Source organism: Mytilus trossulus, chromosome 1 (genome assembly GCF_036588685.1).
Source record: "Mytilus trossulus isolate FHL-02 chromosome 1, PNRI_Mtr1.1.1.hap1, whole genome shotgun sequence".
Lineage (NCBI taxonomy): Eukaryota > Metazoa > Mollusca > Bivalvia > Mytilida > Mytilidae > Mytilus > Mytilus trossulus.
The window spans coordinates 71,579,124-71,723,302 of NC_086373.1; the positions used below are offsets into that span (position 1 = coordinate 71,579,124).

The 144,179-nt window shown below is 32.2% G+C and overlaps 5 protein-coding genes and 2 long non-coding RNA genes across 11 annotated transcripts; 5 read left to right on the plus strand and 2 right to left on the minus strand.

Moving 5' to 3' along the window:
- Nucleotides 1-699: 699 nt before the first annotated feature.
- LOC134709879 (uncharacterized) lies at nucleotides 700-14,233 on the plus strand. The gene is made up of 3 exons (XR_010106070.1): nucleotides 700-1,076; nucleotides 13,017-13,143; nucleotides 14,144-14,233. It is a non-coding gene; the product is annotated as an uncharacterized LOC134709879 (long non-coding RNA).
- Nucleotides 14,234-25,738: 11,505 nt separating this feature from the next.
- Nucleotides 25,739-42,490, minus strand: LOC134684035 (beta-1,3-galactosyltransferase brn-like). Of its 4 annotated transcripts, XM_063543337.1 has the most exons (3): nucleotides 42,338-42,490; nucleotides 39,425-39,484; nucleotides 25,739-27,207 (listed from the first exon to the last, which is right to left on the minus strand). In XM_063543337.1, the coding sequence occupies exons 2-3, from the start codon at nucleotides 39,448-39,450 to the stop codon at nucleotides 26,217-26,219; spliced, it is 1,017 nt and encodes a 338-aa protein (XP_063399407.1). In that variant the 5' UTR covers nucleotides 39,451-39,484; nucleotides 42,338-42,490; the 3' UTR covers nucleotides 25,739-26,216. The 4 variants fall into 4 exon arrangements, with proteins under 4 accessions (XP_063399407.1, XP_063399421.1, XP_063399402.1 ...); XM_063543351.1 differs by lacking the exon at nucleotides 39,425-39,484 and having other exon boundaries at nucleotides 42,338-42,489; XM_063543332.1 differs by lacking the exons at nucleotides 39,425-39,484; nucleotides 42,338-42,490 and adding an exon at nucleotides 38,823-39,035.
- On the plus strand, nucleotides 32,270-34,085 carry LOC134709886 (uncharacterized). The gene is made up of 2 exons (XR_010106071.1): nucleotides 32,270-32,342; nucleotides 33,871-34,085. It is a non-coding gene; the product is annotated as an uncharacterized LOC134709886 (long non-coding RNA).
- Nucleotides 42,491-65,616: 23,126 nt separating the features above from the next.
- Nucleotides 65,617-73,481, plus strand: LOC134684073 (beta-1,3-galactosyltransferase brn-like). 2 transcript variants are annotated; one of them, XM_063543364.1, is made up of 3 exons: nucleotides 65,617-65,720; nucleotides 66,641-66,748; nucleotides 72,059-73,480. In XM_063543364.1, exons 2-3 carry the CDS (start codon nucleotides 66,705-66,707, stop codon nucleotides 73,032-73,034), a joined length of 1,020 nt encoding a protein of 339 aa, XP_063399434.1. In that variant the 5' UTR covers nucleotides 65,617-65,720; nucleotides 66,641-66,704; the 3' UTR covers nucleotides 73,035-73,480. The 2 variants fall into 2 exon arrangements, with proteins under 2 accessions (XP_063399434.1, XP_063399438.1); XM_063543368.1 differs by lacking the exon at nucleotides 65,617-65,720 and adding an exon at nucleotides 65,743-65,879 and having other exon boundaries at nucleotides 72,059-73,481.
- Nucleotides 73,482-85,245: 11,764 nt separating this feature from the next.
- Nucleotides 85,246-106,777, minus strand: LOC134684094 (uncharacterized). Its single transcript, XM_063543377.1, has 5 exons — nucleotides 105,375-106,777; nucleotides 98,421-99,003; nucleotides 94,880-95,049; nucleotides 87,021-87,238; nucleotides 85,246-85,817 (listed from the first exon to the last, which is right to left on the minus strand). Exons 1-5 carry the CDS (start codon nucleotides 105,468-105,470, stop codon nucleotides 85,643-85,645), a joined length of 1,242 nt encoding a protein of 413 aa, XP_063399447.1. The 5' UTR covers nucleotides 105,471-106,777; the 3' UTR covers nucleotides 85,246-85,642.
- Nucleotides 106,778-111,996: 5,219 nt separating this feature from the next.
- Nucleotides 111,997-113,492, plus strand: LOC134684115 (beta-1,3-galactosyltransferase brn-like). The gene is made up of 2 exons (XM_063543395.1): nucleotides 111,997-112,150; nucleotides 112,347-113,492. The coding sequence occupies exons 1-2, from the start codon at nucleotides 112,086-112,088 to the stop codon at nucleotides 113,326-113,328; spliced, it is 1,047 nt and encodes a 348-aa protein (XP_063399465.1). The 5' UTR covers nucleotides 111,997-112,085; the 3' UTR covers nucleotides 113,329-113,492.
- A 3,147-nt stretch (nucleotides 113,493-116,639) lies between these two features.
- Nucleotides 116,640-119,968, plus strand: LOC134684105 (uncharacterized). Its single transcript, XM_063543384.1, has 2 exons — nucleotides 116,640-117,931; nucleotides 118,661-119,968. Exons 1-2 carry the CDS (start codon nucleotides 116,995-116,997, stop codon nucleotides 119,140-119,142), a joined length of 1,419 nt encoding a protein of 472 aa, XP_063399454.1. The 5' UTR covers nucleotides 116,640-116,994; the 3' UTR covers nucleotides 119,143-119,968.
- The last annotated feature ends 24,211 nt before the right edge of the window (nucleotides 119,969-144,179 follow it).

Below are 144,179 nucleotides of genomic sequence, written 5' to 3' on the forward strand. Positions count from 1 at the left end.
ATATGAATAAACAGCTGCTGTCTAAATTTCGTTTTTACGTCAGAAACATGTCAATATCAAGTTACTAACAAAAAATTGTTAACAGATTTGAGCGATAATTGTTCACTATCTTAGATATTTAGATATCAGAATAGTTGTCTTTTTGTACATTTATCGAGTATGTGTTTTCCATATTGCATCATTTCGACAAATACTGTCATGGCTGAAAATACACGAATTGCAGCAGGTGCAAGTTTCGCTTTGTCGTTTTTGTGATTTCCCCCTCTGAAATTTACCTCTTTAAGATATTAAGAACATTTGATAATTAAAAAAATACTGTTCTCTCAAATAAAGCGCATATAACTGATTTTTGTATAATGAAGTGATTTTTTGTGAATTTTGATAAGAATAGTTAAAAGTTAAAATGTATTATTTGAAATAAAGATCTCCACGCAAAAAAAATACCAAATAGTTAAAAAGCAATTTTGTATTGTATGCACATTAATATATCTTAAATTTAAACATATAACCTTATAATAGTGTTAAACCTTAACGTATAATGGTTCAACGATTTAACGAATTGACTGTCAGAAAGATATGGATGTTTTAAGTTTCAGACACTTCACTACAAAATCAATCGTGCATATACTAGTTCATTGATGAGTGTTTATTACAATTTAAAAAAAAGAGTTATAAAAAAAAAACAAAAAACATGTTGATCATTGGTTTGATGAATGTTATATTCTTTGACAATTTAATTCCGTGTATATTTTACAGAGAAAAAAGCGACAGACAAGAATAATGACGATCTCACCAAGTGTAAAGTCTATCAGATTCAAACAAAGGGTTTTAAGGAAAGACGTGAGGAGGTATCACTCAAACTAGCCTACATATAAAAGCGCTGTTAAAATACAATTGAAAACTACGATTTCGTGTTTATGTTTTAATTTTACGTAATAATAACCCAAAAGAAACGCAAAAACAATGTTAAAAGTAATACATGTTTCTTTTTATCCTAAACATATCAAAGTGTCTTAAATCTTCGAGAAATAGTGACGAAAGCTGAACGGAAGTTTGGGCCGAACTGTTCCTAATGAGTATGTACATTTGATCGTCAAAAATATTTAAGCTTTATGTTTAAGATGCTACATTATAAAAACACCAACATGAAGCATGACTGCATTGCTTATTATGTATTGAAATTTCAGCAAAATGAATGCATATCAGTAGTTGGTCCGGAGTTGAAGGAAGGTACTCAATACTTAATGAAATTAAAAATGAAAGTTTGAGTTTGTCTCGAAAATTATAGAAAATTACGAAGTTATTTGACTAAAAAAATCCAAGTTTTAATTAACAAGTAATTCAGATATTTCAAGTCCATGCAATTGCTTAGCGTATTGAAATTTCGGCAAACCGTAAGGCTAATACAAAAAAAAAACCAATCAGGTAGTATAAAATAACAAACTGTTCATGACAACAAATAAGAACATGATCAACAAAGAGCACACAAAATGAAATAAATAAAATTTAACAGCAATGTTTTTTTTTCAATTCAATGTCAGGTTATGGCTTAAACACGAAGGAGTATGTAATCTACATTTGAATGATGGTCTCGATAATTATCGAAAATAACGCAGATTTCTGACTTAAAAGTTATTTCAGATATTTGAATTCACACAATAACTACTTTATTGTTCACAGCAGTAGTTGTATAATCATAATGGAGTTATGAGATTAGAACGACCGTTTCTACTGGTTTGTACAATTAGTAAGCTAGAATATTTAAAAAAAAGAAAAACAAAGGAAAAGAAAAGATAAAATCAACCCATTTAATGAAGTTATTTTAGTCTTAAAATATGTTCCACCAGATAGACTGAAAGTAGTGCAGTTATTTTATTGAATAAGCTCTTGCATCATAACGTTTCTTTGGTAATGTACATAAGTTCATTTTTAACAAGACACACGAGGCTGAAAACAAAGGTTACAGTGCTTTTTTCAAAACAATAAAAGACATGTAATTTGAGATGTTTGGCAACAGAAACTACACAAGTATGTCTTAATCAGGAAAACACTTTATATTTTGATTAAAACAATAATGATATGTTTACCTTTCAGGATTGATACGTAACACAAAACCAAAATAAAACATAAAAGCAATATGGTACTCGATCTAAGTGTATACTCAAGAAAGGGCCATTACTTCTATGTGCATGTATTTCAAAATCGCTCGCCTAGTTTTAATTCATAAAAAAAAACACGTTAAAACCTGAAGATGGATGAAAACGTTAGGAAATTATCGATCAGGAAACATAATGTTTTAGAAAGTATATTACTAAAGAATTAGAGCTAAAAAGATTACACCGTCGTTAAGATCTAAACGACCAATTGTGTCGTCTTCAATTTTACTGATTATCTCATATTCTAGATTCAGACATTTTAACTAAGTATGAACTTACATGAGGATGAATGCATGCACAACTGGTTTCGTTTCTTCGGGAGTTCATGCAATATAAAGCTGGGATGACACATTAACAATTTTTACAGTCGGCTTGACTGGACCAAAATTTGATCAAGATCAAGATCTTGTGAATTGTGGCTGATAAATCAAACTTTTGCTAAAATTTGTAAAAAAAACCCTATTATTTAATCATTACAACAATCAGATTTTGCTCAAGAATACAATATAACAGGAGACCTCAACATCGTTCGCGACCGAGAGTTAAAATCATTCCTCAGTAAAGGACCTAAATATCGTCCCCCGTCAACTATTAACTAGAATGAGTGTCGTAATATCATCCACGACTCACTCCGTCCCTACTGTTTGAAATGGGTAAAACGGGAAAAAGCTGACAAAAAATCTTTGGACTCTTTTTTTAATTCAGTAATGAAGATAGTTGATATTCAAATACAACATTTTAAAGAACATTTTACTCTTAACAAAAACTTTAAAAACCCTATTTCGCGTATCAAAAATAAACTAACAAAACTAGCCAAGGAATTTGTTTTTGTCCCGGCTGATAAAGCTGCTAATAATATCATTATTGTTTGACGTAAATTTTATATAGAGGTTCTGCAAAAGGAAATCACGAATTAACCAACATTCCAACTGACTTCATTTTCAGAAAATGACATCTGTAACAAACATAAAGGTTGCAGTCTTGTAATTGACTGCTCCATAGGCTTACATGCTAAACAGCTGATCTTTGAAAATAAAAAAATAAAAAATGCTACATAGAAAAAAAAATTCATGTTCATATCATGTATGTACTAAGTTGAAATTGTGATTTAATCGAAAAAAAAGTGGGTGTTGCCACGAAGAATAAAAAGTTACGCAATCCTGAAGTCAAAACATTTTTTTTCTACTTTCTGTTTGCTATTTTTACTAGGCCGCACCACTTCCAGTAAACATGATATCCTTCCACTTTCCTGGATTGATATCCCCAAAAGATGCAAGATTTTTTTAAAGTCTATATATATGTTTCAATTCAGCATAAACCTATAATCAAACAGAAAAAATTGAGTTCAGAAAAAAATTCAGAAAAAAATGCACTATTTTGTTTCCCTCCATGTTTTGACATGCACCGGAAATTGGAGTTGTAATACAAGAGTGGTACCTAAACTTTTAGCTACTTCTTTACAAGCAGAACCAAACACAATGACAGTCCCAACTATGTACTGGCTTCCGAAGCTGCTAAAAAAACCTTACAAATATAGATTTATTTCATCTTCTAGCCATTGTTCAACTACTAAATTGTCTGTTTTACTTACTAGTACACTTGGTACAATAAAAAACCTAATAATGTTCAAATAAGGCCTTTGAAAATAGTGGAATTAATTACTTTTGGAGTGTCAAAAACTCGTTGGAAGTACTTGATAAATTGCATGCATATATTGGTGATTTTGAATCTGTTCAAAGTTTTGATTTTTCTACCCTATATACCACTTTGCCTCATATTCTTATTAAGAAAAAATTCACATCCCTAATTAACTGGGCATTTAAAAAGTCGGAATGCGAGTACATATGTTCAAACTCTTTTAGATCATTTTTTAGTAGCAATAAACAAAAGAACTATGTCAATTGGACATGCCTTGATACTATTTATGCGCTTGAGTTTTTACTTGATAACATTTTTGTTTGCTTTGGAGATTCCGTATATCGTCAAGTTATTGGAATTCCAATGGGGACTAACTGTGCACCACTTATTGCTGACCTGTTTTTGTATTGTTATGAGTTACAATTTATGACTAAAATTAGCAAAGACCCATCAAAACAACATTTGATACAAAATTTAACAATACTTTTAGATATTTGGATGATATATTGGCTCTCAATAATGACGACTTTAGTATGTATACTAAAGAAATTTATCCTGTAGAACTTACTTTGAATAAAGCTAATGATAGCAATGACCACTGCCCTTTCCTCGATTTTGATATCTATATCATAAACGGGAAGCTTAATACAAAAAAATATGATAAAAGAGATGATTTTTCATTTCCTATTGTTAATTATCCATTTTTAGATGGTGATGTTCCCTTTTTATATATCTCAACTTGTACGATTCGCTCGTGTATGTAACAACGTATTAGATTTTAGTGAGAGAAATGTATGTATTACTGAAAAATTATTACACCAGGGTTTTCGATATCACAAACTGGTCAAAACATTTACTAAATTATATCACCGGTATAAGGAAATAATTCGTAAATATAACTCAACATGCAGACATCTTATACGTTCAGGTATTTCACATCCAATTTTTTATGGAAATATTCTTTATAAAGCACAAAAATGTCTGTATTCTCCTCAGAAACTAACAAAACCTTTAAATTGACTTCTTAGAAGGGGATATAGTTACGATACTGTTGTCAGGTCATTAAAGATTGCATATTTTGGCTTTAATATTGATTCACTGATAGGGTCTTTGCATCGGAACTAAACACATTTATTTCTAAAAAAACAGATGTTGGCATGACACGGGTTATGTTCTTCTCATATATTTTATGATAGTATGATACTAAACCCCTAACGGGAGGGATTGTGCCTGATATTCAAATGAGGAAGACATAATCTTTCAATCAGTTTAATTGAGGTCTGGAGCTGGCATGTCAGTTAACTGCTAGTAGTCTGTTGTTATTTATGTATTATTGTCATTTTATTTATTTTCTTTTGTTACATCTTTTGACATCGGCCTCGGACTTCTCTTGAACTGAATTTTAATGTGCGTATTGTTATTCTTTTACTTTTCTACATTGGCTAGAGGTATAGGGGGAGGGTTGAGATCTCATAAACATGTTTAACCCCGCCGCAATTTTGCGCCAGTCCCAAGTCAGGAGCCTCTGGCCTTTGTTAGTCTTGTATGATTTTAAATTTTAGTTTCTTGTGTATGATTCGGAGTTTAGTATGACGTCCATTATCACTGTACTATTATGCATATTTTTAGGGGCCAGCTGAAGGACGCCTACGGGTGCGGGAATTCTCGCTACATTGAAGACCCATTGGTTGCCTTCGGCTTTTGTCTGCACTATGATCGAGTGGTTGTCGATTTGACATATTCACCATTTCCTTTCTCAATTTTAAAGTTGAAAAGACACAAATGAGCACATACAAAAAAAAATGCATTTAAAAACAAGATTAACTTCACATTTCAGACAAGAAGTCGTTAACACATTCAATCACATATATCTGCATTCGAGGAAACTGATTATTTTTGTAAAACATTTGAATGAAGATTAGGTGTATATTCATTTGTATTGTACAATGAGTACTTACTTAATTAATAAACAATTGACCATCAACTAATTATTTCTTATTTCAAGAGAATTTCCAAACTTGTATAGTAATCCCACAACATAAGAAGCAAAAATTTACGGGATTGTTTTTAGACAATATATTCGAATTACTGTTAGAAAAAAAGCTAAATATCTAGATTAAAATGATAGACTGTACATTAAAGTTATCTTATATAACATCACCGTGTAATGTGGTTTAATTTTGCTAAAAGTATTGAAAGAAAAGTAGCAACGTAAGACAGTGTTTTCGAAAATTTCGATAAAATGACGTTTTATTATTGTAAGAAGAGTCTTAAAAAAGCAATACATGATTGTAATACACATAACAATGGAGACTTCACATTTCAAACAATTTGTCGATAACGCATTCGAACACACATATCTGCATTCGAGGTTACTGATTTTTTGTGTAATAAATCTGAATAATTTCAAACATATTGAGCTGTGCACTCATTGTTATTGTATATTCTAATATGACGTGCTTCTTTCGCTTTGTAAACAACACTGTGATAAAATTCTCGATATATTTATACTAAGCGCAGACTCCGTGGTGTACATAATAATGGCTGTTACAATATACTTCCCACGTAAATCCACAAACCTATTTGCAAACCCTTTGCCGATTTTATTGTTTAAAAGTTTCAAAGACAAAATCACTTTATTCTTATTTGGATGCATAACAAAAAGAAGTTATGCGCAAGACCTCGGAGAAACCAACAAAATAAAGATAAAATAAAGTTCCGCGAGGATCTCACTAATTAGCGACAAGAAGCGTCAAGAGGCGACAAGAGGGGTCAAGAAGCGACAAGAAGCGTCAAGCATAATTTTAGGCGACAAGAAGCGTCAAGAAACTATTTAGCGACAAGAGGCGTCAAGAAACTATTTAGCGACAAGAACATATTTTCTTTTTATCAAAATTACTCATTCCAAGTAACTATTGAAGAATATGGAAAAGAAAACAATTTTAGCGACAAGAAAGTTGATATTGATAGAATTTTTTTTTATCATTATTCAATATGCATAACAGCAAGTATTACGTTTTCCCTGTCGTCCAGAAAATAACGACACGAATTGGGAAATACAAAGCAATGAAATCAAACAAGAGGAAAGCAAAATTAAAAGGTGAATAGTATTCATCATTTTATTTTGTGTATTGCGCCATTTAAAGATAATTATCATATCTATTCATAATGATGAAAGATTAAAAGAAATTAATGTTTTCAACAGGTGTTCACTATTTACAATGATTGTAAATTCTGGCGCGTGTTGTTGTATAGTCTGACGCGTGTATAATGTTGAAGGTGTAAATTGGATGTTATTGTAGCAATAAAACACGGGACAAGCGCCTCGTTAATTTCCTTTGATGTCACAGTCCACCTTGTGTGTACGTTTAGTGAATTTTAAAGGGCACTGCATGGAAACGAACATTTTGATATTTGTTTTTTTAAGAAGCAAAAATGTGCACAAAAGTTGATCTATTTTTTAAGTTTACATTTCTTTATCTTCCGTAGAACAAAAGGAGGTCTTTCATCTGTTGTGATTGCAAAAATGTCATCTTGCTACTTTCGATGCTACAAAAGGTTAAAAAAATATGTTGTTTTTCACTTTTTGTTCTTGAAAAAAGATTTTCAAATATCACCTTCAACCTTTTTTCAAATTTTGCAAATATACAAAAGGTTGTTTCCTCACTTTTCTATCAATATGTAAAAATAAAAACTACACAATCCCTTTTTTTCTCACAAATGCTTATATTCTTCATCTATTAATATTAACTATACAAATCCGTGATTAATATTATACAGCAAAATATTTATTTCTGCCCGTTTATTACAAAAAAAAGAAAGAAATACATGCATATTTCTCTATATTAATAATAAAAAAAATGATTTCTTGTCGCTAAATAGTCAACTACCTGAAAGTGCCATCCAAGCCCCACAATAGACGCCTTCCGGGTCTGTGTGTGGCAGTTCCTGACGTAACTTTTGATACCTGGTTTTAACCCTGTACAGTTACTGCACACATCACATAATTAAGGTATTTCCTTTTTCAAAAAGGAAAGACTTTACTGTATTTCTTCTGTGTATTGGGTCTTTCAACCTTTCAACCTTTTCGGAAGAAAGACCTATTGGTTTTGTTCTAATTATTATAAGGTCTTTCCACTTTTTGTGGAAAGACCTATTGTTTTTCTTCTGATTATTTTGTTTTCTTCCGCCTAATTTTGTTCTTGAGATAAATATTTGTTTCGCAATATGTCGCTTAGATATTTGGTATATGATATCGAACAGTTTATGCACTTTTAAAATTAACCCTGCGTAACCAAATACTTTTCTTTGTAGGAGTTATCTCCCCAAACACTGTTTTCCTTGTGTTCACGACTCCTTCGCAACCGCAAAAGATTACGACAAATTTATTTTACAAAATTGCTCATTATATCCTTTGCATGAATTGTCCTATTTTGACTGAAGCGATATGAATGCTCCATATGAGAGTTATTTCACCTTATGCATTTGATATTAGTGATATGCATTTCTATCTTGTGAACCATAAGTGATAGAGACCTAAAATTTTTTGAATTGAGGTCCTTGGTCCAAAAGAATGAAAATTAGTGCAAGGTCAAAGGTCAAGGTCATATTCTAACTTTTGAATTAGGCTTATTTCCACTCATTTCCAGGAATCTTATAAGATATCGACAAATTATTTTTTCTTAATTGTAAATTTTGATTGCAAGGGTACATTGAACGTAAATGTGAGTTTTTTCCCCTCTTGTATTTGAAAATCCGTGTATGGGGATGTAACTGATTAACCAAATATAATTAAGACCTATGGTCTTTTGGATTGAGGTCCTATGTTTATGACCTTGAAATTGATTTCAAGGTCATAGCTTAATTTGACGTTCTAGATTTTGACCTTTGCTTTTACCTCGTATGTAAACATGATAAAACCATGAGACCTTTGGCAAAAGGTATCAAACCATTTCACCTTAAAAAAAAACAACCCGGAATGACCTTGTGTAAACCGGAAGTAGCTATTTTGGTACTTTATTAATATAAAAGTATATAGAACCAGATCTCTTTGGAATCAGTGTCAACTGAATATTTAAATATTATCGGAAGTTCTTTTGATTTGAGGTCCTTGCTCTAAAAAAAATGAAAATGAGGTCAAGATCTAAGGTCAAGATCATGATTTTAATTTTGATTTTGGCTTGTTATCTCTTATTTTCAGAAATCACAGGAGATATCGACAAAATATTTTCACAAAATTGTTAGTGTAGACATGTCGTAACACATAAATTTTAGTCGAAAGGATACGTAGACATTTGATGCGAGTTCCCCCCCCCCCCTTTTTTTTTTATCGAACATCTTACGTATGTTAATATAACTCATTAACAATATAAAGTAGACGACTAGAGTCTTTTGATTTGAGGTCATTTGTTTATGAACTTGAAATTGAGCTCAAGGTCATGTGCTAATTTTGACGTTCTAGATTTTGACCTTTGCTTTAACCTCATGAATACACTTGAGAAAGCCATGGGATTTTTGCGTCAAGTTGTAAGCAATGTGACCTTCAAAAAGACAACCGGAAGTGACCTTTTGTTAACCGGAAGTAGCTATTTTTTTGTACTTTATCAATGTAAAAGTATATAGAACCATTTATTTTTGGAATCGGTGTCAAGTAAACTATCAAACAATCCGTAAGTAAACTTTTTAAACCGGAAGTAAAAGAATATATCCCTTTTTAATATATTTTTTTATAAAGAAACCATATACTTTGGGAATCATTTGATGCTGCAACTGACATTAAAAATCAAAGTTTAATATTTTCATTTTTAAATAATTTCTTACTGGTTGAAAGACCTTCAATTGGTTTTTAATCATTATGTTTTTTTTCTCCGCTTAATTTTTTCCATTTGTTGTTTTTTCGTTTTACAAGATGTCGCTTAGAAATTTGGAATATGATATCGAACAGTTTAAACACTTTTGAAACTGACCCTGCTGAACCGAATACTTTCCCATATAAGAGTTATATCCTCCAACACTGTTTTCCTTGTTATCGCTTAATCTTCACATGCGTATAAGAAACCGACAAATTTATATTTCCTAATTGCTTTTTACATCCTCAGGATGATTTGATTTATTTTGACCGAAGCTATCTGGAGACTCCATATGAGAGTTATCCCCCCTTTTTTTTTATAAGATATAAGTGATAGAGACCTAGGGTCTTTTGATTTAAGATCCTTGTTCCAAAAAAATGAAAATTAGGTCAAGGTTAATGGTCAAGGTCAAATTCTAATTTTTTATTTTGGCTTATTTTTATTAACCTTATAAGATATCGACATTTTTTTTTTTATTAAATTCTTAGTTGCGACATGTCGTTACGTATTAGTTTTGGTTGAAAGGGTGTGTTGCCAATAAATGGGTGTTTTCCCCCTTTTATATTTGAATTATGGGTAAAGTGATACTACTCATGAACCATACATATTACAGACTTGAGGTCTTTTGATTTAGGGTCCTTGCTTTATGACCTTTAAATTGAGGCCGAGGAGGTCACAGATGAATTGGACGTTCTTGATTTTGACCTTTGCTTTAAATTCATATTTATACATCATAAAGCCAAAGGAACTGACATTTTCGACTGAATCTTAATATTTTCATATAAAAAATAATCATTATTGGTTGAAAGACCTTCAATTGTTCTCTGAACAATTGGTTTTTAATTATTATTATTATTCTTTTTCCGCCAAACTTTGACAAATTTATCCGTGTTAACCGTAAGACGTGTCGCTTTCATGTTCACACTTTGAATCGGTGTCATGAGTACTTATCCGGAACTCACCATGTGAGTCGAAATATATTGTTGGTTCGGAGTAATCCCACCAAAACCCAAAAACCGTGTAATCGTTTCAAAACAGCAACCGTAATAGGTAGTAACATAACGAAGGGTGAAATTTGTTCAGGACCAGACCCTGGTTCTTCATTACATTTGGATCAAAAAGATTCAACTACTCATTGGTAGGGTTATGCACCTATTAAAATTAACCGGTGTCGGTCTGCCAGCAAAACTCAGAAACCGTAAGTCGTAGACACCTAGGATCTTCATCATTCATCAACAATTCATGTGACTTTGAAAAATATCTCAAGGTTACATGTATATGTTACCTTGACCTTTTACCTAACACCTTGTTAGCGGATAATCTCAGCAACCTTAATACTTTCAGAAGTGTTGTATAGTGGAAAATGTTTGGGTCATTAATGCACAAAATGCACAACTTTGTTACATTTTGACCGAAGAGATTTTACCTTTCTGTAAAGGGCAGAACTCTTGTTTATGGCAAAATCTGCTTTGACTATATGACCAAAGGTCCTAGACCCATGGGGTCTTCATCAATGACATTGGGTACTAAAGACCTTGACAAAGGTCAAGAGGTCAAAGGTCAAGGTAATATCCTATATAGCGAATTATGTGTTTTTTACCTTATCTAAAGGATTTTCAGTGCGTTTTAAAGCTTTTCAATAAAATTCTACGTTTTTGGAACAGGTATTTTACATAACAAAAGGAAAGACCCCTCAATTAACATTTTGATTTTATTTGTTTTTGTTCCTGTAAATACATAAGTTTTTTTTTATTTTAACTTGGCGTGTTTTTGTTCCTGTAAATACATAAGTTTTTATTTATTTTAAATTGGCGTGTACTGGTTGACACTAGCGCACAATATATCTGCGTTATGGAAATTTCGACTGCAGATTAACCACATAGAAGAAGTAGAATAGTCTTCTTGACGCTTCTTGTCGCATAACTTATTCATGACGCTTCTTGTCGCTTCTTGACGCATCTTGTCGCTAATGAGTGAGACCGTTCCGCGAAAGTCTATTAATGTTTTTGGCGCATTTAAGTTCTTTCAAAACATGACGTCACACAAATGAAAACGCTAGAGTCAAAAGTTTTCTGTTACGTGAACCATTGAAATTGTGTTTACTCCTGTATTAAAATTGATTATCAAGGTAGGTTTTGTTTGATTTTCTATTCTATTGCATTATTCGCATATTTACAGATTCAGCATGTCAACATGGCGACCCCTTAGTTACGAAATGTCAACATTGGATTTGACGGTAGCTTACGAGAAAAACATGTAAATCGAAATTTTTTGGTTTTAAGAATGAAACAGATTTTTATTTCAGCGGTTGTTCACGAATAATCCCTGCAAGCAACGGATTTATTAGAATGTTTGAGCTTTATCTAACAGGGAGTAAAAAAGAACAGCCACACACACAGATTTATCCAACCTCGCTTCAGTATTTTTAATGATCGTTTTTGTCCTATTAGAATCGAAATAATTCATAGAAGTCAAAGATTATTGGAAATTTACACAAGGCCTGGGCCGTGATATTCGTTAATTTTATCCCTCGATAACGCTCAGGATAAACTTCGAATATCACGGCTCAGGCCATGTGTAAATTTCCAATAACCTATGGCTTCCATGAATTATTTCTTAAATGATTACTTATTTTATGAATATACAAAAGTTGACAATTTGTTATTATTAATTAAACAAGAAAATCCACACATGTGGAATAATCTCACAACATTAGAAGCAAAAACTTCGGCGACCTTTTTAGACAGGCATATTCGAATGACTGTTTGAAAAAAAACAAAAACATTAAGATCAAGATAACCAACTGTACATCAATGTTATCATATATAAAGGCACCGTGTGATGTGGTTTAATTTTGCTTAAAGTATTGACTTAAAAAAGGAGCCACTTAAGCCAGTGTTATCAATGAGCAATTTCGAAGAATTAGAAACTTTAAAATGCCAAAGCTATTGGCATAGTATGCAAACACACAAATGAGCACATAAATTAAAAATAATTTTAATACACATAAGAATGTTAACTTCACATTTCAGACAATACATGTAAGTCGTAAACGCATTCTAACACGTATGTCTGCCTTCGAAGTAACTGATTATTTTTGTAATTTTTTTTAATGAACTTAACCAAATTAGGTGTACGCTCATTTCTATTGTACATTGATTACATGTACTAACTTCATTAATAAACAATTATCATCAATTTATTATTATTAATTTAAGGAGAATTTCCAAACTTGTATGGTTATCTCAAAACATTAGAGGCAAAATTTCCGTTTTTTTTTAGACAGGTATATGCGAATTACTGTTAGAAAAGTAAAAAGAAATATCAAAAAACAAAATGATGAACTGTACATTTATGTTATCTTATTTTACAGCACCGTGTAATTTGGTTTAATTTGTTAAAAGTATTAAAAACAAATGGCCACGTTAGACAGTGTTATCCATACGCAATTTCGAGTAAAATGAGATGTTTCTATTGTTAGAAGAGTTTTTATAGCCAAAGTAAGTGACATTGAAAGTAAGAACACAAATGAGCACGTATATCAAAACATGCTTTTAATGCACATAACATAGTTATTATACATTTCAGGTAACTAGTCGTTTACACATTCGAATACATTTATCTGCATTCAAGGTTACTGATTTTTTGTAACAAATCTGAATGATTTAGATTTGTTTTATTGTACACTCATTCATATTGTACATTGATTACTTACTGTTTGAATAAACAATTATTGAGAATTTGTTATTATTTATTTCAGGAGAAAGTCTAAACTAATTGAATAATCTCACAACATTAGAAGCAAAATGTTGGCGAGTTTTTTTTAGACAGGTCTATTCAAATGACTCTTAGAAAAAAAGCAAAACATCAAGATCTAAATGATAAACTGTACATGCATGTTATCTTATATAGCGGCACCGATTAATGTGGTCTAATTTTGCTTTAAGTATTGACCGACGTAATACACTGTTATCCATAGGCAATTTTGAATAAAACTACTTTTTTGTATTGTAAGTAGAGTTTTTGAAATTAGCCAAAGCTAGCGACATAGTATGCAAAAACACATATGAGCACTTATAGAGCCTCTTAAGAGCCTGATCGCTCACCTGTATTTCAGAGGAAATTTTTAAATGTTATCAAACTAGATGAACAAATTGTGTAAAATTGTCTTTAAAGGGCAATAACTCCTTAAGGGGTCAATTGACAATTTTAGTCATATTAACTTTTTTGTAGATCTTACTTTGCTGAACATTATTACTGGTTACAATGTATATCTATCTATAATAATATTCAAGATGATAACAACAAAATGTAAAATTTGGTTTATACCACCTATTCGGTGGCAGCAACCTAACAATAGGTTGTTTGATTCGTATGATAATTTCATGGCCGCTATATCAAGACCAATTGAACAATTTTACTCCATGTCAGGTTTGATCCATAGCTTTTTTTCGAGATATAAACCAAAAACTGCATTTGACCCTTATGTTCTATTTTTAGCTATGGCGGCCATGTTTGTCCATGGATCAAAACTTTGGATACAATTTATAAACAAGATACACTACGGAACATTTAGGTAAAGTTTGAAAGTACTTTCAGAGGAGAAGATTTTTAAATGTAAGCAAACTTGATGAACAAATTGTGTAAAATAGTCTTTAAAGTGTAATAACTCTTTAAGGTATCTATTGACAATTTTTGTCATTTAAACTGTATTGTACATCTTATTTTGCTGAACATTATTGTTATTTGTAGTTTATATTTATCTATAAAAGTATTCAAGATAATAACAAAAAACTGTCGGCAGAAGAAATTTTCGTCAAAAAATCAACCTAACGATCATGTTAGATCTGTCGCAATATTTTTGTTCTTCCCTCGCCAAGATTCGAACTCATGCTTTATCGTGACACCAAATCGTCTGCATTGTATACAACACGCTTGACCACTCGGTCATATAGCATAAGCAACTAACAGACAAAATACGTCTTGCTTCCTCAATCAAGACTATTTATAGACACAGAATAATAAATTGTGTGACCATTTCTATCATGAAATAAATAAAAATAAGTAAATTATAGCATGCTTAATTAATTGCAAACACATTTATGCAAACAGGAAGCAGCTGTTTCTAGACTGTACTGGTCAGTGGTAATACCAATACGGGTTTTCAAGAACGCGAAAAGACATTTGAAATAATAAAAAAGCAAATCAGAAAGATTTTTTAATTGAAATTGAAAAAGTAGAAAGCCGACAATAAAATGAAAGATAACTATGTGATACTTGAAAACATTGGCCGCGACCGTAACCTCAACCAATTGTCCCACTCATCTGAAAAAATTTGGCAGATAGATCTGGACTTGATAAACAATTTTACCTCGGTCAGAGTTGTTCTAAATGCTTTGATTAAAGCCAAAATATACATTTCTCCCTATGTTCTATTTGTAGCCATGGCGACCATCTTAGTTGGTTGACCGGGTCACCGCATACATGTTTTGAACTAGATACCCAAATGATGATTGTGGCCAAGTTTGGTTAAATTTGGCCCAGTAGTTTCAGAGAAGAAGATTTTTGAAAAAGTTAATGACGACGACGGACGACGCTGAAATTATATAGCCATTCTTCCCCCCATGAGCCAATGTTTCCCCTGGGGAAATTTTGGATCATGGTCATTCCTTCCCCGCGGAAATTTGAGAATACGTATACATATAGTAGTTTCCCTCCTGTGGTATAAATTTCCCTATATGAATATGTAAGGGTGGAAAGTAAACCGAACTGTGTTAAAATTAGATTTATTCATTTGAAAATGCCTGTACCAAGTCAGGAATATGACAGTTCTTGTCCATTCGTTTTTGATGCGTTTTGTTTTTTGATTTGCCATGTGATTATGGACTTTCCAAATTGATTTTCCTCTGAGTTCAGTATTTTTGTGATTTTACTTTTCACATTTCAGTCAGTCAATTAGTCGTTAACGCATTCGAATACATACATCAGAATTCGAGCTTACTGATAGTTTTTGTAAAAGATCTGAATGAGCTTAAACACATTTAGTGTACATTGATTACTTATTTTTATAAATATTCAATAATTGACAATTTGTTCTCATTAAATTCAGGAGAATTTCCAATCTTGTGTAAATATCTCACAACATTAGAAGAATTAAATTCTGAGAGTTTTTTAGACAAGTATTTGGAATAACTGTTAGAAAAATTGCACAACCTCAAGATTAAAATGATCAATTGTACATTTATGTTATATTTTATCACGGCACCGTGTAATATGGTTATAATATATCTTAAAGTATTGACAAAAAAGTAGTATTATCCATGGGCAATTTCGAATGAAATGACGTTTTTTCTATTGTTAGGAGAGACTTTAAAAAAGTAAAAGCTAGTGACATAGTATGCAAAAAAAACACAAATGAGCTTTTATATCAATATTAAATTAGCTATAATGAACATAACAATAGTAGCTTCAAGTTTCAGACATTTAGTCGTTAACGCATTCGAACACATGTATCTGCATTCGAAGTTACTGATTATTTTTGTAAAATATCTGAATGAGCATAAACAAATAAGGTGTTCACTCATTTGTATTGTACATTAAGTACTTACTTCATTGATAAAAAAAAATATCGACAATTTATTATTATTTATTTCCGGGCGTTTCCGTGTCCACCATGTTAAATCGAGTAGCAAAAGTACAGATGTAGATACAATATCTAGAGAAATCATAATAAAAGTAGAAGATTAAGACAGTTTCTTCTTAAAGTCATAAGAAACGAGTGACCGGTGAAAAATTATGTTCTTCCCATTCTTGCACCAATGCATACAAACATCATAAACGTAGTCTTCTGTGCACGAATTTATCATTTTTTTCTTGTAAATTTCGTATAATCGTCATGTTTTTTTCAATCGGTCAGTGTTATTGTGAAAATATGGCAGTTAATTAAAGTTCGTGTTTTGAAGCCGAAGTTTAACGATGGTCACCTGTTAGTCAACAATCGACAAAAAATAAACAAAAAAGCATGGAAAGAGAGCACGTGTTTAACATGTAAATTCAGATAATAGTTTATTTTAAGGACATCCATGCGTATTGTAATCACCGGATTTTTACGAGATGGGTCACACTGAGGTCACTTTGCATACGGAAAATATGTCGGGGGAATTGGTTGCTGGAAGCAAGCAATTAAAATAAAGTAAACTTCTTCTAAATATGAATAAATTAAAGAATTTTCTTCAGAAAAAAGTATATGTACATAAGTTTTATAATGAAAACTATCCATTGAGTTATAAAAAACATATGCATTATTTTTTTTGATTTGAGGTTTCTTATGACTTTAACCAACCCACATATAGGGCTAAAACAATGGAGCACATCATTTCCAAGATATACATTAAAGTGGTTAACTTGTCAGAGTTTATCAGAACTGATGGCAGCAGTGTGCAGTAAATTGACGAGCCTTGAACATATTGAAGTACAAACAAAGTTGAGGTATCCTTAAAAGATCTTGAAAACTGTTGAAAAGAAAATTACATTTTCAAAGATTCCCTTATTTCTTACTTTTTCAGGTACACTGGTAGCCTCTATTCTATTTGAAAAAGCAGTTTTCTAAAGTTTCCAATCTATTAAGGGTGTCTCAACTTTGTTTCTACTTCCGCACCCATCAATATCTAGCACACTTACATCAGTACTGATTCGTTTCTATAACTGCCTATGCGAAGCAATTGATGTGATGTATTCAATTGTTTTAGGGCAAGGTATGTGTTGGTCTTGATGAAATTTTCCTCTGCTTTGTCTTCTCTATCTGATTTCTCTAGTCTCTGAACATGTAATTTGTTTACCCGTCAATGCGTTTTTGTTAAATGTATTTTGAATTGAACCCATCTGATGAGTGAAGCAATTTAAAACTGATTTTCTAACCCTACTACATTATGTATGTGCCTGTAGAATGGGGTTTTTGGCTTATATTTCTGGAACTCAAACTTTAGAGAAATTCCGAAAGTGGTGAAATGTTCATCAGATTGATAGTTTTCTGCCCATAAATCTTAACACAGTGTTTATAACCACAAAAGGAAGGTTTAGGTTGATTTTGGGGGTCGCGGTGCCAAAGTTTAAAAATTACGAGACCAAAGGGGCCCAAAACAAGCATTTATCTAGTTTCAAGACAAAAAGTTGTGTATAAGTATTTAAATTGCATTGAAATTGTACCACAATGTTAAATACCAGAAGTAGAAGGTTTGAATTTTTTTTCAGGGTTATGGGCCAAAAAGAGGCCAAAAATAAGCATTTTTCTAGTTTTTCTAGTTTTATAACAATAACTTGTGTGTAACTGTATGGATCTCTCTGACCTTGTACCACAAGGTTCCAAATAACAAAGGGAAGACTGGGATTGAGTTTGGGGCTAATTTCCTCGAACATGTAGGAATAAAGCCTTAAAAAGAGTAAAAAAGCATTTTTCTAGTTTACAGACAATAACTTGTGTTTAAGTGTATGGATCTCTCTGAAATTATACTACAAAGTTTTAACTACAAATGAAAGGCTGGAATAGAGTTTTAGTGTTCTTGCTCAAAGAGCGGGTTCAATATTTTAGGGGCAACAAAGGGGACCAAATAAGCATTTTTGCAGTTTCCAGTCAATGAATTGTGTTAAAGTGTATAAATCTCTCTGAAATTATACCACAAGTTTCTAAAGGTTGGCTATGGGGGCTATGACTAAAATCATTTAGCAAATAGGGGCAAACAAGAGCCTCTTAAGAGCCTGATCGCTCACCTGTATTTCAGAGGAAATTTTTAAATGTTAGCAAACAAGATGAACAAATTGTGTAAAATTGTCTTTAAAGGGCAATAACTCCTTAAGGGGTCAATTGAAAATTTTAGTCATATTAACTTTTTTGTAGATCTTACTTTGCTGAACATTATTACTGGTTACAATGTATATCTATCTATAATAATATTCAAGATGATAACAACAAAATGTAAAATTTGGTTTATACCACCTATTCGGTGGCAGCAACCTAACAATAGGTTGTTTGATTCGTATGATAATTTCATGGCCGATATATCAAGACCAATTGAACAATTTTACTCCATGTCAGGTTTGATCCATAGCTTTCTTTCGAGATATAAACCAAAAACTGCATTTGACCCTTATGTTCTATTTTTAGCTATGGCGGCCATGTTTGTCCATGGATCAAAACTTTGGATACAATTTATAAACAAGATACACTACGGAACATTTAGGTAAAGTTTGAAAGTACTTTCAGAGGAGAAGATTTTTATATGTAAGCAAACTTGATGAACAAATTGTGTAAAATAGTCTTTAAAGTGTAATAACTCTTTAAGGTATTTATTGACAATTTTTGTCATTTAAACTGTATTGTACATCTTATTTTGCTGAACATTATTGTTATTTGTAGTTTATATTTATCTATAAAAGTATTCAAGATAATAACAAAAAACTGTCGGCAGAAGAAATTTTCGTCAAAAAATCAACCTAACGATCATGTTAGATCTGTCGCAATATTTTTGTTCTTCCCTCGCCAAGATTCGAACTCATGCTTTATCGTGACACCAAATCGTCTGCATTGTATACAACACGCTTGACCACTCGGTCATATAGCATAAGCAACTAACAGACAAAATACGTCTTGCTTCCTCAATCAAGACTATTTATAGACACAGAATAATAAATTGTGTGACCATTTCTATCATGAAATAAATAAAAATAGGTAAATTATAGCATGCTTAATTAATTGCAAACACATTTATGCAAACAGGAAGCAGCTGTTTCTAGACTGTACTGGTCAGTGGTAATACCAATACGGGTTTTCAAGAACGCGAAAAGACATTTGAAATAATAAAAAAGCAAATCAGAAAGATTTTTTAATTGAAATTGAAAAAGTAGAAAGCCGACAATAAAATGAAAGATAACTATGTGATGCTTGAAAACATTGGCCGCGACCGTAACCTCAACCAATTGTCCCACTCATCTGAAAAAATTTGGCATATAGATCTGGACTTGATAAACAATTTTACCTCGGTCAGAGTTGTTCTAAATGCTTTGATTAAAGCCAAAATATACATTTCTCCCTATGTTCTATTTGTAGCCATGGCGACCATCTTAGTTGGTTGACCGGGTCACCGCATACATGTTTTGAACTAGATACCCAAATAATGATTGTGGCCAAGTTTGGTTAAATTTGGCCCAGTAGTTTCAGAGAAGAAGATTTTTGAAAAAGTTAATGACGACGACGGACGACGCTGAAATTATATAGCCATTCTTCCCCCCATGAGCCAATGTTTCCCCTGGGGAAATTTTGGATCATGGTCATTCCTTCCCCGCGGAAATTTGAGAATACGTATACATATAGTAGTTTCCCTCCTGTGGTATAAATTTCCCTATATGAATATGTAAGGGTGGAAAGTAAACCGAACTGTGTTAAAATTAGATTTATTCATTTGAAAATGCCTGTACCAAGTCAGGAATATGACAGTTCTTGTCCATTCGTTTTTGATGCGTTTTGTTTTTTGATTTTGCCATGTGATTATGGACTTTCCAAATTGATTTTCCTCTGAGTTCAGTATTTTTGTGATTTTACTTTTCACATTTCAGTCAGTCAATTAGTCGTTAACGCATTCGAATACATACATCAGAATTCGAGCTTACTGATAGTTTTTGTAAAAGATCTGAATGAGCTTAAACACATTTAGTGTACATTGATTACTTATTTTTATAAATATTCAATAATTGACAATTTGTTCTCATTAAATTCAGGAGAATTTCCAATCTTGTGTAATTATCTCACAACATTAGAAGAATTAAATTCTGAGAGTTTTTTAGACAAGTATTTGGAATAACTGTTAGAAAAATTGCACAACCTCAAGATTAAAATGATCAATTGTACATTTATGTTATATTTTATCACGGCACCGTGTAATATGGTTATAATATTTCTTAAAGTATTGACAAAAAAGTAGTATTATCCATGGGCAATTTCGAATGAAATGACGTTTTTTCTATTGTTAGGAGAGACTTTAAAAAAGTAAAAGCTAGTGACATAGTATGCAAAAAAACCACAAATGAGCTTTTATATCAATATTAAATTAGCTATAATGAACATAACAATAGTAGCTTCAAGTTTCAGACATTCAGTCGTTAACGCATTCGAACACATGTATCTGCATTCGAAGTTACTGATTATTTTTGTAAAATATCTGAATGAGCATAAACAAATAAGGTGTTCACTCATTTGTTTTGTACATTAAGTACTTACTTCATTGATAAAAAAAAATATCGACAATTTATTATTATTAATTTCCGGGCATTTCCGTGTCCACCATGTTAAATTGAGTAGCAAATACAATATCTAGAGAAATCATAATAAAAGTAGAAGATTAAGACAGTTTCTTCTTAACCAACCCACATATAGGGCTAAAACAATGGAGCACATCATTTCCAAGATATACATTAAAGTGGTTAACTTGTCAGAGTTTATCAGAACTGATGGCAGCAGTGTGCAGTAAATTGACGAGCCTTGAACATATTGAAGTACAAACAAAGTTGAGGTATCCTTAAAAGATCTTGAAAACTGTTGAAAAGAAAATTACATTTTCAAAGATTCCCTTATTTCTTACTTTTTCAGGTACACTGGTAGCCTCTATTCTATTTGAAAAAGCAGTTTTCTAAAGTTTCCAGATCTATTAAGGGTGTCTCAACTTTGTTTCTACTTCCGCACCCATCAATATCTAGCACACTTACATCAGTACTGATTCGTTTCTATAACTGCCTATGCGAAGCAATTGATGTGATGTATTCAATTGTTTTAGGGCAAGGTATGTGTTGGTCTTGATGAAATTTTCCTCTGCTTTGTCTTCTCTATCTGATTTCTCTAGTCTCTGAACATGTAATTTGTTTACCCGTCAATGCGTTTTTGTTAAATGTATTTTGAATTGAACCCATCTGATGAGTGAAGCAATTTAAAACTGATTTTCTAACCCTACTACATTATGTATGTGCCTGTAGAATGGGGTTTTTGGCTTATATTTCTGGAACTCAAACTTTAGAGAAATTCCGAAAGTGGTGAAATGTTCATAAGATTGATAGTTTTCTGCCATAAATCTTAACACAGTGTTTATAACCACAAAAGGAAGGTTTAGGTTGATTTTGGGGGTCGCGGTGCCAAAGTTTAAAAATTACGAGACCAAAGGGGCCCAAAACAAGCATTTATCTAGTTTCAAGACAAAAAGTTGTGTATAAGTATTTAAATTGCATTGAAATTGTACCACAATGTTAAATACCAGAAGTAGAAGGTTTGAATTTTTTTTCAGGGTTATGGGCCAAAAAGAGGCCAAAAATAAGCATTTTTCTAGTTTTTCTAGTTTTATAACAATAACTTGTGTGTAACTGTATGGATCTCTCTGACCTTGTACCACAAGGTTCCAAATAACAAAGGGAAGACTGGGATTGAGTTTGGGGCTAATTTCCTCGAACATGTAGGAATAAAGCCTTAAAAAAAGTAAAAAAGCATTTTTCTAGTTTACAGACAATAACTTGTGTTTAAGTGTATGGATCTCTCTGAAATTATACTACAAAGTTTTAACTACAAATGAAAGGCTGGAATAGAGTTTTAGTGTTCTTGCTCAAAGAGCGGGTTCAATATTTTAGGGGCAACAAAGGGGACCAAATAAGCATTTTTGCAGTTTCCAGTCAATAAATTGTGTTAAAGTGTATAAATCTCTCTGAAATTATACCACAAGTTTCTAAAGGTTGGCTATGGGGGCTATGACTAAAATCATTTAGCAAATAGGGGCAAACAAGAGCCTCTTAAGAGCCTGATCGCTCACCTGTATTTCAGAGGAAAATTTTAAATGTTATCAAACTAGATGAACAAATTGTGTAAAATTGTCTTTAAAGGGCAATAACTCCTTAAGGGGTCAATTGACAATTTTAGTCATATTAACTTTTTTGTAGATCTTACTTTGCTGAACATTATTACTGGTTACAATGTATATCTATCTATAATAATATTCAAGATGATAACAACAAAATGTAAAATTTGGTTTATACCACCTATTCGGTGGCAGCAACCTAACAATAGGTTGTTTGATTCGTATGATAATTTCATGGCCGATATATCAAGACCAATTGAACAATTTTACTCCATGTCAGGTTTGATCCATAGCTTTTTTTCGAGATATAAACCAAAAACTGCATTTGACCCTTATGTTCTAATTTTAGCTATGGCGGCCATGTTTGTCCATGGATCAAAACTTTGGATACAATTTATAAACAAGATACACTACGGAACATTTAGGTAAAGTTTGAAAGTACTTTCAGAGGAGAAGATTTTTAAATGTAAGCAAACTTGATGAACAAATTGTGTAAAATAGTCTTTAAAGTGTAATAACTCTTTAAAGTGTAATAACTCTTTAAGGTATCTATTGACAATTTTTGTCATTTAAACTGTATTGTACATCTTATTTTGCTGAACATTATTGTTATTTGTAGTTTATATTTATCTATAAAAGTATTCAAGATAATAACAAAAAACTGTCGGCAGAAGAAATTTTCGTCAAAAAATCAACCTAACGATCATGTTAGATCTGTCGCAATATTTTTGTTCTTCCCTCGCCAAGATTCGAACTCATGCTTTATCGTGACACCAAATCGTCTGCATTGTATACAACACGCTTGACCACTCGGTCATATAGCATAAGCAACTAACAGACAAAATACGTCTTGCTTCCTCAATCAAGACTATTTATAGACACAGAATAATAAATTGTGTGACCATTTCTATCATGAAATAAATAAAAATAAGTAAACTATAGCATGCTTAATTAATTGCAAACACATTTATGCAAACAGGAAGCAGCTGTTTCTAGACTGTACTGGTCAGTGGTAATACCAATACGGGTTTTCAAGAACGCGAAAAGACATTTGAAATAATAAAAAAGCAAATCAGAAAGATTTTTTAATTGAAATTGAAAAAGTAGAAAGCCGACAATAAAATGAAAGATAACTATGTGATGCTTGAAAACATTGGCCGCGACCGTAACCTCAACCAATTGTCCCACTCATCTGAAAAAATTTGGCATATAGATCTGGACTTGATAAACAATTTTACCTCGGTCAGAGTTGTTCTAAATGCTTTGATTAAAGCCAAAAATATACATTTCTCCCTATGTTCTATTTGTAGCCATGGCGACCATCTTAGTTGGTTGACCGGGTCACCGCATACATGTTTTGAACTAGATACCCAAATGATGATTGTGGCCAAGTTTGGTTAAATTTGGCCCAGTAGTTTCAGAGAAGAAGATTTTTGAAAAAGTTAATGACGACGACGGACGACGCTGAAATTATATAGCCATTCTTCCCCCCATGAGCCAATGTTTCCCCATGGGAAATTTTGGATCATGTTCATTCCTTCCCCGCGGAAATTTGAGAATACGTATACATATAGTAGTTTCCCTCCTGTGGTATAAATTTCCCTATATGAATATGTAAGGGTGGAAAGTAAACCGAACTGTGTTAAAATTAGATTTATTCATAAACAAGTTATGATTTGTTGTTAGTTTTCATTAACACAAGTCTGTCTACACATTGATCAGTCTGTCTACATGTTTATCGATCTGTCTGTAGGTAAACTTATCTATCTTTCTGTTCACCAGTCTTTCCATGTGTCCCCTAGTCTTCATCATTAATTATCAATTGTCTATATATATTAGAAGATGTAGTATGAGTGCCAATGAGACAACTCACCATCAATCAAGTATCAATTTATAAAAGTAAAAACCATTATAGTTAAAGGTAAGGCCTTTAACACGGAGCCTTAGCTCACACCGACAGCAAAGTATAAAGGGCCCCAAAAAATACTATTTTTGTTAGTCAATGATACCAAGGGTTCACACAAGAGAATGGATGTAATTACCACATCAGCATGTGCTTCACGTGTATAATATAACAGGTATATATCCATAAATACATATCAAATGTATAATAAGCTTTTATAACTTTAAAGTCATATGAAACGAGTGAGTGGTGAAAAATAATGTTTGTCCAATTCTTGAACCAATGCATACATCATAAACTTTTTACATTATGTTTGCTAATATATCATATAATCGTCAAATTTATTTCTGTCTGTTTGTTATGATTTAACAAATATGGCTGCTCATTAAATGCCGTGTTTGAAGCCGAGTTTTAACGATTGTCACCTTATAGTAAACAAATCACAAAAAGCATGGGTATTGAGCATGTGTTTAACATGTATAATCAAATATTTGTTTAATTTCAATGCCAGATCCATGCGTATTGTGGTCACCCGATTTGTACGAGGAGTGTTACGCTCGAGTCACTATGCATACGGAAAACATGTCGGTGAATTGCTTCTTGGACAAATGTTGGAATCAAGCAATTAAAAATATGCAAACTACTTCTAAATGAGGACGTATTAAAGAATTTTCCTCAGAAAAAAGTATATGTACTAAAAGTTGTATAATGAAAACTATCCATTTAGTTATAAAAAGCATTTTCATATTTTGTTTTTAATTTGAGGTTTCTTATGACTTTTAACTAATACAAAAAAGTTACCTTTTTTTAATTCTAGCTGACGTCTCCGACATTATATTATTAGGCAGAAAATAAAGCTTCTCGCGCTACTAAAGGGGGGAATTGGCCTTGTTCTGGTCCCCCCCAACATGCTGAGGGGAAAAAGTGGGATTATGCCAATTTTTCAGTGGATTAGAAAAGCTCACTTGGCCCTGTTGGCCAGAAGGGCTTAAATCTAGATATTAAATAAATAACACTCCTAATGCTCAGACTGGTTGTCATCGTGCAACACAGGTAATAATACCATATAGGAAAAACATAGAACTCCTTTTGTCATAAGACACTGCCAAACATCCAAACATACTATCCACACTCATCTGTGTCCACACTTGTAATCAGATAAAAAAATATACCCACACATGGTTGATAATACTTCACGAGTAAACAGTTTCACAGTATTTCTGAAGACCCCTTTTCACTACGGCCAAAACTATCATGATGTCCTAACATTCTGTACGTGCTATACTCCTTAGTTATACGAGTAATACGTTCAAACATTCTCCTGTGGGCGAATCATATTAAGCAAACTATGTTTAGATGTTAAAAAAGGAACGTAAAGCTTAATTTAAGAGATCTTTAGTCTGTTTTATGGCTTTTGTTTTCTGCTAAAGCGTTCACTGCATCCCCCGTTTTGGCAAATTAATTTAGATTATTGGTTTTAAAAAATCCTTGAATTCGACGGAGAGATCTTTAATTTTACCCCAAAAAACCTGCCTTTCGGGATTCATATTTCGTTAAAAAAACGGACAACGTCCCTTTTTTTTTTTTACCCAAAAATAAATCACAAAAGGCAGTTTTTTTTTGGGTAAAATTCAAGATGTCTTCTGCATATAGTATTATCTTTAAATTTAATATTTGGAATAACAGGGACAAAGGCATATTCGTCACCAGTCATATCCAAAAGGCTGCCGAACTGAATCTAATTAAGAACTGAAGCTAGATGACAACATGTCTATATTTTTTATCTCTAATATTTTGTTTTCAACTGTATACTATGACGCTTTGCTTTTAATAAACTCCAGTCCCTCATCAAAATGTTCGTGTTTTCATAACCAGGCGAGGATACTCCATTTCGAATAAAACTCGTCAGATTTTTTTTATAGGCAAAAAAAGCCGCATGATGTTTCAGACTTATATTTACTGAGTGTGCTACCATTCCAATATATGCATCTTCTATTTGAATAACCTTTGTATACTCTACTGCAACTGCTAAAGTTCGAACGGTTTTTTCATTTGTCAAGATAGTTCCTCCAATTATATATGGCGGATATCCTTCAAATGGATAGTCGTCTTGTGAAACATAAGTCTTTGAACTTTTATCTCTAACTGTTTCTGACCGATTAAGCAAATATCCAACCACTATCAAGTCTGCGGAGTTAATGGTTCGTGTTGCAATATCGTAAATATTCAGTGGATCCAGAAATCGATCGTCATCAACAAAATGAATGAATGTAGATGTTATATGTATTCTCGATAGCCATATCAAAGCATAAATTGTTTTATAAACAACATTTTGATACTGATCACTCATATTTAACTGAACAATATCTTTGTACTTTTCTGATTCAAATTCCACAAAATAGTCAATGCCGTCTAGATATCCGATGATAAAAACAGTTTTAGATCGCAGTTTAGTCATGCCTCCCCATGTCCTACGGATAGCTTCGCGCTGGCCAAAGTTCAAAACGTAGGATTTCACAATAAATAGTACTTGCAGAGAATCACAATTAAAATTTTCGCACAGTAACTCTGAAGGATTTATCAAGAATATGTCTTTATCTTTGAAATTATTTACTGGTTTTTTATTCAATATTTTTCTGTGATTTGTATCGAAAACAAGTTTTTCAACGTTAAGAATCGACAAATTTTTAAGATGTTTATGTTTCGTTAGATGTTTCATTTGAAAGAGCATATTCACATAGCATATCCATAGCATACAGAAAAGGAACATTTGAAATCTGAAAAAAAGAACGATAGTTTTAAATAACAGTGTAATCATGATAATCCCAATCAATTGAATTAATAAACAATTCCAAAAAAAAATAATAAAAAAAATATACACATTCACTAGTAAAGTTTTGCAATCACTTCCAAGGTTTATGTCCAACCTTAAATACGGATGTAGTTCATATATCACAAATGTTTCTGATCTGTACATTCTTTTTGGAACAGTTTAACATGGCATTTTCTAATATTATATTTCTCATCACAAAACTTTTATCTTAAATAATTGATATTGTATAAATAGTATAATGAGTATAGTATAGATTTACCAACTATGAATAAAATTAAACATATATGAACCTTACTTGTCTTGTACAAATAAATAGTCAATCGTATATTGAATATTTTGAATAGAAGTATAATGATTCATGTGCACATTGTCCGATTGAAATACACTTTTGTGTCCCATCTAAGTTGTTTTGCTTTGCTATCTACCAATATACTTAGATAAAGGGAAAAGGCCAGCTAAAATGTTTAACCTCAGCTGATAAATTATTTTTCTTATTGATAAATGGGAGGTTAAGGAATATAGACAAAAAAATAAGAATACATTCAGTTAAAATGTATTCACAAGCACATTCTTTTAGAAACAATCATCGGGACGCTCAAAGAGAAACAAAACTTTATGTCACCATTTTGAAACTAGTGAGAGGAATAACTTTTCTTATAAGTACTGGAATACATTATGAGCTATATAACACATAGGAACCCGAATAGCCATATTTAGATTCCGTCAATTTTCCAAATGAACATGGTTAGAATGGTACACCTCAAAGTGATATCAGTACCGAGACTCTAAGAACTAAGCTCCTCATACTCTCGGGGACAAGCAATCTAGAAGCAGCTATAAGGACAACAACGGCTGTAATCTGTAATAGGAATCTTTTTTTGTAATTTATGCACCTGAAGCGCATTTCAAGATTTACCTCAAGTAAGAACGCAAAATCCATTAACACAGATTTATATATTGCACTCTGAGAGAAGTAAAGAGAACATAATATTTTGTCATACGAAGACATCGTGCGTTATAATTCAATGATATATATAATTTCAATCGGTTAAATTTATGAATTAGTATGAAATTATTTTCTTCTGAATTGTCTGCCCATAGGTGGCGTTTTTAGGTTATGTGTTTCATCTGATTTGGCGGTTAATTCATTCGGCACGACAGGGTCCACTCGATCGGTCACGTTTATTGTTCTAGTCAGTAGTTGTGTTTTATCGATTTAAGTTCCTTCGAAATTAATCATGGATAGTGAAGGTGAACCAGATATTTCGTTGAAAACTGTGTTAACAGCTGTAAACCAGCAGAGTAAAGAAATCGAGGCGATTATTGACGCCAAAGTTACGGAGAGAATTTGTGGATTAAGAGAAGAGTTGCAAGAGGCCAATCAGCTAATGAAATCCCAGGTCAAGAAACTTAAAACAGATGCTTCTTATAAATGGAAATACGAAGGTAACAAGATTCAATTTGACTTCAATACTGAAAATCTCGAGGATCTTGTTCAGACTTTGTGGGCTCTAGACAATGGGAAGGTAGATTACGCACGAGATTTGTTATCAGTTACCGTAGATAAAATCAAGCTTAGTAACAAGCTCATCAAAATTGCTGATACTTCCGAGGGAGGTTGGGATACCGCTAGGCAATATGATGCTAATCCTATTGCATCCGACTCCGAGGATGAAGCAAAGATTATCGGAGCTGACAATATAGCTGTCCGCAAGAAGAAAGTCCAAGCAGGTTAGAGGTAATGGTTCCAAAACTACGACTAGTAACCAGTCTCTGTCAGGACAGGCTCCCAACTTCGTTCTGCAGCCCTTTCGTGGGCCTCAGCAACCTTGGTTCAATGGAATTCCCCTTCAGCAAGGTTTCAACGCTGGAAAGACACAAATGGGACAGTGTTACTCTTGTGGGTCATACTCACACTACAGGTCGAGCTGTCGGTATGTTAACAGCAGTAAACCAGCAACCAAAACCAGGCCCCAGTGAATTTGTAAAAGATGAGTATTTTAATTATCTTGAACTTTCACATGACAATTTAGTAGATAATCATATTGATGGCAATTTGACCAATAATTATTTTGAATACGAACTAGGTCAATCTGATATAATTGTTAACGGTAGACTTAGAAAAAACATTCAATTTTGGATAGACATTAGTGCTCCTAAATTTATTATAGATACTGTCAGACCTTGTTATATTTTACCTTTCTATTCCAATCCTATATCGATTTATTTATCTAATAATTTATCAGCTCTGGATAATGCAAATTTTGTGAAATCGGCTATTAAAGATTTATTAGCTAGATGTTTAATTGTGGAGACATTAGATATTCCATTTGTTGTGAATCCTTTAACTGTTGCTGTTCAGTCAAACAACAAAAAACGGTAAATTTTAGATTTGAGAGAAATAAACAGACATTTATGGAAGCAGAGTGTAAAATTTGAAGATATGCGTATTGCAAAACATTATATAAATGCACATTCATATATATATTTAAGTATGACGTTCATTCTGCATATCATCACGTCGATTTCTTTCCGCCTCACACTAAATATCTAGGTTTTGCATGGGAATTTAACGGTGTTAAAAAATATTTAATTTTTTTAGTATTACCGTTTGGTCTCAGTATGACTTGTTACATATTTACAAAACTAACTAGACCACTTATTAAAAAGTGGAGAGGAGAAGGCAAGCAAATTATAATGTACTTGGACGATGGGCTTGGTGTACATGATAATAAGGAATTGTGTACTCAAATGTCTATACAGGCTAAAAAAGACATAATAAGTAGCGGTTTTGTACCTCAAGCTGAAAAGTCTATGTGCACATCTACTAAAAATCTATTTTTTAGGTACTAATATTGATACAGATTAAGGCGTTTTTACTATTCCTGACAATCGTATTGATAAGATTATGAGTACCATTGCAGACATTGATTTGTGTTTAATCAAAAGTGGTAAAGAATTTGTAAGGAAGGTAGCTTCCTTGGTAGGACAGATTATATCTACGTCTCCCGTTATAGGCAATATAGTATATTTAATGACTAAACATTTGTCTATTGACATTAATAGTGTTCATTCATTGAACAGTTATATACATTTATCTGTAGAAAGTATTGATCAAATTAATTTTTGGAGGTTTAATTTACATGAAGCCAATGCTAAACCTTTTAAAACTGATGTATCTTGGCAGACTATTGTATATAGTAATGCAAGTAATACGGGTTACGGTGGTTATATCGTGGAAAACCCATATAATATTGCTCATGGTACGTGGTTAGAATCTGAAGTTTCTACTAGTTCTACATGGAAGGAGTTGACTGCGGTGAAAAACGTATTTTTGTCGCTGATAAACTCTTTATGTGGAAAAAATGAAAAATGGTTTACTGACAATCAAAATGTTGTTAGCATTGTTAGTAAAGGGAGCACTAAATCAGTACTGCAAAAGTTAGCTTAAGACATTTTTAGCACAAGTATTAAACACAATGTTAATATAGATATGGAATGGGTCCCCCGTACTGAGAACGAGAGAGCTGATTATCTAAGTAGAACTATTGATTCAAATGATTGGGCTTTTTCTGAATTTGTATTTCAGATAGTTGAATCCCTTTGGGAACCTCACGAGGTTGATTGGTTTGCCTCCGATGACAATTTTATTTGCACGTTTTTTTCTTCAGATTTTGGAATGTGAATTCATCAGGTGTTGATGCTTTCACGGTTGATTGGCGAGGGATCAACGGGTTATTTGTTCCACCTGTTTCTTTGACCCCTCGTGTATTGATGTATATGCGGCAGTGTAAAACTGTTGGTACTTTAATTTTACCATACTGGCCCTCTGCCATTTTTTGGTGAATGCTTTGTCCTTTTGGTGATGGGTTTATTTCTGAGGTGGTAAATTCTATAGATCTTCCTACTTACAAAAATACTTATATAGCTGGTAAGAGTAAAAAGGCCATATTTGGCATGTTAGCGCTAAGGATGGATTTTTCATCTAGTTAGCTCATTTTGATGTGAGCATGTATCATAGATCATTTCTTATAAAATGTTATTTTATATGGATTTCTTGTGTGTTTGTGTTGACAGTGGTGAATATTACAGTGACATTTTGATTGTAGTATTAGATGATTGTAATTATTTTAAATGATTTTCATTATTAATGTTTCCTTTCAATTACACATATATTTTTGTAGGCATTTGCTGGAGAATTGCAGAATCTACCTGTCTCTTTAGTTAGTAAAGTGAATTTACTTCCAGAATTACTTCGGAATCTCGAGGAGCTTCTACAACAAAAGGGTATTATCAAAGTTTTTTACGATGGACAAAATGGGCTATATTGAACGGAATTGAAAATTGTGATATTCTACCTGCGAAAACATTTCACGTAGCTATATATTTAGCTTCTCTGGCACAGTCGAGCAATACTGTTAGTTCAGTTGTGCAGGCGTTTTATTCTTTAAATTCACTAATTAGAACTTTATGTTTACCGACTGATTCATCTTAAGTTATTAATGTGTTACAGTGGGAAAGCCACGGATCGATTCTGCGCCTCCTTCCATATGACGTAAAGGCCAGAAAATCAAGGGCGACAATCGCGATTTTTCATAGAGGGCGACAGTATCGCGCCATCGCGGCAATTTGTTTACATCGTGTACGTGTGATTTTTCGAGAAATTTATCATTAAAGACAATTAAACTTGTGTCATTTCATTATCAATTACTTATATAGGTAAGTTTTACTGGTGACCATGCTATTTTTTCTTCTTAGAAGATTTTATTTTACAAGAAACGAACATCTGAAATGGCAAGTGACGTTGTTAATTTGGAAGATAAAAATATGGCGGGTGTTTTCCCCTTCTGAAAATAACTGACACATTTGCATCCTATTGGCTATTTAAATATACCATGACCAAAAATAGTATCTATGATGATAGGAGTCCCTAAATATTTGCATAAATACCCATCACTCCGTGTCAAATTGTAACTGAGGCTGCGAAAAGGAAGCACATAAATGATCATAAATCGACGCCATTTTTCAACAGATTAAGGTTTCTGAGCTCACGAAATCCTAGTATTATTACTTTTAATGGTTAGTAGAAAGATATGAGTACTATCCATAACATAATTTATTGATCTGATCGGGTTATGGCTACATGTTTGCCTCTTTTCGATTCTGAAATCCAGTAAATTTCCGTAGACCACATGTAAATAAACGCCCCTTTTCCAGCGTGAGACTTCAATTTGAATAAAACTTCAATTTTGGCATGTCAATGTTAGCATTTAAATTTTAATTAAATTTTTACAGTTGTGTAAAGCATTTGTGCTGATTTTTTTGGTTGTCTCGAATAGTAAAAAGGTTAATATTTTTATTTTTGAACCCAAAAAGTGTGACAAAAAACACAAAAAACAAACAAAATTAAAATAAAGGAAAAAAATAACTATCCCCAGGATAAAGGGGGGTTCCAACTATATGTCCCCATTCAAATGCATTGATCGTCCCCAAAAAAGGGAGATTCCAATCCCTGGAACCCTATCCCTGGATCTGCCACTCGGAACTATGACTATTAAAACGTATAAAGAATTAGAGAATTATTTAATACTAAAGGAACAAGAATAGAGAAAATTTACCACTTAAATAAGGAAAAAATAGAGCAAATGACATGCTAGTCCAAATAATTATGAAGTCTGACAATGACTACTTTTTTTCTGGGACGACTTCCTATGCATCCCAGAAAAAAATCAAAATATTCCTAGCAGCAAGCCAGAGGTCTGGTCATAATCATTTTGAACTATTGATGTGCTTATTTATATATTGAGGAAAGAGAAATTATGGACAAAAAGTATAAAAAAAATAGAGATAAATGAACTTAAGGATTAAATGACAAAGATATGCAGAACACCCCATCCAGACCCTTGTCTATGTGAACAACAGTACTATTATTTTTTGCTGAATAGTGCATATGGGCATGTAAAATATCTTTTAAAGATTTCAGGTATATGAAATATTCACCTGTAGGAAAGTATAAATTCTGTCCCCCCTTCCATGCTAAAAAAAAATATGTGATTTATTGTTGAATTTTATTGCCACCTTCAGTATTGGCTAGGTATTGTGGCCAGGTTTTATTGGCGTTGGATACATTTATTATCAATTACTGGTATGAAGAATTAAAGATATGAATGATTGAATGAAAAGTTATCTTTTAAATAACAGATACCTGTAAGATAATTTAATATTGCATATTACGTTATTATTTATTTAAACATTATTTATATCTATTAAAAAGTTTGATATGTTATTATGGTGATGAATTTTAGATACTAAGTAAATGAATTTAAAAGTAGAAAATTTCTCCAAACATCTGTTGGTGTGTATAATTATTACCTTTTCTAGAGGACCCTTTTCGGGACGTCTGGATTGGGTATTTTTTAGCTCAGGATTTCAGGATTGATCCTTCAGATTCCAGTATTTCCTTTCAAATTTTTTTTTTAAATTGGGACCTCAGAAGATCATGTTTTTGTCAGTAGACAATTAAAATATATTATAATTTACCGATCATATAGAAGTTTGAAATTATATTCATTTGATAATATCATCTGCATAAATTATATATTTTCAGATAACAATAGGAATAAGAAGAGCAGGATTTCTATATTGAGGATTTACATGTATGAGACAGAGGACTGTTTGACTAGATTTTACTTTAAAAAAAACTTTTTAATTTTAACAATAGTTCTCCTTAATTGTTTAAAATACTTTTTACATATTTTTCATTTTAACATTATTTTTATGACTTTGTATTTATTCATCATTTAATAAACTTTTATTTCTAAACATTCTTATATTTTCAAATATACATACAATGTGAAACACTCCACCATTTTATATTGATAACGTGGGGTAAATGTACACGAGACACTATGCTGTTGCAATACAATATTACTTAATGTCATTGAAAAACCTGAGATTCATTGATGCAAAGCTAGCATATTCATAGGGCCTATCTTTCATAGGAAAAAATTGGTTGATTAAATAGGGAATCACTGGAGCGGGCCCCTCTTAAGTTAGTCAGCAGCAGCAACCCCCCCCCCCCCATAGAAAAAGTTCTGGATCGGTCACTGGTATCAGACATATACATGTATGTACTGTAGTATTTGAGACATAAGAAAAATAAAAGATATAAAAAGTTGAAATGATGGTCTTTTATTCTTAATAAGGTTTGAATGACTTAAATGGAAAGTTTCTAGAATTGTTCACTTCTCCTAGACGTAGTGAGGTCTCTCAAGTGGCCTATCATGACATGACCTTTCACTGTTTTGCTTCCATGTAGATTTCAAAGTGTGGTAACCCCTGCACCTAAATGAATCATTTTCAGTAGATACATATCTCTTTTTTCATACTTTTTGATGAAAAATTTAAACTAATATACAAATTAGAAAAAAAGAAAACTGATCAACTTGAACCCACAAAATATAATTGATCTCAGGTGCTCTGGAAGAGTAAGCAGATCCTGCTCCTTGTGTAGTATTATGAATGAGATGTCTATGTGCCCTTTTCCTAGATATGTAAACACATGATTTAGCAAATTATTGCAATTGTGTGCTTTTAGAATGGAGTAAAATGTGTGAAAAGGTATTCTATTGCAGAAAAATCAGCACACAGATATAGGAATGGTATGATTCTTAATAAACTATAGATCCTGTGTCCAAGAATTGTTTTCTTGTAAACTGGTGTAAAATAAAAATGTGGGTCAAGCAGTTATATCAATGCAACAAAACAGGATCACCAAAATCAGAGTGAGACATTCATATACCATTTTTAAAGTAGACCTTGGAAGTGATAGCATTTTGTTAATGCTTTAAATGGTCATTTACAAGCAGCTTTAACATGTATTAAGAATTTGATGTACTAGGCATTGGGCATTCCTATTGAATGTTAATCTCAAGTTCTCAAGAGTTAAATATGCCCCAGGGCCCAGACACACTCAAACATGAATAGTTAGTCACAGTGTACACCAGGTTGCTTGATAAGCATGCTAAGGACAGACATTTATAAACATGTGTGAGTGTTAAATTCCCACTTGCCTAGTATTTTTTATATAAACAAGAATAAAATATGAAAATTATTGATGCATCATTAGTAGGCAGGCAATATTTGTTGATTGGTACATGTACTTTTTTAAAATTGACAAGTTGAAACATTTCAGACTTATAATAATTTACAGAATCAAAGAATGACTGTAACCATTACCCTAAAAATTGGCTTAAAACAAAGACTACCTGAGTGCTTACACTTTGCACTTTTGCATGCTTATTCAGACAACAACTTTTGACTAACTGATTTTTTTGTTGTTGAAAAAAGGGGGGTAGGTCTACTTCCAGACAATGGAAGTTATTTATATGGACAAATTCGTTCATAGATTAAACCAGTTTCAATGTTCTACATAAATCTCGCCCATAAATCTGTTATACAACAGCAGCAAAATTAAATAACTACAGAAAATGTGATACGAGGAGTTTGAGCAACTTGTAAACATCAACAAATGACGGTCTCAAGCCTTCAACCACTCAACATTTTTAGGTAAAATATATTTAAAATCCTGAAAACATCATCACCCTTCGTTGTCTCAATCAATTCTGTGCTTAAAATCTGTAAAATATGACATAATTTGCTTGATTTTGCACCGAAATAACTCCCAAAACGTCTGAAAAATGTTGAATTTTGACCTCCGGTTGAAGTATTTATTATGTAAACAAGACTCAGAGTGACGGGGAATCCTGTACATAGTCATGTGCCCATATGTTTCTAGGTCACATTTATTTATATCTCGACCAATGAAAAGCTTTAGGATGCATTTGTGTCAGTTGTTTGTAGTCGTGGGGATTACCCGCGGTTTTTTGGAAATCAACGGAGGTAGTCTTTTGGTTTATCATATTTCAGTAACGGAGCACTTATTTGAATACCGAATTTGGCAGTCGTGTGACAAAATCTATTCTAATGAAAAATTAACCTCCAATACTGATGGATGATAAGTTGTTTTAATAGATTTATTGTCTGAAGCACAGGCCACGTTTTTGTTTACACGCTGGTTACAGCGCCACCTCAAAATTTTTAGATTATGTCCCCTTTCCCGCGGGACTACCGGAAGTAGCTCTTCAATGTCACTGGCTTTCCCACTGTTAGAATGTGCGAAACGCAGCTTGGCTACTCCTACGAATAAAAAGGAACCCATTTCGGTGGAATTGCTGCGTAAAATGTATGATGCCATGTTTTCTTTTTAATTTTTTATAATTTGTGCGTGTTTCACAACATTTGCTGTTTTTTTAAGATTTTCTGAGATGCTTAATATTAGAAGAAGTGATATAGTTATTTTAGAGTGTTATATGTCAATTCTAATACAACATAGTAAAACAGATGTATATAGGGATGGAAATTCAGTATCAATCGCTCGTACACATACAAATAAGTGTCCAGTTAAAAACATGGAATTATATTTGTAGTGGGCTGATATTTCATGTGATTCTGATGAGTTGATTTTTCGAAATTTAACAAAATGTAAAGATGCCTATGTTTTACGTAAAGAGAATACCCCTTTGTCGTATTCAAGGATGCGTGAGCTCTTTATTAAGGCTTTCCAGCCTTTTGTTCATAACATAAAACGATATTGATTTGGCAGTTTGAGGTTTGGGGGTGCTAGTGTTTGTGCTTATTTGGGTTTACCAGACCGCCTTTTTAAGAGGCACGGTAGATGGCGTTCTGAAACGGCCAAAGATGGTTATGTTAAGGATTCCTTAGAAGATTTGATTAAAGTCTCCAAAAATTTAGGCTTATAGATTTATTGCTTTTATTTTGATTTTTTTTATTGCATGATATAAAACTATTTTAAAATTTTCCCGTTCTTTGTGTTTCGGCCATCGGCTCTGTCGTGTGGTATTGAACTTTACTATTTCCTGTTAATATTATTATGAGAATAATATGTGGTTTTGATCTATGGGTATTAACAGAAGAAGAAGTATATATACTAACTAATAATCACATTGAAAACAGAGTGACGATCAAGATAAAAGACGTAATTAGGCCGTTAGATTTCTCGTTTCAATAGTTTTACATTGTCATTTCGGGGATTTTCATAGCTGACTATGCGGTATGGGCTTTACTCATTGTTGAAAGCCGTACGGTGACCCATTGGTTTAATTTCTGTGTCATTTTGGTTATACCAGATCTTCTTTTTTATGTATACGCTGCTACATGCACTGTCAAATTATGCCTATTAAAAATGATTGCCGATTTGCCATTATACAATAGAACTTTTCTGTTTTATCTGTCCGTATTTTCCGTTTGTCCAAAAAGTTTGTTGTATAAAAAAGAAGATGCGGTTCAACTACCAATGATAAAGCTCTTTACAGAACACAAAATGACACAGAAAGTATTTATAACAACAAAAGGTCACCTTACAGTCATTTTTCTTCCATTTACACTTTTTGACGTAATTTCATACAAAAAGGAGACGAAAGACAAAATGTTTTATTATTTCGAGCGAATGTCTTTTTAACACTAATGATACACTGTTCAGCGAGCACACGTTTTGATAGTTTGTTTCTAACATTCTTTTGCAAAGTTTGCATAAACTAAGACAAACTATACACTGGCTGCAAATGTGTCTACAGTTTGTCGTTTTGGGTTGGTTAGTTTAAACGATGTATTTCTTCTAACTAAATATTAAATCTATTATCTTAACGTGTTCTTGCATGTTACATGTATATCTCAAAACAATATCCAAACTTACTCAAGTTTAGGTTTTACCCTCCTTTCTTTTATTAAAAAAACAGCTATGAAAGAAAGGAGGGTAATACCGGGTATCTAAAGTTGAGTAATTTTAGACAATATTTTGAGTTATGACAAGCCAGAACATCCCTTCTTTTCTTTATAATAGATATAGGAAGATGTGGTGTGAGTGTCAATGAGACAACTCGCCATCCAAATAACAATTTATAAAAGTAAACCATTAAAGGTCAATGTACAGCCTTCAACACGTAAAAGGCTTTATCATCACTATCTTCATACATTCATCTGATAAAATTGAAGAACTGCCAATGAAATTAAATATGCATAGAGGAGCGATGTCCTTGGAGTCTATAACATCTTCTACGGAGGCTATTTCCCCGCGTAATAAATTCAAATGACATCAAAATGGAAATTTAATCAATCACGACCATCGAGTTGATCTAATCGGCAGTGTGAACCTAGCTTTAACGTTTCTTATTTGTACCATATCTGCAAGCTCGGATTAATAACAAATCATGGCAGAGAATAAAAAACTGATATACTCAAAGTGAAAAGAAAATGGTCTGCAACGTATCAAAGTTTTTCGAGTCAAAGATTCAGGAACTGAAGGCCGCGCCAGTAAAAACCTTTAAATACAACTATACTTGCTGTTCCAAAAAGTAAATCGATAAGGTCAAAGTTTCATTTGCAACGTACCCCCTGTCCTTATTCCATACACTCACATAATAATCCGTCATAATGAAAGGAGGAAAAACATCTCCAAAACATTACAGAATTACGACATACTTGCATAATTTGCAGGTCATTTTCTGCTGTCGTCGTAGTTTCCTATTCGCAATTAACAACATTTGCAAATTATTGCATGTTAAAAACTCGACACAAGAAATTCAATGCATATGTCTCATTTTTTTTACTTTGCTTATACACATAACCGGAGCAATCATCATGACTGGACACTTCATCGATTTTGTCCAAAAACACCCATCTGTACATGGACTGATCTATTATAAGCGAACCTCTACAACCCTGCCAAAATTAAAATAAATCAATGAATGTCACTCATAGCCAAATAACTTAACATTATAACACAGAACTACCTTTTATTTCATATTCATACAACAAAACAGCAGGATTTGAAGTTTTGATTATACCTCAAATTGTTACAATACAAAAGACTTATAGAAACCATTACGAAGATAGACATGCAACACAGAGACTAAAAGAAAAATGACGATAATTAATAATACCCAGAAAATCAAATTCTTAAATTATGTTCGGAATTCATTATGGATGATATTTGCGTATCGACAAACATATCGTAAGACCAGTTTGCAAAGAATAAGAAGAATAGAACATGAAAAGAAATCTTCTGAAAAGTTTATACTCACAATTGTTCATTCTGCAATCTCGTCATACTGATGAAATATTCTCATGTTCTTTCAAATATGCTAAAAATAATCACAATAACTTGAATTATATTGAAGTGCGTACTTTGTTTCAACTAACATAACGCTGGATGTATGATTTCACCTCATCAAGGGTTTCGAAATTTTAATTTGTCTGTTTATACCGATCAAGTGTGCATCAAGCAAACATTTTGGTGCTTAAAAGTGGCGTTTAACACCAAAAAATCAAGCAAGATTATTGCAAATATACTTATGTTCAGCTAAATATTGTTAACTCAAACCGAAAACAATTTTGATAACTTAATTTAACAATCTATTTGTTATCTGAATCAAAATCCGTTCCATTGCTAATAATTTGCCTTTTTCTTATTAAAGCAAAAACGCGTATTTCAAGAAATTTGTCTTATTATTATTACTGGAAAAATATGGATTAACTCTGTATCTTAAGAGCCAAACTGCCAGAAAACCATACAATATTGAAAAAATCGTCCCAATAAAAAAATCACAACTCTTTTGCACCATCTTAATCCTTGAAATAAAATAAAAGAATTTTACCACTTAATTTTTCCCAAATGTATATCTCTTTCTAGTAACAGCTTCATTTGTATAATTCTGATTCTTTATAATGAAACTTAGAAAAAATCCAACTTCTTTATGCATTTTAAGAAGGACACAGCAGCATATTAAATGGGGTTGTTCATATAAATGAAAATGTAAACGATTTGGCACATTGCCAGGAGCACGGACACAAGGCTTTCTTTTATTTAAAGAAGTTAAGTGGTTTTCATTGGCTTCTAATTTGCAAGACCATTTCCGGATTTGTGTGCAACTACTATTAGTTATATGGTATGTTTTATATCAAAACCAAATATTACGCCTGGCAAATGACTTTTATATGTTAATGAATGCTTTGGTAGAATTGTGATTTTTGTTCCAAATTGACACATTTTGATTTCGATTTTAATGGAAGTCTAACCACAATTGGAAATAAATGGCGAATAAAATCATTTTAAAAAGTAAAACCAATTTGACTAAAAGTAGGCAAACAGGATGATTTTGAAAATGTAGGTCAAGGTGTTAAGCATATTTCATTTGAGAGAAGTATGGTGTGTCTTTGCAAATTGGATGAAATATTTGTATCGTTACAACACTTGCTACATATAAGGTGTTAACTTGTTATTATATCATAAAATTGAGAATGGAAATAGGGAATGTGTCAAAGCGACAACAACCTGATCATAGAGCTGACAACAGCCAAAGGCAACCACCGAGTCTTCAATGTAGAGTGAAACTCCCGCAACTGGAGGTGTCCTTCACCTAGCCCCTCAACAAATATATATACTAGTTTAGTGATAATGGACGTCATTCTAAACTCCGAATTATAATTAGAAACTTAAATTAGAAATCATACAAGACTAACAAAGGCCAGAAGCTCCTTACTTGTTCGAGTCCGATCTCAGAATAGGAAACAAAAGAAAATAAACAAAATGACAGTAATTCATAAATAGCAACAGGCTGATAGCAGTTGCTGACATGCAAGCTCCAAACCTCAATCAAACTGATTGACAGATTATGTATTATAATCAATATCAGGCACAATCCCTTCCGTTAGATGTTTATTATTATATCATCATAAAATATATGAGAAGAACATAACCCTGCATAATTTTTTTTAATGCAAATTTGAGTCAACAATTTTAATGAGCTGTGCCAAAAAAAAAGCTCGAACCCAATAAGGAATTTACTGACCCTGTATATATCATATAAGGTCACTAGTACACTATGTAACGAATTTATCTTACCGAATATCTTTATTTGGTGAATTTAAACAAGAGGTGTTTCATTTTCTATCATAACACATTTTCTTATGTCTATATTAAAGTGTTCAAGTGATCAACAACCTTGATATAACAATATTAAATAGAACTTTTAAAACTTTTAAATAATCAAACAGTACCAAAGTCGTAACTCCATTACTAGCCGTGTATGAAAAAAACCCACCTCTCTTCTTATCTAATTTGGAATATAAATGGACATAACACCACTGCTAACTGTGTCCTGTGGAACTGAATGAACTAGAATTTTGTCATTGCTGTTTTTCTGTCGATTGCGAACCTTTTTTTGCCGAAACCGTTCCGAAACAGTCCCGTTATTAATACGAAATTCGTCAATGATACTTAGGTCAGAGTCCCGACAATTAAAGAATTCAATACGACTGGGACAAGACAAAGCCGTATGCAATGCGATAGCGCGGACCGGGATAGGATTACGTTCCGACAGTACCTGATCATCCCGAATATGCCGACAGTTTTCGAACGGATAACTCCCGTCAACGCTGGTTCACTGTATGATCACCGTCCGGTCTCTGTCGAATTACATTCGGTAGAATCGGGACGCAGCCGTGACAGACTCGGTCGAATTTTACCTGGCGAAAATTCAAATCGGATTAGAAGCAGATTCAGAACGGGATTATCGGGATAAATTCTCTTGAAAACGGTTGAATATCGACGCTTCCTGAAATATCTGATTGTTGTCTTTATTAAAAAAAAATTTACAAAATTTTAATTAAAGTTTGAATTTCCATTCACGATTCACAGGATCTTGCTCAGAATTTTAATAAATTTTAATCGGGTATGGTTCTGTCAAGGACGGTAGTAAAAATCGTGAATATGTGACCCCAGCTTTAGGGTTATCGTCGTATAACACACATCTCGGTGTCAGGATTGCCCAAGGAAAGACATCCCTACGGTTGTTGGTCTTTCTTGTAGTCAATCCGGACAATCCTAGGTATGTTATAAGAAAAACCTTCAAAAATGCGTTATCTAGAACAAAAACGTTTTTCTATTGGCACAAATGCAATCCCAAAATAACCCATTTGAGAATATATGTTCTTACCATAATGGTATCGTAGTTTGCCTTAAGGAGTTAATGGTTGACGCCACATTATGATTTTTTACTTGTCAGCACAATCAGAAACATGTTTTACTTTTTTTGACCCACACTATTACCATAAATCTCCAATATAATACTCCGAATACAAATATTTTTATAATGCAACATATAATCAAAAGTATGGAATTGTATATCTGAATAAAGTATTTAAAATCAATCATGCTGAAAACTAGAAAGAAAAACATTTCAAAGTGCTTGGAATTTTGTGCAATTTACAAACTGCTATTCAAATTAAGGATCTACTACAGTGCACGAAACAAAATATATGTGAAGTTTTATTAAACTTGTTCTAGTTGTTAAAACAAGCAAATGAGCGTGATAAATTTCGATACCTCAATTTTCTACAAAAAGCTAAATCTTGAAACTAGTGTAATTCTGTGACAAAAAAATACTTCATCCCGACAAGTTGCATGACAAAAGGCCTGTTGTTTTTTGCAGATTATCATACGTTGCCCGACAATTTTACCTCCGAACTGTCAACATGAACCATCATCTATTCAAACTACAGCTTCCCTGAAATGAATTGTGCATCTTCATCGAAATTATCAGTCTGATTTATAGATCACTGCACCAGATGATAATATCAAAAAGAAAAGGATGATGTCTTTTAAGTAACACCATATCATACCAGATGCGGTTGTATACGAAAATGGGTTGAAAAAAATATTTCTTGAATTTGACAGTGGTAGGAAATCATTTCTACATTTAATGGCAGGAACAAAAAGGTTTATGTCATAGACATATATCATGTGCGTTTTAAAGCACCATTATTTATTTATTTGGTGTTTCTATTGCATACTTTTGAGGTTACCTGTTTACTAACGATTTAAGACCAGAGAAAAATTTGAACATTTTACTGGTTAACTTTCAGTTATGGTTATATTTGTATATGCAATGAAACGTAATGTGAAAGTTTGTCTTTAGTATCGGACACCTTTATCGTACCAGTATTTTAATTATTTAAAACAAAGATGAATTCATCACAATATTTGAGTAGGGGCATTAAGGCATAGTTTTCGCCCAAGAAAAATAAAATGTTTGATAACCATTTCAAATTAGCACATTATGTTTCGAAATGCATCGGGCCAAGAAATATAAATGAAAAACATAAGGATTTTTATCTGATGAAGTCATAATTACGTTATAATATGTACTGTTTTCACAAAAACGATGAAAAAAAACCCAGAATTTATGCAGTTTTCAATCTTTATTTCCGTTGTGGAAACATCTTGCGCAGCCAAGAAACAACAATAATTTAACATAAGCTTTAATATATTATTTTAAATTTCACCAATATAAAGTTGTTTCTTTGCTGCGTACATACTTTTTTAATCTAAAATATACTTAAAATTTGATGAAAAAACAAGATAAATCATGAAATTTAACAGAATATGCAAATCAAGTCATGATGTGTTGCCATGGTAACTTGTTCGATGTCAAATTTGGTTTTATTTTCTTAGTACCTTATACCTTTGTCAAGTTTTCAGTTATTTAAGAATGCGAATCATAACTTTTAAATTTGCAGTTATTTTTGGACACACTAATGGCCTTATTGTCCCTTCACTTTTATCAAAGACTATAGGGAAAATTCAAAGGTGGTATTACACCCAATAAATACCTAGTTATTTCATTTGTTTCAAGATTAACATTATACTAGCAATAAAGTTAAGCTACATTTTCTGCTTTTGAAATATAGAATTAGAACGGGACTATAACATTTCTTTTAATCACAATAACAATCTGTGTTCACGTAATCAAAAGTCATAATTCGATATAGAAAAAACAAATCTGGGTAGCAAAATAGCACAATACAAAAGCAACTAATTTTAATAAAAATTTCGGTTTCATCTGTTTTGGTTATTATATTTAGGCAGTGCTTTTTTGTTTATCATTCGAATCATTTGATAGCTTTATGACCGCTGACTAGCAATGACAATAATAATTATGAAAAGATGTAGAATTGGAATTTAAAAAAAAAGATAATGAAGTCCAAATAAAAATGTTTTTTACATTAAGGCTGCTAAGAGAAAAAAAAACCAAATAATACAACTATTTGAAGAAATGGAGGGAATCAAAATAGAAATGTACAGATATTAAAATTGTAGAATTGTACTATAATTAATGTTGCTGGTTTTATACGCGAATTTCTGTAGTCGAATTATTAAATATGAATTATATTTTAAAGAAAATGCTGTCAGCTCCAGACCTCAAGTAAACTGATTGAAAGAGTATGTATTCATCTATTTAAAATCAAGCAAAATACTTTCTATAAGGGGTTTAGTACCATATCATCAAAAAACATATGAGAAGAACATTAACCGAATAATACTATCATAAAATCTATGAGGAGAACATACACTGTATCATACTAACAACTGGTTTTAAAATAAATGTGTTTGTTTCCGACCTATAAGTGAATCAATATAAATACCAAAATATGCCATCTTAAATTATCTAACAACAGCATCGTAACTATTTCCCGACTGAATATGTCTGTATCATCATTTAAAATATGTTCTTTCTTCCTTGTTTTGGTACCTCATTTATAACATTTGAATATGGATGGAAGAAATATCATCGGTTTAAAGTATTTGTTTTTAATGAATTTTGAGAAATCTCCACCTGTGCATAACCTCGCAGTTAAAATACATTCTAGACTTTATTTGATACACTTCTTATCGGCATTGAACAATTCGTGTCTCTTTTGACTGGCCATGACGTTAAAAATTCCTGGGATGTGACTTAGTTGATTTTAGTCTCGGATATGCATGATTTTTATTATCAATAATTTTTTGCTTTTAACTAGCTACGAGTACTCTCATAACGTACCTCATTGTTAATTTGACCTGTGGATACTATTTTTAATCCTTTTTCGTTATTTAATGTTCATTTATTCAGTGTTTTATCTAGTCTATACAAATAAATGAAACAGTAGTATACCGCTGTTCGAAATAAATAAATAGATTGAAAAAAAACCAAACAAATCCGGGTAATAAACTAAACCTGTGGGAAACACATATACTAGCTTTGATAAGTATTTTGTATTACTATACATTTTCTCTTATTTGTACAATGGACATCAAAATTATTTATTTTGAAAAGATGTTTCCTTTCTCTCTCATAACTGTGTACCTAACGGCGAAATTATTTACATGTACCTGTGTATAATATTATTGTAAATGACGGATTTTCCTTCAATGTTACTGTTGTTGAAGCGGGAATGAATGTTTAAAAACAGACCGTCTGCCGTTTAAAGAGGATTGCTATTCCTCAAGAACGTTATGATTGGCCTTGCTGGACTCGAACAAGAGAAACATATGATCATGTTAGCAGTGCGTCCCCTTTCTTTTGTTATCTTTTCTTTTCGATGGCATCCTGGTTAAAATTCGCTTAACAGTTATGATATAAACTAATACGAAAACCTTAGTTTTCTTGGACCAAACTTATAATAGCACTAAATAATATTGAACACAAATGGCAAATGGCACGCAATAAAACAGGTCTTCTTCATATATACTAGTAGTCCGGATTCAAACGCGATTCAAAAATGACCCACGAATGTTGTATGACAGTCGATTGACAGCGACAAGACAGTGACACGACAGTTACACAGGTATCCCATGATATGAAACCCTGAAAAAGAGCCCAAAACAACTCACAATTGTCGTATCACTGTCACATGACTGTTGTGAAGCCGACTTGTGACAAACCTACGACAGTACAATTACAATTTATTTTTCTGTCGTGTACCCATTGTGGAACCATCGAAAACATGCCGTAGCTGATGTCACCTATTGAAATATTTTTGACAGTTTGTACGACAGTGCCACGACAACTATAGATCGTCCAAGACAAGAATCTTACGATCTGTTGTGAACGGGACTTAAATGCATAATTAACAGTTGATTTTATCGCTCGTAAACGCTCAGGATAAAATTGGAACTTATCATTGCCGAGGCCATGTGTGAATTCCTAACAAATATATGACTTCCATAATTCATTTCTTAAATAATACTCATACTCTTCTTTGCATAGATATATTTGAACGAAAAATTAGTTTTGAAGGTAATAAAACAGACGAAATGAATGATGTTAAGTACATATAATCTAACAGTATAAATCAAAATCAACAGGCTGCAATTTAACTTATAGTAGTGTATCATCAAAATATGCATTTAAGGATGTATTTAGATGAGGTTATTTGAAAATTAATAAATTAAGAAGTTAAGATTGAAACTATAAGCTGGTAGACCATCAGTTAAGGATAAAAATAAGCTAAAAATATTGATAGGTTATGTACCGCCTTTTCGAGATAATTGAGATTTTTAAAATATGGCGTGAAAAGGCTGACTCTGACTTTTACCTTATAATTACATTGGTATTATTGGGTCTCAAAACAAAAGAAAGAAAATTAAGAATCTTCTAAAATTTTGGTAAATGACCTTTCACGAGCTATTTAGTCTTATATGAAAAAATAAATAGGTATTATGGGGCAAAACATTTGACATTGTATTGTATGGGAAAAAACAAGTAGTCCGAACATTTGACACCAAATCCAAACGCTCACATATGTACATCCATAAAATGGGTTACATTCATTTGTAACTGATCAAACATATGAAATAGAGACATATAAATCTCTTTAATTAGGGACCCCGGTATAAAAAGGAAAATTAGATTAAGCCTTTAACTCATGTAAAAGATCAACGACACATTCTAAACTTTGAGATTGACTAATTTTCACTTCTTTGTGTAGGAACCATATATTTTCGTAATCAATATACAAAAAGCTATTTTTGGACATTGGAAATAACATTTTAAACTTGTTTTTAATATTTCACATTATCTTTATTTATGGAATTGCTCAACTGAATTTGCAGTTATCAATTACTCAAATAAAGTCCAACCTTATTTTTATAAAAGATGCATTGGTTTACATATTTTTATCGTGTCATCAGTTAATAGTTTATACATGAAATTGAGAATGGAAATGAGGAATGTATCAAAGAAGCAACAACCCGACCATAGAACAGACATTACAGAAGGTCACCAACAGGTCTTCACTGCAGCGAGAAATTCCCGCACCCGGAGGCGTGTTTCAGCTGGCCCCTAAACAAATGGATACTAGTTCGGTGATATTGAACGCCATACTTAACTCAAAATTATACAAAAGAAACTTAAATTAAATATAATACAAGACTAGCAAAGGCCAGAGGCTTCTAACTTGGGACAGGCGCAAAAATGCGGTTGGGTTAAACATGTTTATGATATCTCAATCCTCCCCCTATATCTCTAGCCAATGAAGAAAAGTAAACGCATAACAATACGCACATTCAAATTCACATTTAAGAGAAAATACATGTCTACATAATATGATTATTTGCTCTACGCGTGTAATAATAGTGATTCATATATGCATTGAAGCATTATCTTTAAACACATTTTAGATCATTTCGAGGAGGCATGTGGATCTTTATTTACACCTGTGTACCTGTCCCTGAAGGAAAAAACACCTTGTTTTATACAGTCTCTTATAATTGCAGATCAGGGTTAATATCCTGAGTCATCCTGGCCTTGATAGAAAGGACAGGTCTGGGACTTGGAGTTTTGACATCTTGCTGAACGTCTAATACTAGTTGATGTAAAATATACCACTCCTTGTCCTTTATAGAATACAGCGTCATGGAGGAAATTCACCACCCACGTTTTAAGTACTAATTAGACGTATGAGAGGAATGGTAGTCTGTATCTGTATAAATATGTTGTGGGTCTCCATACTGGCTTTAAGGTAGATTCATGGTATACTGCCATCCTCGATTGTACAATCACAATACAAAATCGGACTAATTATTTGCCCAAATCAGCAAATTTGGAAACAGATTTGCAATTTAATGGCTAGACTGTTTATTTATGTAAAGTAAACTTGTTAATTTATTGTATTATTCAAAATATTCAAACAAATATCAACCGTTTTGGTTTTTAAAATCATTTTTTTCAAATGAGCCATTTAAGGGGAGATAACGCTTTAAGTACAACATTTATACTGAGCTAATTGGATTTTTTTTTAATTTTTACTTTAGGCAAGAAAAAAAGTTCGGTGACACCATGTTTTCTTTTTATTTTCTTAAAACATATTATGAAATCTATCTTCTCACAATTTATTTCAAAATTCTGTCTCATAGAATTTTTATGCGCTAATATGTGTTTTTTTCATGAACAAACTTACCAAATTTAGGCAATTTCCAACGACTCATAGCTTGAAAAATAGCACGGTGATCCATACTTTTTATTATATTTATGAAAAAAGCATAGTCAAATTTTCATTTTGGTAAATTATAGGAAAATTCTGTCTCAAAAAACAATTACTTATGATCTACCTTAATACAACGGTTGAAATTGTACCATACATGTATTGATGGGTTACAAGATAAGTTACCAAGATTGATTTCAACGCTTTGTGCAGGCAATATGGTGTCATCAAGGTGGTTACATTCGCTCCTGCTTTACGAAGAAAGAGATACAATTATTCAACACCAAAGGTTTCAGTAATATTCAGACGTATTAGAGGAAAGGTAGTCTGTATCTGTATAAATATGTCGTGGATATCCACACTGGCTTTAATACAACGGTAAAACAACGTTACATTGATGTATTGATGTGTTGCGAGATTAGTTATAAAGATTGATTTCAACGATTGGTGCACGCAATATAGTGTCATCAGGGTAGTAAGACTCCTTCCTGTTTTACAAAGGAAGAGATACAATTCACTTCCAAAGTTTTCAGTACTATTCAGACGTATGAGAGGAATGGTAGTCTGCATCTAAATAGATATGTTGTGGCTCTCCATACTGGCTTTAATACAACGGTTGAAGTGTTCAATTGAAGATTGATTTCAACACTTGGTGCACGCAATGTAGTGTCCTGAGGTTGGTTACACTCGTAACTGTTTTTACGAAGAAAGAGATACAATAATTCGGTGTTTTTATTATTTTTGACTTGTTTTGCATAATATTTATTGTCATGAAATATGGAATTTCTTGGCATTTTTTTATTTAGGACATTTTAGGCGGTCTTTAGTGCATTTGGATATTTCTAATAGTTTGATGCATGTGGAAGTAAAATGCTCTGATAGCCCACATGCTACTCAGAGATTGAAAACATTGCAAACTTATATACTACATATAAGTCTGTCAACTACATCGTCTGTCAACTATGTAATATCGCAAATGGCAACATCAAAAGCTCAAACACATCAAGCCAACACTGGACACTGATATATTTCAGAGATCTTGTTAAAGGGACATAAGTCAATGGAAAAACATATAAATGATGAACTCACACGTTTCGACTAATGCGGGGTTCACACATTGCCGATTAATGCTCCCGTTTGAGATCAGACAGCAATACAACACGAACAGTGAAAAAGTCAGATTAGTATCCTCAATTATCTGATATGTCCTATCATTGTCTGAACGCAGTCGTTTTAGTTCGTAATAGATTCCTACGGGTCGGGAAGGGTCCGAATAGTTCGGCAAAGCACCCCGACAGTTAGGTGCGTCCCGTAACATTTGGGGCAACCCAGCCGATTTTGTCTAGTTGGATTACAATCGTGGCTATGTCGTGACAGATTCTGTTGTATCGGATCGAATTCCGAACAATGTCTTGTGTATTCTAGACGGTGTCCTGTGGAACGGGAATGATCTGGTTTAATTTTTCATAGCTGTTTTTGTGCCGATTGAGTCCAGATTGCATCCCGATCTTGTCGATTGCGAACCGTTTTTCGCCGAAACCGTTCCGAAACAGTCCCGTAATAAATTCAAAATTCGTCAATGATACTTACTTGAGAGTCCCGACAATTACAGAATACAATACGACTTAGACCAGACAAAGCCGTTTGCAATGCGATAGAGCGGACCGTGATAGGATTACGTTGCGACAGTACCTGATCATCCCGAATATGCCGACAGTTTTTGAACGGATAACTTCCGACAGCGTCGGTTCACTGTCTGCGACTGTCTGATATCTGTCGGATTACATTCGGTAGAGTCGGGACGCAGTCGTGACAGACTCGGTCGAATTTTACCTGGCGAAAAATACAAATCGGATTAGAAGCGGATTGAGAACGGGATTATCGGGACAAATTCGCTTGGAAACGGTTGAATATCGACGCTTCCTGAACACTATCTGATTGTTGTCGTGATCAAATTACTTTTTTTACAAATTTTAATTTAAGTTTGAATTTCCATCCACGATTCACAGGATCTTGATCAGACTTTTAATAAATTTTAATCGGCAATGGTCCTGTCAAGGACGGTAGTAAAAATCGTGAATATGTGACCCCAGCTTAACTGATTTTTGCACTTGCATTACATAAACCTCTTATTTACCTTTTTTTATCAAATTCATTTCACTTTTTTAATGATTATAGATGCCATTTTATGTTTAAGGCTGTATTCACACCAAACGCCATGTACAGTAAACATGTTTACAATTAGTTGAATGTAATGTTCACTGGTTTCACATTACATCTGTTTAATTACGTGTTTTGTAATGATTATAGATGCCATTTTATGTTTAAGGCTGTATTCACATGACAATAAATCATAACAAGTCAAACGTTGTTCATTTCCGACCAAATTCGACCCCAAGGACAATAAACAGTTTTAAATGTGGCGACATTGACATAAATCTGGTGGAAAAATATCCTAGGTTTAGTGTTAACGGAGCATTTGGACTATCAAATTATGGCGAAACACGTAGCAGCATCCGCCAACCGTGCCTTGGGACTAGTGATATTTAAATATAAATACTTTGGAGGACTACCGTTTGATTCTTTTACAAAATTGTATGACTCTATTGTTTGGAGTACAATCAGCTACGGAGCGGCAGTGTGGGGTGATAGAACATTTTCATGTATAAATTCGATACAAAATAAGGCAATTCGTTTTTATAAGGGAGCCGGACGGTATAAACATAATGTAGCAGTGAATGGAGATTCAGCCTGGAAACCACCTTGTGTAAGGCAGTGGCGAACTGTTATTGAGCATTGGAATCGTTGAAGGTATATGAATTCATAACTGGGCGGAACATAGTTTTAGGCGTTATAAACATATAAATGATGAACGTTTCGCTAATGCGGGGTTCACACATTGCCGATTAATGCTCCCGTTTGAGATCAGACAGCAATACGACACGAAAAGTGAAAAAGTCAGATTAGTATCCTCAATTATCTGATATGTCCTATCATTGTCTGAACGCAGTCGTTTTAGTTCGTAATAGATTCCTACGGGTCGGGAAGGGTCCGAATAGTTCGGCAAAGCACCCCGACAGTTAGGTGCGTCCCGTAACATTTGGGGCAACCCAGCCGATTTTGTCTAGTTGGATTACAATCGTGGCTATGTCGTGACAGATTCTGCTGTATCGGATCGAATTCCGAACAATGTCTTGTATATTCTAGACGGTGTCCTGTGGAACGGGAATGATCTGGTTTAATTTTTCATAGCTGTTTTTGTGCCGGTTGAGTCCAGATTGCATCCCGATCTTGTCGATTGCGAACCGTTTTTCGCCGAAACCGTTCCGAAACAGTCCCGTAATAAATTCAAAATTCGTCAATGATACTTACTTGAGAGTCCCGACAATTACAGAATACAATACGACTTAGACCAGACAAAGCCGTTTGCAATGCGATAGAGCGGACCGTGATAGGATTACGTTGCGACAGTACCTGATCATCCCGAATATGCCGACAGTTTTTGAACGGATAACTTCCGACAGCGTCGGTTCACTGTCTGCGACTGTCTGATATCTGTCGGATTACATTCGGTAGAGTCGGGACGCAGTCGTGACAGACTCGGTCGAATTTTACCTGGCGAAAAATACAAATCGGATTAGAAGCGGATTGAGAACGGGATTATCGGGACAAATTAGCTTGGAAACGGTTGAATATCGACGCTTCCTGAACACTATCTGATTGTTGTCGTGATCAAATTACTTTTTTTACAAATTTTAATTTAAGTTTGAATTTCCATCCACGATTCACAGGATCTTGATCAGACTTTTAATAAATTTTAATCGGCAATGGTCCTGTCAAGGACGGTAGTAAAAATCGTGAATATGTGACCCCAGCTTAACTGATTTTTGCACTTGCATTACATAAACCTCTTATTTACCTTTTTTATCAAATTCATTTCCCTTTTCTAATGATTATAGATGCCATTTTATGTTTAAGGCTGTATTCACACCAAACGCCATGTACAGTAAACATGTTTACAATTAGTTGAATGTAATGTTCACTGGTTTCACATTACATCTGTTTAATTACGTGTTTTGTAATGATTATAGATGCCATTTTATGTTTAAGGCTGTATTCACATGACAATAAATCATAACAAGTCAAACGTTGTTCATTTCCGACCAAATTCGACCCCAAGGACAATAAACAGTTTTAAATGTGGCGACATTGACATAAATCTGGTGGAAAAATATACATACCTAGGTTTAGTGTTAACGGAGCATTTGGACTATCAAATTATGGTGAAACACGTAGCAGCATCCGCCAACCGTGCCTTGGGACTAGTGATATTTAAATATAAATACTTTGGAGGACTACCGTTTGATTCTTTTACAAAATTGTATGACTCTATTGTTTGGAGAACAATCAGCTACGGAGCGGCAATGTGGGGTGATAGAACATTTTCATGTATAAATTCGATACAAAATAAGGCAATTCGTTTTTATAAGGGAGCCGGACGGTATACACATAATGTAGCAGTGAATGGAGATTCAGCCTGGAAACCACCTTGTGTAAGGCAGTGGCGAACTGTTATTGAGCATTGGAATCGTTGAAGGTATATGAATTCATAACTGGGCGGAACATAGTTTTAGGCGTTATAAAGCATGTAAAATTTCAAACTATAGACTTTATCAGCAGTTATAATCGAGTAATATTAGTGACTGGTATAATGACACGAACATTCACAAAACTACGGTGTTAGCGAAAATAGAAGATAAACTTTTAACCGATTTTAGAAATAAGTGGAAGGAAGATCTACATAGAGTTCCTGCAAGACGTATGGATGGTGGTAGTAACAAATTAAGGACATATAGATAAAGGCAACAGTAGTATACCGCTGTTCAAAACTCATAAATCCATGGACAAAAAACAAAATCGGGGCAACAAACCAAAACCGAGGGAAACGCATTAAATATAAGAGGAGAACAACGACACAACACCGAAACGCAACAGCACACAGAAACGGACCAAGCAACAGACAATACACCACGAGAATAACAAATATAACATCAAAACCAAATACATGAATATGGGATAGACAAGTACCGTGCCACGTCTTATCTGAAAAATAAGAGAAAACAGAAACGACTCAACGTTAAAATGCAACACACACACAGAAACGAACAATATTATAACAATGGCCATCTTCCTGACTTGGTACAGGACACTTTTAAAGGGGAATAAAAGTGGTGGGTTGAACCTGGTTTTAAGGCATGCCAAACCTCGCACTTTAATGGCACAGTTAAATATAACATTGAAATGAAAACATTACAGGACTACAATACAAATAAAAAGCAGAACATATTAGACAAAGAAAAGCATGATTAATAGATAACAAAAAGCATCAGGTTTAAAATTAAATTCGCCAAAAACGCGTCTAGTCCACACGAGACTCACCAGTGACGAAAAACTTTTAAAACAGAAATTAGTTGTGAACCTTATTTAAAAACACTATTATCTCCTGCTCAACGTAGAGCATATTCGCAATTCAGATGTGGGGTTGCACCCATACGAATCGAAACCGGGCGCTTCGAACGTTTACCAATGCATGAACGGACTTGCTTTATGTGTGAAAAAAAACTGAAACTGAGGAACATGTACTACTAGTAATTGAATGTCCGCTTTGTGACGATTTAAGGAACGAACTTTTTAAATATATAAATAGTGTAGATGAGAACTTTAACACGTTGACGAACCGTGAGAAACTGTCTTTTGTGTTGGGATGCCAAAACGTTAATGTTAATGCAAATCTATTTTAGACAGAAGGAGAAATTTTTTATATCGATAAATTTTTTAGCCTGATAAATTTTGATGATTTGTTTTAGGAGTTTAGAATAAGTGCATGTACATAGTTTTTTTTTTATTTTAAAGTCCTTTTATTGTTTGATGAAATTTTACTTTTTGTCTCTCATAATTCTTTTAAGAATGGCATTAATATATATTTATGTTTTATGATATTATCAGATTATTACATGGCATTTTTCAAATCGCATGTATTATCAGCCCGAGGTTCAATATCAGCCCAAGAGCCGCATGGCTCGAGGGCTGATATTGACCGAGGGCTGATAATACATGCGATATGAAATAATAAAATTGAGAATGGAAATGGGGAATGTGTCAAAGAGACAACAACCCGACCAAAATATTGATCCGGATTGCTTTTTACTATAAGAGACCATACCACGAATAAGAATAAGATTGATTTAGTTTTTTAATTGGTTTCTTATCTATATTTCTCACCACGATTAGAAACATTTCAACATTGATTTATTTTATAATTACACTGAGAAGGTATAGTCCCGCAGTCATTTTATATTCAGTGCATATTTTTAGTTGTGTATATATCACGAAGGAATTTTTACATTTTTCTCTTTGTATCACTCTGACCACAAGTATATCTAAATTTGATTTATTTTCACGCATCTTTATAAAAGAGAGAATCATTTCACTAATCAAGTTTCAGAAACTAAATCTGCACTACTTGTGCGAAATATAAAATAAATGGTATCTCGCAGCTATATACAAATTCATCAACAAAATATCAATGATGATGCATTTTATATCAGATATTTATTTGACAACCAATTTGAATTAGGCAAGAGAGCAAAGAAGACTTGGAGCTAGCAGGGTTCAGGTCATAAGTTGGAAACGAGCTGTTTCGGTTAAGGAAAGCAATTTCACAGTCTTGTAATTGGGGACCAGTTGATTTAGATCTATGGATATTATTCATGTACCATGATCACAACAAATCATTCATGCCCTGTCTGTATTATGTATAAATAATGTGATCAAAACTAAGGTCTTGCACAAGGGTAAACCGTCATGACTCACAAAGCTTTTTTTGCGCACGTTTTAATCGTGCCCAGACAAATAAAATGCTACATGTAATGGACAAGATAATCAATTGTTGATTTTCAAATATTTACATAAGCTGAAAATAGTATTGCCATGTGTTTGACGTTCAAGTCACGAATCTTTATTGTTTTTTTCGGGGTTTGTTTAAACTAGCTTTATTGGATTTTTCATATGAGTGGAACTAGTAGCTATTAATCCGGGATCCACTTGGGCATTTTTAACTTTAAAGTTTCCATTAGCCTCAAATTTTAGAAATTTGATCAGCAAGGCAAGATATTTTTACTACTATACTTGGAAAAAGGCTTCGTTGGTTTATGTCTGTGTCATATTTGTTTTTCGTAAACTGCTTTGTTATAAATTAGGCCGTTAGTTTTCTCGATTGAAATGTTTTATATTTTCCATGTCGGGACCTCTAATAGCAGACTATATGGTATGGGTTTTTCTCATTGTTGAAAGCCGTAAGGTTGACTATATTTGCTTACATTTACTTCATTTGTACTTTCAAGTGGATAGTTGTCTCACTGGCAATTATAATCTTTTAATTAACACTAATAACGATTAGAGCAGAAATAGTATACACTTCTGCAAGTTACGTTTACAAACTTTATTACCAGATGCGTAGATCTCTGATAAAATTATCGTCTGAAAATTGTTGATATAAATTTACAACTTAAGCGAGTTTTTGTCTGGGTTAATGGTTTTCTTTAATCTTATGTATATCATTACAGAGGTCAAGAAGTCCAAATTAGTTAGGTGATGAATTGATTTTATTGCTTTTGTAGATATTAAAGTTGCGTATATCTCAGACTATAAAATTGCTAATTAGTACGATTTTGTTATCTGAAAGAGAAACAACGTAATTGGGTTAAATACTGTGAACAGTTATACATGGAATTTTATGTATATACGTTTATTAGAGAATACTAGTTTTTGTAAGCAGTCATAAATGATTTGGCATAATAATTGTTGTCGAACGCCATACTAATGATATGCAATAAAACAAAAACAAAACAAAACAAAAAACAAACAAAACAAAACAATAAACAAAAACAAAATTAAACAAACAATACAAAATATTACACGATACCAGTTTTAATGCCGTATTGACGAGCGCCGCTAAGACGGCTAATATTCCATCGGCTATTTTTAGAGTCAAATTTTTGGGGGGTCTTAACTGCACCTCAGTTTTAAAAGTTTTTGTCTGGGCAACACGATTCTTTAACTAGTTTGAATTGACTTTGAACATGCTTTCAGTAACTGCGAGTACTCTTAGGTGGGTACTTGATGTCTTTAGTCTATTTGTTAGTTGTGTATTGTGTTTTGTGTCTAGCTAATGAGTTAAACCTACCTTAACTTTGTTTTATTTTGTGTTGTTAACCCGGCGATGTCCCCGGTTACGGTAGGGATAAATTCTCACAAACTTGTTGTGTGTCGCAGTCTTTTATACGTGTTGTACGTTTAAATTGATTTATACTTAAATATGGCTTTGTTTTCTTGTTTGCCGGGACCCTTTGTTGCTATTATACTGTTTGGACTATGTTTATTGGTGAATGCTGTACGGTGGTATATAGCTGTTTACGACCACGCTATTAAGTTTAAAAATAGTTCATGTCAGATCTTCTAGTTTATATATTTTCTGATAGTTAAAGTAGAATTCAGCCAATGGTAATATAAAAAGTATCAACCATATATCTGATTACAAACATACATATAACAGTTGGCAAGTCAAATATTTTTTATCTGTTATCATATCAATTTTATTTATTTTTCTATATTGTAAATTACCAATCTAGAGCTGATTATTGATTGATTGTCAATTTAAGATATTTCATGTTTCCAAAAGCGTGCTTGGAAAGTGGGGTTTTCAATCACCAAAACTTCGTTGTTGCTCGGAAGTTTGTAGTTACTTATGGTTGTGTTCTCTTATACATTTTCGTATCACAATTTTTTAGCAAGGTCAAAGTGTTATGGGGCACTTTAAGTAAAGAGATAAACTAATCGTATGCTCAATTTTGAAGGGCCCTGTAATATTAAGTAATCCACTAAAATGAACATGACATCGGACAACCGTTCTATACGATAGGTCCTAACTTATAAGCGATTTGATTTTCTCCAAGATTTGTTACCTTAGTCAAATTTGCTTTGTTCAAATGTTACCACGATTGCAATACAAGCACAAGATTCCAAATAAGTGATTGAACCAAACTACAGTGAGAAGGAATATGTTATTTGTCAGATTTGAAAGCTATCTAATTTTATACAAGTTACAAGTTACAATTTTCATTTATGCTATTATCTATTTTCATCTATTTATTGTCTATCAAACGGCGAAGTAGGTTATTGGCTTCGGGAATCTGTTAGCTAGTAGTTACTGCGGTCAGATTCTTGTTATTACACAATATAACAATCAGAGTTATCTGTTATATCGACTCTCAATGTATGGTACTGGTTGGCGGTAACAAGTTCCAAAACATTCTTTGTGAAATCAGTGTTTTTGAACTTGTTTAGTGGCGGACTTTATAGGCTGCACCAGTACCGATGAACTTGATTTATCACTGTATTATTATTTCATTTAGAACATTAATCCATGTTATCTTTATTTTCACCTCAAACGAAATTTCTCATGTTGATTTTGGACATCTGTTGCCAGGGTTCAATTCAGCACCCCATTATTTCAAAATTTTCAATTCATTTTAGTTTTTATTTGAATTTTGAATTTTATTTATCTATTTTATTTGCATTTTATTTACGGTTGCCCAAAGACCCTTTGTTTGTGGGTTGGTAACCGACAGAAGCCATGATCTTACTTCGCCAATAAAATATATTTTGACTTTAATAACGTCTTCTCTCTTATAACATAGAACCGATTGCAAATTTTACGGACTAGTTAGGGAACGACCATTTGACTTCACAAAAAAGGGGGGATGTTTTTTTTCTAGAAGAATATTCTGATTCTCAATTGATAAAAAAAATATTCTGGTCAAACAGATGATAAAAACATGTATTCTGAATCCAGAGTTTCCTCATATATTATAGTGTTAAATATTGAACAAAACAATTGCTTGCATCGAAAAAAACCTGAGTAAAAACGTTCGCGTGAAAGAAATCTGTCTAAGAAAAAAAAAGACAACATAACCCCAATCCCCCTGTTTTGAAGTTAAGTGGTTGCTCCTTTATAAAAGCCGTTTTGATGATTTGCATTAGGTTTTAGATACTTACGATGTCTCGATTACGCATGCGAAAACGTAGGCTGCTTAAAGACGAAGAAAACGTATTTAGATGTTAAGGATCAGTTTCATTTCTATCTATTCTGTTTGTTTCAAATGATATTTTTCTCTCCAATTAGTATTTGGTAAAGGGAGTTGGTAAAGTTTTTTTTTTATTTCCAAGTGTATTTTAACGGATCTGAGATACAAAACAAACAGAACAATCACCTCACACTTTTTTAGTAATGCATTTATGAGTGAATCGTTGTTTGAGTAAATACCAGTAGCAAATATTTCTGGGTACGTCCAGTCGACTCGAGAAGACCTTTTCAAATGAAGAATGTTTACAGCAATGATGATGCTTTGAGTCTTGATAAAGGGTTAATAAAGCTACGTAAAGGTTTATTTATAATAATTAGATGTATCAAGTTTAGACAAATATTTTTGTAAAGAACTTTATTAATACTAGTTGAAAATATCGATATATATGGCAAAAAAAATGTTCGTAATGCCTAGTTTTGTGAACACTTATTTATTAACCTACACAAAGCCTACATTGACTATCGACTGCATGAAAACAAAGCATGATTTCAACTACATGCAAACATTGAGTTTTATCAATGAGAAAGTAATTGTGTTTAGTTTCCGTGTGAGTTACGCTAACCCAACAAGGAGTTTAGGTCAATGTGAACACGGCCTAATTGATGTGTTAATTTATGATTAAAATTAACTTTTTTCAAAGGCACAAATGAACATGTAATAAATCATTGGCAAAGCTTAACTGTTTGTTATGATAGAAAACAAATTGGTTAAAACTGATATAAGTTGCATACATATCTTGAACAGGTCTAACAAGAAATTAAACGAAATCCATTTAAAAAAATAAACGAAAAGTCCCTTATCAAATGACAAAATCAAACGCCCAAGCACAACAAACGCATGGATAAGAACTGTCGTAGTCTTGATTTGGTAAACGCATGTCCGTATGTCAAAGCTTGAAATGTTGACTGTCTTTAATTTGTTTTATAGCTAGGTAAATTCATGAACAAAAAAAAACTTTTATGACGGAGCTTCTTCCAATGAGTCAAATCGTTTAAACTTTTATTTCTATTAATCATATTATAGAAAATATATGGTTTCAAGCTTACATTACATTAAAAACTAATTCATGGAAGCTATAGATTTGTTGGAAATTTTCACTTGGCCTGCTGGGCCGTGACATTTGAATTTTATCCTGAGCGTTAGCGAGGGATAAAATTAACGAATATCAGGGCCCAGGCCATGTGTATATTTACAACAAATCTATGACTTCCATGAATTATTTCGATTCTAATATGACAAATAAGTTCTTTCAAATACTGAAGCGAGGGTGGGTATGCCGTGTATGAAGCTGTTCTGTTTTACTCCTTGTTAGATAAATCTAAAATATTCTTATAAATCTCTAGCTTGCATTGATTATTTCGATAATAACCGCTAGAAAAAATATGTTTTATTCTCAAAGCCAATATTTCCAAATTTTAATTTACATGTTTTCTCGTAAATTACCGTATAATCCAAAAATGACATTTCGTCACGAAGGAGCTTCCATGTTGTCTCTTATTTTCATCCATTAATGAACCCCTGATTGCAGAGAAAGAGTTCAATGATGAAATTGACATTGCACAAAATATAGCTATATTAAGCCTCGGTCACACCTTAACGGATAGCTCTAACGGATGCCTAACGTATATCTTATTTTCAATCCATTCATTTCCGTTAGACGTCCGTTTTTATCCGTTAGACGTCCATCCATATCCGTGAGACATCCGTCCATATCTGTTGCATGTTCGTTTAGCTAGTTTTTTCCGTCGACGTCCGTTTTGTCCGGTGGAAAATTTTGATCATGTTCAAAACTTTGAACGGACGTCCAACGGATGAAATATCCGTTGAACGTCCGGTAGCCGTCCGGTAGCCGTTCGTTTTGCACGGTACTCGTCTGTTTCGTTTCCGTTTTGTTTCCGTTACGTGTCCGTTATACATCCGTTGGAGGTCAGGCAGATTAATTCAAAAACGGACTTGTAACGGACGTTTAACGGATAAAACGGATTTTGAACGAATGTTAAACGGACTTCTACCGGACGTATAACGAATAAAACGGATGATGAACGGATCTGAAATGGATAAATGCCAAATTGAAAAAATCGCGTCAGAAATACCAATAATATTTCTTAAGGTTCATGAATTCTTATCATTCATAATCGATCTTAGAGTAAGGACACTTCTTCACAATCAAGCAGCTCTTATTTATGCCAGACACTGACCTTTGGCGGCATTTTGAAGAACAAATCGAAATCAGTTACACAGAAACATTTTGAATATTTATGCTATTTACATGTATCATGATTGGCGCCTCTAATTTTTCCGTATATTTTATTCATCCGTTTTATCCGGTACGCTTCCGTTCGGTGTCCGTTTTATGCGGTACTAATCCGTTGAAGTACGTTCGACATCCGTTCTGTCCGTTACGTTTCCGTTTCTCCTACGTTGCATATCCGGTGTGTGTCCGTTTACATTCGTTACGCATCCGTTTTATTTGATCAGTTCATCAACGGACTCCCAACGAATAACAATTTTGTTAACGAACAGCTTTTATTTTCATCCGTTAGGCTTCCGTTCGTGCCATCCGGTAAGATGTGACCGAGGCTTTAAGTAAATAAACAAAACTAGGTGGAACATATTAAGTAGGGCTCCGTGTAAAAATCATGCAATGAGTGATACATGGGGGTCAACAGATTATCACCAAATTTGGTATGTTATATTGCCTTCAATCAAGATTGATGAAAAAATATTCATTTTTGTTGCTAGGACACTTTGGTTGCCATGGCAACCAATTGTCAGATTGTGGGTTCTGGTTTAGACAAATATACACAAATTACAGTATATTAAACATTCATTTACAAACAATACATAAAAAAGCAGACAAATTGCAGTGATATATTATTTATTTTCAGATATTAAATAAACACAATAACAAAAAATAAAGAGATATTTCAATTTTTTTTTCTTTGTTACCTCTGTACCAAAAAGGGGTACAACACCATTTTCTTAATATTGGAATTTTCTTGTTTTTGACCAATTTTGAAGTTAAATTTTTTCACAAAACCCAACAAGTAATATCATATTATGTATATAAAAATAAAAGAACACTTATTGGAGTTAAACCAGAAATTAAAAAAAAATTGTGCAAATTTACAAAATTCAAATAGATGAATGGCTACAAAAGGGAGGTAATCCATTTTTCAGTTTTTCCTTATTTTGACCAATTTTAATGATAAAAAATTCTACATAACTCTTCAAGTAAAACTGTATCACTTTTTAGCAAATTTAAGTTTTTTAAAATAAATATCTTCAAATAGAAACAAAAAAGTGTGCAAGTTTACTAAAAATCAGTAATTTCATGACAAAAAAAGGGAGGTAATCCATTTTGTTGCTTTTTTTCAATTTTCACCAATATTAAGGACTAAAGTTCTAACAAAACTCTTGATGCTAAACTATAATACTTTAATGCTTATTTAAGTTTTTTAGTTGAAAATCATTCAAAAAGAATCAATTATGTGTGCAAGTTTACTAAAAATCAGTAATTTCATGACAAAAAGGGGAGGTAATCCATTTTGTTGCCTTATTTCAATTTTGACCAATATAAAGGACTATAAAGTTCTAAAAAAACTCTTCATGCTAAACTATAATACTTTAATGCTTATTAAAGTTTTTTAATTGAAAATCATTCAAAAAGAAACAATTATGTGTGCAAGTTTACTAAAAAATCAGTAAATTCATTGAATAAAAGGGAGGTAATCCATTGTGTTGCTTTTTTCAATTTTGACCAAAATGAAGGACTAATATTCCAACAAAACTCTTCATGTTAACTAATACTTTTATACTGATTAAAGTTTTTTTAACAGGAAATCTTTCAAAAAGAAACAGTAATGTGTGCAATTTTACAACAAATCATTAAATCCATTAGATAAATGGGTGGTAATCCACTTTGTAACTTTTTCCAATTTTGACCGAAATCACGGACTTAAATTCTAACAAAACTCTTCATGTTAAACTTTAATACTTTAATGCTAATCAAAGAGTTTAAACTGAATATCAATAAAAAAACCCACCAAAGTCTTACACAAATTCATAACCAAATGAGTAAAATTCATGAAATAAAAAGGAGAAAATCCATTTTGTTGCTTTTCCAAATTTTGACCAAAATCAAGGACTAAAATTGTAACAAAACTCTTCATGTAAAACTATAATACTTTTATGCTAATTACAGAGTTACCTTATTCATTCAAAAGGGAACAAAAAACTGTGCAAGTTTACTAAAAATCAGTAAACTCATGGAATGAAAGGGAGATAATCCATGTTTTGCTTTTTCCAAATCTTAACCAATATCAAGGATTAAAATTGTTCTTGAACTATTTCAGAGAGGAAATAATTTTTATTGAAAGTTTACATAATTCAAAATGATTAGTTGACAATGCAAGTAGGTTATCTGTTTCAGTCTGACTATCTTTAATTTTTCAAATTATTAAAGATAAAATTCTATCAAAATTATACAATTAAAATCATTAAACTTATAACTACATTTAAAAAATGGATAAAATTGAATTTTGTATTTTCAAATATTTCTAAATTAACAAGCTTTTAAGTGAATACATGCACTATTTTTTAACAGTCATTTGTTGGATTTGCAGAGTTAACTGATTCAATTAATTCAGATTGATTTATTGCAACAGCAGCAGCTACCAAATCATCATCTTCAGGTACTATTTTCTTGTTGTTACTTGCATTATCTGATACCATTCGTGAGAAGAAAGATGTAATTTGAGTACTATTTAAACATTCGTTTAACTGAAAAACACGTCTGCCCTCAGTATCCCTCATTGATTTCATTTCTAATGCGACATCATCTGGACTGCATTTGTTTTTACTTTTCTCTCCTTCATTGAATTTCTTAATAAGGAAGTTTTTAATCTTGGTAGGAAATCTATTAACCTTTCTGGCCCTTTTTAATGCCCAACCCATAGGAAGGGTTTCTACAGCTTGTTGATTATCTGTACATTGGCTGGCAACATTTTTCTTCCTTGTAACAGTAACATTATTGCAGAGTTCTGCCCATTGCTTGCGAATGATATCATATACTGATTCTCTTTCTAATCTTAAATCATGTGTACCTAATAGAACATGATTTTCTAGAGTTCTGTAAGAAGCATAATGCTTAATACAACCTGGTTCTGGGCAATCAAAGGAGAGTGGTGTCTTTTTACTATGAATTCGAATAAGAATAAAAGTTCTTTTGTCTTTTGTTTTATTACAATTTCTAAAACAATAAAATTGACAAAGCGTTTGCAAAGTAGGTTCAAATACATGTGGATTTATGTGGGAGGTATATTGTAACATCAATTATTATGTATATCTTTGAGTCTGTGCTAAGTATAGATGTATCTAGATTTTTCACACAATGTTGTTTATAAAGCGAAAGAAGCACGTCATATTAGACTTATTCTGGGTTATCCTTCAAAGACATAAAAAGATCGAATTTTCCATAGTATCATTATGAATTTACAGTATTATGCTAACGAGTCAGTTACTTAAATTTTTTTGGGGGGAAATTTAAATGGTCAAATTCTTTCATTTTATGTTTTGAATTAAAATGATGTATTAGAATTGTTTTAGTTGTAATTATTCATTGTGAACGATTTCTGAATATTGTATGGCATCTAGCGGATGACTTTTAATGAACACATGGACTATACACTCATGATAAATTTTATCGTGACACCGGTAACTTTAAAGATATTCGGATCCTGAGTTCGTAAAACACGTCTATTTTTATTATTTTTTGGTAATTTGTTTAATGTCCATGTACATTTTGCAAACGCCATTTTAAAATATGTATGAAAAACTCAACAAAAATACCGAGTTTATAACAAGGTGATCACAGTTCTAATCAAATACAAAAAAGTTATGTTTTAATGTAATGGTTAAGGTTTATGACCCCTTCTGTTGCCATTTCTGTACGACTTTCTCAAACTTCAATTGTATTTAAACTACTGATATAATGAAAAATAGAGATAAGCCATTTTGTACATATACCAAGAGGGAACTTGATGCAAAGCGTTATTATTTGCTGTTTCATTGAATCTGATAGAAAAAGATTAATTTGTGGCTAATAAACTAAGATTTTTTTAGAAAATTTACAGCCTTTAATACAGAGATTTTTGTAATAAAATTTGAAACACAGATTAGTCACTTGCTTTTCTATGATGTGCTAGTTACTATTTTACAAAAAAAAGAAGTTCAATTAAACCAACTGGTTAATTCCAAAATACCTCGTGCTGTGCGCACTCTAAAAGGAGCACTTGATTTGGTCCATATTTTTATTTGTTTTAACCAATAAGTACATAAATAAACTAGTTTTCATATGTTTAACATTAAATCAACATAAGGGTACATAGTCCTTAAGTCAAAGAGGATTTTAGCTGTTGAATTTCATTTAAACAATTAGTTATTCTTATCGAAAAAAGTCTAAATGTGTTAATGACAGAGTTGACAATTCCTATTTCATTTTCTAAAGTGATATCATACCGAATCAAATAATCAAAATTCACTATTCATTTTGTTTGGACTTAAGTTAAGTATTTCGAGATGATCATATTGAATTGTATATCATTAAACCTTCGGAACCTAGAGTTTCCTCCTTTGGATTTAAACAATACATGACGGAAACCATTAGCTACTAAAACGAATATTACCTTCATTTTTTCATTTAATTATTTTTTTTTAAATCAAATTTATTTGAAGGCAATCATTTAAAAGTTGTTACACCTGGTTAATTTTAATGATAAAAATGTTTATATTCAATTTTCGCAATAATGAGTGTTAAAATAGTATGATGTCTGTGGAATGCGACTTATTGTCTTGATACGTGACAAACGGGGTAATGTACAAAATTACAAATTGTTACAGGTATCCCATAAACACAACCTCAAAAAGACAAGTGTGATATATATATATATGGAAAAACACTAATTATATTTCAGATATTGTCGACAATAAAACTGTTCCTTTGAATATACAATACCAATATAAATCTTAGGTACATTTGTAAGTATAAGAGTTTTCGTTGAAACAGAGAACTGCTTTGTTAATACTTGGTGATATCATATCTTTACTTAATATGGTTTTGACATTAATTTAGAATCTGGAAGTACTTTATGATATTTCGATATTGCATAATTTGGTTTTGTATTGACTAAATATAGTGGTGTCATTACTAAATCAGGTGTTGTCATTACTTGAAGGGGTTTCTTCATTGTTAATGTGGTTGTGTCATTAGACAATGTGGTTTTAACATTACTTGATGTGTATGCGGATTAACGTAATATAGTTGTTTCATAACATGATGTGATTGTGTTATTAAGTTGCAATTTTTTTGTATTAATTTGACATTTTCACCGATTTTCTTTTCAAAATTTGCCGATTTACACTAAATCATGTGTTCTTACCATTAATTGATGTGGTCCTGTGTTGTGGTTATCTCATTACTTGATGAGTTGAAAAGAACTGATTCTATTTTTAAAGCCTGTTTTCATGTTTTATGTGTATATGTAAGTGTGAGAGAAATTCCATAGCCAACAAGGTTCGTGGAAAAAAGTTTGATTGTTAATAGAATACATACAAAATGATGACGCAATGAATATTGTCAGATTTTTAATTTTTTACAAGGAGTAAAGCTCACGTCACATGAATTTGAAAAACGATACATTAGCATGAAAAGAATCTAAAAACATGGTATCAAATTGACGGTAGCATAATAACAAGGTACTTGGTATATTTTTTATGGGTTTTGTATTACAGTACAATACAAATTATTGAAGACGTATTTTGCTGTATGTAATAACAACTGATCGAGACAGTAAAAATGAGAATAAGAAGATGGAACATTAGAGAACTGAAAGTCAACAGGTAGAGAGTTTTGTTTATCTATAAAGTTTTGCTTTTTTGCACTTTTTTGCACTTCTCTTTTAATTAACCTGTGTCAACAACATACACTTAATGTTTTCAATTGTGGTTTTGGATTTCAATAAAAACGATGATACTTTTATAATGATGTTTTGAAATTATATTAAATCTTTGTGAAGTTTCGACGAGTTGAAGAACATGGTTAGAAGTCAAACAGAACAAAATTGGGGTTTGATCTTGTTATAAAATCTTGCACCCGAAGTCCGGCTACAATATTGTTTATACATGAACTAGTGCAGCGACATTGAATACACGTTCAACTCTAAAATATACATTTAAAACAGAATGCACAAAAATATTTACAGACTAGCTAAAAATACGTCCCTGATTAGAAAAAGTCGATTCAATGCGGTGGGGATTAATATGTCTTGCGAGATACGCTACCACAGCAAATTTAGCAACTGTTGAATAAAACAACAAACGGCAAAACACTTAATAAAATTCAGACAAGGTGTCTAGGTTGTCCTCATTATTATCCATAACAAAGATAACAATAAGTCAGAATAAATTTTTATAATGCTTTTCTCAAAAATTTAATAAAAAGTGTCGGTCACTTGACCTGTTTTCATGTCACATATTAAACTCCGAACACTTTCTATAATAAATACGTTATCTGTGTTAACTCCGCTCTTATTTGAGTTATCCCTCCTAATTTGACACAATGAGGAAAAATGTAATCAAACAAAAAATAGTGTGTTTTTTTACAGCCGTAAATATGATAAAACACATAATTTTCTATATCAAGATTAAAAGTCTGAATCATGAATTACATTCCACTCTCAACATTTGCACATTTCAACTTTCTCGACTAACTAATATCTTCTACAACAAAAACAATGATGGAGGAAGAAACCCCTTCCACCTTTAATTGAAGTTTAAGTCTCTTACAGAACAAACTTGCTTTTAAAAAAAAATCAATAATAAACATAATTCTACAAATGACTTCTAGAAGTTACTGATATGCCAGTTCCGAATTTCATTTCAACTATTCAAAAGAATGTGCTTACTTCAAACAAATTCCTTTCGTTAATTGTCCATTATCATGGCATTATAATTCTAGTACCAACAGACAATAATGGGAAAATGAACCCAGTGTTTTATGGATGCAGTTTTTAAACTTCTATCATAATTGTTGGAGCACAAATAATTCAAATAAAAAACTGGATACTTTGTCTGAATGCATATCACATATATTAGCTTTTCCATAATGCATTTTGAAGCGTATGCTAAAACTAAAATATATCGTTTCCCTACTGGTTTCTAATCCTCTAAAGATGCCTGAAGTTTGTTAATGCAATAACCTCCTTTCACGGCTATTATTTTGTTTTCCAGTAGCAAAACGGATAATATTATGACTGACTATAAAACAGCTGTATACTCTGTTTCCTATATGATTGTGTAAATGGAAAACTTTCTTTTGTACCTTGCATCCTACAAATCAAATTACACTTTCACCATTAACGAAAACGAAGATTGCAGAAATCACATTTATGTCTGTCTAAATATCTTTTGTAACAGCATATATACAACAAACATGATAAAACTAGAAATTCAAATATTAACGATACAGTGTACTACACTTATCCAAAAATATTTGTATTTTCTCTAAAGTGTATTAACATTTGAACACGGTAAAAATGTGTTTCAATCTAATGCGATATCTTTAAAAATCCTTCAATTACAGCCATTACTCACTGTTAAAAACGTATAAGTTTGAGACGGTCAATTGCCTGAACAACACCGACTTGGTCGAAAAATGACCGAAAGACTAACCAAGACTTGAATTTAACAATTCGATGATGATCAGATTTTTTTGTTAAAACCAAAATGTCTCTCGCTCTTAAAAATATAACGTGTGACAATTTTGCAGCAAAATCATACATATTAATAAGTTCACACTCTAAATCTAAATGTCAAGTTGAAAGATGAATAATATATTTTTAAACGAAGCTTTCTTCTAACGCGCGCAAATAAACATTACTTTTAAATATCTCACTGTGTTAAAGAACCACAGTGGTTCTAACAATATATTTAGTTTGAGCTTTTGTGTTTGCAAGCCACTTTTTAGCATCATTATTGTGTTGCTGCCAGTTTTTAATGGTAGGGGAGCCGTAGTGCCCGGTAAAAAGCAATTCATGTCAGTTGAGATTTGAATCGAGTGCATCAAACCGAGCAGGGTTCGAACTCACAACCCCCGTGTTGACTGGTTAGTGATTACAGAAATTAAAGAATAACTTGAACCACTCGCCCAATGTCCCTCTTTAAACAATATGTACATCGAATATGTTATCATAAAAATACCAAATTATGTGATCGACATCATATATTATTTATTAATTTGGAGGAATTATTTTTTAAAAATTTAATCATCCTCCTTATTGTTCGATTAAAAACTTTATTATAAAACGGTTCATTAACAGCCTTCACACAAAAAAAATGCATCTTCTCATGTTAAACATTTTTACTTGCAGACGTGTTGATGATGTCCTGGCTGATAATCATTCACCCCCTTCACATAAGTTCATATATCCCAGTATTACGGTTGAAGTTTTCCAATTCAAATCCATCAACAACACCTGTCTACCATATGACGTTAACATTTGTCGACTGAATCTCTACTTCGACTAAAGGACGCCATTGAAAGTGATAAACTCTAAACATATACTCAACAGGACTATATAAAAACAAATTATAAAATCGAACTACGTAATAATTATCATACATTGATAGCAAAACACAACAACACTCAAACGTTAAAAAACATCAATAATATATATTTGTATGCGAGACGCACGTATTGATAACAAAATAGTCAGCTGTAATGCTATAATAATAAATATAACAACTAAAAACCAATTGTTCAGAGAACAGTTGAAGATCTTTCCACCAGTAAGGATCTATTTTGATATGAAAAATATTAACATTAGGTTTTTTAATGTCAATTCCTGCGTCAATAGTTATTAAAGGTACCAAAATTATAACTTGATATGTCTACATAAGACTCATCAGTGACGCTGAGATCAAAATAGTTGTAATGCCAAACAAGTACAAGGTTGAAGAGCATTAAGGACCATAAATTCCAAAAAGTTGTGCCAAATACGACTGAGGCAATCTTTTTCTGGGATAAGAAAATCCTTAGTTTTTTCAACAATTCAAAGTTTTGTAACAGGAAGTTTATAAAAAATGACCACATAATTGATATTCATGTCAACACCGAAGTGCTGACTACTAGGCTGGTGATACCATCGGGGACGAAACATCCACCAGCAATGACATCGACCCAGTGGTGTAAATAGTTATCAAAGGTACAAGGATTATAATTTAATACGTCAGTCGCGCGTTTCGTCTATAAAAGACTCATCAGTGACGCTCAGATTAAAATAGTTGTACAGCCAAACAAGTACAAGGTTGCAGAGCAACTTAATGTATGCTGATTACAAAAGCAAATGTATGGTTTCTTCACATTTAAAATATAAATTATGAAGATAATATTTTACCTCCGGTTTGAAAAATGTCACTTCCGGTATTGTCTTATGATTTACTTGACACTGATTCTAAAATTATATAGTTCTATATACTTTACATTAATTAAGTACAATCAATAGCTACTTCCGGTTGGCTTTACAATATCACATTGTTTGCAAAAAATCCCGTAGCTTTAATATATATATATATATATATATCAGTCTAAAGATTTGCACAACGGTACTGATATAAGGTGTTATTAAACTGCATAGTATCGCCTATTCTAGACGATCCGGTACTTAGTAAATTTGCTGGTTGGTCCTTTTTATAGACTTTTATATATATATATATATATATCAGGTAAAAGCAAAGGTCAAAATATATAACGTAGAATCAATCTTTGACCCTGACCTCATTTTTAAGGTCATGGAACAAGAGCTTCAAACTGAAAGACCATATGTCTTTATTATATAGGACGAATGAGTTATATAACCATACGTGTAATTTTTAATTTAATAGGGGAGAAAACTCCCATTAAAAGTCTCCGTACCTTTCAACTCAAAATTACATGTAAGGACATGTCGGAATTCACGATTCAGTAAAAAAATTGTCGATATCTAATAAGACTTCTGAAAATTGTCAATAACAAGCCAAAATCTGAATTTTATAGTGACCTTGACCTTATTTTTTTTAATGGACCAAGGACCTAAAATCGAAAGCCCCTAGACCATTATCACTTGTGGTTTTCCAGTCACAAACACATTTCAATTATATCAAATACAAAATGGGAAATAATTATCATATGGAGTCTTCGTAAAGCTTCGGTCAAAATAAAACCTAACATTTTGAGGATAAAACGATCAATCCGGAAAAATTAATTTGTCGCTTTCTCTCACGGTTGCGGAGAAGATCTATTAACAAAAGTGTTTGGAGAGACAGCAAAGAAAAATATTCTATTAAACAGAGTAAGTTTCAAAAGCGAACAGACTGTATGAAATCATAAACATAAAAAAAGCGTCATCATTTGGAACAAAAATATAGCGCATGAAAAAAAGTAGGTGGAAGGAAAAAAAATAAACAGAAGAAAAATCAATAGGTCTTTCAACGGAAAAGTAGAAAGACCTAATAAGTATGACTGTTATATTGACGTCCGTAATCAAATTAATTAGAATGTAATTATTTAATTTGCACTTTATCTTAAGTGTTTTTTTTATTGGTCAACTGTATGAACTAAAATGAAATAGTTAGAACAATACTCAGAAACTACACGTACAACACTATGGAATATTTGTTATATTTTATCAATGAAGTCGTATTCAGTTCACGGATGATTTGATACGGATTGACTAGGGTACGGTTTTTGATTTCGGTTTCGCCTATCAAGTCGTGGCCATGATTTTAAAAATATTTGGAGTCAGATCAAAAGGCAAATTTACAAATCGCCGATAAAGTTCCTTTTAAGGATAAAACTGTTGGCTGATATGTTACTTCACTGTAATTAAGACACTTTAAATTACTCAACGATAAATTATAATTATACTTATTGTATAAAGAAATGGGGAGTGTTGTTTTGAATAATTGACATATAATTTCAACATTACTGTGTTCAAAACTTGTAAATCTATTCAGATGTACAAATCACAAAAACAAACTGACAGAATTGCCACAGAAATCCAAAGGATAAAAACTAAGTGAGTCAACATAAAAAGCGTTGTCTGCATAAACACAATCATAACACTACTTACATGTATATATTATATTGAAATGTATATGTCCTTTTTCTTTCAGATTTCGATTCTTAATTGGGTTGGTATGTGGCATTGTTCTCCTAGAAGTTAGTCAATTTAAGAAGCTCATTATCAATTCGAACTGGGTAATTGATGTTCCTGCTTTAGAAAAAGTAGTATATGACATGCAATCCAATGTGAGTTCGAATGTCAAACCGATGAACAACTTCGATGAGGCATATATCTACAAAATTAATCCTGCCGATTCAATGTGTGATAATTCAAATTGTGATTCCTTGCAAATGATCTTAATTGTAAAATCATATGTGTTTAACTTTGGTCAACGTGAAGCTATACGTAGGACATGGGGAAGCACGCCAAAACTTCGATCCAAAACTGTATTTATCGTTGGATACGCTGATGGTCTTGACAAATTTGTAAAACACGAGTCTACACATAACAACGATATTATTCAGCTGGACATGCCAGATCAGTATGAAAATGAAGTTTATAAAACAATTTATTCTATCCTGTGGTTAAGTCGTGTCAATTTAAAACCTGAGTTCGTCTTTTTTGTAAATGACGACCGATTAGTTAATCCAATGAACATTTACTATGTCGCAACAAATAATATGTATTCAACAGATTCACTTATGTTGGGATATAGATTGTCTTTTTCGAGAGCAAGCAGAGATAACAGTGCTAGACATTACATTTCTCCAGAAGACTACCCTTTTGTTTTTTTCCCACCATATATAATAGGAGGAAATATCTTGACAAATATCAAAACTATAAAGATTTTAGCCATTGCAGTAGCCTTTATAAAAGTTATTCCAGTAGAAGAGGCATATATCGGGATAGTCGCAAAATCAGCCAATATCAAATTGAAACATTATAGTGGGTTTTTACCATTTAAAGAATCACTTTCTGTTCTAAGAAAGGCTGTTTCCTCTCCTGGTTATGAGGCAACATACCTTTTAATACGAGACTGGGGGTTGTTGCATGAGGACAATGCACGCGATAGCAATAAATTATGAAAATAAAATTTACTTTTGTTTTAACACGGAAGATACACTACAACACTTTTTTATACAATATTATATGCCAGTTTTTTTTTATATAGAGAACCAAGGATTAATTGGAGGTCGTTTTTATAGTTGTATTAACTTAGTTACACCTATAGAAGACCTCTGTCAATGTAGAGCTAACCACATCGATAAACCCTCATTATATACACCTGTATTCGTTTTGTTTTTCGTATACGGAAAAGAATTTACACTTTATTCGTTAGTGATAATACAATCTATTTTATTGAAGAATTATTTCATGTTTAATCACGCAGGTTTATATATCTAAAAAAAATATAAAGTCTAAGATTCTTTTTCAATGAATTATGTTTCCAATATTGGAGTTCTATGACTGTAGAATTCAAACAAAAGAAAGTATAATTGATTATCAACATTGGTTCGATGCATCCATACGACAACTAAACGTTATAACTTCATATTCTCACATTTATAAATTATATCATTTGTTTCCGTATTAATTAAGGAAGATGTGATATGAATGTCAATGAGACAACTCTCCATCCAGGTCGCACATTATAAAAGTAAACCATAATAGGTCAAGGTTGGTATGATCGTCTTGTTCATTCTTTAGTTTTCGATATTGTGTTTTGTGTACTAGTGTGTGTCTGTATTGTTCATCTTATACACTAGCATTGTTGGTATAATTTCGGTGTATGAGTTTCCATGTATCTTTTGCTTTTCGCCTGAACTATACTACATTTTAAATCATTTTGATCACGCACAATGGTCACCTGATATGCTATAGATTATACTTTCATCAATATTGACTGAATGTGATTTGGGAAGCAGAAAAATAATGTACATCTAATACTTTATGATAGTAGTACCTATATTATCTTAAATTTTTGTTTCCATTTATTGACAGTTTATACTCTATTGTATAAGTAACAACGCGAGTGTGAGTTAGTGCAAAATCAACAACACAAAAACAGATCTTTAGATAACACAGGTAACATTGTTGATTGAGGTGCATGTAGACAGTTACACCAGATATCGCGCTTTTTGTCTGGAAATTTCCGAAATCATAATGGTAATATGCCAGATAATTGAGGATGACCAATAATTCGTTATGTTCGTAACGGTTTTGTCAAATACAGCCACATAATTGTCCAATACTATTATTTTGCGCAATAATGTGATGTTGCGCAATACTGTGCTATTTTGCAATACTGACTGTGTAGATAAAATATACCCTGAAGTAGATCATCCATGTTTACGTGTAGTTAACAACATAATTTCACGCATCATATTTAGGTAAGGTACTTCAGAGTGCTTTTGCGTATTGTGTATTGTACTTTAGTTTTTTGTATGATATTCTGTACTACCGATCACTACCGCTCTCCTGGTTGGTCTCGTGTGGGTGTGTTCGCATCGACAGCGGGATGTAATGTGTTCGAATCCCGAACAGGTCAAACAAAGACGTTAATTAAATTGGTATTCTATTTCAACGCCTAACACGTGGCATCAGAGCTCTCCCGTCCCACAGTATAACCTTGCTAAATGGGTGCGTTCCGTTGGCTTAATGGATATGTAAATACGCAGCTTTGTCCAATCAAAATATAATATAATATAAATGCATATCCGATGCCTGGTGCAGTGAAAATTTCACCTATCTATATACCTTAAAAAAACATTAGAGGGAAAGACGTTCAATGATTGAAATGTGTAAACAAGAAGAAAGTTCCGCTAAATCTTTTCCAACAAGTCGCATGGATGATTTAAAGAACATTTTTTGTGATTTTGCTAGAAGAATTATCATTTTGTTAACTTTTGTGACAACTATTTTACCATATCTGTGATACAAATAAACTGGAAACAGCAAATTTTGTCACCTAGACGAGACAGCCGTCATTGTACGCTTCAATTTATGAGTTATTGCCACTCAATGAAGATTGTTTTTTCTTTCTGTTCTAGTCCCCTCCCCTATTAGTTTTGATGGAAATTATACAATGTAATCCCTGATATGTATTATGGAAACGTTTTTTAATGTTATAAAAAAATGCAAAGAGAAAAATGATTTAAGAAATGTTAAGATTTACGCATAAAATTTCAAATGTAAATAATAATGACATATATAAAAATTGGAAAACTGTTTGAGACTATAATCAATCTAAAACAAATGATTATAAATCACTAAATAGAACTGATTAATTTATTGCTTCTTTGTGTCCAGTGACAAATATGTTATGCATATGCTAGATGCAAAGTTGATTAATATTAAACAATTGCTTACAAATTTAGAGTGGCACTTTTTAAAATAAGACAGAGCGTTCGCTAGAGGTAAAACGTATGCCGTACACGTAACAGAATAAATTTGAACATAATGATCGAATACTTAAGTTCAGCTTTAAGCCCTCCTTTCCACTTTTTTCTCCACGAAAGACGAATGCCATAAACAAACGGCAAGAATTTTCAATCAATAACGGCCACTATAAGTAAATGAGATATGGACTTTTTTATAAATAAATTCCTATTGCAGCCAACATCTCCCGGTTCGGGACAGGTTATTATTTCCACTAAATACCGCCTAAATATTGATGGGAGATATTTAAGGAAACAAAAGCACTTTGAATCAAACAAATTCTTAAATTGTAAATTAAGGTATTTTGCTTGCTGTTTTTTTCACGATCCTATTTTGGACCCCTTGACTTTAAGAAGGCGTATATAATTAGGCATGCCCGATTAACTTTAAGTAATTAATTGAACCGCAACTTAATAGACAATAGACAATACTTTATTAATAAACCTCAAACACATAGGTGTTCAAGAGGACATCATATGTACACATATACCGTGACATGTTTATATTCTCAATACATTCACACTAAACATAATAATGCTACATACATTGTACATGGGAAAATATAGCAAAATGTCAATTACAAACTACCATAACATTCAACTAAAAAAAAAGGAGAGACTAACATAAATCACAAGTATCGTGTAAGAATTTTTAAAAATATTGCTAAGTTCTTGTAAAGCTCAAAATGTTAAAAGATGTTTCAATTTGTACTCCGTTGGATTTGCAGTATAATATTGGGGAATATATTTATTTCTAAGCAGTTCTATTTCCTGTTTTTGACATTTAAAAAGATAATGAAATTCATCTCCTATTCCATTTCCCAGAGATGACAAATTCGTGCATTTTTTGGAATTCCGGACCATCTTCCCGTTTCTACAGGAATTTTTAAATTTGAACATCTGAATTTTGCAATATAAATCCTGTCACACAGCTTCAACTTTATAAAATAGGTTTCCAAACGAAATTCCTCTTTACAAAATGAATAAAATGCACCTCTTGAAGAGTTATTCATTTGTGAAAACCAATGTTGAATGAATTGATCATTCAGTTTTTGTGAAATAATGTTCTTTAATCCCAGTTTATCCAATGGAAGTTGATTTTGTCAAATAAAACTAATTCCATTTTCGTTAATTATGGATTTAACGTACATAATCCATTTAAATTTTGTGGGGTTTTGAATATGTAATTTGAGCATTAATTTATACATAATGGAAGATAATTTGTTATTTTCCGATAACAAGTTATTCCAAAACAACACCATTTTACGTTTAAAGACCTACATCGGGTAAATAAGTTCGAGATACAATAAATCCTTTGTGAAATGAGATCGTCCCTGGTTTCTTAGATAATTGTTTTCGTTGAATAACAATGAAAAACACCCGAGCAGATTTGTAATAATTGTCATTAAACATTTACAATGTTTGTGGCAATGCAAAATAATACAAACAATAAACACCAAAATAAAAAAAAAAATAATGATATACGAAGGCTTATCCAATAGACACAAAACCATATGTGATAAATTTATAATATACACTATTCAATATCCATTTTACAACAAGACCTCTGTCCTCAGTTCTAATGACCTTTTAATGAAGAAGCCAATAATTCTAACATTTCTAAGCTTTAGACTATAAAGGAAGTGGGGTTTGATATATAAAATAATTTTGTATTATCAGGTAAATCCATGAAATGTATGTCATCTAATTGTATATCATTATATAAATTGTGTCTGATATTTTCGTTTACCTTGCAATGGAGAATAAAATGAAATTCATCGTCGTTGACTTTGTACGTTTAACAAAGTCTTTGTTCTCGAGGAATTTTAACATAACGACCATTTTCTATTTCAAGACCATGGCCACTTATACAAAATTTAGTAAAAATAGGTCTGATAGAAAAATCATTGAACAATAAGTATAAATTTGTTTCAAGATAAGGTATTAAGTTTTTTTTATGTAGAAAAAGTTTGATACTCTCGTCATTTTTTTTTTCTATTTTACTTTTTTATAAATCTTTACCATAGTCATTAATTTTAGTTTTAATTTTTGATTTTTAATGGCTTACATTTGTAATATACACCTTGTAAATCAAAGAATTGTGAGGTCCACAGGCCTATTTCAATAATGGCTTTTAATTATCAATATTGTGTGGAGCAAGGTATACGATAGATTGAAGTCAACCTAGTTCCAATCTCGTTCCTATATTTGATGAGGTTTGCCTGGTTTCAAAAAGGTATTTACAAAATGATAGACGCACTTTTTTCAATAAAATTGAGATGGCCAATGTCACAATTTCGTTGGGCGGCTCTATGCTTTGTCCTATGGTACACAAAGAAATAATCCATAAGGGATATTTCAGAGTTGTATGTCAAAATAGGCTTGACCAATGCAATGTATCAAAGATATTTAGAGAGGCTGTCTTTGCTCTAAGGGCATATTAACTTTGTCCTTCTTTGCCAGCTCTTCGAGTCTACGTTTGAGGTTACCATTACACGTTAATAAGCAACCTAAAAATTCATATTCAATAACATTCTGTATTATGTTATTTTTAAGTTTTATAAAAGGGGATTTATATTAGTGTGTTGTTGGATAACAGTAGTTTTTGTCTTTATACTATTTAAGATTTGTTGCCAACAATATAAAAAATTGTTAAGATTATCAAGATTGTTTTGTAGGCCTTCCTTACTTTAAGGTATGATTAGAAGGTCATGGGCAAAAGAAAGAGAACCAATAGTAGAGTTTAGTAATTTTGCAGGTCTATACTATTCAGTGTGAAAGCTTGGGCTGAGGTCATTAATAAAGATATTAAATAGGGTGGGGCTAATTGAACCCCCTTGTTTTACCCCTCTAAGTATTTTAAAATATTTTGAGTTTGTATGGTCGATCTTGAGAGCTAATTCTGTTTTAGAAAGCATATTTGTAATAGCTTTGTATAAATATTTTTCTATTCCAATATTAGCTAACTTGTAGAGCATACCATCTCGCCATACTGAGTCGAAGCTTTTTGGAAATCCAAAAGGCATATATATATATATATATTTTATTTTTATTTTTATGAATATATTTATTTATTAAAGTTTTTAATATAAATAAACTATCTGATGGTCTGCTGTTTTTCACGAAATCCAAACTGTGAATTAGAGTACGTATTTCTCATCAACAAGTTTTACCTATAATTTAAGATGGCACTGCAAATCTGTGCCGTACACTTTATTTATGAACCCCCCTGCAATTGGAGAGGTCAAGTTTATTACCAGACTTATGTAATAAGATTAACAATGGTTTGTTCCACTGTTCTGGATGACTCCCAGTTTAAAAAAAGAGTTAAACAGTTTAGTTATCGCAATTATTGTAAAATTACTGCCATATTCTTGTAATTGTTTTGAATTACATCAGATAACACTAATCCTGACTTATATCATATTTTTAGAATTTTAAATTATACCTGACGTCACTTTTGTGGCGTTGAAGCAATCTTGAACGGACAGTTCGTGGTTCTGTTGTGGTGGTTTTGTGTGTTGTCCTAAGTTGCTTTTACGTGATCGTTGTTATTGTTTAGTTATCATGTCAAAATGAACTATTGTACTGTTTATTGGTATTTCTCTGACCTGAATGTTTTTGCATTCATGTGTGTTGCATTCCTGTCAATGTTTTTTTTTAAGTGTTTAATATGGGATTGCCATAAAACAAGTGGTTTGGCTAGCAACAACACAAGGTCCAATTCACCATTTGTTCCTAAATTCCCCTGTACTAATTCAGGAAAATGGCAGTTATTATCTTATAGTTCTTTTCTGTGTGAGATTGTTGTCGTGTTTTCTCTGTTGCACTTCAGTGTTTGTGTTGTATGTTGTTTTCCCCTTATATTTAATGTGTTTCCCTTCTTAATTATTATTTATAAATGTTGATGTAAGTGTCCTTTGGTTTTGTGAGTCTTTTTTTACTCCTTGGTTTTGATTGTTATTGTCTTTAAGCTTGTAGCCTGGATTTGTTTTATTTCAATCCCTTTATTCACTTATTATCTTGACATTTATAATTTTTTTTTTAGATATAATTGTAAATAAAAAACAATGGTTAGAAACACAAAATCTACAAATAAGTCGAATGATCGAAATCGTCGGTGGAATCATAACAATTTCCTGTGAAAATATAATCAATAGCGTCCTTGCTGAAAAATTCCTAACATTCAAGGGTTTAGCATGTTATGGTTGCAAGCGTTGATCAGTTTTTAGAACTGATGTAATTTTGTTTTGTTTAAGATGACACATGTGTGTTAAATATTCAATTCCCCCGGGTGAACCCAACCTTGAAATTTGAATCCTATCCAATTAACTGTTTTATTCGATCGACAATAACCAGTCTTTTGTAGACGAAAAGTGCGTCTGGCATACATAATTTAAGCATAAATTCTATAATAATATAAACAACAAGGTGTGGTATGAGTGCCTATGTGACAACTCCTCACATAAGACCAAATGACACATAAATAGGCAAGTACAGATCATCTCCCGCCTTCCAACAATAAGAACACCCATACCACATAGTCAGCTATAAAACACCATGTAAGGACAAATTTTAAAACAATTTAAATAAGACAATGAACAGTATTTTTATATGTACAAAACATTAGTTTAAAAATATCTATTCGTCATCATTACAAATATATCATCCTACAAAATACACAATAATACAAGGATCCAGAAACAAGCTAAACATAGCTTATATGAATCCGTTTCCTTGAGACACAACTCCAATTAACGATTACATAAATATGGCAGACAATGTTACAACGGCATTGGACAACAATAAATAAGGAAATCTATAACAAAAAAAAGGAAGTAGAAAAAATGAAAATAGTGAATATACAACAAAAGAAGAAAACAAATTAGAGGAATTTGGAAAAAGAAGACAAAAAAGAAAACAAACCCACCTAAATACTTGACAATATCAAGATAAAATTTGTGAGAGTTGTGAATAACAATTTAACTTGTAAATCCCTTGCGCTTAAGTAAAATTTTTTGTACTTTTCCAAAAATATCTTTGTATAGGTCAAAAGTTGGAGCTTGTGATCCAAATTAACTATATGTAAGTTCGTGTTTAGTATGCCTAGATAATCAATTGAGAAAATAATGTCATTACACAATGCGTCATATTTTTTTTATTATGCAATAAAAAGCTGTAAACTCGATTAGGCCACACGAGCAGATTGAAGAATTTACTAGATTTCAATACTTGACCCATTATTGAACCAGTGTAGTAAAAATTATGGTAGTTATCATTTGGGTTTTTTATTTGAATTTTAAAAATACTTATAGACGTAGAATTTCGCATTTGATCTTGTAACTCATTCCACAACTTCATAGACGGAGGAAGAAAATAATCGGAGTATACATTAGTTCTTGTGAGTATTTCCGAAGTATTTTGAAGCTGACGAGTGAAAGTGTTATGTAAATTAGCTATTTGATTTGGAACAAAGTTTGGTAAATACTCTCGAGTTTTCTTATTCACCATTTTATAATACATTTTACATAGTGAACTTGTGTTTTTCACTTTCTTTCTGAAAGTGTTTCCATAACTGTGTCCTCGTTATTGGTCTGTATCTAAGTTAATTTTCTTTACAAAAACATAAACGAAAAAAAAATGTAACACATACAAAACTACAACCATCGAATTACAGGCTGTTGACTTAGGACAGGAACATACATTCATAATCTGGCGGGGTTAAACTTGTTTTCGTGATCCCAACCCTCCCATAACCTGGGACAGAAGAAAACGGTTCAACCTAAAAACGAACTATAAAAATCGGTTGAAAGCAGCTTAACTCATCAGATGGATACAAACAATAATGTATCTAACAAGCACATGTACAGTGGACGTGGCCGGCTACTTGTACATCGCAACAACAAAAAGACGTTTAGGACAGCTTTGAGAGAACTTGCGGTTATTGACAGCTAAAAAAAGTCAATAACAACTTACATAAGAAAAATCATGCATCTCAGACCAAATTATCATCATTTCACATTCGATATGGGAAATGCAAATACAGAATATGGTGGGATTAAATATGTTTTGTTTTTTGCATTAGGGTCAGTTTTTTTTAATTTTACCATCACTTGATGTGCTCCATGAAACCTCGAGCTCTTTCTAAATTATCAACATTTATTCTATCAGCAATCAATGACGGGCTTTCAAGTTGTTGTGAAACTGCCTATTCTAGAGGTGGCGTGAATCAGATGTGAATACTTAAAAATTTCAAAGATCTTTTAGAGTACATACAATCTAAATCCCTTTTGTCTTGTAATAGTATTTAAACATTTGACTCCTCTACACTTTACACAAGTATTCCACAGTCCAACTAAAACAAATTGAAAGAGTTGGTATTGCTTTGTTTCATAAAAAAGAATGGACAACGTAGATACAAGTAATTTGTCTTAATGAGGGATACATTTTACTTTGTAAAAGATCACTCTGATTCAAACAAAAAATACTCTGAAATTGACATTATCTAGATGTTTGATTTCTTGATGGATAACATATTTGTTACTTTCGGAGGACGTGTTTTTCAACAGACTGTCTGTATTCCAAATGGGAACAAATCGTGCCCCTCTTCTTGCAGACTTGTTTTTCTATTATAATGAGGCTAAATTCATACAGGAACTTCTGAGGAAGAAAGATGAGAAGCAATATCCTTGATAACTCTACTTTCCGCTATATAGATGATGTGCTTTCACTAAATAATTCAAATTTGGTGACTATGTTGAACGTATCTATCCCATTGAACAAGAGATAGGATACTACAGATACAGTTAAGTCGGCCTCATATCTTGACTTACATCTAGTAATTGACAATGAGGGTCGTTTAAAATCAAAAATTTACGACAAAAAAGATGATTTCAGCTTTCAAATTGTGAACTGTCCATTTCTAAGTAGCAATTAATATCCCAGCAGAAATTGATACGATATTACCGTGCTTGCATTTCCTATCATGATTTTCTTGATAGAGGGTTGCTGCTCACAAGGAAGCTATTAAACTAAGAGTTTTAAATGTTGAAGTGGAAATCATCCCTTCGTAAATTTTACGGGCGCCATCACGAGTTGGTTGACCGTTAAGAAATAACCGTTACACAAATGATATCGAATATGTTCCTTACGTCGTTACTACAATCCCCTTTCCCTTTCATGAATGTGACACTGAATTAGACTAAAATATGTCACCTGTCGTGTTGCTTTTTCAAGATAAAAAAAAATCTGATTTTGTAGGTCACGTTAAAAAGTTAAAGGGATTGTGGTAACGACCATTTGTAAATATCCGTCGTCATCTGTGGAACGGATATTCTATTTCTGTCAACTAACTTGTAAAATTAAAATACAAAGTTTAAAACTGGACAGCTGAAATCATTTCTTTAGTCGTAAAATTCTGTTCTCAACCGACCCTAATTCATTATTGTCTAGATAAAAATCAAGGTATGAGACATACTTAATTGTTTTTGATTTATCAAATATTTTAAGTTCAACAGTATAAATTTAAAGGAGTTCAACATAGACACCAAGGTTGCATTAAAGCGAGAGGACATCATTTCTATAGTGGAAAGTGAAGTTAAATGATAAAACCACATTATTTCATTATCCCTAAGAAGTTCATGCAGAAATCAGCCCAAGAATAAGACAATAAAAGAAGTACAGTTGGTTCCGAATATAATGCTCGGCCTTCAAACGGAACAAATATTTTATGAATCAATAAGTTCATTATCTTGATAATTTTACTGTCAGCAAGTTGTTTGAATAATTCAGAGAGATGATTTATCGAGGACGATGTATCCCTCTCTAAAACAGCTGGATACTTGTATGTACGTTTACAATTCTATTTTTTTAAATTCCACAGATCTTTAATTTTGTCTTTTGTTTGAAATAGTTTTTTTTCAAGTAGAAACATTCAATTTAATACTATATCAAGATGTGAGTCTCAAATTGAATGTCCATAACGATTCTTTGTATTTTATAAGTATTCACATTTGATTCACAATCCTTTAACATTGGGTAGTTTCACAACAATTTTGAAAACTGGCTTTGATTGTTGATAGGATTGATGTCAATAATTAAGAACGATTTTGCAATGAGCACTTGAACGACTAAGCAATAGTGCGTTGTTTGTGAAGACGCCAGTGTAATAAAGGTATCCATTACAGTGAATGAAGATGTAGTCCTTCATCTTTGGGTGATGCTTTATAAAGTAAATAATGATCATCATGCATACATGAATTAATCATTTAAATATTTGAGGAATTACAAGAATGTAGAAAAAAAACCAACACGATTTCGACCAAATACTGGGTGATATCAGGTGCTCCGGAGGGTAAGCAGATTATATAGAGAATAATACATGGCAAAGTCCGTATCATATGCCATATCATCCAGAGATACCAATATTACCTAGAGGGCCTTTAGGCCCGAGGTATGATATTGGTCGAGGGTGATACGGCATGTGATACGGATTTTGACATTCTTTATACGCTTTATCATATATTTCAACAGGAGAGTATATATGAACAGCTTTCTGATCCATAGCACCTGAATTACCTTCAGTTCTACTTTTGTCTTGTTTAACTTGCTTCAAAAGAACTGCTCTACTACTCATCCAAAGCAGGTCGGTTACCTTACAATATTTGCGTGCTGTTGTTTTAAAAATATTTTGTTTATTGTATTTTTTGTGTGTTTTGTATGGTATTTTGTTGATTTCCCTTTTTATAGTTGCATTTCATGATTTCCAAATAATGACGTCATTCAATAAAAGAGGGACGAAGGATACCAAAGGGACAGTCAAACTCATAAATCTAAAACAAACTGACAACGTCATGGCTAAAAATGAAAAAGACAAACAGAAAAACAATAGTACACATGACACAACATAGAAAACTAAAGAATAAACAACACGAACCCCACCAAAAACTAGGGGTGATCTCAGGTGCTCCGGAAGGGTAAGCAGATCCTGCTCCACATGCGGCACCCGTCGTGTTGCCTATGTGATTACAAATCCGGTAAATAGTGTAATTCGGTAGGTCAAATTCATGAAAGGGAAGGGGGTTGTAGTTACGACGTAAGGAACATATCCGATATAATTTGTGAAACGGTACTTCCTTAACGGTGAACCAACTCGTGATGGCGTCCGTAAAATTTACGAAGGGATGATTTCAACTTCACTAATTGGAACTCTTGGTTTAATAGCTTCCTAGTGAGGAGTATCCCTCTATCAAGAAAGTCATGATAAAAAATGCAAGCACGGGAATATCGTATCAATTGGAAGATATATACCCCGTATGCAGGTGCTGCTGGAACGTTGCTACTCAGAAATGGAAAGTTCACAATGGGAAAGCTGAAATCATCTCTGTTGTCGTAAATTTTTGTGTTCAACCGACCCTCATTGTCAATTTCTAGATGTAAGTCAAGATATGAAGCCAACTTAACTGTATCTGTAGTATCCTTTATCTCCAATTCGATGGGATAGATGCGTTCCACATAGTCACCAAATTATGAATGGTTTAGTGAAAGAACGTCATCTATATAGCGGAAAGTAGAATTAAAGGGTATTGCTAACTTCTTATATTTCTTCTTTAGAAGTTCCTGCATGAAGTCAGCCTCATTATAATATAGAAACAAGTCAGCAAGTAGAGGGGCGCAGTTTGTTCCCATTGGGATGCCGACAGTCTGTTGAAAAACACGTCATCTGAACGTAACAAATATGTTGTCAATCAAGAAATCAAGCATCTTGATAATACCGTTTTTAGAGAATTTTCAAAATGCGTCTTGCCCGAATTTTAGGACCCATTTTGAGGAGGGAAAATTCTAAAGAAGCTTGCATAAATTACAACGGAGTTAATGTAAAAAAAAAAATAAAAAAAAAATAAGTAGGTGTGTGATAAAGGTTGCGATAAATATATAAAGATTTTCCTTTAGCATTTTGACTCTTTTTTTTTACAAAAGGTGGGAATGCTTTTATTTATATATTAGTATTTTTATTACTGACACAGAGTCAAAGGATCCCTCATTCCAGAAGTCCTTTTATTTTTACTTCATGTCTCTTTTGCAATGTAAAAAAAAAAGAATCGAGTCGATGTGAAAGATTCTTCGGTATTATTTCAATATATACGACAAATGTTAATACGAAACCCTCATATATTATTTGCAATGTTCAAATTTATAGGCATAATTTTAAACAGTTAACCAACGAATTCATTAATAGCCCTTCTGCATACTAAACATCATAGGATACCAATTAGATTTTTTACGGCATTTACATTCACGAGCAAATTTGACATCAATTTAAACATCTTCTTATCTATAGTTGGAGTTAAATACATGCAATATATCCACTTCCTATCATGTGGACATTTTCTATAGTGATGTAAAACAACATTGTGGGATGTTAGGAGAATTCTGAAAAGAAAAAAAACAGCATAATGAACAAAATAAATTATAATTATTACAAGGAATTGGGATTCCTATAACATTGCCATCTTCATAAAGCCATGGTTAAATTTACGATTGCAATATCCAACTCTTACTTCTTGTGTCGCACCAAACATAACATGAGTCGTCAATGTATATTCGATGTTGTTAACCATGAATTTGATAACTGGTATGTTTTTTTTATTTATAAACTTGTAAGTTGTCAATAACAAAAATCTTCTCTCTACATGTCGAAAATGTTCTCTCTGCAAAGCGATTACTTTTTATCCGAATAATCGTTTGTTTATGATGTCGATGTCAACGTTTTCGATTTCATAACGAAAACTGAAATGTCCCTTGCAATGATAAACTCTTAGTCAGTTAAATATGTCTATCTTATTCATTTATTCGCGCTAATTCTATTAAGAATTATTAACTAAGATCCATCATGTTATTACTACCAGTGGGTAGATGCCTCTGCTGGTGGACTGTTAGTCCCCTGGGGTATCACCAGCCCAGTACTAAGTACTAGCATGAAAATACGAATTTGTTGTGTTATTAAAATTTGATGTTACAAAATATTAGAAAATATTATAAATCTAGGAGTGTATCTCCCTTATGCAAAGCTTTGATTCCTTTCACGGATCTGGCTATACTTTTTGGACCTTTTGGATTATAGCTCTTTATCTTTTATTCAATCTTTGAATTTCAAATATTTTGGCCACGAGCATCACTGATATGGCATGTATTGTCGAAATGTGCATCTGGTGCAGGAAAATTGCTATCGTTAATGTTATTACATCTGATTATAAGATTATTTTTACAATCGCCACGACAGTGCACAGTGTTTGAAAACGCATCTATAACATTGAATTTTACATATTATTACATAAAACATTTATTCTGCCTCAGATAATGACCACATGTAAGACAGGAAACATGTGGATTATGATTTAATTATCCTCGACAAACAATTTCAATCACCCCATATTTTTGTTCGTATTGCTCAATATTTAGCTTTCTGTGTTGGTTGTGTTTTGTGTACCACTGTTTGTTTGTTGGTAATTTTGTTTTTGTTTTGCAGTAGATAGTCAGTTGGTTTAAGACTAGTGAACTTGAATATCGTATCTTTCTTCCCCTTCTTTTAGTCTTACATTAAACGTGTTCGCGGATTTAATTCATGAAACATACCTTTTGTATCCAGGTTTTGCATGGACATAATGTGTGTTCACATCTTGAGTTCTTTTTGGAATGTACATTGTTTTAAACCGTTCGTATCGAGGACTAGTTCTTTTAATGTATCGACTTGTTAGTAATGGTTCTACTCCCGAAATTCCCCAGTCCGTTATGAAAAAAGATACATTGAATGTAAATGCTGCAGCCAGCGGATACAATGGCAATAGTTCAGACTGAAATGGAGAAGAATATGAAAGTTATAAGTTTTCGATTTTTAATATAGTCATAAATGAATAAGAAAATGTCATGCATTACATTCATTCCAGCTTACCTCTCTGTCCTGGACAACGTTTTTGAATAAGGACCAAAAGTAAGTTTACTTTTGTTCAATTTTGAGTCATCCACAAAGTGGAAGTAATAGACACTACGGTAATCATTGAACTTCTTAACGAATAGAGAACGATTATAAGGGTTAACGTGTTATTTGTTTTTTAAAGTTTCAACACGCATTAATGAAATAAAAAATATAGAATACTAACAAAGCAATAATTTTGTATATAAAAGGTTTCCGTTAAGAACATTTTTGTAGACCTTCTAAATATTTATAACCACTTCAAACTTGCATCTGATATTATGAGGTACATGTAGCTAACTGTAACTGCTAATTCTTAGTATTCGAAGTTTCAAAATATGTCCGCTAATATATATTGAGCTAATGATCGTCACCGCTGAAAACAAATCGTACCTGTGTTACAAATTCCAAAGATCACCATAAAACAATTTCTGATGAAATGTGTCAAAAAATTCAAAGTAGGTGGTCACAAAGTATATGAGAAAGTGCCCGGTTGTGTATTCTCTTCGTTTGGTTCAGCCATATGTTTCTTTAAAATTACGTTTGAATATTTCAATATGTACAATGCGTACATCTTCGAAAGTTCTTAGCGATCAATGCTGAATAAAAAAAATCTAAATATATATCTCGACATGCTTTTAACAAAACAATGAATGTATCAATCTCCAAATTTCGATGAGCCATCATGATTTTTTAAATTGAAGGCATACCATATACAGATGTTTTTGTGCTGCATCTTCTTGTTAAGATCATAGTCCTGAGATTTAATTTACCCTACAGAAACTTCCATAGTATTCATATTGATTGGAATGGAAAAGGTTGAGCAATTAGTGCATACTAAAAAAACAGTTATACTGTTGAATAGCTCTAAAACAATTAAAGCTCGGGTAAAAAGAAAAAAATTATATGCATATCTCAGGACAAATCAGTCCTGTCTTTATAGATTGTCATGTCCCTTGAAACTTATACATCAAACTTCAGGAATAACATGTACAGTTCTTCAGAGAAAATATTAACATCATGCAATTGATGATGCTATACTCTCAAATGCAGTTTTTTTTGTGACACATTTTGAATGGGAAATTGAAACCGTCTCGACTGTAAACATATCGATTCTCTTATTTGCATGCTGTTTCACATTTCTCGATCGTTGTGAAAAAATCCTTCCTCTAATGTTTGCGCTATTTTATCATTTTCTGATCGTTGTGAGAAAAAATATTTTTCCTCACTAGTGAAAACTCTGTTTTTGGCAAATAATTGATTGAAATTTAATTGTGACGTTAAAATTTCTTGCGTTCTTCAGATTTTTTTTTATTGTTACGTCACGAAAAAAGGCGACCATGCTTTTTGACGTCACATCAGAAGTACACAACTTTCCTCAAATCGTGTATTACGATATTTCTTCACTATCAGAAGTTGAATTTTAATTATTGAAAAAGCTCGGCAAGCCTCGCCCTTGAAATATTGAATTTTTACTTTCTCGAGTAGAGAAATATCGTAATGCACTTGTTGAAGGTGTGGAATCTATATTTGTCAAATTTTTTCTTGTGTTTTAAATTTAAAAATTTAACTGTTTCGAGTAGATATGGTTACACACTTGAAGAAGTGTTTGAATCTAAATTTCAAACGATATGCAGAGAACAATTGTCTCTCCTATTTTATTTTGTCTGGAGATCTTTTAACAATGTAGATAGCTTTAAGATAATGGTATTTAAGTAAATGTTAGTCAATTTGCCGGTCATGTACATTTGTGAGCTCAATTTTGATTTGAAGAGAACGTTGGATATACCATTCTACTTAAACAAATCTCTTATACAAGTGGGTTGAGAGATTTCATAAGGAAATTCAAACTCAAAATCGAAAATAAAAAAAAAGTCAAACAAACAAACTATAGTAAAAAACACACAACATGGAATGACTGAAAACCAACCCCAACAGAAACTGGGGTTGTTCTCAGGTATTTAGTAAGGGGTTTTCAGATATTGCTCTACATGTGGCACCTTTCATGTTGCTCATGTTATAACAATCTGGTAATAAATCTTATTTGGTAAGTCATATCGCCAAAGGGAACGGGAAAGTAGTTACACTATAAGGAACGAATCCGCTATCATCTGTGAAACGGATATTCCAATACAGTCAACCTTCTCATGACAGTTTCCGTACAATTTACAAAGGGCTGATTCCAACTTCATAATTTGGAACTCTTGGTTTAATAGCTTCTTATCAAAGAAACGTGATAGGAAAAACAAACCCGGGAATATCGTATCAATTAGAAAATAAATGTACCCCGTATGCAGGCGTTGCTGGAATGTTTCTACATATAAATGGAAAGTTATATACATATGTTAATTAGTCAGTGTCATTAGTGCCTCTGCATAAGTACAACTAGTTTAAAAATAAAAAGAAGAAATACAATAAAGAAGCAATTGTAAGCAGTTTTTCTCTAAGAACAATTGCAGGTCTTTCCACCAAACCATCTATTTTAATATAAAAGTAGTAAAATTAAGTTTTAAATGTCATAACAATCGTCAAATGATATCTTATTGTACGCTTATTCTAAAAAGATATGGCTTCTATACAATCTGTAAAGATAAGGGAGACATGTTGTTACTTCCGGTTTAAAAATGATACTTCCGATACTATTTAAATATTTACTTGACACTGATTCCCAAAATATCTGGTTCTATAAACTTTTAAACTAATCAAGTTAAAAAAATAATTACATCCGATTCAAACAATGTCACTCCCAATTGTATTTTTCAAGGTTAAATGATTTGAAATCTATTGCCAACAGTCTCATGGCTTTCTCATTTATACGTATAACGTTAAAGCAAAGGTCAAAATCTAGAATGTTAAAATAAAGCTATGACCTCGAGAATAATTTCAAGGTCATAAACCAAGGACCTCAAATCAAAAAACCATAATGTTTGGTCACCATAGGTGTATTTTTACAAACAAAAGGGGAGAAAATTCCCCTTAACGTTCAAGATACCCTTGAACTCAAAAGTTTTATGTTACGACATGTCGCAAATAAAAATTTAGTGAAATAATTTTTGTCGATATCTTATACGGTTTTTGAAAATAAGTGAAAATAAGCCAAAATCTAAATTAAAAGTATGACCTTGACCTTTGAACTTTGTTTTGGACCAATGGGGTCTCAAATCAAAAGATTTTGGTTTACAAGAAATAATGCATATCACTAACAAATGCATTAGGGGCAATAACTCTCATATGGAGTGTTTATAATGTGGTCAAAATAAGAAAAAACAAACGAAGGAAATCACGAGCAATTTGATAAAATAAATTTGTCGCTTTCTTTGCGGTTATGGAGACGATGGCGTGACAAGAAAAGTAGTGTTCGGGGAGATAATTATAACAAAGAAAATTTTTCTGTAAACTATGGGTGAAAATAAAAATCGTATTAACTGTATGATACTATATAAAATATATCTAAGCGACATATTGCGAAACAAAAATGATACGCGAGAACAAAATTAGGCGGAAGAAAATAATAATAAAAAATACAATAGGTCTTTCAACAGAAAACTGGAAAGAAATAATTAAACTAAGAAAACTTGTTACTCTATAACTTAGGGAAAAATGTACATTCATTCCATTTTAAAATACATTTAAAACTAAAAAAAACTAATTCAAAATCTTGTAGAATACAAAATTATGAAATTTCATTTCTTTAAGATAGATATAAGAAGATGTGGTATGAGCGCGAAAGAGACAACTCTCCATCCAAGTCACAATTCATAAATGTAAAACTTGACAGATATCACATTCACAACAGTCAGGATTTACCAATTTTTACAATGACCGGTCCAAAATAATGTTTATCTGATATGCTCGCAACGCACGCATAAAAGACTTTCTGTATTGATAACAATGAAACAAACTTGTGACATAGGTGATTCAGACTGTCCTCGTTCAGATTGATTCGCAAAATATTACCTGTACTTTTGAATTTTCTTTTACATACAAATTAGACCGTTGGTTTTCCTGTTTGAATGGTTTAACACTTGTATATTTGTTGTTTCATTTTAGCGTGGTGTTCGCTGTGAGCCACGGCTCCGTGTTTAAGGCCCTTCTTTGATCTATAATAGTTAACTTGAAACAAAATATTACTTTGATGGAAAGTTGTCTCATTCGAACTCGTGCATACTCTTCTTATATCTTTGAATCTTTAAAATTTCCCCTTATAAATAACTGCTTTCCAGTCCTCTAAAAACGTCATTTGGGTGCTGAATCTTTTGTAAAGTGCAATAGAAACTACCACAATTCTAAAGTGTTAACGGTAACGACAGTTATGATGGTACAAGAACAATTACGTCAATAAAATTACCAAATAAACAGCACTGAACGATCTAAATTCATAAATATAGAAAAAGATACGGATTGTTTTTTTGCACTCATGTTCGCGTATTTATACGATTTTTGGGGGGGGGGGGTAACTAGTCAACATTGAAAGTCAAATCTCTGTGGCAACAAAACATCGGAATGCCCTCACTGTCATCGAAAGGTAAAAGAGCGTCCATGCAGTCAGCTGATTATGATCATAGAGATATCGATTTACCTACGGCAAAAGTCTTTGATATCCAAAAAGAACTGTTTTCCTTGTCAATATTTTTTTCTATGTTTATAATAAACACATGTTCTGTTTGACAAGAGTTTTGCTTTCGTTGTATCTGAAGATGTTCAATTTATAGTCTGAAGGTACTCAGTTGGTATCTTGAAAGTTCGGGACCTCAGCATTTGTACATTTTAATTTGTTTGGAATACTGGTATTTATTTTACCATTTGAATATGCATTGTTATTAGGAGCTGTATTGGATTGGATTGTTTGAAAGATTGTTTTGTCCTTTTAAGTAATGATATTTTTTGTCTATTTCGATATTACCCACGTGGATAGGCTATAGCAGTGTGACCTCAAGGGTGGTTCCAGCCGTTTTCAAAAGGGGTTTCCTAACCCAGGACAAAGGGGGGTCCAACCATATGTCCCCATTCAAATGCATTGGTTGGGCTAAAAAAGGGAGTCTCTTTGGATCCACCACTGGACCTATATTAGAATCTAATAAGTCGGTAGACTATTTACAACCGCATTTAAATTCCGCCATATCATCATCACTTCAAATAGAATTAGTCTGTTAAACCATGTGATTGAAAACAGTAGACTGAACAGGTTGTTAGATAGATAGATATTGTATTCTCTAAAAACTAAATACAAGTTTACAGAGAAACATACAATATTATTACAGATACAATAGTTGAGGTAAACAAATACAGTACATGTATTACTAAGATATTTTTCAAGTACAAAATTATTATGGCATACATGTTTAGTAACTTTTATAATTAACGGTTGTTCACACTTTCAACTATCAATATGGTCGAGCATAATTTTCAAAATGATAAGTTACAGATACGAAATTTTAGTGATATTGATCCTCAAGCATTAAGCCGGTCATGAACTAAGTTTGTGAATTATGATTGCGGGTTTCTTGACATGTATTGTGACGTGACATCGTATTCATCTTATATTAGAAAACTATGACATTTCTATTAGAAAAGTATCGCATTCATAAATGTTTGATATTTAAAAAAAACATCACTATGAAATAAGAAAAAAGTCGCATTGTTATAATAAATATAGCAGTATCTTTGACTTATAGGCGATTTTGTCTTAGCAAATATTAAATTCATCTCAATTGCATTCTACTGAATTTGCTACGTGATATTTATCGAATGTGTACATCTACAAATGATAAATCGTGCATTTATGATGCATGTATACAACAATTCTATTTACTCGATACACCTTGCTTGTTATTACATAAAGTAATCCATGGAAATTATACAGCAGACGTATGTCGTATTAAATGTCACACTGTTTTAAGAAAAGAGTCATTACTTTATACCGAGAAATCTGCCTTTCTTTGTACAAATGCTTACATTCGTCTGAAATTTCCCACAATGCAACTCGTTGATATAAGACAAGTTTTTATCGAATCGCTTCTTCCATAGACTGGTAATTAAGATATTCTTTTGACGATGCTTCAAATTTAATAAAAGTCATAAATCTTCTCTATGATTAACTTTTGTTTCCACATAGACACCATTCTTTGCTTGAAAAGACTTGGCCTAGTTGTCCTCAATTTAAAAAAAAAATGTTTTTCTCATGTTCGAGTGAAACGTTAGCGTTGTTATTTTAGTCGAATTCCTTAACAAATCAATTACTGCACTAAGGAGTATTTCAAAATTTGAATGAAAATGAGATATTTGAGTACTTTTATAAACGAATGGTTCCTTATATACAACTCATAAAAGTTGTATCAGTAAATGTTGAATTCGAAATGGACATTGTAAACGAAGTATATCACAATACTCAAAATAATCATTGTTCATTCTTTATCTAAGGACGATAAAGGATAATATGTTGGCAGCAGATGTAACACTGGGAAGAAAAACTTCATATAAAAATGCCTTACAACTAAAAGAAACATGGGAATACATATTAAAGTTTATGGCCACATTCAAGCACCTGTTTTTGGATAAATATCTATAATGGTTTTATTTGAATGTGTTGTAGAAACCTTACACAATGGAGTTCCAATTTCATGCAGGTATCATGAAGTGGAAATTTTGTGTACTGTGGATTCAATAGAATTCGTTGGATACCAATTTTCGTATCTTTCGTGGCTATAGATGAACCACGAAATTAAATAGTCAACTAAATACTATTTTTTTCATAGGCTTGTAAGCAGACTACGAGAAAACCACGAAATTATAAATTTACGAACATGCAAGTTTTCCTTGATCCTTAAAAATTAGTACACACCAAACAAAGGTAAGTGAATTCACAGTAGCACAAGTTCAGTTTCGTGTCAAAGAGTTAAACAATATCAAATATATACAATTATTGATTAATATATTAATATTCCGGATACTTCAACAACCGAAAATGAAAATTTATTTTCCAAAGCATGGGAATCACGCCAGGCACGTCATTGCCAATGAGACAACAGTCTATCAGATTCAAAATTATACACGAGTTAGTTGTAAAGGCAGTTGCAGTAACAGGATTCTGAAGAAGACAATTTTACAATAGCTGGTCAATCTAATTTACTTGTCTCTGGACGTTAAACATCTTGTTTTCGATAGACAGATTGGCCTTCGACAAATGAAAACAAATTGCTATGCGATTGCAACCTTTCATTGTTTTTGGATGTAATATCTTCAATTGACATGAAAACAGGATTAAATTCAAGTTTTTCTTATATTTACATGTGCACTTACATGTGTGGAAACAAGGGTCATCATGAATGTTACAATTCATTTTAAAATGAAGGTCAATTTTTATAATGACTCGAGATTGATTTGTTTACATACAAAAACAGCGTGCTATAATGAAGCATATAGCGAATGTTATTATTAGGTAGTTTGACGTTTACATCAAGTAACGAAATTCTGAGAATTAAATACACAGTAAATTTACCTTTTTAAAACATAATTGACATACCTTTAGCATGGTTTTGTATGATATCAATTCATCTTGCACAATGAATTCGTCAAAATCGATAATCGTAACTAATTCATATCCTTGAAAATATGCCTGACATGTGTAAACAGCAACCTGTTCATCATGAACGCTTTGATCGAAGTGCCAATTTGTTGACTCAAATCCACGATCTAAAACCATAGTATAAACTGAATAGCAAAGTGCGAATGAATAAATGAGATGTTTAGTATATCACTACGACAAATATAGATTCTGATAGAAGGCAGCATAAAAAAACAAGTATAAAAAGAAATTATGACGCAGATATAAATCATAATGTGATGTAGGAGAAAGGATAAGAAAAATTACCTTACCCTTTAAGTTGCAAATCAATAAACTTATTCAATATTGAACCTTTTCAAAATAATGTTAAATGCATTATTCAATGAACAAATTGACATACTCCGGATATCTAAGTGTCACTAGTGATGTCAAAATACTTACAACATTGTTTCAAACAAAATAAGATGTTACCAAACACGTGCAAATTGATAAAACTCAATTTGGCTCGTTTCACTTTCATAAAATGTTTAACAAAATATTTACTTTGACCACACACTTGTTTGACTGTCCCTTTGGTATCTTTCGTCCCTCTTTTATTGATAATCTGTTTTTTAAATATCTATCAGTTCAACAAAGATTATTTTTATTATAAAGAAGCTTGGTATTGCCTAAAAAATGAAATGTAGTTAGAAGTTTCAGCTTATTTTTACATAATTATCTCCAAGAAGCTTTAAGATCCATCATTAGTTCTTACCCCGAAAAACACATAACTTTGATTTTCATCTCGAAAATGACTTGTTTTCCCTCAGTTTTGCATTACATGCAAGTAGAGTAAAATCCTAACAAAATATGAAGGACAAAATTGTAATATATGAATACTAATTTAAGACAGAGTTACGTTTAATAAAATTAATGACAGAATAAATTTCATGACACTAATGACAGATTAATATTATATTTTATGACAATTATGACTGAATAACGTGTTATGATCATCTGCAAGATATTATTTTGACGAACAATAATACGTTTTTGTTTTCGTATTGGTGGTTCTGAAACAAGACCGTATATCTTTCACGGGAGATATGTTAACTAAGATTTTAGCTCTTCCAAACACGTATGTGTGATGTTAAAATAAATCACAGATCGCAAGGTAAACCTCTGTTGAATTGATTTCAACATCGTTGGCAGTTTCTGTTTTTGAAAAGCGTAACCTTAAAATTGCCTATTATAAAGAAATTGTGATTAACTATTGTTTTATAACCCACTATCGCAACCAATTGTTGATTGTTCCAGTGTTGCTAAAATGTACCTCTAACCTTTGGGCCCTACCTTTTAACTGTAATCCGTCTTTCTTTTATATTATCTCTTTTTTAAATGTTAATTTTTCGGTGTTATATTATGATTTTTTTTAAATTTTTGGCTCTGCCGTTTGTTTACCCCTGCAGAGAAAGGTTTATGTATTACTGAAAAGTTATTACACCAGGGTTTTCGATATCACAAACTAGTCAAAATATTTACTAAATTTTATCATCGGTATAAGGACAACAGTCGTAAATATAATTCAAAATGCAGACTTTATATACGTTCAGGTATTTCACATCCAATATTTTATGGAAATATTCTTTATACAGCACAAATGTGTCAGTACTCACTTCATAAACTAAACCTTTGAATAGACTTATTATGGAGGAATATAGTTACGATACTGTTGTCAGGTCATTAAAGATTGCATATTTTTGCGTTTATCTTGATTCACTTATAGGGTCTTTGCATCGGAACTGAACACATTTATTCAAAAACCAGTTGTTGGCATGGCACATGTTATGTTCTTCTCATATATATTATGATGGTATGATACTAGACCCCTAAAGGAAATGATTGTGCCTGATGTTCATATGATGAAATCATAATCTTTCAGTCAGTTTAATTGAAGTCTGGAGCTGGCATGTCAGTTAACTGCTAGTAGTCTGTTGTTATTTATGCATTATTGTCATTTTGTTTATTTTCGTTGGTTATAATTACATGTTCTGACAACAGACTCGGACTTCTCTTGAACCTAATTTTAATGTACGTCTTGTTATGCGTTTACTTTTCTTCATTGTCTAGAGGTATAGGGGGAGGGTTGAGATCTCACAAACATGTTTAACCCCGTCGCATTTCTGCGCCTGTCCCAAGTCAAGAGCCTCTGGCCTTTGTTAGTCTTGTATCATTTTAATTAAAGTTTCTTGTGTACAATTTGGAAATTAGTATGACGTTAATTATCACCGAACTAGTATATATTTTTAGGGGCCAGCTGAAGGACGCCTCCGGGTGCGGGAATTTCTCGCTACATTGAAGACCTGTTGGTGACCTTCTGCTGTTATTTTTATCTATGGTCGGGTTGTTGTTTCTTTGACACATTCCCCATTTCCATTCTCAATTTTATGTAGTAAGTCTTTACAGAAACGTTTGTTTAATCAGAAATAGTCACTAATGTATTTAAAAATCAGTCTTCATACTTTTTTAGGAGTATCAACTGACATGCAATAGCTTATATCAGACAGACTAAGCACACTTTTGATATGTAATATAGTTAAAAACCATTTTTTTGTTGAGACTACTTCTTAAGTGGGTTTTAAAAATCGCAAGAACATAATACCGTTTTTAGTAAATTGAAAGAAATAAACGTTTAAAACGTTTGAATCAAATATAAATGGTGATTTAACTAGTGTAACAATATTATTATTTAGATACAATATAACTCTAATACTGACTTGATTGTTTGAATACGAGATTTGAAGTTAAAAACTTACGTTCAATCTTGCTTGGAAATCGTTTAATATTAGTGTTAAATTATATTAGTTTATCTGAAACTGTCGCATATAAACTGTACATGTACAACATTCTTGTTTCCTTCTTTTGATTTGTCGCTAATATTACTGTATTAGATCTGTGAGGACTCTTTTTTTGGATATATCACCAGTTGTTCTGTTTCAATTCGCCGCTATAAGCTATAGCGATTGCAGTCATTTGGTAATGCATACTGCTTAGGGCATTTACTTAATGTGTGTGCATTGAAATTGTTTATTCATATTTATTTTGTTTGCTATCAGTTAAGATCTCATTATCACACATTTAAAGACGTTTAATTTTCCTAAAAAAACTCAAGGCAGAAACAAATACGAAAAGAATGGCATGAACACAATACGAGAATTTCTGCATCGGCATTGTCAGTGCATCGCTAAACATACTTCCTTTTACTATAATTATTTTGTACTGACCGCTCACCTTTATCAACTTTTGATGGTCTCAGTTAAATCCTTGTTTTTTTCTGTTAAGACTTAAAATGATCTGAAAACATGTGTAAATTTGACGTTTGTATTTGGTTTATGTAAAACATAATACCATTATGAAATAAATAATATTTTGAGATAACATATTGTTTGCAGACTTTTAATAAAACATTTAAGGGTAAATGTTTTTCTTTTTCGACAGACAAAAGGATACATGATATTACCTGTTTTTCCTGGTAGTTCTATTGGATAGGGCAATATTTTCAAGAAACCTTTTTGTTCGTAGTACTTAAACACTTCCAAAGATTCATCATTTATGTATTGTAACATAACAACAACAGTATCTACTTCCTTCATTATCTGGTATTCAAACCATTCAATAAGATACGAAGGGTTCAGATAATTAAAAGCAATTTTCGCACATACACCTGCACCATGTAACATGACTTCGGGATATATGACAGATGTCACTGTAAGACATGGATCACAAGAGTTTCCATTTCCCACAAGTCCTATATGTACTGGCTTGAATGTAATGCTCCTTACTGAGCACTTGTATGTTTTAGCTATGAGTTCAGGCTTCATCGATCTGTACCGAAAAATGTCTTTGACAACTGCCTCTGATCGATGAACGCTAAACATATTGTCTCCAAATATACAGCATTCAAAACTGGATTGGTATGTAGAACCATCAAGGACATTTATCACAATGTGTTCAACCGATTTCCAATATGACCTTGCTTCAGCTACTGCGTTAAATATATACACAGTATTAGAAAGAGTATCAGAAGGACAATCACCATCTTGCTGTAAGAAAAATACAGGTTTTTTCTTCATTTATTTATATTAAATAAACACTTCTATTTTCGTTTTTTCATGTTATATGAGTTAACAATTGTCAAAGAATATTACAGTATAACAATGTTACTATGAAACCATTGGATGTTAATAGTCTTTAATCAACACAGTCATGTGACGTCACTTTTTTCACTTTTTGCGTTGAGGCCTTGACTAAGTAGAGTATGTATATTTTTTGTGTTGGTCTTCGTAATGTATCCGGGTTTTGTTTTCAGTAATTAGTCAATACCTAATACTATAGTCAAATGATAAATTTTACTGTTTGATATAGCATAAATTGTTCTAAATAATAAGGATATTCTTATCCAAAGTAGAAAACCCTAGCCGTATTTGGCACAACCTGTTTGAACCTTTTGATCCTCAGTGCTGTACAACTTTGAACTATTTTTAATTTCGAACTTTTATATTTGGGCGCCACGTCTGAGTCTTGATGCCTTTTGTTAGCTATTTTTCATGTGTTTCTTTTTCTAATATGCTCTTCTATTTATTTGTAATGTCGTCCTGAATTATTATGTTGTCATTTAAATGTTATATTTAACATTGCCATTTAAGTGCGAGGTATGGCATGTAACAAAACCAGGTTCAAACCACCATTTTTTCTTTAAAAATGTCCTGTACCAAGTCAGGAATGTGGCCGTTGTTATATTATAGTTCTTATCTGTGTGTGTTACATTTTAACGTTTTGTTCCCGTTGTGTCGTTTGTTTTCTCTTATATTTGAGTGTGAATTCATATTACTATAAGACGTGTCACGGTACTTTTCTATCCCAAATTCTATTTAGTTTTGCTATTATATTTGTTATTCTCTTTGGATTTTGTCCGTTTCTGTGTGTGTTACATTTTAATGCTGTGTCGTTGTTCTCCTCTTGTATTGAATGCGTTTCCCTCTTTTTTAGTTTTTCACTTGTTTTAGGCGATTCATTTTTTTTTTATATTATCTTGTAAATCGATTTTCCTATAATTTTTCATCTTCTATTGTTCTAGCAAAAGTCACAAAAAATGTTGTAAAAATCAGCCATGCAACTTTTTTGAAAATATTTAGCTGACCTTTCTTGTTGTTTACACATTTCAATCATTCAACTCGTACGTAGATCTTATTTCCCTCTAATGTTGTTTAAGGTAAAGATAGCGTGAAATTCTCACTGCACCAGGCATCGGATATAAACGTAAATTCCTCTACTATTTTGATTGGACAAAGCTGCGTATTTATATAACCAATAAGCCCCACATTTAGCAAGAGTATACATTGGGACGGGAAAGGTCCATATATGTCAATATTTCTATACCCAAGCAAATCATTTGGTTTTGAATAAAAGGACATAAAAGTAAACATTAATGCGACAGCAGCCAAAAGATCCAGATAAAGAAAATTATTTAGAGGCAACATTCGGTCTTTTTTTAATAGAAAGATGCGTTTATAGAATAATAAGCTCAAAACCGACCCATGACTAAATTATAGTTATACTGAGTTAGTTTTATAATATTTTCCGTCAAATATTATATATCGAAAAGGCACATTAGATTTAATATTATTTACCATCAACGATATCCTAACAATCAACAGTGTTTGGTTGATCAATTTCACCTGCCATATTTTAATTTTGATCTCTAAAAATTTAAGAAGTTCACGGTAATTTAAACCAGTAAATAAAAACACTTCACTGTATAATAAAACGGTAAAATAAATAATGATAATGGATGACGACCAGCGGCAAATAAAATCAATATTCAAGACGATTACATATAAATTTAATAAAAGTATTAATCCCATTTTTTTCTCGACTGACAAGCTGAGTCGTTTTATTTTCATCGTGTAAATTCACAAGATATAAGTTCGCAGGAAGATACGTCACCCGAACCGGACACATTTCAGAGTCTGATCCGACCAGTCTGTGCTCTTACTCTTTGATGCGACGTGTTTAACGTTTAAATAGAATATGAATTAACGTCCTTGTTTGATCCGTTCGGGATTCGACCAAATAACCTTCCGCTCTCAAGGCGAACGTCCCAACACGAGACCAACCAATAGAGCGGTCGTGATCGGTAGTACAGAATATCATACCAAAAAATAAAGTACAACAATACACAATACAGTTTCACAGAATTCTCACAGTTTCCAAGGCGAGCTAAAGGTATCTAACCTAAATTGGATGCGTGAAATGATATTTTCAACCACACGTTAACATGGATGATCGACTTCAGGGTAGATTGTATGGATCAACGCTCTCGTCAAATTAAAAGCTCTTGGACTTATTATTTGAGTAGTCTGAATATTGCCAGCTGTTTCAAGTCTTAATTTCTGTCCTTAGTCAATAAACCCTCATTTTCCAGTGGTATTTTAAAGTTTCACACCCAACCTCACTCTCGATCTCTTATTGTACGACCTACCTATTGTATTTTAAATTTATGTGCAAGTCATGAACATGCATGAAAATCTCATCAGTTTATCACATAACTGACTGCTTATTAAAAAGTTTAAAATATTTTGTTACTATGGTTCTTATTTACTGTTTTAATACGAGTTATGATTGTTTTGTCAGGCAAGATAAAACAAAGAAAGATAAACATTTTGTTCGGGTTTTGATTGCCTGATTTATTAGATAAGAATTCGTTATTTTGAAAAGATGGCTAAAAAAATATAAATTCACCCCCTAATTTTTTAAAACTATCATTTTTTAGATGCTAAATTGTTTTATCAAAAATAAATAATTCTATGATGTAATGCCATTAAATCGGTCCGTTTTCATTTCAATTTGGTAACTGTTAATTGTATATATCAGTCTGAGTACTGTTTAACTATCATTTAAGTTGAATATTTTTTAGACTCGTTCAGGTCAGAGGAACTAGGTTTCTGCAAGTGCTTTTTATGTACTTTTCTAATATTTGTGACGGTTTGTAAGTCAGTAAAAGTTCAATAGTTAAGTTAATATTGATATTAACTTATCTTTGAACTTTTACTATTACAAAATGTACGACTTATTAGATAAGGCGTAACTGGTAATGATTAAATGTACTAACATCTATGTTCTCAAAACTTAAATGTTGTGTTAAGTTTGATTGTATTTACTCAAATTTCTTTAATAGTAATGTTGGTTAAATGCAGGGGAATCATTATCCCCATTTGTATACTCATTGTACGTAAATGCCATGGAAATAGAGCTTTTTAGTTAAGTATATTAATCATCTGAGATAAAAATGTTGAACTTGTATGCACTTGTGCATGCAGATGACACAGTATTGATCAGCAAAAATAATGAAGGTTTACAAAAGATAATTGATTATTATTGTTTAAATGTCAATTATAATTTATTAAGTACAATTTATTTATTAATTACTTAAAACAAAAAATGATATAGTTAGAAACAGAGGTTAAGTTAAAGCAAATGAGAGATGGTATTCGAATAGAGCTCCCATAGACATGAGTGATGGATTTGTACATCTTTGTATTTTATTCAGATATAATGGTTATTTCACATATACCAAAACATCATTTGCAAACCAAGGTCGTAAAGTATTATTTAGTTTATATAGTAAATTGCAGGTTGACTGTTTCAATTTTGAAACTATGCTGTCATTGTTTGAAACGTATGTAGCAAGTATTTTGAATTATAGTTGTGAAGTTTTGGGAAATCACAAATGTGATGATATTGAACAAGTTCAAATGAAATTATCAAAACTTATGTTTAGGTGAAAGTGTATACTGTTAGTTATTTGGTTCATTGTGAGTTTGGACGATAATTAATGTGAATAGAAAGATATTGTCGAATGTTAAAATATTGGTTTTATTAAAGTTATTATGTACTGATAATACTGTTATGAAGAAATGCTATAGATATATAATACCAAACCAAAGGACAAATATAACTGGGCGTGTCTAAATAGAGAAATCCTAGACATGTATAGGTTCCAGGATGTATGGTTACAGCAGGATGTTGAAAATGTGCATTATTTTGTAATTGAATTTAAAGATAGAGTAAATGGACGCTTTCATAGTGAAATGAACTCATATTTTGAAGGGTCTTCAAAATGTATGTTGAATAGATATGTATATGACCCCAAATGTTACAATTTTATTTAGATGAGGCTATAAATTATATATACAAACCATTTATATGTAAATACCGTATATCTGCTCAATGTTAGAATATAGAAACTGGTAGATTTTTTAATATTGAGAAACATCTGAGACTTTGTAATATGTGTTATAAACAAGTAATTGAAGATGAATATCATTAATTTTAGTATGTGAAAAGTATAAAGAACTTCGAAAGAAATTCATCAAACCATATTATTAGAGAAAATCTTAAAGTTGTACAATGCTATCTGATCATAATGTTAAGGCATTTAGACTTTTCAAGCATTTCAAAATGTCTATTCGTGTCCATAAAACTGTATTTAAAATATTATTGTGACGTTATTTTATTGTTGTACCGGTTCTTACTGTAAGAAACAATAGTGCTTTGTATGAATGTCCATTTTTTTAAGGGAAACATTCTTCTTACTTTAAGATATTGGATAGCTAAAGGTCGCATAATTAATTTTTGCAAGTAAATAGTACTTCAAGGACAACAAAAGCTACACCAATTCATCCAATTTGTGTCTTCCTATCAAAAAACAATTAACCGTTCAGAGAATAAAAGACAATTACATTAAAATGAAATATTTTTCAATCAGTTCATATGTCAATACAATAAATTCGAAAATGTTAAGAAGGTGTAAATAAAAACTTTCAAAATGACCAAATAGTGGTCGCTTTTCTTCGAAAGCGATGAAGTCTCTTAAAATTAAATAAACGTAAGCTGTAGATTTGCTAATTGGTATTTAGATTGCTTGTTACTTTGTTAGATACTTTTAACATAAAACCCTTTCCTGCATTTAATTTATTCAAAACGGAGAAAATATTAATAAAGGTATTAGTAAACATACGAATTACTTTTGGTTATTTCCAATGTGGGTATGCACAATTTAAAACACTTCACTTTTAATTAGTTTCAATCCAAAAGTAAAATTACTCGAATACAATGATTATAAATCGACCACATTAACAAGGGGTTATATGTTTACTTACCGTGTTTTGTTTTGAAAAGACAGAAAGCGTTTGGTAAAGGATGATCAAAACTGTAGTTCAGTAACATGAGAAATTAAACATCAGTCCATCACAGGACATGCAGTAATCTGTGTTTTTAATGGTGAGCAATTTAAATGTTTAAATAGTTGTATAACTATATTATTCATATGTGATGACAAAATACCGCAATCAATCCGAATAGAAGGTATACTAATCGAATGTTCCATGTGTTTCAATAAAACAGAAGACATAAATTTAAATAGATGTTATGTATGTTTGTATATTTTGCATACAAATACTACCAAGAGGTACTAGAAGTACTTTTTTGTAAATGCATAAAATGATTTGAAGTTATAAGAGGAAATGTTGCCGATCTAAATTTCATTCCGTTATATATTTTCGAAACAGCTGTATATTTAATCAAATAAAATTGTTAAGAAAAAAAACCAAAATTAGCACCAACGTTTTACTGTACCCTTGAAGGTATTATATGTATTTAGAGTTATCCATCTTGTGGTACCGATCGATAAAATAATTTGAAAAAGGAGGAGTCAATGCTTTGAAACTCAATCTATTTGATTTGGAAATGAAGATCCAGCTTTAAAGTTTATAATTTACTTGGATCAATAAAACATCGGACGGCTAGCACCATTCACAATGTGTTTTTTTTTAGAAATTTAAACCCTACCATTTTATCTGTTTGCGTTAAAATGTTTCGCTAAATCATAAAATCAATTTTTTTCATCAAAAAGAGTAAGAACAATATGTATTATTGTCCTTTTTACGGACCTACAAGATGTGTCATACAAGTTGTTGGTGTAGATTTTCTTCGGACAGTGTTTGTACTACGTCAGGAATACGACAGTTGTTTGTCATTCGCTTCTTTTGTTATTTTAGTCGTGCATTTGATTATCTCATATTTCATGATACTTTTGATTTACCATGACATGCGATATTTGTATTAAGACAGTTTACAGTATAGCATAATCATCAAGTACATGCAATATTACAAAGTTAGATAGCCAGACATTTCATCCGGATGTTCCTTGTGTTTTCATTGGTATATTGATTAGAATATGTATAACAAATAGTTATCATGTTCAGGCATAGTTTTATGCTGGTATATATAAGTTTTAACCAAAACAAAATGTAGGAATCATATTGAAATATTATACTTCACAGAGTGAAACCCAGGTTAATACTGTTAATGCTGTTATTTCTATTTTAAAAAATATATAAAAATGTATACGTACAGTTTTATAATTATTCATTCTCAGCAAGCTAATGCAGATAAGTACTGCTAGGCAGAGAATAACATTCCTTATCCTCCTACATTTTCTCCTGATCATACTGGTAGTCAAAACTCAACACACCGTAAAATACAAAATTGTTTAAAATGTGAATAAGTGGCAACTTTATGGTGAGATATCGATTTCACTTCCCAGTTGTTATGTTGATTTTTTTTAGTGCATTATAGATGCAAGCAAGAACGTTTTTTTCTAATCCTTATTAGTCATGTGTACTACAAGACTTTAAAAGTATAGTTATTACACAAAAAAGTATATGACTTTTAGTGTATTAACCATAGAAATGAGTGAGCAAACCAATTATTAGTACAATGTGTCAAAGATGGATGGTTTTATGCTCTAGATCTGTAGAGGTCATTACAAGATACCAACAACTACAGTATGCACCATGCCGATCACGTGTTGTATTGAAGAGGTGAAAATACAGGGTAATAGACCACTTTCGAGTTCATCCGTCACCGGCAAAAACTCGTCAATTATGCACGCCTTTATGACGTCATTTACCAGATAGAGGGGCTCGCCTGTATCCCTGCACTATTTACGTTCATCAAGCGTCTTGGTGATCGTCTTTGTGTAGGATAAACTAGAAATAATGGTTGCTCTGTAGGTACTTACTGACAATTCCCTAATGACAGCAGTATTGATTGTCAATTTTGAGAATTCAATTTGCCGAATAATTCGTACAATATAGAATTATAGTTTTCCAACCACTCGCTCAACATTGGAAGGAAGTGACGACGCCCCTAAACGCACAAATGACGGTGATAAAGGCGCGTATAATTGACGAGTTTTTTCCAGTGACCGATAAACTCGAAAGTGGTCTATTAAGACTCTCCAACCTAAGGAAACCACCCCAGAAAATATAAAACCTGACAATTCAGTTTGTTGATGCTGTGTCATGCCTACTCACTTGAACTAAATTGAACATACAGTGTATACTTGTGATTGTACAATGTGACTATTTTTGTTGTAAATGTCAAAGACATGTGTGCTAACTTTATTTTCGATTGTGATTAGCGCTTTGTGCTTTTTCCTGGTCTTGAATATTATCTATATGCTAGATCAGTTTAACACAAAAAATATATATACTACTTATATAAGCTAGCATTTACCTTGGTTGAGCTAAACATAGAAGTCATTGAAATAAACATATTAAACAAACAAACAAAATACATTTATTGCAACGGAACAAGACAATAAATTGTTAATAACTGAAATATCAATCAGTAAGCTCGGTTTTCCCATGTTACATGCACATATAATATGTGCTATTTGTTTTTACTACACTTAATCTTAATCAGACACTTTGACTTGAAAATCTACACTTTTTCCTATATTTTATAACTGATTTGACAGTTCTTCGTTTAGAATTGATAAAAAGTCAGTTCTATCCACGGAACATTTTTTAAGAAATCTTTGTCTTAAATAATAATAAGTCAAACGAACTAATATAATATATATTAAAAAATTCTCATCACAGCACTGATTTAACATTTCTCGCTACGGAAAATGTCATTTTTATAACTGTTCTACTATTCGAAAAGGTTTAGTCAGTTCTATGGCTAGAATAGTTTTAGACAGTTCCGATGACAATTCTACATTTAGAACTCATTCAGTCAGTTCTGCGGACAGCTCTACGGTTATAACGGATTTGGTCAGTTTTGCTGACAGTTCTACAACCGGTTTGGTCAGTTCTATCCAAAACTGATTAAGACAGTTCTACAACTGGTTTGGTCATTTCTTCCTAAAACTGATTCTGACAGTTCTACTAGTAACACTTCTGGGATAGATTATTCTGACATTTCAAATAAGAGGTTAGAAGTGATATCCACGGTATTGGAACCCTGTTTGTAAAGGTTTATCGAATGTATTGTATTATTATACGAATAAATACAAAGGAGCTTGAAGAAAGCATCTGGCAAAATAGAAATTAAATAAAATTCTGCGAAAGTCTGTTTATTTTTTTGGCGCATCAAATTAAAAGAACTAAACTAATTTTCTTCTAACGTACGGTCATTCACAAAATAATCAATGGCAGCTACAAACTTATTAGACTATATGAGATTTATCTAACAAGGAGTAAAATAGAACAACCACACACACGGCATACCCACCCTCCTTCTTGTTTTTAATAACACCATGAAGAATGAAATTCGAATATCACAGCCAAGCCCAGGTGTGAATTTCCGACAAATCTGTGGCTTCTTTATAATGTTTTTCGAAAAATTCAAAGTTTTGTTAAGTTGAACAGGAAATTTATAACAATGACCAAATTAATTAACATAAGATTAACTGATAATTACTCTAACTTGGTACATGATTAGGCCATAGCGTCTTTTGCAAACTGCTGGTAGAATTATAAACATGAAAAATAGGAACGGAAATGTCCATGAGTAGCCATTTTTACACTTATATCATGTAAAATATACCTGGACATTATGATTTTTATAAAATGCATACATAAACTTTACTTTCGAGACTGTAGGTGACCTTTGATAAACCGAAAGTGCATAATTTCATTTAAGACCGAAATTGATATTCTTAAACCGGAAGTTGACAATTTTTCTCTTTTTTTCTGGAAAAAATATAAAGCATATTCCAGTCATGAATCAGTTTAAAGAAACCTATGATTGACGCAAAAAGTAACTTTTAGTTATCCGGAAGTAGCTTCTTATCAATAATTTTGAAAAAAAATTATGCAGAAAGACTTTCCATTGTTCTCTATTTTGTTCTCTGAACAATTGGTTTTTAATTCGGTCTTTCAATTTTTATGTGAGAAGACATATATTTTTCTTCTTCCGCCACTATTTTCTGACGGTGGTTTTTTGTTATGCAATATGTCGTTAAGATGTTTGGCATATGATATCGAACAGATTTAACAATTTTGAAAATGGCCCTGATAAGCCATATACTTTTAATTGAAAGAGTAATCTTCTAAATAACTGTTATTCTTGTGTGCAAATCTTCTCCGCAACCGCTAAAGTTAATGACAACATTATTTCACCAAATTGCTCGTTATATCCTCAAGGTCTCGAAAAATATTTTGACCGAAACAGTCTGGAAACTCCATATGAGAGTTATTTTCCCTTTAATAATTAAAATTAGTAAAATGTATTTTTTATATTGGTAAACCATATGTGATAGAGACTTAGGGTCTTTTGATATTACTTAAGATAAAAAGTTTAAAAACATCGGCAACAAATGGAATAAAGGAAAAGTTCACATATTATTGCATAGCAATATGTTATTTCCCATAGAGAGTATTAACAAAAGTTAGCGTACAATACATTCTTATACTGCATTAGTGCAATTAATCTTCAAAATTGAAGACTTCATCAACGACACAAACTTAGCTTAAACCAATTTTTTACTTTCAAATATTATAATGCTATACAATAAAAGGGTTATTGTATGAATAGTGGGGAATAGTGTTTCTCGTAGAACATTTACTCGCAAGCTCGTGCAAAATAAAATTCAACTCGGCACACTATATTACTATGCAGCCGCCGTTGTTATTTCACAGTTCATATTGCAAAATATAATGTATAGTAGTATATATTGGTCAGTTTTGCCAACCCAAAAACTAGAGGGCACAAGAGCGCACTCATATATGCGCATGCCCCGCCTCAAACAAAATATATAGCCCTTATGACGTCACCGGAAGTAAGGAAGATGAATTACGACGGATGCATGTTGACCATTTTTGGAGATAAAAAAAAACCAGTATGACATAGAACCATGGCATTTCCATTAGTCAACCCGAATGCACGCCTGCAACCTCAGGACTTGTCAGCATTATAGGTACGATCATTAAAGAAAAGCATGACCTTCAATTTAGAATATACAAATAAAAAAAATCAAATAGGTTAAATGTTTAAAAAAAATAAGGTAAAAAATATCAAGTATTTAAATTTTAAAGTCTATAAGTGTGCCTTAAGCAAAACTTGTAACTAAAACAATGGAAGAATTTTACCGTTACGTAACGAGCGAGAATTTTCTTTCGCTTGTTGAAAGCTACAACTGAGGCGCATTCAGGGTTCAACTTCACAAACGCTACACATTGCACGGATAATGGGGATGTGCACTGTTAGATTTATCATTCGTTTCGAAATTTCCGACGCCAAAAAGGAGGTCTTCTTTTGCTCGGACTTTGTCAACGACACGTACGCCGGGGAAATGTCTCTACCGATACTTCAATCGGCAGGGGTTTTGAACAAAGAAATCGCAGACATCATATATGAAAAACTGATTTACCTCAAAGTCACCAAATTCTAAGTTGTCCCCTATCGAATTCTCTTTGAGGGACGAAAATCTAAAGATATATCGCCCGTAAGATGACCACCTATTTTGCTTGCTGCATTTTCGCCAGAAACATATAAGAGGATGGTATACACATGCAAAAAGGGTGAAGGTGTTACAATGCATTTTATGTCGAAGGGTGTATGTTTGGCCACATGATCTTCGAAGACATATGAAAAACAAACATCAAAAATCAATCAGTACATATATCCCAAATCGAATGCATTTAGTTTAAAGACGACATTATCAGTCAGCAAAAACCATAACTTTTTACAATGTCAAAATAAGTATCGACAGATTGTACATTTGTGTAAAAAAGCAAATACTCAAGTATCGTTTTTGGTATGTGATACTCAGAACTACAAAATGTTTCTCGTATACTAGTACTCCGTTGGCATTCCTTTTTTATTCCAATAAAACAATATTTCATGTTTAAATTGAAGTGCTGAATAGGTAACACTTTTTTAATAAGTTTATTACAAGTATTAAAATTGAGAATGGAAATGGGGAATATGTCAAAGAGACAACAACCCGACAATAGAAACAAACCAACAGCCAAAGGTCACACCCGGATTGTGCCTTGATTTCTTGGCTCTATTTACCACATCGTTGCAAAAATTAGGATATGCTGTTCCGTTTGAAATAGGTTTCTAAAGGCCAAACTTGCAAACCGCATAGTTGTCTCTATCAACAAAATCCCTATCGTAATAATTTATCAATATTACATATAATACGCTCATTAAAACCCAAAATGTCAGTACAGACACGGGCATAGCAAACGACTTGTATTGTCCATTTGACTTCTATATATTTGCAGAAAAAAATTCTTAAAAATTCATTTTTTAAAATTATAAAAAAAATTCTTGATGTATGTTAATATATGATACGTACGAACTCTTACTATTAATTTCATAAATTTTGGTCAATAAATAAAAAAGTTTCCCATAAGGTCTCTATGTTAATTTTATTTTTTGAAGTGTTGATTACCTGATGGAGTAAGTATGAGTGGTGTAACGGCCTTCCAACCAACACAAAAAGTTTGTTAATTTGTACCATGTGACTTTACCAATTTCAATATTAAAGGACACCAATGAAAATAATCATCACTTCAGATTATTGATTTTATATCATAATATAAGTTGACTAACTGTACACAAACTTTTCATGCTTTTAGCATGGTGAGTTGCATAAAAAGAAAAAGGCTCTGAAAAGTTTTATTAAAAAAAAAGAACTTAAGTTAATATACATTAAGTTATTCATCAATGAGCACATATAGGAATGAAAACAATTTAGGAATATAAAAAAAACGTTTTTATATTTGATAAATTCTGTCATAACTCATGTCCACTAACATAAATAACATATGAAGGTAAACATATAAAACAATATTCATTTTCATATCCTCTGCCTATAAATTACCGTTTTACAAGTGTGTACTATATCTAATATTTTTGAAAACAGAAAATGGAAAATGCAGAATCTATCATACATGTCATATATAGAACAATTATAACAATCACATGACATGAAATCTTATCTTGTTCGTTGGTCAGTACAGGTCATCTTTATATTCAAATATACAAAGTCACATGGTACAAATAAACAAACTTCAAAAGCACATGTATGTTGTTTTTGTTTTGGTTGGAAGGCCGTTACACCACTTAGACTTAATCCATCAGGTAATCAACACTTCAAAAAATAAAATTAACATAGAGACCCAATGGGAAACTTTTTTATTTATTGACCAAAAATTATGAAATTAATAGTCAGAGTTCGTATGTATCATATATAAACATACATCAAGAAAAAGATTAATAATTTTTAAAAATGAATTTTTAAGAATTATTTTCTGCAAATATATAGAAGTCAAATGGACAATAGTACATAATAAAATTAACGGTATCAATTTTCTTGCACCAGATGCGCGTTTCGACAATACATGTCTCTTCAGTGATGCTCGAGGCCAAAATATTTGAAATCCAAAGCTTATATAAAAGATGAAGAGCTATAATTTAAAAGGTCCAAAAAGTATAGCCAAATTCGTGAAAGGAATCAGAGCTTTGCGTGAGGGAGATACATTCCTTAACTTATAATAATTTATAATATTTTGTAACAGCAAATTTTAATAACACAAAAAATCCGTATGTTCATGCCAGTACCGTGGCAATGGTCATCATGGATACATAACTTTAAAAATCAGTTACGATCGAATTCGATTGAACCTATTTACTGTATAGTGTCAATTCATATTTGCTATATATTTGTTCATTGCAATAATTTTGTACATATTCTTAAATCTAAACTCACTCATCCTGAAACATGAAATGGACTAAAGAATCAACCTCTTATAACTGACAAATGCAGTTTAAAATGTTTGATTACGATTATGTGTTTTTCAAACATCAAATTCAACGCAACACAAAGTACGTATTTTACCTCTGAATCACTCTATATATCTGATAACATTCAAATCATAGAATTTGGACATCATAACAGTTTCGTTTTTCTCTATTTGTAATTTACAACGAATTATCCTATTTAATATTAATACTTTATTCATTGTGTTTTGTTAAATCATAATGACAAGTTTTAGTGCAATTCTGATTTCTTTTTTTCCAGGCGTATACTTTACTTTATCTGCATTTTAGTCATCATAATATATCTATCCAACGCAAATAACAAAAGAGAAAATTACCACTTTGATTTTGTTTATAGTAATCTAAGTAAAATAATAGCTGAGATAGAGAAAACAGGTACAACATCAACAAAGCCATTAAACAATTTAACTTCATCTTATAGACTACTGAGAAATCCTCGTCATCGACAGTGCCAGTCAGAATCTTGCATGACTTTGGATATCATATACCTTATCAAATCTGCTGTTTTTAACTTTAGTCAAAGGAAAGCAATTCGTGAGACATGGGGCAAAGATGGAGATATGCACATACTAACAATATTCATATTAGGATATAGCGAATCAGTGCAATCACTTATAGAGACGGAATCAATAGTTTATGGTGATATATTGCAGTTTGATATGCAGGATATATATGATAATCTCGTGTATAAGACAGTTTTCTCTATTGCTTGGTTATGTGATTCTAACATCATTACGAAATATGTCCATTTTGTCGATGACGACCGGATGATTAATTCAAAAAATCTTCTAAAACTAGCATTAAAAAATTTACACAAGTTTGACATGAAAATGATAGGATATAAAGCTAACTTTGAAAACCCTTACCGCAGGAAAAATTCTAAGTGGTATATATCTGTTACGGACTATGAATTTGATGTATGGCCACCATATATAATTGGTGGTACAATGATCACAAATTTGCACGTGATAAAAACACTAAGGGAAGGGATACCATTTTCTAAAGTTATTCGAATCGAAGATGCCTACATCGGTATATTGGCAAACCTGCTAAGGATTTCATTGGAACATAATAAACACTTCACGCCATTCTTCATATCAGGATATGAACTGATTAACAAAATATCTAGTCCTGATTACCGCAGCTACAATACGATGAAAAGGGAATGGAAGGTTCTAAATTCAGTCAGCAATCTCACTATCCGCAGAAACGGTAACTCATAATGAAAAATCAGTTGAATTGAACATCGTGGGAATTACTTTAAGCCCATAATTTTAACAAAATATAAAATGAAACTAATTACTTTGTAAAAATAATTCATCTATGTAATAATGATTTGTATCTTCATTAGACCGACGACAAACAATAAAGACAACTTTTCTTTTAATTTTGAGCATGTCAAGTTTATCCGAATGGGTCTTCTTTGGTTTTTTTCTCACTTTATTATAAGACAGAACAATCAATCACTAATTTTCAGATTCATCAAAAGTGTAAAATTTAGTACTGGTAAGAATCGTTTTTGCAGTCAACTAGTACAAAGAAAACAACAAAATGTTAAATCTGCAGCTATAAAAAGCCCCTAGATGACACATGTAAAACGATTCAAACGATAAAACTAAAAGCAAACTCTACCTAAAAAATATTGAAAAAAGAAATGTGTAATCAAGTCAGAAACGACAACCACTGAATTACAGGCTCCAACTTGTGGAAGATATATTCAGAATGTGGCTCATTTAAAAATGTTAGCGGGCGCTAACCCTCTCCTAACAGTGTTCTCCAGAGATATTTTTTTTAGATAAAAATTACAATAGATGTATGTTTCATTACAATTCTTTATTCTGATTGGCGAACTGCATATCATTTGTTATTCCTCAAGCATTTGCATTTAAGAATTGAACGCTTCTTTTTTCACAAAAAGAAGCATTCAATACTTATAATTACAATGTCTATGATCATGGAAACACGAATTTTACAAAACATTTTATTTAATTCACATGTGCACTTTATTGTGGGACCACGTGTTATCATGAATGAAAAGTTTTATTATAAAGTAATAATTACATTAGATGTATGTTTCATTATAATACTTTATTTTGTCTGGCTAACTGCACATCACGTGTAATTCCGAAAGCAATTTGCACCACTCAATAAAACTTTTCCTTCATGATAGCACGTGGTCCCACAACAAAGTGCACAGGTGAATAAAATGCAAATATTACAAAATTCGTGTTTTCATGATCATAGCTAAAAAATGTAAATATAAGTATTGAATGCTTCTTTTTGTAACTTTATAGGATCGTAAAAGCGTTGACCCTGCGCACATTTTAAGAATGAAGCCCTACCGCGCTTTATACAAAATGTACTTCGGTCAACGCTTCTAAACCCCAAAGAAATTACTAAAAGGAGCAATTAATTAACATTAGTTTTATAAGTTGCTCTTCCAAAATGATATTTTTGCGTCGGTTGATAAACGGTAATGATTTTCTGGGAAAACCCACTTTCGATTCGGTGAATATGGAAGCATATTTAATTGTATCTAGGTCCAAAGTAATTTAAAATAAATGTTTAAGGAGGTTCGGGTGTAAACAAATATCAGAAAGAAAAATAATATGTTTCTTTCTTTACAAATTTTATTCGTGACATAAATAGTTGTTTCTTTATCATATGGTACAAAATCATTCAAAAAAATAAATTCGTGTTGGCGCCAGATTACTTTTAAAAATATATTTAGCATTCAAAACGATCCAAATTATCTCCCTGTGGTGCAAACATGTCATTTTACGGCATTAACATTGGGATATCTTTTTTAAGTCATCAGTGACCTATATTTTTTATATTATTATTTTCAAATAAGCTGCACTTAAACTAAACTATTGTAAAATTTTAACGATTTCTGTAATTTAGGCCTTTTTTATTTCGATATTACCTCGATTTCTCTTATTAGTTCAACAGTAAAAAGAATACCTTTACCAAGATGTTTGCCTCTTTCGAATGCAGATTGTGAGCGTAAATGAACGGTGACCCCATTTTGGAATTTAGTTTTTCTAATAAGTATAAGATAAAGTTCATTTATAGGTAATTATAGCGAAAACCAATATTAAAAAAAAAAGAATTTAGACTTGCGAGCCCCTTATTGAATTGACTAAGCAGGTTTGAGTATAGTTTTGAATTACAGAAGCAAGAAAGACTGCAAACGGTGAATAGGGGGGAGGTTTGTGCGTCATTCAATGTGAGGTTTGATTCACAAAACATATCTGGCCTTCGGTAGTATTGTTTTATCCCCAAATTTAATTCATTTATATTTTCGATTTAAGTGTGGCGTCCATTTTCACCTAACAAGTACACATTGTTTTAGGAGCCAGCCGAAACCTGCGACCGGGTGCAAGATTTGCTCAACTTGCTGACTGTCTATTGGTGGTTTTGGGCTGTTGTCTGCTCGATGATCGGATTGCTGACTCTTTCACACGTTCCCCTTCTCCATTCTCATGCTGAGTTCACACGTAATTCGAATTCGGTTCGCATTTACAAATTCGAATTAGTTTAATTCGCATGCGAAACCTTTTACGTCCTAACGTCAATTTTTATTCGAGTTACAATGCTCCTCAAATTCGCCTTACTGTCCACACGATATTAGCTTTTAATTCGTATTAACAAAAACGTATTTCTAATGCGAATTGACTAGTTCGAATAAGTTAATTCAAATCATTTCGAATTAAAAAAGAAGAGCGTGTGAACGCGTTAAGCCAATTCGATTCGCATTCGATTCGACTTCAATTCGAATTGAATGTCCGTGAAAACATTATCTATTATCTAAATATGCATTTAAGGCTTGTTTCACACACATGCAGGTAAATAGCCGAATCAAAATTCACATATCTTTGGTCATTATCGTTCTTTTCATTATATTTTACTACTCATGTTTGATATGAAATGATACCACACATAATGCATGCGTATAAACCGTGAAGGTCAGAACGATATTTTGCTTTAAACAAGAGAAAAAACCATAAGAAACAGAAAAAAGGGACTGCAATTTGAGAGTTTAAAACACCTATATTGAAAACAAAATATATCATTTCCTTTGGTTTTTTTCAAATTCTATTAATGCAAAGTATTATGAAAAATGCTCTTCCTGAGAGTAGAAGGAAAAAAAGAAATAGAAATGAATAAAATAAGTATGAAAAATAGGACAGTATGAATCGATTAAAATTTTAAATTTTCATGCTCATTAAATTCCTATTTTGGCCACGAGCATCACTGAAGAGACATGTATTGTCGAAATGCGCATCTGGTGCAAGAAAATTGGTACCGTTAATTTTATTGACCTTTATTTCAAAACGACGATGTCATAATGAACATGTTTATAGTTTCAAGCTGACGTGAACACAACTCCATTGTGATTTAATCTACGATAACACACAACATAAACCTAGTATTAGTAGACGGAAGCAATGATCAAGTACTATAGTATATATACCATGGTTCTTACGAGTTAACATATTTAAACAAACGAATCCGAAGGATGAGTTTGTTTAAATATGGTAATGAGTAAAACACATGGTATATAAAATTTGTTATATAAATAAAATGATTGACAGCTTTGAAGACCTTGAACTAATATTGGAAATTGGTCACGTTACAGTTTTATCCAATGAAAAGTAAGCTCGCGCAAGTCACTTTTGCGCCTCGTGTATAATCTGCGTGTTTCATTTAGAAAGCCCGCCGCAGAAAGAGAAAAAAAATGGCAGAAATTCCCGATTTATTGGATTTTGAAGAAAGCGAACTCATAATAATGGCAGCTGAAATGGAAGACGATGTTCATTTATCACAAATTGCAGCCGAAATAGAGGAAGATATTCAATTATCTCAAGTCGCGACCAAAATCGAAGATGAGATCAAGTTGGCAGTCTGTTCTCAAGAGATTGAGGCCGACTATTTTGACGATCTGGCTATTTCTCAGGCAGCCAGCAAATATATTGGATGTCAATTTGACAATTTCACAAGCAATGAAAGTATACGATGTTGAGGGCGAAGAAAATTTTGACTTGGGAACATTTGAACTTGGTTATTTGGCCCGGGAACCAAATACCAGCGGAGTCGAAAACCCCATGAACCCAGGGATTAATCGTTTCTCTACATGTGTTTCTGCTGACGAGATCGATAAACTAATAATTTCGCAAACCAACCCGAATTCACGAAAGAACACAAAGTGGGCTATAAAAGTGTTTAATGAATGGCGGGCAGCTAGAAGACAAAACGGTGTTGAAATAACAGATTTGTTAACAATGGATGTTTATACGCTTGATTATTGGCTACAGAGATTTGTTTTGGAGGCTCGAAAAAAAAACACGGGAGACGAATATCCCCCGAAGTCGTTGTATTACATCGTCTGTGGTTTAATGAGACATTGCAAGGACAACAAATTATTTCATGTTAACTTCTTTGATGAAAAAGACGGCACATTTGCACAATTTCGCAAAGTGCTTGATGCAAGAATGAAATATTTGCTGGCGAAAGGACTGGGGACTAAACAAAAAAAGGCCGACGCAATATTGGAGGAAGATGAGGAAATGTTGTGGTCATCTGGCGTTTTTGGACAATCAAATTCAACAACACTTCAGTATACTGTTTTTTATTATGCCTGTAAAATGTTTGGCTTGAGGGGTAGGGATGAACATAGGAATTTGCTATGTTCTCAGTTTGAACTTGGAGAAGACGGAAAGGCGAAATACATTAGATTTATTTGCCGTAACAACAAAACTTTCAACGGTGGTCTGGCTCATATGAAAGTTAGCAACAAGGATATAAAACATTATTCTAATGACGGTAAGTTTTGTTTTATTGTTAATTATCAAGATATCGTACTGTAAATATAATGATTTTGCATGTTGTTCCTTTCATTAAAAATGCTAAAACATGTGCAATTAAGAATTTCTTGGCAAACTGCTTTAACTCGTTATTTAATGAATTTGAAACTTTATTTAATTATTTGATTATTCATTGATGAATCATATTTTTAAGGCTTAGATTACCAAACACTAAACAGTAAAAAAGTAATTAGGGAGCGTGAGAAGTGTATTGTGAAGTTCCATCTATTTGATCACTAACAAATTCATGTTTTTTACGATATTTTGTGTTTGCTCTGTCTATCATGACCGACGAAAAACTGCATTCTTTACAAGAGTTAATTCCCATCCACCGCAAGTTTTAAAAGTGAAAATGCAAAGCGCAAAGCCCGTTATCGTATTTAAAGTGACAACATCAACCGAATCGAACACTTCTGTCATATTCGATTTGATACAGGAATTTTTGTATGTAGAAAATGGTGGATTAAACCTGGTTTTATAGTTTAACTCTCAAATTGCAAAATACTCATGAATAAAAGACAATGTAACTGCTTTTAATGAAGATATTTTTATCACTTTTCGAAATTGTGCAAATCGTGGAACCCCTCTGTTATACATGTACTAAGTTTACCTACGGTAACTGATTATTTCTTGAAATCGCCATATATACAATATTTGTATTATTTTTAGTTTTATAATTCATTTTCAGGACTTAGGTGTATGTACAACATTTTTGAGACATATCTCAACATGCTTGGTAATGATGGATGCTTTTATCGAAAACCTTTGGCTTTGGTCGGAAACACAATCCGGTATGGAAAGCAGCCGCTTGGTGTAAATAAACTAGAAGAGTTAATGAAAGAGATGTGTCAAAAAGCGGGCTTAACTGGAAATTACACAAATCATTCTGGGAAGAGGACGTGCGCAACAGCATTGTACAAAGCAGGATTAGATGAACAAACAATAATGGATCGTACTGGACACAGGTCGTCAGCTGTAAGGGCATACAAATCAAAAACTGATGAAATAGAGCAAATAGTGTCTTCTGTGTTTAATCCACCAAGTATTGATACAGTTCATGTTACCCTTAATGAATTGGAAGTTAAGGAGCCAGCTTTCAAGTGTACAAAACTGGAACCAGTCAAAACTGAAAATTCCGCAAATTGTCGTGACATTTCAACACGCCTATAATGTTTGAATGATATTACTAACACAAGTGGAACTGTAAATTTTAACAATTTCAATTTTTCTTCTACTTAAACATTTGTTAAAAGAAAGTTAATTTGAATTTTCCGAATGGAATAGTTTTTTATTATTATTTTTTTTCAAAACTGAAAGAAGGAACTTTTCGAATCTTTTTTCAACTTACGGGAGCTAGTGAAAAACAATTTTTGTTTTGAGTTTAAAACATGTTTCTTGCGATGTGTTGTGTTACAAAAGACTTATTGCTTTGTGTTACAAATGAAACAAATAAATGTTCATGACCTTTCACTTTTTTTTCTGTTTCCAAAATATTTCAGAGGCGGATATCTTTCAAAAAATGGGATGTAGCTTCAGCCATGGAATAACATGAAAATGGGTATGTTGTACCATAGCTTAGCTCCGCCTTTATTCCTTTGGATTCTAGTTGAGCTGCATATTTAATTAGCAAATATGGTACAACATAAATTTGCATATATTATACCATGGTTTTCCTTCGACACACTTTTTAAGCAAATTATTTCATTAAAACATCAAAAGAAAACATCCAATTTATGTTACAATAAAATTTACTTCGTCGTACGTAAGTTGTTTATGAATATTCATGACATGTGACCATTTATCCGCACTTAAAACCCGTGCGGTCACCTTTCTGACCATCGACTCTCGCTATAGCCTAAAGTAGACACGTGTATTCACGGTTGATTTAATGTGAATTTGTAATTGGAATTATGATATTATTGTTATCATGTTTGTATGTGATACATACAATGTTGTATCATATAGAATTAAACGTTATAGCGAGTAGCACACCTACTTTATGTCGTTTGTTCTGTGTTAAGGCCATATAATATTAATTACTTTATATTCGGACGAACGTAGTGAGGGGGAATATAAGAAAACATGTTGTGTCGTACGTAGTTCTCTTATATTTGATATGTTTCCATCAGTTTTAGTTTGTAACCCGGATTTGTTTTTTCTCTGTCGATTAATGAATTTAAACAGCAGTATACGATATTTCATTTGTCCTTCTACAATAGTGACTTCAAAATCCTAATCATTTAGGAAAGAATTGCCAGTTTTGTTTGAGGCTTATATTAAGACGATCCTCAGTAACAACCATTCTTATTACAATGTTTTATCAACGTAACAGTAAGCCGTAATATTAGAGCAGACTCTAGCATAGCTGATGAATATAAGTATCATATTAAACAAAAAAGTATATGTATTGCAACTAATGCAAGATGATACCTGTGCAAATGGTACGTAATTTTTTCAAGTTGAATCACCATCAATGGACTTTTCGGTGTTGGTAACGAAGAAGAATAAGATCCGGAATTGTAAATGTAGTAGCCTAAAATTACCAAAACGACGCCTAGAATCTGACCAGAAAACAGATGGAGTTGTAATAACTGATGAGTGAATAATATTTTATAATAGATTTAAACAGCAAGAGAACGCTTGTTTCTGTTGTTGACTAGTTATAACCTCTAGATGCCTTTCAAGGGTTTGTGTTGATGAGTTGCTGTCTCATTCAATTGTACCTTACATTAAAAAAAGATTGAATGAATGAGTATAGTTTGGTCTGTTTATTTTACTTTCAGAGAAGGCAATAATAAAACTTGACCGTTTAATGTTGCAGTGTGTTTGTTCAATCAGAAGAATATAACACCTTTTTTTTCTTTTAGATAAAAGTAATGTTCAAAAAAGGAATTAGGATGAAAAAAAGGATATTACTAAATTGATGAAATAACTATATTTTGTAACAATCTTGTGTTCTTTCATTTGCTTTATAACTATTGAGATCTGAGCGTCACTGATGAGTCTTATGAAGACTAAAAGCGCGTCTGGCGTATAAAATAATAATCCTGGTACCTTTATAAATATTAAAAAACCGTAGACTCCCTTTGTCAGGCCAAACTGGTATGTGCCAAGACTCTTCCTCTTATACTCACAATCGCCTTCAGTAATAATGGTTACATTTTTGATTCGTCAAACAAGAAAAACAATGAAAATTTACACATCTTTTAACTACATAAATTTTTAGATAATGGACATCTCGGTTTAATATTCATTTTAACTTCATTATAACATGTCTTCATTCAATATGTTGATGACGAAAAAAAAACCAAATACATTAAAGAGCTTATGTTACACTTCTATATCAAATAAAAAAGACACCTTCAAGTTTATATACAACTACGATACGAGTCCAACTTCAACAATACATTGTACCTCTATAATACGGTGTGTCTATGTCAACTATAGCAAGGATTTCACAAAACGGTTGTCCAATTGCAGTTTGTAAATGCAAGCACGGGAATATCATATCAATTGGGAGATATATATATTCCGTATGCAGTAGCTGCTGGAATGTTGCTGATTAAAAATGGAAAGTTCACAATTGGAAAGCTGAAATCATCTTTTTTGTCCTGTTTTCAATCGACCCTCCCTGTCAATTTTTAGATGTAAGTCAAAATATGAGGCAGACTTTATTGTATCTGTTGTATCCTTTATCTCTAGTTCGATGATATAGATGCATGCAACAGAGTCTCCAAGTTTTGATTTTTTAAATGAAACAACATCATCTACTAGTATATAGCGGTAAAAAGAGTTAAATGATATTGCTAACTTCTTATCTTCCTTCCTAAGAAGTTCCTGTATGAATTCAGTCTCATACAAATGAGGTAACAAATCGAAAAAAAGGACATAATTGGTTCCCATTGGAATGCCGCCAGTCTGTTGAAAAACACGTCCTCCGAACGTAACAAATACGTTGTCAATCAAGAAATCAAGCATCTTGATAATGTCAGTTTCAGAGAATTTTTGTTTGAATCAGAGTGATCCTTTACAAAATAGGAGTTATTCCTCAGACACCTCTTCTGTAGTCCTAGCTTTATGACCAACTTAGAGATGTCATAATTTAGAACCACTTTGTGAAACCCACTTAGCACAAAGACATGTCGTAAGATCATCTTAAGACATTTCTTAGTCATAAGACGGCTTTATGAGACTAGCCCCTTGTTGCTTTAGTGTTTATTGAGTACGGACAAAAACGGGCGAATTATTTCGGTAACGGTGGGGTATGGTGTTTTCGATCAAATTTTTGACCTATTTATAACAAATAAATGCCGAACAATTGTTTGGATCTTTTCTCAAGAAGACCTCCACTACAAACTTTAATTTGCACATAGTGCAAACACAAGTTTTTTCGGTAAAGGTATGGTAGAGTGTCCGACTTTTTAATTTTACAAAATTTTACAAAAATGTATTGCTTTTCGGTAATGGTGGGATAGGGTTTCTGATCCCAAATATGAACCTTTTTTTTTTTAATTACAATCATTTCCTATCGAAAACGTTTGAATTAAGAACTACTTGTTTTTCCTTTTGACCCTCGTCTCCAAAATCTTCCAGTGAAAACAAGACGGAAGAGAGTTAATAACTTAAATAAATTAAGCAACATTTTAAAATTATCAATTGAAATGTTAACATCATCATTTGCACTCGTAACGAGATAGTTAAATAAACACTCACGCTATTATTCTTTGAAATATGATACTCTATATTTAACAATATAATACAAAGAAATTTATATTTGTTTTGCAGAAGATACTATTAGTTTATATTTATTCAATGTTAGGTTGTTGTTAAACGAATGGATATTTCAGTACTGTATTACTATTACCCACCTTTGTAATCAATTATCTGTAACAAAAGTAATTACACACATACCATACTACAAAACTATAATTAATTTTACTAGTTTAAAATGCACTTATTCCCCTTTTCTGTGCGATAAATATTGTCAATTAAATATAGTTTAATTGTGGTTGATTATCCTATAGTCATTACTTTTATCTTTACCAACACGATTTGACAAGGTTTGAAAACATTGTCATGATACATAATCTTGCTTGGGGTATATTTTGTGTACTTTATTGACATCGAATTATCTTAGCTTCGTATGTACAATAAGCACGTGTTAGTTTTAATGTAATACATTATAATTTCCATCCTTGTTATAGGAACAATCTTTTATTCTAATAAAGATACAAGATTCTATGAGAACCTGAGACCTTTGATCACACTTAAAATTAGTTAAAGAATGCAAAGGGTGATAAGAGTAAGTAATTATTGCTCAACCAATAAACATATACATTGTAGGTGTAAAACCTATAAATAGATATACATCATCAGGCCTAGGTCTACCTCCAAATTCATAACATGAATTTAACTAGAGGCTCTAAAGAACCTGTGTCGCTCACCTTTGTCTATGTGAATATTAAACAGAGGAAGCAGATGGATTCATGACAAAATTGTGTTTTGTGATGATGATGCGTTTGTACATCATGCTTCACTGAACAGGCTTACTGCTTACATTTATCTCTATCTATAATGAATTTGGCACAGTAAATTCAGTGGGAAATGTTGATAAAAATTTACAAATTTAATGAAAATTGTTAAAAATTGACTATAACATGTATAAAGGACAATAACTCCTTAAGGGGTCAATTGACCATTTCAGTCATTTGACTTATTTGTAAATCTTTCTTTGCCGAACATTATTGCTGTTTACAGTTTATCTGTATCTATAATAATATTCAAGATAATAACCAAAAAAGTATAACTTCCTTAAAATCATCATTTCAGGAGGAATTCAACAACGATATGTCCGATTCATCTGGAAATTTCAGGGCAGATAGATCTTGACCTGATAAACAAATCTACCCAACATCAGATTTGCTCTAAATGCTTTGGTTTTTTAGTAATAAGCCAAGAATTTCATTTTACCCCTATGTTCTATTTTTAGCTGTGGCCGCCATCTTGGTTGGATGGACGGTACACCGGACACATTTTTTAAACTAGATACCCGAAAGATGATTGTGGCCAAGTTTGGATTAATTTCGCCTCATAGTTTTAAAGGAGAAGAATTTTATAAAAGATAACTAAGATTTATGAAAAATGGTTAAAAATTTACTATAAAGAGCAATTACTCCTACAGGGGTCAACTGACCATTTCGGTAATGTTGACTTATTTGTAAATCTAATGTTGCTGAACATTATTGTTGTCAACAGTTTATCTCTATCTATAATAATATTCAAGATAATAACTATAGCCATGGCGGCCATCTTGGATGGTTGACCGGGTCACCGGACACATCTTTTTTAAACTAGATACCCGACTGATGAGTGTGGCCATTTTTTTTTTAACTTGGCCCAGTAGTTTCAAAGCAGAAGATTTTTGTAAAAGTTAACGTACGGACGACGGACGACAGATGACGGACGACGATGGACCACGGACGCAAAGAGATGGAAAAGCTCACTTGGTCCATTGGGCCAGGTGAGCGAAAAATGAAAAATATAACATTAAAGGTTTGCAATATAAAAACAAATATCGACGACAATACATTGTTTTAAATATTGCTTATAATGAATTGTTTCGTTTGCACTGAAATGAATAAAAATCATAATAAAAAACTGAACATGAATATCAAAAAGACACTTTATCCCATTGACTCGAACTTTGCATTTTTGTCTTCTCTACAGGTCTTAGTTTGCATACTTTCCAAATTCATTTTGATAAATTGTCAAAATGTCATGCTGATACACAACTGTTACAAAAATTGAACGCTAGCACACATATTAACTTCGCCATATTTTATATTTTACCCAGTTGAAATACACTGGTTGCAGTGTGTTGATGTCTGCGCTTGTTGAATTTTCGAAATAATTAGACCGTTTATGTTGTTTCACATACCTTCTTTTACGGCATGTGAATGCTCATTTTTAAAGGCTGTACAGTACTTTATTGTTTCTATAGTCCTTGTCTTCGGTGAATTATGTATAGAGTTTCGAGGTTTTTTTGTAAATTTCACTTTTTTGTTTGATAATGGGTCAATCCAAGGTCTTATGTCACTATATTATGAAATTTGCCTATAACATTTCCCACTTTTTTCTTGTTTCAATATTACCTTTTTTTTTTACCAATTCGTGATTGACAATAAGGTATGTTTAAGTCAATAAAGCAACTTAGTTTGCTTTATAAATATAAACGCTTTATATATATAATTGTCATAATCCGAACCTGTTTTCAAGTCATAATATTATATATTTACGTTCTCTTGATTAGGTAAATATGTGGTTTTATTGAATTTAAAAAAAAACCCTAATATTCACTTAGACCAACGGCCGAAGTGCATGTCACTAGATTTTTCAAAAGTCAATTAAATAACATATTTACTGAAACAAAAGACAGTAATTTTTTTTATTCCGTGTTCCGAGAAAGAGAAAAATGTATTGCATAACATCTATCAACCAAAATCATTTAAACGTCAGCATTTCTGTCGTTATTATAAATGTAAAAACACGCGACGTTTTGCACGGTGAATATCCTTTTTCCGCAGGTGAATATGCTTTTTTATTCAAAATCCAATTCATACTGAAAAACCTAAAAAAAGTTTGATTCCTCTACCTAATAAGTGGTCGTAATCTATAGTACTTGCATAAGATAGTCATGGCTATTCAATAAGAGTACATTTAGGGAAAAGGGGATGGAGATGTGGAGTATGTCAAAGAGTCAACAAGAGAGCCGTGGTGTAGTGGTTAGTGCATCGGACTACTAACACAAAGGTTCTTGGTTCGATTCCCGTCTGGGATGAAAATTTCAGGGACTTAATTTTCGGCTCTCCCTTGACACCATTTGCGAGTATAGTCTTGAGGAAACGATGATAGTCCGTCGGACGGGGACGATAAATGGCTGACCCGTGTTAACAGAGAGCCATATCTCTTGCACGTTAAAGACACCCTTGTAGATTTCGAAAAAGAGCAGGCTAATGCCGCTTCAAGGCAGCACTCGCACCCGCAAAGTGGAAAGGGATTGATATAAGTTGCAAAACTTGTATCTCAATCCACTATAAATAAATTTGTTTAAACTAAAGAGTCAACAACCCGATACGAGCAGATAACAGCTGAAGACCACCAAACGGTCTTCAAAATATGTACTCGTTAGTGACATGGACGTCATACTGAACTCCAAAACATATGAATCAAATAACAAACAAGATTTACAAAGGCTTAAGGCTCCAGACATGGGCCAGACGCAAAAATGTGACAGGGCTTAACATGTTATGTGAGATCTCATTCCTCTCCTTATGTCGCTAGTCAATGTAGAATAAGAAACACATAGCAAAATGCAGAGTAACACTCATATTAAAACATTATCGAGTCCGATGTCAGAATATGTTACAAAAGAAACTAGGCAAAAGGACAATGATACAAAAATTAACAAAGGAATAATATCTGATACTGACACGCCAGCTACAGACCTCAATTAAACTGATTGACTGATTAGGTCTTCATTATTTGAAAATCAAGAACAATCCCTGCCGTTAGGGCTTTATAATCAAATCATCATCAAATGTACGAAAGAACATAACCCGTCAAAGATCAAAACATACTAAAATAATAACCACATTTTCAGACCGATCACTCAATAAGAACTCGTCATTCTAACTATGCTGACTGAAATGGTATACATTCAAAACTATATTTCTATTATCCATGGGTGTATTCTTGAGAATTATTGTAATATCCTTTCTCAATTATTATAATGGCACATTTCAAAACCATAGTGTCATCAAATGAAAATAAAAAATAAACTCAGCAATTACTTTATATATAAAAAAGAAGATGTGGTATGATTGGCAATGAGACAACTATCCACAAAAAACCAAATGACACAGACATTTACAACTTAGGTCACCGAACAGCCGTCAATAATGAGCAAAGGCTATACCACATAGTCATATGTTTGTTTCAAATGTATGCCCCCGTAACGAGATGATTTGATAAAAACTCACGCTATCGGTTTAGGACCCAAACTATATTTAACAATACAATAAAAAGAAATTTATTTTTGTTTTGCAGATGTCTTAAGAAGATAATGATAGTTGTTGCAAAAAAGTATACAATTATAAGGTTGTTGTTAAACAAATTGGTGTTTTCAGTGCTGAACATTAATTAGAGTCTGTAACGAATTATATGTAACAAAAGTATTTACACACGTACTATACTTAAAAAAGTTAAAACTAATTTTACTTGTTTACAATGCACCGATTCACTTTTACTGTGTGAAAGATATTGTAAATTAACTATAATTCAATTGTAGCTGATTATCCTATGATCATTATTTTTATGTTGACCTACACGATCTGACAAGGTTTGAAAATATTGTCATGATATATAATCTTGGTTTGGGTATATTTTGTGCACTTAATTAACATTGATTTATCTTGGCTGCGTAGGTACAAAAGGCAGCTATCACGTGTTATTTTTAATGTTATATATTCTAAATTCACTCCTTGTTATATAGACAATGTTTAATATCAATAAAGATAATATGTTTTATGAGAACCTGAAACCTTCGAACACACTTCAATTTAGTTAAAGAATGTAAAGAGTGAAAAGAAGAAATTATTATTTTCCAACGATGAACCATATTTGAGTAAAATCAATAAATAGATGTACATTATCAGGCAACGCCCATTTATTTCATTATATTTTTAATTCAATTTTATTTATTTATTTTTAAAAAAATTGGCGGGTGGGGGGGGGGGGGGGTCTGATAAACCACGAAATCCTGTGTGTTCTTCTGATTTGTAGATACTGTGTGTAATACATGTGTTTTACAAATGCACAAAACTACAGTTCAAAGGAAGCCGAAGGACCATACTTTGTTATTATTGCAAAAGATGGGGCTACATAAGTACTTTAATGAATGATATTCGAAAGCTTAAAAAAAAGATCACGCATAAACAATGGTTATAATTTATGACACTATAATTTTTAAAAATGCCATTATAACATATGAGACAGGATATAACAATAGTTGTCAAAACATCCTTTAATCATATCTATATTTATATATTAAAAAATTCTGTAAAAAAACACCTTAATATTAACAGTATGAAGCGTCTAACATAACAGCTAATATCGTTCCTCTAAAATCTCCTCTGATACAAATTCAGAGTTTGAATTATTTCAAGGTTCGAAAATACTCTCTGGGTTTGTAAATTGAATAAACCATCTGTGGCATCTACCCATTGGTTGTAAATAAACTCTTCATAGATACCAGGTTCGACATTTTATATTTGCGCCAGACGCATGTTTCGTCTAACATAGACTCATCAGTGACGCTCGAAATCTATTTTTGAGGTAGAAAAGCCTATTAAGTATGTCAAACATTTAAAGTTTTCAAACAGTAAATTTATAATTATGAATATATCAATGATAACTCGACTCAACACATACCATGATTGACATTTGATATTTGTGCCAAACGCGTGTATTGGCTTCATTAGACTCATCAGTGACGCTTGAATTAAAAAAAATGTTAAACATGTTAAAAAGGCCAAATAAAGTACGAAGTTGAAGAACAATGAGGATATCAAATTCATGCAATATTTACCAGTACAGCTAAGGCAATATATTCCTAAAGGTAGAAAAGCCTTAGTATTTCAGGCATTTAAAGTTTTGTAAACAGTTAATTTATAATTATGAACTTATCAATGATAATTCAAGTCAAAACAGAACTGATGATAACTGGGCTAGTAATATCCTCGGGGAATTAAAACTCCACCAGCAGTGGCATCGACCTAGTGGTTAAAAATTAACTAATCGTAGAAACCAGAATTGAAATTTCATATTTGCGTCAGACGCGCCTTTTGTCTACACAGACTTACCAATTTCGCTCGAAACAAAACATGTTAAACATGTTAAAAAGGACTAATAATATGGAAAGTTGAATATCAGTGAGTTTCGAAAACTCCTAAAAGATTTGCCATTATTATCTATCTATTCCAGAGACAGAAAAGACTTAGTATTTCAGAAATTCAAAAAGTTTAAATAATTAATTATTAATGTATGGTAATATTGCAGTCAGTTTCAAAATAACTCCACTGTGCCAATTCTAGCACTGTTTATATAATTTACTTGGACAATTCATTAATTTGAAACAGCCTTTTAGAAAATTCAGATTGATATTAATGTGTGCAGACAAAACCAACTATCGATCAGTCTAAACATATCTAAATTGACAGAACCCAAAATCAAATATTAAGATTATTGTTAATCTAATCATTCAGAATGATGTTAATTTAAACACATATATACTGATTGTAGATACAATTATAATACACTGTGTCTAAACCACACCGGAAAAAGTTGTGCCAACGCGATGGTATCTAACATCCGGCACAATGACGGATCATCAATAGACAGAAGGATAATATATTTCTCTTTATTTTTCTTATTTTTTTTATAATATCGAAGAATATATATATACATATACAACTATTTTCTATTGTGATATGCAATATTTCTACAACTGTTCTATATTAAAGGAGAAATACGTAAAATTGCACGTCAAAATGACGAATGGAGTGGACCTTGCCTCGAAATTGTTTAATTTCTCGTTAAATTGTTCACATTGTACGGAAAGAAAGATACAGAAAGGAAGATACTGACACGGAGATTGCAAAACTTGTCATAATGAACATCTCAATACTTGTATTTCTGAGTATGGAACGAAAGAAATGGTTCATGTCAAAATGGAACTGGCCGGTTTTGTCAATGTTTACCACCCAATTTTGTCATAGATTTCACAATGCATAACCCGGTTTGGTCAAATAAAATCGCATTACATAATAATTAATAATTTAACTTCAGTGTTAAAAAGGAGTTTTGTGGGTCATTGGAAAAAAGTTCTTTTACAGGACAACGGCTTATTATTTATATGATCAGTCTAAGATTCAAATAAATAATTAGCAAACACTTGAATTCCCACTCTTATGGAACACAAATAATTTAAATTTAATTTGAATTCAAAAAGTTTTAACAGCAGAATAGATATAATCGAAGGAAATAATGAAAATTGAGGTTAAAGCTCTCTAATGTGTCTATTCATCTATTCGAATTATGGAAAATATGTTTAAACTAGAAATTAGAGTTTACGGTCTTAAAAAATCAAAACACACAATTGATATGTGATTTTCTCGTACAATAAGATGGGCACCTTTATAAGTATCTAATCATTCTATGTATGTAATCTTTTCTATGATCGTTAAAAATAAATTTTCTTAATGATAAACGTTGATAATAAGACAAATATATACATATGCATAATCGACATAGAAAATTAATGTTTAAAGGAAAAAAAGGACAACAACTACCATGAAATAAAAATATTGTTTTGTTATCACTAATTATAACAATACTTCTATGTATGAATTAGTATAATAGTCTCAGGTCATCGACAAAATTCAATAATAGATATTTTTTAACCCATGAAAGTAAAATTAAAATGTTAACATTACTATAAAAAAAAAACGGGTCTGAACTGTCGTAATTGTGTTTTGATAATTTTACAATGACGTTGGTCAATATATTTTGACAAATAATACGGACAGACGGATTCAGTTTATTTCAAAGTGGACTTTATTCGAACAGCTTTTACATACCGCCGAGCGTAGCGAGTCGAACACTATTTTCACTGTTATTTGCTTTAAAAAATCGTAAAATACATGAATCAATATAGTTTTTTCAATCAAAGGTGGGGTCGGGGCGTGCAACCTAAACGTCTTCTAGATTCGCAACTTATCTTATAAAGTGTATATCGAATTACAATATTGTAAGAAATAAGAAAACAGGGACACCCGCGAAATCGGAGTATGTGAGTTTGATTATGTTTATTATAAATATTCTCATTGATATTTTTAAACAAGCGAGACTAAGTAATAAGAATTCATAACGTTTTAAACTATTTGCATAAAGCTGCATACTAGAATGTGAAAATTTAGAAGATTTAACTGGAACATATTCAAGTAGGGAACACAGATCTAACGATTTTCCCCCTATTTGCCACATGACGAATAAAGGCAACAGTAGTATACCGCTGTTCAGAACTAGTATATCTTTGGACAAAAAACAAAATTGGGGTAGCAAACTAAAGCTGAGGGAAACGCATTGAAATTAAGAGGAGAACAACGACGCAACATTAAAATGTTACACACAAAGAAACGGACTAAGCATTAGACAAAATCCGATGAGAATAACAAATAAAACATCAAAACCAAGTACATGAATTTGGGATAGAAAAGTACCGTAACACGTCTTATAGTAATGTGACCGAGAACTTAATATTTCTTTCATTAATTTGTAAATGTTAAGGGTTTTGTGTTGTTGGTTTTGATAATTAGAATGTGTTCTTAGATATAGGAAGATGTGGTGTGAGTGCCAATGAGATAACTCTCCATCCAAATAACAATTTAAAAAGTAAACCATTATAGGTTAAAGTACGGCCTTCAAAACGGAGCCTTGGCTCACCCCGAACAACAAGCTATAAAGGGCCCCAAAATTTGTCCGTTTGTCAGGATTCATTAGACCTCGACAAAGTTTCTGTGACCATTTTTGTTTGTTTTATCTTACAGACCTTCAAAATAAATTAAATTGCGATCATTTAAGCATTTGTGACATGTCAGTGCATGCACTTAAGTTTAAATAATTTGTCCATTTTTTTTATTGAAAAAAAAAAACGCCACTGAAGTTGTTTGCTATGTCCAATCAAGTTATCTCGCTCTTGAAATTTGAAATTTTCAGTGGTTTCACAAATTATTTTTTTAATCAAAGAACAGTGTTATTTTGTTTGGAATTTTTGATTGTTTTTAGCTCACCTGACCCAACAGGAAATGTTTTTTCTTCATTACTTGGCACCGGTCGACCGTCGTTCATTTTTTTCAATACAATTTTTTACATATTTTTTTACATCTAAAATAACTAGGCTGCATTGAACAAAAATTATCTTAAATCATATGTCTTTTGTAATCACGATTAGGGTATCTAGCTTTAAAAAGTTTATTGTGACCCCGGTTGTCAACCAAGATGGCCGTCATGCCTAAGAAATAAACATAGAGGACATGCAAGTGCATGATGTCAATTACTTAAAAACAGCCGTAGACATAGAAAATTCGAAAGGGTCAGATAATTATTTTCAAAATGTTTACCATTTATTCTTAAAGGAGTTTTTGCATTACTCTTAAATGACGAATTTGAAAGTCTTTTTATCAATTTCTATCGATTATTTTCAAACATATAAAAGTCGTATAACCAAAATGATTTATGAAGTCAAGATATACAAATAAGTCGACTTGTCCGATCTCCTTATAAAACTTATTGACCTTTAGTTAAGAGTTTTTTCATTTCTTTGCGTTTTTACACGTACAATTTTGACAGAACGTTTTATTGTATACATTCGTCCCTCTGTCTTTCCTTCCATCTGCCCGTTCCCCGAGCTATCAGTCATTCTGTCCGTCCGTTCTTCCGTCTATCTATCCGTCTATCCTTCTGTCCAGCGTAAACATGTCACACCGTAACTTGAGAACAGCTTATCTTTTTTTTTATGAAGTTAATTTTATAATGGTCAAACAATCTGAAAACCTTTTAGTGAAAATCAAATTCAATCTTTTTGAGTTACAGGACTCTCTAAGTAAAACAAGATTGTGTTTTTTTACATGTCGCGCCATATCTCAAAAACGATTTATTATTGTTGCATCAAACTTTACACAGTTCATAGTAATATAAATCTAAACTTCTGCATACTCTTTGGTGATGTTTTAAATTTTGTTTATTAAGCTTAATTTAATTAGTTTTTTCTGTAAAAAAATGGGAGGTCACAAATTGCGATGTATCTCAAAAGCTATATATTTTTTTTCTCATAATGCTAAAATATAATTAGATATCAGTGTTTGCTATTGAATATTTATTTTCCATTTAAAATTAGTTAGAAGATCAGTGAAATGATGGACACGCCTTTCATTAGGAAAATGTGTATTACTATAATTACCTGTCCAAAAGTGCCCATTTAAAATAAATTTAAACACGCCAATTTTTACTAAATACAATAAATATATATTCAAATCCTTTCGAAAGAAGATGTTCAGGTCCGTGTTAAAGTTGCTGTTCATAAACTGTTGGTTAAAAAAAAAGGATGATATATATAGACGAAACCGGGCTGTAAACAACCATGACAAAACCGGTGTATTTTAATTTCATACACAGAAATACACGTATGGAGATGCTCAGAATGACAAGTTTTGCAATCGCCGTGTCAATATCTATCTTCCCGTACCTTTCTTTCCGTACAATGTGAACAATTTAACGAGAAATTTTTCCATTTTGAGTCAAGGTTCACCCAATTCGTCATTTTGACGTGGATTTTTACGTAATTTTCATTTAATATAGAACGATTGTAGAAAATATTGCGTATCACAATAGAAAATAGTTGTTTATGTATATATATTCTTCGATATCATTAAAAAAATGAAAATAAGGAAAAACATATCATTCTTCTGTCTTTCAATGTTCCGTCATTGTGCCGGATGTTAGATACCATCGGAATAAATGCCGTTGTGGTTTCGACACAGTGTTATAGGACTACTGTTAAAGGTTGAGCGCGGTTTATATTCGATTTTCGAGGGAAAAGCGTGAAATCATCGCTATCAAAGACTGCTTTTATTTTGTACTTAAATTTAAAGTTTCAAAGGGAAAGAACAAAAATCATTGAAGTATTTTATTGCAATTATTTTCTGCATGAATTTGTTTTTAATGAAAAAACTATGTTAAATATTTTGGCCATGAGCGTCACTGAAGAGACAGGGAATATCGAAATGTGCATCTGATGCAAGAAAATTGGGACCGTTAATTTTATTGTATAGTATCTGATAACTGACTTTTAGATATAGGACGATATTTGGATTCAAACAATCGATTACACATTTATTAGTTTTAAAATTGTATAAATATCTTAAACTACGTAGCAACATAATTGGATTATTTTCCTTGATTATTCTGCATCAAATCGTTATCAACAAAAAAAAAACATTTGCATATATGCATTGATAACAATGTTTGTACTTGCACCAGAACGAATCTTTGCTGTTTCATAAAATGTGCTGGTATCCAATTGTAGCTGGTTAAAGATAATACTTTTCATGTTATATTGAACTATATAATTGCCATCATCTTGAAATTTTGTATATATTGCATTTATTTTGAGAGTTTTTTTTTAAGTTGTTATAAATTGCATCCCATCCGATTGTTTATTCATAGACCATAAAAAAAAAAAGTCTAAACTTAAGATCTTTTTTATATTCTGTTAATTCTAATGTTTGAAAAATCATAAACGGTCAGTCTGATCTTAAAGTTCTGATCGCAGATTATTGGATACAACACGGAAATATGAAAGAAAATCATTACGAAATAAAATGCAAATAAACATAATTTCACAATATGGAGATTTGTTTTCAATATTTTCTTTTTTCTTTTGCGAAAGTCAAAAGTTTTGGAATTACAGCCCTTGGATGGTTTAAACTTAAAGAAGAAACGTGTATGGTTTAATGGTGTATGGCATATCGTGCAATGGTGTAAGGTGTATAGTGCTATGGTGTATGATGTAAGGGGAATGGTGTAATGGTGTGTGAGGAATGGTGTGATTGTGTAACGTGCGATCGGAAATGGTGTGAATGAACGGTGTACAACATTTTATTGGTTGAAAACGATCTTTTTATTATATTTTTTCGGATTGTAAACATAAACAATAATAAAAATCTTAATATTTGAAATTTAATTTCATTATGGTTAATTTTGGATCGTGAAGATAGAATGGGGAATGGTGTATAGTATAATGTGTAAGGTGTATTGTGCAAAGGTGTAACGTGTATGGTGTAATGGTACAAGGTGTATGGTGAAATGGTGTATGGTGAAATTTATTTCTTGTTTTATATCCCCGAATAAAATGTTCCACCTAATGTTTACCGAAATAATTGGAATAATATTTAATTTAACGATAAGTTATATCTGAATTTGAAATTTTCACTGACAAATAAGAGAGAGGGCAAAGTCTTTATCAATTAATGTTTAGCAAAATTAAAACTTGTGCCAAAAATACTGAAGCCATTATAGCAAACACAATAAGTAAAATAACAAAAATAACAAACACCGACGAAAATTCAAAACGAAAAGTCCTAATCAAATAGCAAAATCAAATGCTCAAACACATCAAAAGAAAGGAGAAAACTTGCATATTCCTGACTTGGTACAGTCATTTTATGACCAAAGATGGTGGATTTAACCTGGTTTTATAGCGCCAAACCTCTCACATATACGACAGTCGCATCAAATTTTATTATATTGACAACGATGCGTGAACAAAACAAACAGACATAATGGGTAACACAGTCAATAGTGTTATAATCGTAATCACAAATATAACAAATGAATATTTAACAAAAAAGCACAAAAAGGCATATATCAAATTATCAACCTGATTCATTGCTTTCTTTGCCCTTAAAGGATCAAAATATTTTAAGTACTGGGACCGTATGATTATATTATCACTATCTCTGCTGTAGATTTGCGCGATTGACGTCAAAATGTAAACGTCACACAAAAAGATATATGAAAAGGCTTGTCTTTCAAAGAATATACTAGTAGTAAATATTTTTATTCCAGGTATACCCTCTGCAGAATGTAAAATAGGGTTCGCCTTTTTCTTCTTCTCGCATGTCTATATTGTTATTGTGCATTTCTTCGAAAAAAAGTCACGTCTTTATGTATCAAGGAAAAACAAAATAATATATAGACAAAGCATTGGCAAATATTAAAAACAAGAATACAAAATTGATAATAGAACAATAACACAATGACGGGATGTTTAAGTACAGAGCCATTTAATATGCATCAAAGAAACACAAAAAGTCTTTCTAAAAAAGCACTTAAGCAAACATGAAAGATTATATAAAGAACACAACAACGGAATGCATTAGTACACAGCTGAGTCAAATAAATTTCACCAAAAACAGACCAAACAGTAAATGTAATATTGATAAAGACAACTAACATAACACTTTAACACGTAACTAAGATGATAAACAACGTCAGTACGACGAATCTATACTTCAAGACTATCGTTTATTATCAGTGCAGTTGATAGGGAATATTTATTAACAAGGTCTTGGTACATTCCGATGAACTTTTTTAGAAAAAAAAGACGAGACGTTCTTCGGCATACCACTTTTCATCAACTTTCTGTTCAGACTCTAAGCCTTGTGACATTTAACAAATAGATATAGGAAGATGTAGTACGAGTGCCAATGAGATAATTCTCCATAGTCTGAGTAGGAGCTGCAAGCTTTTGAATACCGAATAAGTTTGGAAACGTATATCCTATATTCCGATAAAATTGATATTAATACTAAGCTGGGGAAAATAATTATTTAAAGATAGAACCGTCTCGTTCGTAATAGATTATGGTACTGAGATAACTGTGTGTATCAAATTCGAAGTTAAACTCTTAGGCGTAGGAAGCCATATATGTTGTTACATATTTCTAGTTAAGGAGATATATCAATTGACCCCATCAGAAAAGTTCGGACTGTAAATGGAAAGAACATCATTTATATATCTGAAAGTGAAATTAAATAACCTGGTTTCTTCTTATTTTTGACAAGTGTTTGAAGGAGCTCCGATTCATATAAAAATAATAAGAGGTCTACAAGGAAAGGGGCACAGTTAATACCAATAGGAATGCCGACAATTTGTAGAAAAAGTGCACTTCTAAATTCAACAACACGTGTTGAAAAAAGGATATATTATATCATAATAAAGTTCGCAATATACAAAAAATCAATTATCGATAATACATTGATATTATGGAACGCCGGAACTGTCTTATAGTGTAAATATTTAATGTGTTTTGTCGCTTTGTCTTTACGTCCTGTCATTTCTTCTTGATGTTATGTGCAGATGCCTTTATATCCTGACACGACATCTCTGTGTTATGTCAAATTAGCAATTTGTTTGCTCAAACAATTGTATGATATGTCATTGCTAAATTTTGTTGTGTAAAATATGCATTACATTATGCTATAACTACTATATATTCTGTGAATACTTCGGAACTTTATGATAAACCACCTTTACATTCTCTCATATTTTATCTATGTTGTGTCTATTCTTCTTTCACGTAAGTCAGTTAATAATTGCGTCCTGTCTCAAGTGTTATTGTTGTGTCAAATGTTCTAAACGTTTTGTTTTGATACACCTTTGTTCTATGTAAATCTCATGATATTATAGTCTTTTGGCGTTATGTTATGTTTATACATATGTATCTCCAGTGAAAAACATAATACATCATGGTATAATTCAAATGCGTTTTGCCGTACAGTTGAAACTCTCTGTTAGCATTCATTACGTCATGTGGAAATGCCTCTTACAGTATGTGCAAACAACTAATATGTTTTGGGCAAACCTCGTTTTCCTTATGTGCAAACATCGTTCACCCTATGTGCAAACATAGTTGACCTTATGTGCAAACACCTATTACGTTATGTGCAAATACCTATTAAGTTATGTGCAAATACCTATTAAGTTATGTATAAAAACTACATCATTATGTGCAAACACTATTACTTTATGTGCAAATACCGCTCACATTATGTGCAAACACCATGGAAGTTATGTGCAAATGCCCATTACATTATGTCCAAACATCCATTACGTTATGTGCAAACACCTATTACGTTATGTCCAAACACCAATTACGTTATGTGCAAACACCTATTACGTTCTGGTAAACGTTTTTTTTGACACAGATTTAAAAACAAAACGCATCAGTGACATGCATTTTGAAAATGAAGAAAATTAAAATATTTACCTTTCTTAATACAAACTGTGGATTTTTATAATTATATTGATTGATGTAAAACTGCTATATACATACAATGTATCTAGTTTTATGGGAAATTATTTTGCTCCACTTTAAAAGTGTGCATTATGCATCCATGCTGTTGTTTTTTCTATGGTCGGGTTGTTTTCTCTTTGTCACATTCCCCATTTCGATACTTAATTTTATTTGAAAATTTGTTCACTTTACTTGTGGAAAATTTTAACAAATATACAGACACGACTCTAAGTTTCCAAGAGATGCAACTGAAAGGAACACAACGATATAAAATAGAAGATGTGGTACGAATGACAATGTGACAACTCTACAAAAGAGACCAGGATGATTTGTTATTACCCTCCCAGTATGGTTTTCATATGAACTAGATTAATGCTACAAATGTAATGACGTCTCCCACGATTCACGTAGCAGCAAAGGAATCCTACAAAATGTTTAAGATTTTATTTTCGTTCATTTCCTTTATAACAGTTGTGAATATTATTCTGATTAACCTTCCTAAGACTTATTATTTCCTCCGTCCCTGACAAGGCGTGTTGAAAAGGTGGATGTACTGTAAAGGGATGGTCAGGTGACCCGGCCCTGTTTTCTGACAATTTTTTTTTTTAAACTCACAGGGATGTTGGAAAAATTTGATCCGATTTTTTGATCAGGCAGGTAGACGGGTTTAACAAAAAGCTGCATTTTCTCTAAAAAAAACCCTATTTTTTTCATGTTAAAAACTGCCTTATCCTATAATCCACAAAAATGACGCATACATATATTATTCTGGATTAAAGGGTTATCAGCCTTTTTCACCTTCACCGGCCATACTCGAAATTAAATCCCGCAACTTGAAACTCCAGATAATGACTTTCATTTATCCGTATTTGGTCTAGTAACTTTTTGAATCGTATCATCAAGAACGATACAAAAAAACACATTATCTAGTAAATTGTTATTGTTTTCTTCTATTCTTTGTTTTATAAGTGATGTGTATATAGTTTCTTTTGTTGTCTATAAGAATGAATAAATAATTTCGTTGCTAACATGTTCATCATAGCATAATTTTCCCTTTGAATTTCAGAAAATACTGAATATCTATAAAAAAAAGATGTGGTATGCATGCCAATGAGAAAATTCTCCATGAACGACCAAACTGACAAAGAAATAAATAACAATAGATCCCCTTATGGCCTTTAACAAAAACCCATATAGCAGTATCAGCTAATCTAAAAAACAAATTAACCCATTTAGTTTTTTCCCCAGTTTAAAAAAAAATTGTTACAGTTAAGTAATTCGCTATAAGATATGAATCAAAGTACTAAAATACTGAACATCGGATGACCGCAAGTTCTTGTGGACGGTCACAAGCACTTGTCTCAGAAAACAAAATCACATCTCGTTACCTGAAAGTGACGTTAAAGTACAGACATTTTTTTTTTCTGTGCGTGGATGGTAAATTCACCCTCATCGTAGAAGTGATACAAATTAGTAAACTCTGTTTTTTTGTTATACAATATTTTGATACTTATAAATTACAGTTACATGTATATATAATTTTCATCCATTTGTATATCATTCTATTCCACTATATTAATTATAGTGCTGTGCAAGTGCATGGTGGACACTCTTCTGTAATATTTCGATTTTTCTAATAGATTGCATTTGAGTGGGGATTCATATTTTTCAGCAAAACATTCACTGTCCCACGCAGAGAATGAACAAAGACAGATAACTCTGCATGGGATATCGCAAACGTTCTTGAGATATTCCTCCGCATGCGGTAACACACTTTTCTGTACGTGTGTCAAAATATTAAAGATGTTTTTACTTTTTTTATGTTTCTAACGAATTAAACGAAATTTTCATATTATTAATTTATGTTAAAAAAAAACCTATTTTTTTCTCTTTTTGATTTGTCAATCAATAACCAGAACCAGAATGTTTGAAAATGATGGAGCTGAGTTAGTTGGTTCTATAAACAGTTTGATTAAGAGGGAGCCCGGGACTCAGTTTTGCCAAAACTCCCTGCTAATTAAAAAAAATACAAGATAAGAGGTGGCGAGAAAATATCTTCGTCCTCAGTCAATATAATCTAAATAGACGCATATATAATGTGTTGACCTTGTCAAAAGTCTTTAATTCATAAATGTAATTTGGCGCCTTTCAAACCCATATGTTATAATTATGTATGCAAGATATGGCGACCTATGAAATGACCCGCTTGGTGCAGATGGAAAAGAACATTACATATATAAGGCCGTTAGTGCTCTCGTTTGAATTGTTTTACATATTCTTTTCGGGGCCTTTTATTGTTGACTATGTTGGATGGACTTTGCTCAATGTTTAAGGCCGTACGGTGACCTAAAATTGTCAATTCCTGTGTCATTTTTGTCTCTTGTGGAAAGTAGTCTCATTGGCAGTCATACCACGTCTTCTTTTTTTATATCAACTTATTTTCCGTTCACATTTTCCGTAAAGAAATGAGATTGCATTTTGTTTTTTACATGTAGCTTTTTTTGCTTTGAATAACAGGGCATAGCTTTTAGTTTCCGTCGATATACACGCCATCTTGAAATAATTACTTTTCACATATAAACTATGTTTGGTTGCTTCATGATGTGGCTGAAATTCAGCAACAACTATTGGCTTAAATGTAATAAATATTTACAGACTGTTCTCTTATGAGGACATCAAATGCCGGAAAAATTAACTGTGTGTATTACATTTCAGATCAAATGTTATTAATTCATGGTCGTTTTATTATGCATAAAATACTCACTGAAATTTAAAAAATACAATATCAATCATTAATACGTTTTTACTTGCATTGCTAATCTGCAATATGTAGACGTTACGAGTGATGCTCGTGCCTATAAGCGTAACATACGTTATCGCTAAAATCTAACGTTTTTCATGTTTTAGACGCTACAAAAATACTTCTAGAATAAATAAAGTTAATGTATCTGTCTAGTTAAGGGGTGGTTGGGATCCCGCTAACATGTTTAACCCCGCCACACTATGTATGTATGTGCCTGTCCCTTGTACATGTAGACAGGAGTCCGTAATTCAGTGGTTGTCTGTTGTTTATGTGTTACATATTTGTATTTCGTTCCTTTTAAATAAAATACGGCTCTTAGTTTTCCCGTTTTAAGGTGGTATGGGTGTCTTTCGCCATCTTGGATTGTAAAAAACAGAGAATCTAAGGTCCATATTTTCTATCAAATTAGCACAATTTGATGCAAGCATGCAGATATTTCATGTGTTTTTACATTTAAAAGATCCAATTTATAAGAATATAACTTATAAATATAAATCTATGTACAAGTGTAGATTTTTTTTGGTTGTTTTTAAATATTTCGAAATTGTCATTTTAAGGGGAGGTAACTCTAAAACAGTGCATTTTCTGTTGGATTGTTCATGGAATTTTCCTACTTTGTATTTAAGCCGGAAAAAACGCACGGTGACCCTATGTTTTATTTTGATATTATCAAAGCATTGTTTGAAAGCTATATTTTCCTAATTTATTTTACAATTCTATCATTTCGTTTAGTTGCTATTCACAAAATGGTGTTTTTTCCTGTATAATCCATACAAAATGTGTCATTTTGTCACGACCCGTAGCTTGAAAAAATGCACGGTGACCTATCATTTTTATAATATTTTTTAACATGTATCAATAGATACTACATTTTGGCAAAGTATGAACAAATTCTATCATTTTTATTTTAGACTCCCATACCACCTTAATTGTTTTACATTGTAATTGCGGGGCCTTTTATAGCTGACTATGCAGCATGGACTTTACTCATTGTTGAAGTCCGTACGGTGACCTATAATTATTAATGTCTGTGTTATTTTGGTCTCTTGTGGAGAGTTAATTGTCTCATTGGTAATCATACCACCTCTTCTGCGGGACCCCAAATTACGGCTTCAGTTTTTCTCGACAATTGTCGGTATGGGGGCTTTATACTTCAAATGGAATTATTTATGCAGTCTTTGTAAGTACCAAACAAATAGTTTTCACAAGAATAACATGACAGATACGTAACTGTCAAATAAGCATCATTCAAAGAAGAAAAAAGACTTGATAAAGATTTTAAATATTAGGAACGATTTAAAAGATATTGTGTCACGATCTATACTCCCGATTCGGCGCTTACAATACAGTAACTTAGTGTCGTTCAAATGTTTTCCGCAATATTTTAAAAAAATCTACCGCAGATTGTATTATTTCGTTCCCGCAATAAAAGATAATGTCTACTTGAAAAAGCCCCCGGCTGCGTCCTAATGTTCCTTTCACGAAGTTTCGAAGAATAATTTCGGATAAAAATTTCATATTCGTGTTGGAAACTAATGTCGGTTTAGTAACATTCAAAAACAATTTCGTGACTTATACTGAACCGATAATATAAAGTGATAATGCATGAAATATCAGGCAAACTTTCTACTCCGTCTGATGTCCAGCGAATTTGTCTTAAAGTTCTCTAAAGTAATTCAACATGTTGCCGGGTTTAGTGTATTTTCTGACAAGTGTAAGTTTTTTCTTAGTTTTTACAGAAATATATATTCGTATCCTTTCAAAGAAACATTGGGAGCATCATCCGAAACATTCTTCGTCCGTACATTTTAAAGAAGACTCTTTAGTGCTATAAGATAGAAACGGGGGAAAAAATGCTCGTACAATTACGCACCCAAGTTTTACTCGTTTAAACTTGCAAGTGCTGCACTACATATAAAATTTGCGAGATAAAATAAAACATTCAAAAATAATCAGAAAAATCAGTAACATATAGATAACTCAAATCGTGGTTTAAAAAGTATCTCTATATATATGTAGAACAATATATGCACCGACAATCGACTAAGTTGTGCGCTTGTTCTCTGTGTTTTTATGGCACTGCGTTTTTTTGTTGCTTTGGCTATTCAAAACGACGTCAGGTTGCCGCCGTAAGAAATTTAATGCGTGCGACATCTAGTCACCAATTTTCAAACATTATTTTCTCGGACAGTTCTAAGCTATGGTGATCAATATAGATATTTTGAAAATATTAGAAAATAACATGTCTATATAAGACTTTGATAAAGTGCAAAACTAATCATTATTTTCGTTTATTTCGACTGGACGCAACGTTTTTGTAAAAAATAAACGCGTGACATTTTATTCACCAAATTAAAAAATGTAGGATCTTTTTTGTTTTTGTGTTTGATCGATTTTGCCTTTGAAATTAATTAATTACCAAAAAATAGCATTAAACTAGCTATACCATTTTCTCACCTGATGACATCATTTATCCGTATTTTTCAACTGTTTTCGTTAAAGTAGTTTCGAAAATTAATGGAGATGGCACACTAGGAAATTTTGCAGATTTGCATGGCGTAACAGAATAAGACGCCATTAGCCGTAAAAAAAATATATCATAGTGGGTTGTCATTTCATGGCAATTCGCGGCAACAAACGAAATAATAAAAATCGGCGAAAAAAGTTGAAAAGAAGGCTTATTCTTCATTTTTCGTCATCAAATATTACCCGGGACAGCCCATTATTTTTCCAAAATCCAGAATCAAATGCACAACAACACGAAGAAATGCGCTTTATCATGTTTTAATGGACATAATTGAAAAAGGATATTTATATCCAGCACAATGATATCTTTGTTTTACTTAAAATACGTTATTTTTGCACCTGCAGCGCATTTTTATTCACTAAACATACAAAAACGTAAACGGTACGAACATCGCGCGTAACGTCGTACGATTTGTTTGCTTAAAATGTTCCTGTACATTAAAAATGCATTAAATGTATTTCATGACTTTTGTCAATTTAGGCACACCTCCAGAGAGACACATCTCGAGAATCGTGTCTAAATATTTGTAAATATTTAAATTTTCAACAAGTAAAGTGAACAAAATATAAAAAGAATGCCGGGATGTATAACGCACACTCTTTAAGTAGAACAAAAATCTAAATATTTATAAAAAAAAAACATTTTTATATCAATTAATATATAAAAACACTACATTTCCAATACTAAATCAACAACCCTATGCTCACATATAACCTTTAGTTCACTTTCAGCATCCAATGGATATTAGCTTGAAAGAGAATACAGCGAAGTAGTTCAGAGCTTTTTAGAAAGCTAAAACTTACAATTGTCTTAATTTTCAAAGTGTATATCACTGATGCGTTTTGTATTAATCTGTGTCAAAAAAGCGTTTACCATAACGTAATAGGTTTTTGCACATAACGTAA

Excerpts from the sequence above, each read along its gene's own strand:
- LOC134684115 (XM_063543395.1), top strand. The coding sequence starts at position 112,086 with ATGCAGTTTAAAATGTTTGATTACGATTATGTGTTTTTCAAACATCAA. Across the intron at positions 112,151-112,346 it reads CAAATTCAACGCAACACAAA|GCGTATACTTTACTTTATCT; the intron begins GTACGTATTTTA and ends CTTTTTTTCCAG.
- LOC134684073 (XM_063543364.1), top strand. The coding sequence starts at position 66,705 with ATGAGAATAAGAAGATGGAACATTAGAGAACTGAAAGTCAACAG. Across the intron at positions 66,749-72,058 it reads AGAGAACTGAAAGTCAACAG|ATTTCGATTCTTAATTGGGT; the intron begins GTAGAGAGTTTT and ends TTTTTCTTTCAG.
- LOC134684105 (XM_063543384.1), top strand. The coding sequence starts at position 116,995 with ATGAGATCAAGTTGGCAGTCTGTTCTCAAGAGATTGAGGCCGACTATT. Across the intron at positions 117,932-118,660 it reads AAAACATTATTCTAATGACG|GACTTAGGTGTATGTACAAC; the intron begins GTAAGTTTTGTT and ends ATTCATTTTCAG.
- LOC134684094 (XM_063543377.1), bottom strand. The coding sequence starts at position 105,470 with ATGATCAGGAGAAAATGTAGGAGGATAAGGAATGTTATTCTCTGCCTA. Across the intron at positions 99,004-105,374 it reads GAATGAATAATTATAAAACT|CAAGATGGTGATTGTCCTTC; the intron begins GTACGTATACAT and ends TTTTTCTTACAG. Across the intron at positions 95,050-98,420 it reads AGAACTACCAGGAAAAACAG|ATCGTGGATTTGAGTCAACA; the intron begins GTAATATCATGT and ends CTATGGTTTTAG.
- LOC134684035 (XM_063543332.1), bottom strand. The coding sequence starts at position 38,884 with ATGTTGTTAATTGCGAATAGGAAACTACGACGACAGCAGAAAATGACC. Across the intron at positions 27,208-38,822 it reads ATGACCTGCAAATTATGCAA|ATTTCAAATGTTCCTTTTCT; the intron begins GTATGTCGTAAT and ends TCTTTTTTTCAG.